The 110,999-nt window shown below is 53.5% G+C and overlaps 1 protein-coding gene across 2 annotated transcripts; it reads right to left on the bottom strand.

The window, feature by feature from the left end:
- Positions 1-30,699: 30,699 nt before the first annotated feature.
- On the bottom strand, positions 30,700-97,295 carry RUNX3 (RUNX family transcription factor 3). 2 transcript variants are annotated; one of them, XM_042244555.1, is made up of 7 exons: positions 97,130-97,295; positions 96,800-96,891; positions 62,517-62,794; positions 60,431-60,587; positions 50,394-50,498; positions 38,994-39,152; positions 30,700-33,855 (listed from the first exon to the last, which is right to left on the bottom strand). In XM_042244555.1, exons 1-7 carry the CDS (start codon positions 97,204-97,206, stop codon positions 33,308-33,310), a joined length of 1,416 nt encoding a protein of 471 aa, XP_042100489.1. In that variant the 5' UTR covers positions 97,207-97,295; the 3' UTR covers positions 30,700-33,307. The 2 variants fall into 2 exon arrangements, with proteins under 2 accessions (XP_042100489.1, XP_027821301.2); XM_027965500.2 differs by having other exon boundaries at positions 96,800-97,295.
- Positions 97,296-110,999: the final 13,704 nt, after the last annotated feature.

The raw sequence follows: 110,999 nt of genomic DNA, 5'->3' as shown, positions 1-110,999 counted from the left end.
ACCCCGCAGGCCCCAGGCCATCTTCTAGACAATGAGCAGTTTACCACCCGCCTGCCCAGAAGTTGGCTCGCAGGGATGTGGGTTCTGACAGGCACTCCCTCTTGGCAGAACCCGTTGTTAACTTGGATGAATTGACTACATGGCCTCTGCAGTCTGGGTAGGTGCTTGAGAAGGCTGGGGTGCGGCCTTGAATAATTTCAACTCTGCACTCACCGGCCTGGGACTTGCCAGGTTACCTGTTTTCCAGAACAAACATCAGAACCCAGAGCTGTTTCTCAATTGTCAGATAAAGTGATGTTTTGTATAAAGGGGTCCTAAAAGAAATCAGGCGGGACTTCAAGGAGATCCACAGCAGACCCAAAAGACACTTGGATCGTGACTCCTGGATTGTTTGTTTTGGAGGGAGAGGCAATTAGAAATTCTTGGCTGCTGCCTGAGCTAGGGAGGCTCGGGGTGAGGCGGAGGGCACAGGTTTGGGTGTGCAGGAACCGCGTTTGGTGTGGCCAGTGGGAAGCGTCAGACTGAGCTACAGATGGTGGGGAGGAGGGACCCCGAGATTCCCAGTGAGGAAACTGAGCCTCCAAGTGGTCAAGGGTGACCCCAGGGTCACACACTTTGGGGTAAATCTCCTAAATACAACTGAGCGGACACCAGACATCTTTCCAGGCCACTCCCTGTCCATCCTCCTGACAGACCACCCCCTCCCCCACCACCCATGTCAGTGGTAGATGCTCAGACTCCATCCTCAGGGGACCTGGAGGTCCCTGCTCTCATCCACGTCCAGTTTTCCTTTCTGACTGCTGTCTAGGTGACCTGCGGTGACTCAGGCCTCACCCCAGCTCCCTAACCCTACTGTGGACCCTCGCTGAGCTCCTTGGATGGGCCTGGTCTCTGCTGGGACAGTGCTCAGCGATCCCTCCCTGATCCCTTGTGCTCCGGCTTCCTCCGTCTTCTTCCATCTCCCTCACCTCCCCCCATCCCAAATACAGGGTCTCCCAAGGTCCCTGCTGATGATAATAACACGACATAAAAATAGTATCTCCCATTTACCAAGACTGTACCAGGCCCTGCAGCTAAGGGCTTGCAGGTCTCATCGGGCCTCAGGCCACACCACGTGGGGAAAACTGTCTCTTCCTGCAGCCCAGGGGGTGGGCCACTGGCAATTGTGGACACTACCACCCCCCCACTCCCCATGGAGGACCTTCTGATGGTTTTGAAGTTTTGGTCAAGATGTGTAGATGAGTGTGAGGGAGAGAAGTGGAGCCAGGCCCAGCTCCGCCGCGCTTTGGGAGAGGCAGGGGGACAGGAAGTGAGACCCGGCTGTCCTGCGCGGGTGACCCTGCCCTGGAGGGTTCTGACCGAGGGAGTCTGCTTGGGATGGTCCCAGAGTTCTGACCTCGGGGGTGTCTTTTCTCCCCATCCCCTTTCTTCTGGGACCAGTTCTGCGTGTGTATGTGTGTGTGTGTGTGTGTGTGTGTGTGTGTGTGTGTATGTGTGTGTGTGAGTGTGTGGCACACGTGCGTTTGTATCCACCGTGATCCGATTTCCTGCATCTCGCTACTCGCCATCCCCTAGACTTTCCGGAGTCGTCCTCGTTAGCGGCCGCGCGGTTCGTCGTGTGAGGGGATTTAATGCGGCTCGTAAAACACCGGCTTGACGATGTTTGCTTTCCCCCGCTTTTCCCTCTCGCCGCGGCAGCCCGGGTTTCTCCCCGGCGTTTGGCCAGATCTATAAAATAAATACATCCACTGCACGGGAGGAAGTGACCTTCGGGTCTGGGGGCCTTTTTAATGGGACCTGAGCTCTGCTGACAGCTCCTGGCTTCCCGGCTTTACCCGCTGGTGTAAAGACTCACGAAGTCCTCCAGTCACCCCCATTTCTTGCTCGGAGTTACCAGCTGAACCTCTGTTATAACTTCTGACAGCTTTGTGCTTTCTTTCTTTCCTTTTTTTCTTTTTTCAAGTAATAAAAAAATGTCTGTCTGTCTTTAAGACTGTAAAGAACCCAGACCCGAATGTCCTCGTCTCTTCTTGTCTGAATGGCCTGCACTGTCTTGGGAGCAGGTATGGATTTATCATCCCTCGTCTGGAGTCGGAATTGCTTGAGGCCCCTGTTGGAATCCTCTACACTCCTCCCATCCTCTGCGGGGAGCCCTTCGCAGGGGCCTTGTGTATCCAGCTCAGGAGGTGGGCGTGTGTCTGAGGACGTGTGTCATTTCCTCGAAGCGGGAAGCCTGGCTTGCTGCAGGCGCCTGGCCAAGGCTGAGTGAATGAATGAGCAAATGAATGAAGGAGGGAGTGAATGAGGGAGTGGACGGATGGGTGGGTGAAGATGCGCTGAGCAGTCCGTCCCCACATGGGTGGATCGTCCCAGGGAGCACCCCATTCAGCTTTCCTGTGGCTCCACCCCTTCCTCCTCTGTGACCTGGGGCAGCTGTCGCTTCTAGAAACTTCAGTTTTTCCATCTGCTGACTGGGGATATCACCTGCCTGTTTCCCATCAGGGGCCTGTGAAGGTCAAGGTAGAAGGCAGGAGGGAAACCCGTCCTGGAAGCACCAGGACGTCTGTGAGACAAAGTGCTGATGGGAAGATCAAGTCCAGGCCAAGCCATACAGGATGGTGATGCTCATTTTTTTAACTCACTGCCCCCCCTCCCCCGCTGTACCCCTTCCCCTGCCTTATCTCTCCAGATGCGGTGGAACGGTCTGGAATGGAAATTACTCACCAAGCCAACAACAGTTGCTAGGAGCTCATCAGCTTTATTTGCAATGTTTTGGTAACAGGAACGTACTGAGGTTGTACTTTTGTATTGAAAAGCTTTTAATTTATTTGCAGAAGAATAAATAACATTAATCATGGTCTCCATTGATTGGACTCCGGCTCTGTAGCAGACCGTGAGGGTTATTAAGATGTCCCTTTTCAGGGTGAGGAAAACAAAGCCCGGAGGAGTGGGTGACTGTCCCAGGGTCACACAGCCAGGAAAGGCCGAGGCTGATTCTGGCCTCCTGCACAGCTTACCCCTGGGGGACAGTTGGTCCCTAAGCAAATCTTGACCACAGCAGCCCCTGGGTGACCTGCTGGGCAGGGCAAGACTCGAATGGCTTCCTGGCACAAGGTGAGAAACAGCTCACAGAATGTGTCACCAGGGCCAGAATTCACAACATCCTGTCGGAGCGGGCAAGGGTTTTAGCATCAGAAAGAAAGGCCGCTGGTTCCGCCGCTCGCTGGCTGTGTGACCTCAGTCAGGTCCCTTCACCTCTCTGAGCCTTTGTTCACCTTCAGAAGGGATGAGAAACCACCTGCTGCTGGGCTTGTGTGGACTGAATGTGTGGCGGACCCGAGGGCACCATGTAAACTGCCAAGCGCTGCATCAATATCACCCCTGCTTTCGTGTCTGGCAGGCCCTTCTCACAACAGACTGAGTTCTGTTCCCCCGAGGCGACCTGCGATGCTGGGAACCGACAGGCAACCCGGAGGCCAGGGAGAGTTTGCCGCGGTGGTGACCTGGCGTGGGGTGGAGGGTGGGCGTGGGCGCTGAGTGGGCGGCCAGAGGAGGCCTCTGGGGAAGGTGAGCTCTGACCAAGGCCAAGACGTGGGAGGTCAGCGTGGGAAGCTCTTCAGGGGAGTGCCCAGGCAGGGGACAGCCCCGAGGAAGAGAAGAGCTGGTGTGGTCGAGGTGCTAGGAAGGCGAGGGCAGGGAGAGCAGAGAGAGGCTGGGGGCCGGGCCGAAGCTGGAAGGACTCGTGGGGACAGTAAATGGCTTTCCCAGGGTGCTCATGTGCCTCCTTGATGCCCCCCATACTCAGCCAGAGGCCCTTCGCAGGGGGCTTGTGTATCCATCTCAGGAGGTGGACGTGTGTCTGAGGACTTGTGTCATTTCCTGGAAGCAGAGAGAGGCTTTCCTGCTGACATCAGGGAAGAGCAGGAGCACTTTGGGCAGGGCTGCTGGGAGGTGGGAGGAGGAAACACCCGTCCAGAGGCCTTGGTCCCCGGGAGCGGCCAGGGTGGATTAAAGGGCGGCAGTGGGGCGCAAAGTAGGGGAGCTCAAGGGGCATGAAGAGCCTAATGTCCCCAGATTTGGGAAGATGTGGACAGACCCAAAGTAGGGGGCCAGCGGGGGACCCAGGAGGCCCCCAGAAAGGGCCTCAGAGAGGTGCCCAGGGAGGCTCTGGAATGTATTCTCCCAGGCACCCCCATTGAAGGCAGGGGTTTGGACTGGTCCTTGGAGTTGCCACACTCTCAAAAAACCCCAGACGTCTAATGCCCATCCGCAGCTCATGATCCTTAGCAGGATGGGTCTTTCTAGAAATGCCATTTTCTCCCCAGTGCAATTGGTCTGATGGGGGTGCCCATGGGACATCTCTAGGAGGGCGCCCTGCGGGGGTGGAGCCTGCCAGTGTCACTCTGGCACCCTGAGTTTCCTCCCTGCCTGCAACTTTGCTGGGAGGCTTGAGGCTCTTGTGCTTGCAGAGCCCTCTGCTTAGCACTTGGCCCAAAGTGAGGAACCTGCAAGGGGGCTGTTCCAGTCCTGGGTCCCCCAGTCACAGGGTCACAGACTCTCAGGGTGGAAGGGAGGTCCCAGAACCTACCCCTCCATCCACTGACTGGTCACTTCTATGGAGTCCTGCTGGGCATCACCCACCTCAGCCTGGTCTCCTCTGATGAGAGGATGCTCACCTCTCACCCCTCAAGTCAGCTCAGTCCAGTCTTAGGCAGGTCTGTTGGCAGGTCTCCCTTTTGCAGAGCCCAGCTTTATAGCCTTTGTCTCCAAACAGGGGTTCCAGTCTTTTCTCTTGGGATTGCAAAGAGTGCGTGTGGGCCTCATGCTAAGTTGCTCAGTCGTGTCTGACTCTGTGACCCTGTGGTCTGTAGCCCGCCAGGCTCCTCTGTCCTTGGGATTCTCCAGGCAGGAATACTGGAGTGTGTTGCCCTGCCCTCCTCCAGCGGATCTTCCTGACCCAGGGATCGAACCCTCATCTCCTGTGTCTCCTGCACTGGCAGGAGGATTTTTTTGACCACTGAGCCGCCTGGGAAGTCCCCGCATAGAGCACATCACGTGTCTAATCCACACACAGATTACGGTTACCTGGGTCTGCTCTCTGGTCCCCCTAGCCACCCTCCATCACGATGTTCTAGCTCTGATTCCCCACCTCGCACCTCTTCATTTGTCTGGGTTCCTTTTCCATGAAGGGCTAAGCACAAGACTAGGTGCAGATCGCAGAGAAGACACAGGGGCCTCCGGCCTCCTCCGTGTACGAGGTAGGCTTATCTGACATCGGGGCCTTTGCCAGCCCTCTCCCATCCTTTCCTTTCTCTGTCGTCCTAAAAGCACAGACACAGCTGTCTGAGTCACGGAGCGGGCTCCTAGACTGCCCCCTTCCTTAGCAGAGGCAGGTCAGGCTGAGCCAGCCACGTGCCCGGAGACCAGAGGAGAGTCCAGCCAACCGTGGGCATATTAAACTGAAAACGCGTTTTCTTCCTCTCGTCTTTAAGTGGCAAAAATAAAACAAGCTCGCTGTAAAAGTCTGAAGCAATTCCAAAGTGTACAGAGTACAAAGCAAAGGCCCCTTTCATAGCTCTCTCTCCCCAAATCTTAACCTCTGTCGACAGATTGGTGGGGCACCTTCAAACATTTTTCTTTCCTCATGGAAGTAAATCTCTTTTCCTCCCAAAGGGAGCACTACCCACAGAGACCGTTCATTTATCAGGAAGAGGTTTCCACACCGCACCTTGAGCACAACCTCATTCTTTTTATTAAAAAATCAAATATGAAAAACAACATTACTGTTCTTAGAATAATGCTGTGCGCATTTCAGCCATGTAAATAGCATAAAGGATTTATTGTGAAAAACGAGTTATCCTTCCACCCGGCCCGTGCCTCCACCACTGACCTTTGCTCTGAGCTCTCTGCACCCCAAACGCACAGGGCAGGGCAAGTCACATCGCGTTTGGTCAAACAGCCGCCTAGGGGTGGGCCAACTCTGCTTTGTGACTGAACTCCTGCTGATGTCACTTAGGTTATCTCTAGCTTTTCACTTCTGTTCTTGGATTTTGGGGGCTGCTCCGTGGCATGTGGGATCTTACTTCCTTGACTAGGGATTAAACCCATGCCCCTGCATTGGAAACGATAGTCTTAACTGCTGGACCAGCAGGGAAATCCCTAGCTTGTCACTTTTAAAAGCTTAGGGCTGCGTAGAAAACCTTCCCAAGGTGGGGTTGGCCAGGCCACTGCAGCACCAGCCCTGCCAGGATGCCAGCAGCCCTGAAGACCCCAATTCCCTCCTGGGAGGCGGCCGGGCATAGGACAACACAGGAGGAGAAAGGGCACCAGGCCAGGAGTCAGGAGGCCTGGGTTTAGAGGGAGCCACTTCCCCATTCTGACCCTCGTTCTTCCTCCTCGAATGAGGATGCTGGCCCAGAGGGCACTGGTAGCCTTTCCTGGCTTGCATCAGACCCCAGTGCATAAAGCAGCGCGGAGTCTCCTCCAGGGCCCTGCAGTTCTATTCCGCTATTCAGAAGGCCTCTCTGCTCTGGTGGCCGCGAAAGGCTACTGGGCTTGTCTGGTGGTCAGGAGGAGGCTCAGTCTCTGCTCTAGGACCTGTCTGGGTGGAGGCAGCCGGTCCGGTGCCACGTCAGAGGGAAGATGGCACTGGGATGGGAGGGGAGGACCCGGGTGAGAGTCAAAGGCTTACGAAGGACCTTCTGGGTCAACCTCTCTCCCTGATTCCTCAGGACAAGGCTTTTCATGTGGCTTCAGTAAGGACTTCCCTGGTGGCTCAGACGGTAAATCGTCTGCCTGCAATGTGGGAGACCCGGGTTCAATCCCAGGTTCAATCCTGGGTCGGGGAGATCCCCTGGAGAAGGAAATGGCAACCCACTCCAGTACTCTTGCCTGGAAAATCCCATGGACGGAGGAGCCTGGTGGGCTACAGTTCATGGGGTTGCAAAGAGTCGGACATGACTGAGCGCCTTCCCTTCACACTTTCAGTAAGGACTTGTGTCATTCCAGGGTTAGCTAAGTAACAGACGCACTCCAGGCATTTCAGATTGTTGTTGTTCAGTCACTAAGTCTTGTCCGACTCTTTGCAACCCCATGGACGGCAGCACACTAGGCTCCTCTGTCCTCCACTGTCTCCTGGAGTTTTCTCGAATTCATGTCCATTGAGTCGGTGATGCTATCTGACCATCTCATCCTCTGCTGCTCCCTTTTCCTCTTGCTCTCAAACTTGCCCAGCATCAGAGTCTTTTCCAATGAGTCTTTTCGCATCAGGTGGCCACAGTATTGGAGCTTCAGCTTCAGTATCCGTCCTTTCAATGAATATTCAGGGTTGATTGACTGGTTTGATCTCCTTGCAATCCAAGGGTATTTCAGATAGACGTACTTAAAAACAGGGTGCTGGTTTCCTAGGTTGTTTATAGGGGAGCTGAGAAGCCAAAGCGGGGAATGATGAGTCAACCCAGAGATCAGCCACCGTGGGAATCTGCCACCACCCAGGGGTGGAGGGACCAGGTGAGGCGCTGGGGTGTGCAGGGCCCAGAATCCCGGGCTACTTGGTGCCAGCTGGAACCTGGCTGGGTGGAGCGCAGAGGAAATGCAGCAGCCTCCAGGTGACTGCCCCCTCCCCCTGCCCCCCAGAGCAGACTTGAACGTGGGAGGAATAGTTCAGCTTCTCCCTTCATGCCCCCCTCCTCCATTTCCCCCAGCACCTCAACAGGGCAGAACGTAACTGAAAACTGGCTGGCAAGGGAGCCTGGGCAATAGAGCCCACAGGCATCAACCCCCTCTGCAACATAGACAGGAAAGTGTTTGAGACTGGAAGCCCACACCTGGCCTATGACTATTTGTGCTTAAATGCTGCAGGTGCCAGGGAGCTCACTCTCTAACCTTAGGGGCAGCAGCAGTAGTCCGTTTCACTGCTTGCTGAGTACAAACACTGGCTCGGGATAAAGGAGAAGTGTCTGTGACCCCATCCTGAAGACGAAGGTTCGTCTTTGCTGCAGGAACCCTTTGTATGAGACAGTGGCCTCATGCCTCCCGGCTTCGCTCATGCTGCCATAACTGCCAGGAATGCCCCTTCCACCCAGTTGACTCTCACCCATCTGATGATTTCAGCTCCCCCAGAAAACCTCCCAGCACCCCATACTGCGTGATGGCACCCTGTTGCCCATTCAAAGCACCTCATGCCTCCTTCCCTATTTAGCACTAAGTACATCATGTCACGCTCGAATCTCCCTGTTGGTCTGTCTGATTCATCAGGGAATAGAACCTGATGGACTTGACTTTGCCTCCCCAGTGCTACTTTGCATACATTACTTAATTCTCCCAACTACATGAAATTAGCTACTATTATTCTCATTTCTCAGCTGGGGAATCTGAGGTTCAGAGAGGACAGTGTCCACGCCCACTTGGCTCTGGGAAACAGAGCTGGGATCTGAACCCACTTCTCATCTGTGAAGGCCAGGTTCCGTAAGTGCCGGGCCAGCCCACACGGTCTTGCCCCGGTACAGCTGGGCAGTGGGGTGGAAACGCACAGGATACCTCCCTGGGAACGTTTTCAGTTCAGCTCTGGTGCCTCGTCCCTTACCCTCCATCCAAGCCCCGACGTCAGTCCCCTGCAGATGAGGAGGCCGTTCCCATGGCCACTTCTCCATTCTGAAATGACCAAGAGGCTGGGCTTGGGCGGCAGTTCTAACCACAGGCTGACAGATGCTTCCACGTGTGGAAGTGGGGTTTGAGCTTGACGTGCGTTTTCACGGTTCCCTTTTCACTCTCTCCCTCGGGTAATGTGTCTAGTCTGGTCTTGATGCTCTGGGGTGTTTCACGTCTATTGCACACACTCCTTAGACTGTTCTCACCACTTTTTCTCATTAGCAGAGCACTTTCTAGTTTGCATAGCACTTTTATATGCAACAGCTCAGTGGATCTTCCTGGCAAACCTGGGACCTGTCTGTTTGATAGATGGAGGCTCAGAGAAACTAAGAAATGCCAGTGACAGTTTGTTGCCCTTTATTGAGCTCTTTTACGCCTTTCTAAAATCAAGACTCTCAATCACGCTGCATACAGTTCTCCTTTAATCTTCCCAGCAGCTATATAAGGTAAATGATATTTGCGACCCCATTGACTGTAGCCCCCCAGGCTCCTCTGTTCATAGGATTTTCCAGGCAAAGATACTGGAATGGGTTGCCCTTTCCTCCTCCAGGGGATCTTTCTGGCCCAGGTATCGAATCTGGGTCACCTGCATTGCAGTTGGATTATTTACTGACTGAGCCACCAGGAAAGTCCCCAAAGGATATTGTCATCCCTATTTTATTTTATTTTGGCCACCCCCTTGGGGGGGGCATGTGGAACTTTCCCAACCAGGAATCGAACCCGTGCCCCCCTGCAGTGGAACCTTGGAGTCTTAACCACAGGACTACCAGGGACGCCCTCCTACCTATTTTAGAGGTAGGAAAACTGAAGCTCAGAGAGGATAACTGATTGCTCAAGGTCACACAGCAGCAAATCTAGACCTAGAACCCACCTTGTGATTGCTGGCCCAGTGTTCTAACCAGCTCTCGAGAACAGCCGTAAAACTGGAAAAAAACACATTACTATATTTCAACAAATCCACATCATTGAACATAGGTATACTAGTATTTTATATATCCTAGGAAATAGGAATGCTGTAAGTTAAACTAAGACACGGTACTTTATCACTTAGAATTTGTTTCCTACTTAGTGAAAGAACCCTTTCAGACTTAGATGCATATCGTATATAGGTATATTTATATACAACAGTCTTGTATATACATAAGAGGAAATTTGTATGAAAACAAATTTATGTGAAATGAAACTAAATTTATATAAAAATAAACTTCACATACAAAATCTGACTCCAACTCAGGGAACAGCCAAGGCTCATGCTTTTTCACACAACATCATCCACTGAGCCGGCCAGTACTGGTGATACAGACCTCACTCTCTGTCTTTTAGAAACATTTTATGGAACCAAAGTTCTCATATAATAATATAGACAAATCATAAGTATTTCTGATGGGCTTTTACCCACGTATGTGTACATGTATGATCAGTGATGGGCTGATTGTTAAGTATTAATAGCTAGGACTTTTGCAAACCAGTTTTTAAATTAAACTCTTAGTCGCCACGGTGGGGATATCTACACCATGAAAACTGGCAAGTGCTATAGTTCAGGGCTCCCCCTCCCCGCCATCCTCAGAGGTTGGTATACCAGCACCCCTTCATTGACTGTAACCACCATCAGGAGGTGGGGCAGAAGATGATATGTTTGGATGACATCACCGACTCAATGGACATGAGTTTGGGTAGACTCCGGGAGTTGGTGATGTACAGGGAGGCCTGGTGTGCTGCAGTCCATGGTATCACAAAAGAATCGGACACGACTGAGCGACTGAACTGAACTGAACTGAACCATCAGGGTCAGGAGCGAGTTTTCTAGCCGCCTAGAAGGCCCTTCTGTGCTCTCCTAGCCCATCTCCACCAAGGAACCTCTGAAGGAGCATTTTCTTTTTACAAGAATTCCACAGATAGACTGAGAGGTGAGGGTCCTTACACTGGCCCTGCCTTTTGCGGCTCTTTCCACATTTGATTCCCAGTGAGGAATGTGGCTGAACGCGTCTGTCTGCTTTACCCACGATGGGGTTGTTTCCTAAAGGTTAAAAGAATGCTTCTCTATTGTCTCTAAGGTTTTCTTCCAAGCCACAGAAACCCATCCCAGAGTGCTGGGCAGGCACTGATGACTCCATCCAGCCCAGAGGGCTCCTGGCCAGCAGAGACTGGGAGATGCACCCTGATTTCAGAGCTATTAAAATGTGAAGGCCATGCCTCTTAGGATGGCTGAGATACAGGGTATTATTACTTTTTTGAACTTCTTCCTTTGCAGAAGCAGTTTCCTTTGAGAAGTAGCTTGTCTTGATGGTTAAGCCCCGTGGAACGGAAGCATCTCGATTTCCTCGTGGCCAGCAGTCTCTGTGGTGGTCCCGTGCCTAAGCCGCTGGCATCTGCCCATTTCTTCAGGGTCAGCTGGGTGTTACTGCCTCTGGCTCTGACCTGGAAAGACAGGGAAACCGTGGCTCTGACACCAGACTTCTTCTGGATCATCTTTTTTGGGTGCAGACGAAGGTAGGGCTTGTGCCCTCTGGGAATGGTTCAAGGGGTTCTTTATGGGCTTCCACCACAGACACACCCCTGTGATGGCTATTTCAAAGGGTCAGCGTCCTCTTTCCAGCCTAGCAGTGACCTTCTGCAAATTTGCATGTATGTGTGTCAAGCTGCTTTAGTCATGTCCGACTCTTTGTGACCCTATGGACACATAGCCCACCAGGCTCCTCTGTCCATGGGATTCTCCAGGCCAGAATCCTGGAGTGGGCTGCCATGCCCTCCTCCAGGGGCTCTTCCTGACCCAGCAATAGAACCTGCATCTCTTATTTCTCCTGCAGTGGCTTCTTCACCACCAGAGCCACCGGGGAAGCCCCGTGTATTATGTTTCCTCAAAGTCCAGCATGCCACTGACGTGGAACAAGTGCCCAGAAAACATTTAAATGAAGGAGCCAATGACAGACCTGGGTGGAGAAATGCCATTCTGCAGCCTGTGTGATTCCTTGCCCTGGAGAAAAACCACTTCTCTGAAACTAACAGGATGGTATGCATCCTGGCTTCACGCTGGCTCAGAGGGGTTCATTGAAAGCATCGTAGGTGACCCCTTTGGAGACCTCAGGACCACGCCTTCCTTCTGTGTCTTGGTTCAGGCTGCCCTACCCCAACCCTGCCTGCCAGAGCCAAGTCCTGGGTCTCTGGCAGGAGGGGCTGAGAGTGACAGGGAGGATCAGGCTGAGACCTGCTCTAGAGCTGGAGGAGGGCATGGCAGGACACAGCATCAAGAGTGAAGCCGATCAGAGCAGTGGGTTTAGATCAAACTGCAGAAGAGCAAGGAGACTGCAGGAGTTTGCTGGAGATGGACTGAGTGCGTTGGAGCACTGGGAGTTTGGAAAGGACCTAGCATGTTCTTCAGGAGCTGGGAGAAATCAGAGGGAAGTGCGTGGACCAGAATGTCCAGGCTCAAGTCCCAGCCTGGCTCCCTCCCATCCTCATGCCTCCAGGCTGCTACTGCCTTTTCTAGACCTCAGTTTCGCCACTCAGATGATAACCCTGATTCTGCAAACCTCCCAGTTGTGGTTATGGGGAAAAATTAAAATGTGCGTATGTGATAGTGAGTCCTTGTTCAGGGGCCAGACTCAGAGCACTTTTCATGAATTAATTCAGCACTTCTCAAAGTGTGGTCCCCAGACCAGCAGCATTATCAGCATCACTTGGGAACTTGTTAGAAATGCAAATTCTTGGGCTCCTGCTGAATCTGAAGCCCTGGGAACGCGGCCAGCAGTTTGTATTTGAACAAACTCTCTCAGAGATTCTGCTGAAACCTAAAATTTGAGAATCATGGCGTTAGCTTCTTGGTCTGCTCATTCTGCTCTGAGGTGAGCGCTGGTATTGTGAAGAGTAAAAGCCTCAGTCATGCTGGATGGTGCCCAATTTTTCCAGACTCAAAATTAGTTTTTTGAAAAATGATATGATTCATATATTGTACCATTAACCCTTTTACAGAGTGTGCAAGTCAGTGATTTTTAGCATATTCCCATCATCATGTAGCCATTACCACTAATTTCAGACTATTTTCACTAACCCCCAAAGAAACGGTGTACCATTTAGCAGTCGCACTCCATTCCTCTTTCCTCTTTGGCCTTAGGAGCCATTAATCCATTCTGTTTTAAGGACAGACATTTCTGGACATTGTGGACCATAGACGATGTTACTGTCAATATCTCTTCTGGATATTTCCCGTAAATGGGATCATAGTAATACGTGCTCTTTTGTTTAACTTACATAATGGTTTCCAGCTTCTTCCATGTTGTACTTGATTTCTTTTAATGGCCAAATAATACTCCATTGTATGGATATACCACATTTTGTTTACACTTTCTACTGCTGATGGGCGGTTGGATTTTTCTCCATTTTTTGTTAACTCATTGTGCACTGAATGTCCAATATTATGCAACCATCACCTCTACCTGGTTGCAAACATTTCCTCACCCCTAAAAGAGACCCTTGCACCTACTTCTCATTCCTCCTTCCCCTAAGCTCTGGCAACCACTCATCTGTTTTCTGTCTCCATGGATTTAACTATTTTGGATATTTCATATAAGAGGAGTTATTCAATATGAGATCTTCTGTGTCTGACTTATTTGATTGAGCACAGTGTTTTCAAAGTTCATCTATGTAGTCAGCATGCCTCAGTCCTTCATTTTTTTTTAAATGGCAGAATAATAGTTTATTGTACAGATAGACCACATTTTGTTTACCCGTTCACCCACTGACATTTTCGTTGTTTCCACTTTTAGCTAAGGTGGATAGTGCTTTGACGAACATTCATGTACAAGCACTTGTTTGACAACCTATTTTCAGTTGTTTGGAGTATACGTCTATATGGGTCATATGGTAACCTTGTGCACAGCTTTTTGAAGAAATGCCTGTCTGTGTTTTCAAGGTGGTTGCACCATTTTACATTCTCACCAAGAATGTATGAGGGTTCTAATTTCTCCACATCCTTGTCAACACTTCCCATTTTCTCTCTGTTTTAAACATTATATCCATTCTAGTGGATGTAAAGTGGTATCTCATCATGGTTTCGATTTGCATTTCCCTAATGATTGCACCCATGAAATTAAAAGACACTTACTCCTTGGAAGGAAAGTTATGACCAACCTAGATAGCATATTCAAAAGCAGAAACATTACTTTGCCAACAAAGGTCCGTCTAGTCAAGGCTATGGTTTTTCCAGTGGTCATGTATGGATGTGAGAGTTGGACTGTGAAGAAAGCTGAGCGCCAAAGAATTGATGCTTTTGAACTGCGATGTTGGAGAAGACTCTGGTGAGTCCCTTAGACTGCAAGGAGATCCAACCAGTCCCTCCTAAAGGAGATCAGTCCTGGGTGTTCTTTGGAAGGAATGATGCTAAAGCTGAAACTCCAATACTTTGGTCACCTGATGCAAAGAGCTGACTCACTGGAAAAGACCCTGATGCTGGGAAAGATTGAAGCAGGAGGAGAAGGGGACGACAGAGGATGAGATGGCTGGATGGCATCACGGACTTGATGGACGTGAGTCTGAGTGAACTCCGGGAGTTGGTGATGGACAGGGAGGCCTGGCGTGCTGCGATTCATAGGGTCGCAAAGAGTCAGACACGACTGAGCGACTGAACAGAACTGAACTGAACTGAGTGATTAGTGATATTAAACATCTTTTCATGTGCTGGTTGGCCACCTGAATATCTTCTTTCCAGATTGTCTTTTAAGTCCTTTGTCCATTTTTGAATTGGTTTGTCTTTTCGTTGTTGAGTTTGAGGAGTTCTCTACATATTCTCAATACTAATCCTTTATTACATATGTGACTTGCAGATACTTTCTCTCAATCTGTGGTTTGCCTTTTTATTCTGTTGGTAGTGTCTTTTGATGCACAACATTTTTTCATTTTGATGAAGTTCAGTTTATCTGCTTTTTTCCTTTTGTTGCTGTGCTTTGGGGTCATATATCTGAGAAGCCATTGCTAATTTCAAAGTCATGAAGATTTAACCTCTATAAGCTTCAGTGCTTACATTTAGCTCTTTGACCCATTTTGAGTTGGTTTTTGTATACAATGTGAGGTAGGGGTCCAACTTCATTCTTTTGCCTTTGGGTAGCTAATTATCCCATTACCACTTGTTGAAGAGACTAAAAAGAGGCAATAATTTAAAGAAAAATGTGAAGTAAAATACTTATGAAGCTGATATGTGCCACATATGCAAAAAGTGGGGATGTGGTACTTGAGTAAGGCAAGTTTGGGTGAAGCTCTTCAGTCAGTTCAGTCGCTCAGTCGTGTCCGACTCTCTGTAGCCCCATGAATCGCAGCATGCCAGGCCTCCCTGTCCATCACCAACTCCCGGAGTTCACTCAGACTCACATCCGTTGAGTCAGTGATGCCATCCAGCCATCTCATCCTCTGCCGTCCCCTTCTCCTCCTGCCCCCAATCCCTCCCAGCATCAGAGTCTTTTCCAATGAGTCAACTCTTCACATGAGGTGGCCAAAGTACTGGAGTTTCAGCTTTAGCATCATTCCTTCCAAAAGAAATCCCAGGGCTGATCTCCTTCAGAATGGACTGGTTGGATCTCCTTGCAGTCCAAGGGACTCTCAAGAGTCTTCTCCAACACCACAGTTCAAAAGCATCAATTCTTTGGTGCTCAGCCTTCTTCACAGTCCAACTCTCACATCCATACATGACCACAGGAAAAACCATAGTCTTGACTAGACAAACCTTTGTTGGCAAAGTAATGTCTCTGCTTTTGAATATGCTATCTAGGTTGGTCATAACTTTTCTTCCAAGGAGTAAGCATCTTTTAATTTCATGGCTGCAGTCACCATCTGCAGTGATTTTGGAGCCCCCAAAAAAATAAAGTCTGACACTGTTTCCACTGTTCCCCATCTATTTCCCATGAAGTGATGGGACCAGATGCCATGATCTTCGTTTTCTGAATGTTGAGCTTTAGGCCAACTTTTTCACTCTCCTCTTTCACTTTCATCAAGAGGCTTTTTAGTTCCTCTTCACTTTCTGCCATAAGGGTGGAGTCATCTGCATATCTGAGGTTATTGATATTTCTCCCGGCAATCTTGATTCCAGCTTGTGTTTCTTCCAGTCCAGCGTTTCTCATGATGTACTCTGCATATAAGTTAAATAAGCAGGGTGACAATATAAAGCCTTGACGTACTCTTTTTCCTATTTGGGACCAGTCTGTTGTTCCATGTCCAGTTCAAACTGTTGCTTCCTGACCTGCATACAGATTTCTCAAGAGGGAGGCTAGGTGGTCTGGTATTCCCATCTAGTGGATTTTTTGCTCCTTGAAGATTTCTTCTGGCCCAGGGAGATGCTCTGATTAGTAAAAGATGCGAGGATTGAGGTGAAATGGCTGCTGCCTCCCACCCAGAGGGACAACTTGGCAAGATCCCAGCCAAGCTTCTTTTCTGCTGCTCTTCCTAGGCCTACATTCATGACTAGGGTCTCCAGGAGCAAAGAAGAATGACCCTCCTCACTTGCTCACTTGGTACCCATCTGCTCCTTCCTCTTTTCCTAATTGGGCCATGGTTCTGCTGCCAGGCCCAGCGCCTATCCCATCTGGCCAAGTGCAGTTCCAAAAACAATCTCGGGAGCACTTGGATGTGTTTCCAGCCCAGACTAATGGTGCTCCCATCCATGGCCCAGACCCAGGTTCCTGTTGGGTGGGGGAGCAGCTCCTCATCTTCTGGAAGGTGATGGAAGCATGTGGTTTTGCTTTTTCTCATTTGTTTTTGGAACATAAATATCTCTCCAAGGCTCTCTGGCCTGACAGGGACAGTGCGGGCCTGTTGGCTTCCTTGTCAAAGCCAAGTGAGTCTGTGAGCTGCGTCTCCTGCCCATCACCCAGGTCCTTCCAGGTGTGCTCATGTCCTAGGGCTGCCATAACAAAGGACCACGAACTGGGTAACTTACTACAGCAGGAATGTACTTTCCCTCAGGTCTGAAAGCTAGAAATTCAGAATCAAGGTGCTGGCAGAGTTGATTCCTTCTGGGAGCTCTGAGCAGGGAAGTCTGCTCCATCTTCTCCTCGAGCTGCTGGGGGCTGCTGGCAAGCCTTGGTGTCCCTCGACTTGTAGCTGCATCCCTTGCTTCCGCCTTCTTCACCTGACCGTCTCCCTGTGTCTCTGTCTCTGTGTCTTCTCCTCTTTTAAGGACATCAGTCACAGTAGATGCAAAGCCTATCCTACTCAGGGGACTTTCCTGCTGGTCCACTGGCTAAGACCCCATGGTCCCAATGCAGGGGCCCTGGGTTTGATCCCTGGTCAGGGAACTGGATCCCACATGCTGCAACTAAAGATCCGGCATGCGGCAATGAAGATCAAAGATCCCGTGTGCTACAACTAAGACCTGGTACAGCCAAAGAAACAAACAAATATTTTTAAAAAGAGGACATTGCATCTTAAAAGAAAAAAAAAAGCCCACTCTATTCATCTAATGCTAATCTTTTGACCTCATCTTAACTAATTACATCTGCTGTGATCCTATTTCCGAATTAAGTCACATTCTGAGGTTCCAGGAAGAACATGATTTTGGAAGGGACGCTATGAAACCCCATGCCCGAGGCGAAGAGCTGTGGCTCCTGGGAAACTCGCTGGAGCTGACATTCTGTTTCTGTGAGCCCCTCCTGGATGCCTTTGCTTCTAATAGCCTGCAACTGCGGCTCTCTTCAGAGGCATCCCCTTGAGCTACTAGAGCTGTTCTGTTCACAGACACACACACACACATCCAGAAGTGCCTGGGCATTTATGTCCTCTGGGCTGCCTTAGCATGATAACGACCGACTGGTCCTCATGCAGGAGTTTGAAAGCCCAGCTCATTTGTCTTCGGCTGGGGACAAACTCTGAGGTGGAGCTGACACTCTAGAGCGCCCCCACAGGTCAGGGTAGAGCTGACTAATTCACTCTCCATGTCCAGTTCCCCCAAATTTGTTTGTAACTTGTTCTGGGTGCAATGTCTTAAGAAATTTGCTTTCATAAGGGTCCTCTTCTCAAAGTCTGTTCTGGGCATCCCAACCTGAGACGGATACCCATACCTGGAGCCTGCTATGGCCAGGACTGATGTAGGAACCTAGCCCAGAGGAGCCACAGAGGGACCCATCTCACAGGTCCCAAGTCTCAGTGACTTGTGACTGGTGGTGCTTTGAAAATGGACTTGCCCTTTGGGGGCACTGAGGCCATCTCCCACATGTCCTGCTGAGACTGTCTTCCCAGCCATGCCATCTGAGGTCTCATCTGTCCTTTCAGGCTTCTGGCCATCCAGTTAGTGCCGATAGGTGGTCCTTCTTCCTCCACGTGAAGGGAAGACCACGTGGATAGCTCGTCACTGTGCACAGACAGGCAACGTGCCCTGATTCCTCGACTTCTCTGGCAGCTGACTGTAGAGGATACAGGAGAACGTGGGGGACGGGTGACCCGGGGCCTGGCGCACCTCTCCATGGAACTTGCCTGGATGCTTTGGGCCGCTCAGTCCCCATTCCAAATATGTCATTTTAATTCTGTAATGGATTGCTGCTGTGCCTCCCTAATATTATGAGCTGATGGATTTGATAATGCTCAGCTCACAAGGGTCACTCAGGAGAGAGCTACCCTTTAGTTGCTGAGTGTCTCATGGTCAGGCATGCAGTCCCAATTAGGAATCAGGAGAATGTCAGAAACTTTTTGTGTTTTTAAGAGTAGGTCTCTGCTGCAGAAAACCTGAGGAGTGTGCCCTAGCACTCTGTCACTAGGGTTTGCCAAAGACTCTGTCCAATATCCGTATCTAGCACTGTGGAATCTTCTTGGTCACGTGGCTTAAATAACAAGGCAGCTTGCATTGCAGCCTCAGCCTCTACAGAGTTATCTCTTTCTTTGTCTCAGAAATGATAGTTTTTTGTTTTTTGGTTTTTTTTTAAAATAACAAATGTTAGTGAGGATGTGAAGAAACTGGAACCCTTGTGCACTGTTTGTGGGCATGTAGAGGGTACAGCCACTGTGAAAAACAGTATAGTGTGTCAAAAATCATCTTGAGAAAGGAGAACAGAGTTAGAGGTATCACAGTCTCTGATTTCAGCCTCCTCTACAAAGCGACAATAATCAAATCAAGATGGTACCGAACAGACTAGACAGACGCAAACTAAACCAATACAGTTATGGCCAACGAATCTAGCAAAGGAGACAAGAATATACAGTGGAGAAAAGACAGTCTCTCCAATAAATGGTGCTGGACAAACTGGGTGGCTACATGGAAAAGGATGAAATTAGAACATTTTCTCACATCATATACAAAAATAAACTAAAAATGGGTTAAAGGCCTAAGTGTAAGACTAGAAACCATAAAACTCCTGGAAGAAAACATAGACAACACTCTTCAACATAAATTGCAGCAATTTTGGGGGGATCTTTCTCCTAAGGCAAAAGAAACAAAAGCAAAAATAAACAAATGGGACCTAATTAAACCTAAAAGCTTTTGCACAGCAAAGGAGACTGTCAACAAAACAAAAAGACAACCTATAGAATGGAAGAAGATATTTGCAAACGATAGACTGGTAAAGGCTTAATACCTAAACTATATAAACAGCTCGTACAACTTAACATAAAAAAAATCCAAACAACTCAACCGAAAAATGGGCGGAAGACCTGGACAGACATTTTTCCAAGGAAGACACACCGATGGCCAAGAGGAGCACGAACAATGTTCTATATCTAATCATCAGGGAAATGCGAATCAAAACTACCTTGAAAAATCACATCACAACTGTCAGAATGTCTACAGTACAAAGGGCCAGAAATGACGAATATTGGCAAGGATGCGGAGAAAAGGGGACATTTGGTTATTGCTGGTGGGAATGTAAGGAGGTGCAGCCACTATGGGAAACTATGGTGGTTCTCAAAAAACTAAAAATAGAACTACCATATGATCCAGCAATCACTCCTGGAAATATTTCTGCAGAAAATGAAAGCACTGATTTCAAAAGATCTGTCCCAGTGTTCACAAGTGCTAAGTCACTTCAGCTGCGTCTGACTCTGCTACCCTATGGACTGTAGCCCGCCAGGCTACCCCATCCCTGGGATTCTCCAGGCAAGAATCCTGGAGTGGGCTGCAGTGCTCTCCTCCAGGGGATCTTCCCAACACAGGGATCAAACCCCTGTCTCTTACGTCTCCTCTACTGGCAGGAGGTTTCTGTACCACTAATGCCACTGTTCATAGCAGCATTATTTACAAGAGCCAAGATACGGCAGCAATGTAAGTGTCCTTCAACAGATAAATGGATAAAGAAGTCGTGGTGTATATATACAATGGAATATTACTCAGGCATAAAAAAGAATGAAAGTTTGCTATTTGCAACCTAATGGATGGGCTTTGAAGGTATTATTTTTAGTGAAATAAATTAGCTCAAGGATATATTATACAACATAGGGAATATAGGCAATATTTTTATAACTTGAAGTATAATCTATAAAATTTTTCAAACACTATTTTGTACTCCTAAAACTATATAATATTGTAAATCAACTTTAAAAATATCTCCCTCCCCCCCAGTATGCTGGCTTCTCAAATAATTAAAAAGAATTACTGTATGAGCCAGAAATTCCATTTCTGGGTATATACTCAAATGAATAAAAAGAGGGGTTTTGAAGATATATTCTACACTCAGTATTATTCACAAATAGTTAAAACATGGAAGCAATCCTAGTATGCATCAATGGATGGATGGAAAAGCAAAATGTAGTATATCCATACAGTGGTACAATAGTCAGCCTTAAAAACGAAGGAAATCCTGTCATATACTGCAACACACATGAACCTTGAGGATGTTAACGCTAAGTGAAATCAGCCATCACAAAAAGTCAAATACAGTATGATCCCATGTGTATGAGGTACGTAGAGTAGTCAAAATCATAGGGACAGAAAGTAGAGTGATAGCTGCCAGGGTCTTGGGGGTTATCATTTAACAGATATAGAGTTTTCCATTTGCAAGATGAAAAGAGTTATGGGGATGGATGGTGGTGATGGTTATAGGATAATGTGAATGCATTTAATACCACTGAACCGTATACTTAAAATAGTAAAGATAGTAAACTTTTGTTATATGTATTTTAACACACACACACAAAGTTGATAACTTTCTCATCACCTAATAAGCAGATCCAAGTTATATTCCCAAGTGTGGAATAATACACTGTTTCGAAATTCAAAGAGGCCGAAGAAGGTGGCTTAAAATAGTAAGAATTTACTTTCTCAAAGTTCTACAGGTCAGAAGCCTGAAATCAAGGTGTTGTCAGGGCTGTGCATCTCTCTGAAGTCTCCAGGAACCATCCTTTCTTTGCTTCCTCTGGCCTCTGGCAGCTCCAGACACCCCTTGGCCTGTGACCTCTTCCTCTGGCCTCTGGCAGCTCCAGACATCCCTTGACCTGTGACCTCTTTACTCCAACCTCTTCCTCTGTGGTCACGTGGCTTCCTCCCGTGTGCATCACTTATGAGAATGTTTGTCATTGGATTTAGGACCTGCTCCTCCGATAACCCAAGATTATACTCTCATCTTGAGATCCTTAACTTAATTACATCTGTAATGACCCATTTTCCAAATAAACTGTTCACAGGTTTCAGGGATAAGGATATGGATGTATCTTTTGGTGGGAGGACTTTTTTAAGATTTTTTTTTATGAGGACCATTTTTAATGCCTTTATTGAATTTGTTACAATATTGCTTGCGTTTGGTTTTTTGGCCGAGAGGCATGTGGGATAGGCATGTGGGATCTTAGTTCCCCTAACAGGGATCGAACCCACAACCCCTGCATTGGAAGGTGAATCTTAACCACTAGACCACCAGGGAAGTCCCTGGTGGGGGACCTTTGTGCCTACTATGTGGTCAAAGGTGCAAAAATGTAGCAACTTCTCTTAGAGGTGAGGGTGTGGCCTGCCTCAGTTCCATGTTTCTCACTACATCAACATGTTAGACCCCTGAATCTTCATGGGGGTTTATCTCCCACCCTCTGGCCATGTTCTTGCCACTTCCTGCTTCCCCAGCAGCAGGGGCATGGGGTGCTGGCCCAGGGAGGAGGGGTGGGTTATGTCCTGACAGCATCCACGCCAGTATTCTTGATCCTCCTGACGTTTCCGACACTACTCTGGGCCGCCAGGTCGGCTCTAGCAGCTCGTATCTTCCCCCTTCTTTGGAGAACTGCAGTCTGTCCTATCGCAGGGAGCCTACCGGGAGGTCACTACCCCGTGAAGGGCCGGTCAGTCGCACTGGCCACCTGGAGGTCGAGTCAGTGGTGCAATTCACCTTCCAGAGACCCCTGCGAGACCAGAAGGAGGAAAATCGCCAGCCCAAATGCATCACGGTAATTAGCTTTCTTCTCCTGCTCTGTCTTATTTGTCATTCCACTTCTGAAACCCACCCTCCCTGCCAAACATCCCTGCCTCTGGATCTGTGTCTAGGGTGCCTGAGTTAAGACAGCCCCTGGGATTTCCCTGGTGGCACAGTGGATAGGAATCCACCTGCCAGTGCTGGGGACATGGATTTCGATCCGCGGTCTGGGAAGATCCCACCTGCCATGGAGCAAGTGCACCGAGCGCCACCCCTACTGGAGGCCGTGTGCCTGAGAGCCTGTGACCCACAAGCAACGCCACCGCGATGACAAGCCAGCGCACCGCAGCGGAGAGCAGCCACCACTCACGGCAACCAGAGAGAGCCTGTGCACAGCAACGAAGACCCAGCGCAGCCAGAAATAAATTAATTAACTAAAGGGAAGGGGAAAAAAAAGATAGCCCAGAGGAGCGTTGTTCTGATGATCAGATGGGGCCAGGAAGAGGGTTCTGTGGCTCCTGTCGGGAACAGGCAAACTGCTTTGCCCCCCTCTGCTGTGGGACCTCGTGAATAGGGTCTGGGACCTCGTGAACAGAGTCGGCCACATCAATGGCTGTCTGCCGGATTCCAGACATGCTGGACACCTTCCAGACGTTTCAGGGAAGGTGCCACCTGGCCTGGAGATTCGGCTGCACCTGGCTAAAGCTCCTGGCAGCCTGAATCCCCTCCTCAGACGGCCCTTCGCTGACCACCTTTTCAAATGTCCTCCTCCGGCGCTCCATCTCGCGCCATCATATTCTCCCATCTTATTCTTTGTAGCCTTTATTCCTTTCTGAAATCATGGCACATGTTTATTTGCTTGTTTATGGTCTTTCTCTCCCACTAGGGCCTGAGCTCCAAGGGGCTGAGGATTCTGGCTTATTCACAGCTGCATCCCAAGCCCCCATCATGGTAGCGGGTGCTGAACCAACATGTGTCAAATGAATCAAAGAGTGGCCTGTGTTCTTTCACGTGAAATCAATCGGAGGCAAGCCAGAGGGTTTTCTGCAGATATTTTAAAGTAGAGGCCACTACTGGGGGTCACTGGGGTGAGAGAAGGCAGGTCAAGGTGGGCTGTCTTCCAGGTGGTGAAAATCCCCTTGGCCTGGAGAGCCCCTCCCTGGCCCGGGCTTCTTGTTGGGTCTGGCGCAGACCTCAAGGAAACATAACATTTTTAATAAAACCTCAGAGTCAATAAAGCCAAATGGTCCCGGCTGCCCCTCCTGCCAGGCCTAGCTGTTGATCTTAGAAGTCAAGAGGTTGGGGAGTCGCCTAATTCCCGCGTAGTTTGGGGAGAAGTAAGCTAGAAGGGCCTGGCCCATTTTCTATGAAAAAAAAACACACACGCACACAAAAAACAAAACTCACTGGTCCTGGAAAGATTCCATCGCCCGCCAGAATCAAAGGTCCATTCAGAGCGACAGAACCGCTCACATTCGCCGCTAATGAAAACCAAATTTCTCGTCCCCTGAGCGTTTCCAGGGGCTGCAACTGGAAGGGGCTGCTGTGGGCTCCTGGCCACCCCTCCTGTTGCCCAGAGGGCCTCACCGTGTTAAAATAGTTTTATGATAATATGGGCCGCGTATTTTTCTAGTTTCAGGCGTCGGTGATTTAGAACTGAGTTGTTTTCATGGAAAGAGAAATAGCACTTGTTTGAGGAGGGGAAGACCGCCCCCTCAGCTGGTCATCCCACTGTGTGTCCCCCTGCAGAGTGAGGCAGCTTGCCGCCAGGGGCTCCGTGCCCCCCCTCCCCCGCCCAGGGAGACCTCATTCACAGGGCACCCTCACCCTTGAGGGTGCAGGATGAGCAGTGGGGTCACCGGAGGGTCTAGAGATGTCATTTCTGTCTTTTGATTTCATGCCTCTGTCTAATTTCAGGTTCACAGTTCAGAAAGACAGATGCATTATTCTCAGATGTGGAGAAAGGGCTATAAGTCTATGTCCTTTCCATCTCTGGTTTCCTTTTTTTTTTTAAGGCATATTCTCATAACTTTTTCCTTTCTTTCCCCCTTTAATGGGCAGCCTTTATGTCAAAGATGATTCATGGGGCACAAACTCAGGTGTGCAAGAACTAACAACATTTTCCTAAAGTCAACTCTTACTTTGAGCCACCTATACCTTTAGTGGATGGGACATTTAAGCCCAACTTTATCAGGTATCGAAAGAAGAAAGAAAGAAAGAAAAAGTCGCTCAGTCGTGTCCTACTCTTTGCAACCCCATGGACTGTAAACTACTGGTCTCCTCTGTCCATGGGGTTTTCCAGGCAACAGTACTGGAATGGGTTGCCGTTTCCTTCTCCAGGGGATCTTCCCAACCCAGGGATCGACCCCAGCTGTCCTGCACTGCAGGCAGATGCTTTACCATCTGAGCCACCAGGAAGCCCTTATTAGGTATTGCTCTACCCTTATTAGAAATAGGAGGGGATTCCTTTCTTGTTTCTCATTTTTTTCAGCTTTAAAATGGGGATATTGATAGTATAGACCTTAAGAAGCTGAGTTAAAATGGCAAAATATTTATAATAGTGCCTGACATGCAATGTTAGCTATCAAAGATATCATTTTTCCAGGAGTCATGTATGGATGTGAGAGTTGGACTAAAAAGAAAGGTGAGCACCAAAGAATGGATGTTTTTGAACTGTGGTGTTGAAGACTCTTGAGAGTCCCTTGGACTGCAAGGAGATCCAACCAGTCCATCCTAAAGGAAATCAGTCCTGAATATTCACTGGAAGGACTGATGCTAAAGATGAAACTCCAATACTTTGGCCACCTGATGTGAAAAACTGACTCATTTGAAAAAACCCTGATGCTGGGAAAGATTGAAGGAAGGAGGAGAAGGGGATGACAGAGGATGAGATGGTTGGATGGCATCACCGACACGACGGACATGAGTTTGAGTAAACTCCGGGAGTTGGTGATGGGCAGGGAGGCCTGGCATGCTGTAGTCCATGGGGTCACAAAGAGTCGGACATGACTGAGCAACTGAACTGATACTGATTATCATTTCCAATATAAAAGCAGAGAAGGCCCCAAATTCAACATGAGGTTACCAAGGAAGGCTACCTTGAAGAGGTAACACCTCAGCTAATGTCAGAAGAGTTGGTCCAAGCATGATTTTGAACTCCTCTGCTTGGATATTTATCAAGGTCTAAAAGTTTAATACCCTATGCCCCTAACAAATGTGCTCACTTTAGAAAACTTGAAAAAACACTGAAAAATATAAAGAAGAAAACAGGAAATAGCTATAACCACAGTCTTCCAGTGATTTCTCTGTAGATTCCTTTCATTTGTTTTTTTAATAACATTAATTGATATTCTGTATACTCACTGTGTACTTGGCTAGAAAAAACTTTGTTCCTGGAAAAATATTTATATATTTATAGAAAATAAAGATCTGCATGGAGGAAAAATTTCTGAAAATATGAACAATGGTTATCTTTGGAGAGATGGGATTATAAGTAACCTTTCTTGTGCTCTTTTGGATAACCTGTGTAATCTACATTTTCTCCCATGACTATGTATTATTTGGTGTAATTTTAAAATGTGGTCTTATATCTGTGAGTCTGCTTTGCATACACTTTCATTTGTATTATTTTTTAAGATTCCATGTATAAGTGATATCATACAGTATTTGTCTTTCTCTGTCTGATTTGTTTCACTAAGCATAATATTCTTTAAAGGACTTTCCAGGTGGTGCAGTGGTAAAGAATCCATCTGCCAATGCAGAATGCAAGAGACGCAGTTTCGATCCCTGGGTCAGGAAGATCCCCTGGAAAAGGAGATGGCAACCCACTCCAGTATTCTTGCCTGGGAAATCCCAGGGACAGAGGAGTCTGGTGGGCTAAAGTCCATGAGGCTGCCAAGAGTCGGACATCACTAAACACGCATACACACAATATTCTCTAACAAACTAGTGGTTAGCAAAGGGGAGAGGGAATGGGAAGGGACAAACTAGGGGTATGGAATCGACAGATATAAACTACTAAGCAGAAAATAGGCAAGCAGCAAGGATATACTATATAGCACGGGGAATCACAGCTATCCACTTCAGTTCAGTTCAGTGCAGTCGCTCAGTCGTGTCCAACTCTCTGTGACCCCAGGGACTGCAGCATGCCAGGCCTCCCTGGCCATCACCAACTCCCGGAGTTTATTCAAACTCATGTCCATTGAGTCAGTGATGCCATCCAACCATCTCATCCTCTGCCGTCCCCTTCTCCTCCCACCTTCAGTCTTTCCCAGCATCAGGGTCTTTTCAAGTGAGTCAGTTCTTCACATCAGGTGGCCAAAGTATTGGAGTTTCAGCTTCAGCATCAGTCCTTCCAATACAGCTCTTATCCTGTAATAATGTTTAATGGAGTATCATCTGCAAAATACTGAAAAATAGAGTACACCATGCTACATACCTGAAACAAACATTCTAAATCAACTATACTTCAATTTTAAAATTTTGATTTTAAAATTCAATACACAGAATCTGGGAACCTCAGACATTAGATCTTAAAATCATTACATTTTTGGGGTGCCAGGACCAGATTTTGAGCCCTGGACTCTTTAGTCTGAGAGGCTGTACATGACCTCAGGGATGGTGAGGGGTTGTCGTGAGCCAGGACATAAGGCTTCACTAAGACCTGTTCGGGGTAGGAGCCCAAGGATCATGGAGAGGGTAGGGCTGCTGTTATTACACACTTGGCAACAAAAACTATTATCAAAACTTTGTCCCAGTGGCTCCATCAAATCCCATGAACCCAGGAAACCAAGAGACACTTGAGTCTGAGGTTTGGGGCACTGGATCCTTCCTGAATAAACCCTGAATATTCACTGGAAGGACTGATGCTGAAGCTGAAGCTCTAATACTTTGGCCACCTGATGGGAAAAGCCGACTCAATGGAAAAAACCCTGATGGCACAGGGAGAAGGGGGCGGCAGAGGATGAGATGGTTAAATAGCATCACCGACTCGATGGACATGAATCTGAGCAAGCTTTGAGACAGTGGAGGACAGAGGCCTGCATGCTGCAATCAGTGGGGTAGCAGAGTCGGTTGGACATGACTTAGCGACTGAACCACAATCCTTCCTGTGACTTTTGTGCTGAAGATGCCTTAAACCTGAGCTCCTCCTCCCGCCATTTCGCACAGGCACCACCCTTCTTCGTCTGGACTATTGCAGTAGCCTGTGAGCCGGTCTCTGCACCTCGTGCAGTGCACAGCCCGGCTGCCATAGTGTCCCCTAACTCACACCCATCTGAACATGCCCCCACTCCCCAGAGCCTGCAGAACCAAAATCCAGGCCCCTCAGCTCGACCTCCAGCCCCTGCGACCTCCTGGGCCACTCGCCTCCCATATGGACCCCTCACCATTCCTCCATGTTCCCTGCTGTCCACTCCAGCTTGGACGCACCTCTGTCCTCCAGGCTCTGCACGTGTGGTTCCCTCCATCCAGAGGCTCTCCTGCTGCTTAGAGAACGTCTGTTCATCTTTCCAACCCGTCTCGCCCATGCCCTGGATCTCCTGGCTTAGCCCTCCTGTCTTCCTGTCTGCCTGCCCCGTGAACTCCCCCCAGGGGCACATCAATGGGCATTTTTTTCTTGCCAGTCCAGCCCGTGGGGGTGGCATGGGGCTTGGGTCTCTGGTGAACGAGTGAATGAACTCTGGCCAAGGCCTTGAAGATACCAGCTCAGAAGAGCAGAGTTGGGTGTGTGGCCCAAATGGGTGCCACCCATTAGGACACCCAGGAGGCCACCCCGGTTTCAGCAGCTGGCCTGGGCACCAAGGGAGGGTGGCTCCAGGAAGCGGGCTCTAGGGCTTGCTCCCCTCCCCTCCGCTTGAGGGCTGCCTCTGGGCGGGGCTCCGGGCCGGGTCCCTCTGCGGGTGAATATAAATATATAAAACAAACAGCAGGCCATGAGCTGCAAAACTAAAAATAGGAAGCCTGGAATCCAGCTCCCGGGCTCCTCTAGCTGCTGGGCCACACAGGTGTGGATGCGGATGCTGAGGGACACGGCCCCTCACCTCAGCTCCCCTGGTCCTCGTGGGGAAGAATGGGGGCACCCTGAGGTTCCTCAAGGAACAGTTCATTCTTTCACTCTGGCGCCTCCCACCTCCACTCCCCGCCGCCCCGTCTGTTTGACAGCTCATTTCATTTACGACCCCAAAATGAACCGACCCACTGAGGCGCATTCCCGGCTCACGCAGCCAGTCTGGGTGTCTGGGGCGGCTCAGCACTGCCCCCTGGGCCACGCTGCGGGGGCGGGGGCTGGCTGGCTGTGTCTGTGGGGTGCAGCCTGGGGCAGCAGGGAAGAGAGGCAGTCTGCGGCCCTTCACCATAACACCGGGGCTGGCCCCACACAGGCAGCCCCTCACTGCAAGTCTCCTCTGACCCTCACAGTACCCCCGACCCCGGGCCTGGATACCCCTGCCAAGGCGTCCATCTCTCCCAACGAAAGTCCGAGTCTTCTCCAAGGCCAGAAGCCCAGAAGGCTAGAATTCTGTCTGGGGCCACTTCATCCCTCAGCAGGGGGTGCCAAGCACAGCCCGGTGCCCAGCAGACCACCCCTGGACATGCCAAGGCCTGGACCACTGCTCTCAGCCTCTGGCCAGGCCGGACACAGGCCTGTAGGGCTGCGCAGGGGCCGGAGAGCCTGCAGGTGCTGTTCAAACTGGTCCAAGTCCTCGAGGACTTGGAATTCCAGGGTTCAGGGGCTCACAGACTCTGGAACAGAAAGGCCTTACCCTGGCCGGGAGGTGCAGGAGGTGGGGGGCCTGGGCCAGGGCTCCAGCAGTAGGCTGCAGTGGCCGGGCCAGGGACGTCAACCTTCCCGGCAAGCCAAGTAAACCTCTGTCCCAAAGTGGGGCCTCCAGGGGTCATGGGACCTGGGTTCTGCTACACACCTGGGACATAGGAGGTGCGTGTATAACGTGAGTGAAAAGGGAGGCTCAGAGAGGGACAGGGACCCCCCCCCCCCACGGCTACAGAGCTCAAGAAGGGAAGAAAACCCTTCTTCCATATCGAGGCATTTCCCAGGCCCTTCTGGGATGACCCTCCTGAGGTGAGGAAGTTCTTCTTAATACCTAACCTGAATTCTGGCTGTTAAGTGAGGCCACGTCCCTTCTCCTCCTTCTCTGAAGGGGAAGGTCCACACTCCCTGTCTGCTGCCACCTGCAGGCTGATGGAGTCACTGCAGCGCTTGCCTCAGCCCCAGGATTGTGTGACCTCAGGCAAGTCCTCGACTTCTCTGGACCTCCGTTTCCCTCTGGGAAGCTGAGTGTACTGGTCTGTGCCTTCTAGGGTGAAGGTGCTGGAGCTCTGAGTCAGGGGCTGTGGAGGCCACACCTCCTTTTCTCTCAGCTGCGACACCCAAGCGTGGCTGGCAGGAACGAGCTTGGACGGGGGCTCACTCAGAAGCTCCGTCATCCCCTCCAAGCCTGCTAAGTCACTTCCGAGTTGCATCCAGCTCTTTGTGACCCTGTAGCCCGGCCGGGCTCCTCTGTCCATGGGGATTCTCCAGGCAAGAGTACTGGAGTGGGTTGCCATTTCCTTCTCCAGGGCATCTTCCCAACCCAGGGATGGAACCCACGTCTCTTACATCTCCTGCCTCGGCAGGCAGGGTACTTTACCACGACCGCCACCTGGGAAGCCCTCCAAAGTGCCCCCACATAAACACGTACACGGAAGCAGAGTGTTGGCTTATTATAGACGCTGCTTCAGGACCAGTCCTGCTCATCCGGGCAGAGGGCACTCAGAGCACACCCACAGAGCCAGCCTGGCACTCTGGCTGGAATCCTGCTCAGAGAAGACTCCGCTGGCCCTGGGGCAGAGGGGGTGCTGCAGGGCAGAGGGGCGGGGATCACGGTTTGGCTGGAGAAAGGGGAACTTCCTGCTGGGTGTTGGGTTTCAGGCAGACCAACCTAACCGAACAAGGCAAAGTCTAGGGATTAGCTTTTGAAGTCTTTGCACTCAAAAATAAGGTCTGTTTTATGAAATTTCCCCTCCACAAGTCCCAGCTGGACAGGCACGGCGGGCCAGGCCTCCTCACTGGTGGGGTGGGGAGGGAGTCAGCCCACCCGGGTCCCCACACCATCACACCCACGGGCCCCACCATCGACCACAGACAGCTCTGTGGAGAGGCGGAGCCAGATGACACCCCCTCTTTGCACCTCAGTCCCCTCATCCGCATGGTGGGGGAGCTGCTGGTGCTGCTTGCCTTGCACTTCTGATTGCTGCCAGGTTGTCAAGTGTTGCAGCAAACAGTTCCCAGTGAGGGGCTCTCACCAAGGCCACTTCACAGCCCACCCGCCTCGGCCCCTTCCTAACTCAGGGCCTGGGGGATGAGCTGGAGGATGGGCTCTGTTCGTTATGTGGACTCATGAGAAGTCATGGGTCGCATGCGAAGGGAGGAAGGATGTTGGCACCTGCAGACATCAGTTTCCCTGGTGTTCCAGCCACACCAGGAAGACACCTCACCAGCTGCCCTTGCCCAGGGTGGCCATTCCTGATGGAGCTGGATGCAGGGAGGCCAGGGAGCTGTGAGGAGGGGGGGTGTCTCCAAAACAGCAAGGTCAGTCCTGATCCTGCCCCCTGGCCTGCCCTCTTCCACCTTGGCCTTGGTGTGGGGGTCCATCCTCTCCCACCGCCCCCTTCTACCCCCAACCCCATACACACAGCCCTGGAGGTCTGGCATCTCAGAGTCCTATTATTATAACAAATCAGTCAAAATTCCATGTTACAGTTAAATAGTATAGAAGATGGTTTACTGTACAAGCAACTTGTGCATTAAAAACAAACACACCAAGCAAATTATAGTGCAAAGCAAGTTTCCATCCCTCCCCCACCCTCTTCCCAGCCCTGGGACGGTTTTATGGAAGGTATGCGTATAGCAGGTTTGAACACCTCAGCATGACAATATGTCACAACCAATCTGCACCCATCACCAATAGGCTTACAGTAACATGGTACCCAAACCCCTTGTTTCCTTGTGCTTTCTGAGTCAGTGTTTGCCTTATATGACTTTAAAGCAGCCTTATAAAATAAGGACCAATTTTTACCAGCCCAAGCTGTCTGCACCCACCATGGGCATTAAAAAACAAGACTCAGCAAGGCTGCCATGACTTTTAGTCAGAGACTGGGCAGGGGGCGAGGGGGTCAATTTATTTTCCGGTCCCTGCCCCCACCAGGGCTTGGATATCAGGAAGCGTGAAGTCATCTGTGCGGGGGCGGGCTACAAAGTGCTGGGCCCTGGGGACCCAAGGGTGCCTCCCCCTGGGGGCCCATCTACAACCACAGGGAACAGGAGAGAAGACACCAGGCAGTGAATTTGTAGCTGCTTCCTGAGGAGGAGTGGGGAGCCCGCCATCCCCCAGTACCTGTGCCCCGCCTGAGAGTCAGTGGAATCCCCCAGCAGCTGTTCTGAAGGGAGGAGACGTGATTTTTTCCAGAAGACAAACTGCAGCAAGAGGGGGGTTGAGTAAGACCACCAGAAGGACTTCCTAACCTGCCTGAGTGTGTATCCCGTGTGCTTCTCCGGCAGTTGCTGCAGGCTGGGGTGACAGGCCGGCCACGGCCTGTTACAGAGACAACCGCCAAGGGGCGCTGTGTGCAGGAGACTCCACCTCCACAGAAGATGGGGATAAAAAGTGACTAAACCCGTATGCTGCCCAATGCTTCTAAGAGTTTTCTTGTCCTTTTCCACTTCTGCCTTTCTAGAATTTAAAAAAAAAAACCCTCAGACATGGGTTTCTTATGCCTTTCTAGAACCAGAACACTCGGACGTGCCTGAACCCGGGGCCAGGACTGTCTTCCCATCTGCAAACTGTAGCACTTCCCGTGAGCAGAGCCGGGGCTGAGGCTGCCAAGGCCTTCACAGCCCTTGTGATCTGCCGTCACTCAGACACCGCGCCCCAGCTCACACCCGAATGCCTGAGCGCCACAGACGTGAGATTCCAGGCTTTCACCAGCGCCTCCTTTGTTCCGCAGCAGGGTTACCCTTTGGTGGCAGCTGGTGGGATGCTGCTGAAGGAATGTGACATCTTGAGGTTTTAGGGGGGGCGGCTAACAATTCCACACCCTCGAGGGGTGGGGGGAGTATCAATCACTATCATGGGGCCTCTTCCTGTAAGGGACTGGGTGTCTGAAAACGTTTGAGAAACTTCTTTTTCTAAAATCATCTTTGACAACTGTTTTTTTTGTTGTTGTTCAAAACTGCTTTGGGAGCAGACTGGTTAAAGATGGAGGGTTGTATGTCAGAGGTTGGGAGGTTTGGCTGGGCCTTCTCAGGAGGTTGGGGGTCAGGGGTGTGTGCAGCTTGGCTGGACCCAGGTAGGACACAGAGGCTGACATCTGACCCCATGATGACCCCTCACCCCAAGGCTTTCTGCTGGGACCTGTCCTGTTCTGGTGCTCTCTCCAAAAATGGCAACATGGAGACCAGCCTAGGGGAAAAGGGACCCTTCCCAGTCCCCACCCAGAGGAGAGAGGGCGAACGGCTTGGATTGGTAAAGTGCACGGAGAACCCATCTGTAGGTGCCTACCCTGGTTTCAGGGACCTGCTGTCATAGGCCAGTCTGCTGGGGGGCCCTGGGACCGGGCTGGGGCTTCTTAGCTGTACCAGTTGTCGGGGAGCAGAGCTCAGGGAGGGGTGGGGCGGGCCTGGGGTGTTCTCTTTCCATCTCTGCTAGTGATCCCCCGGGACCTCTGGAGGGGTTCCTTCCTCATCCATACCATGAGGGAGCCCCCCCCCCCCTTCTGGGCTGCGGGAACCTTCCAGTTGTGACTCAACTTGTGTAAATGTGGAGGGAAGGGCTGGGCCCACGGGGTGAGGGGTCTCTGAGGAAAATGGCTGGGGGAGGTCTTTCTAGGGCTCTGCGGATAAGAGGGCAAACCATGTGGGCAAATACCACATCTCTTTGGGAAAGAGATGGTCTCTGTCCAGGGGGCCTGGGCCCCTGACAGCAGTGGGCATAGCTGGGGACAGCCAGGTCACCCTGGGCAGGGGGGGCAGGGGGCGGGGGGCAGGAGGGGACTTCTCCCACAGGGACGTGGGATGAGATGAACAGGACCTGGGCTGGGGGGCGGGGTCCTGGGGGAGGTCCTCACCCCTCTGTACAAAGACGTGGCTCTGGGATGAGACGCTCTTAGAGCCGGCCACCAGCTCCGGGGCCGCCCCTCAGGCCGGTGGACCTATCTGGGGCCCACGACTGCCCTGGAGCGTTAAGTCCAGTTGGTGCCCTGAGCCTTGGAGGTGGGCCCGCCGCGCTTGTCTGGAAGGTTCTTGGGGGTACCGCCCCCTATCGCCGTGCGCCGCCGGCAAGAGCCGTCCACTCCGACACAGGCGGTCAGTAGGGCCGCCACACGGCCTCGTCCATGCGGCCGGGCGTGCTCAGCGCGGTGGGCGAGTTGCTGTGGCTGCCGTCGGCCTCCACGCCGTCGCTCTGGCCGCCCAGGCTGGGGTTCATGAGGCTGCCGGTGGCGACCGCGGCGGCGCTGCTGGTGCAGGAGGCCAGCATGCGCGTCGGGGAGCGGTCGCCGCCGCTGCCGCCGCCTCCGCTGCCGGCCGCCATGGAGAACTGGTAGGAGCCCGAGGACGCGCCGTAGTAGAGGTGATAGGGGGACGGGCTGGCCGGGAAGGGCCCGCTCTGGTTCTGCGGGGCCCCCGGGTAGGGCGGCGGCAGGTAGGTGTGGTGGAAGCGGCCGGTGGCCGGCATGCTGGCCACGCTGAGGCTGCTGATGCTGGTGCCCGAGGGCGTGGCGCTGTACGGGAAGGCGGCTGACATGGCCCCCGGGTAATGCATCCGGGGGTCGGGGAAGCGGCTCTCCGTGAGGGGCGGCAGGAAGGAGCGGTCGAACTGGCGGGGGTCGGAGAAGGGGCTCAGTTCCGAGGTGCCTGGTGGAAGCGGGGGAACAGCAAAGAGGACCGGTCAGTCGCAGCCCGACACTCTCCCGCCCTCTTTCCGTACGGGGGCCCTTCTTCAAGGATGACCTCGGGCGATGGCCCTGGTTGGTCCAAGGGTTAAGAATCCGCCTGCCAGGTCAGGGGACGCGGGTTCGATCCCTGGTCTGGGAAGATATCGCATAAGCAAGGCAACTCAGCCATCGGGCTACGGCTACCGAGCCGTGCTCTGCCGACAAGAGAAGCCACCGCTGTAAGAAGCCTGCGCCCCACAAGGAAGAGCAGCCCTCGTTCGCCACAACTGGAGAAATCCCACCGGCAGCAACAAAGACCCAGTGCAGCCAAAAATTAAAAAAAAAAACCCTCATTTTTAAAGAAAGAAAAAATAATCAAAGAAGGACCTCAGGCTCTGGTTCATATGCCCATGTGGGGGACCCCTGGTTCGAGATCTGGCTCTGCTCTGACCCTTATGGGCTGCTTGGGGGCTGGAGCCTGTGGACTCTGAATCTGGCCCCCACCTGAGGACAGGTGAGAGCAGGTGTCTGGGTGTGGGTGGCCGGGGGTTGGGGGGTGCCTGCCGGGGCAGAGAGAGGAGGGAGAGGGCTTGTCTCTCTCCTCCCCGAGTCCTTGTCACAGCCTGGCCGTGCAGAGGCCTATCGAAGGGGTGAAGCTGGGCCCCCAGCTGGGCTGCTGGTGTCGGGGACACTGAGGATAGGGCCAGCATCGGCCACCCAGCAGCCTGGCCCGACAGCTCCTGCCTCCCTCTCTCCCTCTGGGTTAAGTAAGAGCTGGGAAGACCGTGGGTGTAAAAAGGGTCTCTGGTGGTCCTGCAAGATAAGAAGTTAGCCCTGCTTTTTGCAGATAAAGGGAACAGGCGGAGAGAGAAAGATGGCTTCTCCCATGTTGCACGGAAGGGACTGGAACTTGTCAGGGGCTCTCGGCTTTCTGCTCCCGCTGGGATGTACCCGTGTGCGTGCGCCTGCCTCACCTCTCTGCCCAGCGGGGCTCAGCGAAGCTACGGGAGCTGTCTGGACTACATTTGAGGGGGCTGTGTCCACAGCGGCTCTGTCCTTCCCTGCCATCCGGCCTCACCCTGGGCCTGTCATCTCCAGGGCTGCCTGCAGGCTGGAGCTGCCTGGTGGCCAGATGAGGGTCAGATGCCACCCTCACCTGCCTCCACAACAAAGTGAGATGGCACATAGAGGGGTCTGGTGGCCTGGACTCTGCCCTCATCGCAGAGAGACCCAGTGTCCAGCCCAGGCCTTGCCCTGACTCCCCCAGGGGTTTGGCTCCAAGACGAGGGTATCCTAGCCTCTGCCTCACCTTTTGTAATCAGACTCCCAAACCCTCAACTTCCCAAGAGGCTTCAGGAACGAGTCCAAATCCCTTAGTAGGAAACCTGAGACTAAGAGAGGGTGAGGCTCTCGCCAGAGGGTCACACAGCAGCTTGGACCTGGCACGGAACCTGGGGTTCTTCGTCCTGAGGACTCACACGTGCCTGAGGGGGAGCTGTCCCATCTCTGAGGCAGCACACTGGAAGTTAACTGTATCGTCTCCAAGCTTAGATACAGATCTTAGTTCTGTCACTGACTAGCTGTGTGTCCCTGGGCAAGTCACTTGACCTCTCTGTGCATCGGGCTGTCCCACGTGAAAAATGGAGACGGTAACAGGCCCTAGGGATTTAATGCATGCAAAGTGCTGACACTGAGCTGGGGCCTGATGAGGGCCTGTGCTGCCGCTGTGGCTGTGACACCTCCCGTTCTTGGCACCCAGGAAAACCAGCCCATTTGGGGCCCAGCAAAGATGAACCCCTGACCATGGTCCTCCTTGTACCCTGGCCACAGGGGTGACTCTGGGCAGCAGTTGGGGGCGGGCAGGTGAGCTCCCAGCAGCAGTTCCACTTGGAAGTCAGTCTGTCCCCAAGCCCTTTGTCCACCAAAAACTAGGGGCCAGAGAGGACTCAGGAGGTGCCCAGCCCTTCCCCTGGCCAGCTCTAGGCGGGCACTGCTTGCAGGGCCTGAGGTGCGGCTGGGATAAGAGCTGCAGGTGCTCTCAGGCTTTGCTTTCCCAGATCTGCCTGAGGCGCTGTGTGGCCTCAGACACCTGCAACCTCTCTGGGCTTTGGGGTCTTCCCGGCTCAGCTGGGGGTTACCTCCTCAGCCGCAGGCTCTGGTCCTGGATGTGGACCAGAATGCGACGTTGTACCCCAGGCTCCACATTGGGAAGATGTGGGGGGTGAGGGTCCAGGAGACTGGGGTCTTCTGGCACAACTGGTACCCTCCCTAACAGATCCCTTGACTGGTTAGTGCTGCCCCGAAGCCTAGGGGGTCAGGGGAGCCTGGCTCCTGTCCTCACCTCCCAACCCCGGGGAAGAACCCTTGCGGGCATCGCCTGGCATCCCCCGAAGAGTGGAGCATGAGGCTAACACCTTGCTCTGAGCTCAGGGAAGTGAGTGCTGCCCCTATGACAGGGAAGGCTTTTTTCAAAACAAAGGGAGCCCAAACAGGGGCCACAGGATGCGATGACAGGACCACAGTCTGGGAAACACAGGGGCTGTGCCGGGTGGGCGCAGGTGTGTGTGGCCCTTGGGCGGTCCCATGGGCCGCAGGCAGGCCTACCTGGATCTGCCGCCATCCCCTTCCGTCTCCCTCCTAGGGCAGGGTGGCGGGGGGAGCATCTGCCCCCAGCACCCCTCAGCTCCTGCCCCCTCCACCCCTCACCCCCTCCAGCCCAGTAGCCCCAGGAAACCCGAGCTGGCCAGGCCGCTGTCGAGCAGCCAATCCCAACACTGGAAGGAAATGTTTATTTTCTTCTCCAAATTGCCCCAGCTGCTGCATGGTGGCTGAATGAGGCCTTTGAGCTGTGAGAAGCCCCCATTGTGGGCGGCCACAGCCAGGGGGCTGGGGGCTGGGGAATGGGAGGGTTGGGGCCTCAGCGCTGCTTGCCAGTGACCAAAGCTGGGGGGTCAAAGCTGTTAACAGGAACCAAGAGGAGTGGTGGGGGGTGCCCTGAAAAGGACCCCCAGGATGGGAGTCTGAAGGCAGAGATCTGTCCCACCAGGAGGGGAGGGTCAGAAAGAGGGATTCCCCAAGCCTGGCTCTGCCAACAACTCCTCTGTGACAGATACCTCCTTCTTCCCACTTTAGAGATAAGAAAACTGAGGCTCAGAGAGGGGAAGCGACTTGCCTGAGATCACACAGCCAGCAGAGCCTACCTGACTGCAAAGGTCAAGCTCCTTGCCTGGTCTTGGATGTCAGAAGCCCTACCTCTCACTCCAAAGGGGTGGGGTGGGGTCAGCTGGTGTCCCATACAGGCCCCAGGGAGGCAGGGCCTCTGCCTGCTGCTGGGCCAGGCGAGGCCCTCTGGGGCTAGACAGGGGTGAGTAGGTCTGTCTCAGACTCCGTCAGGTGCTGCTTCCCAAGCCATGTCCACACAGCTGGAAAGGGGAGGGGGGCTACCCTTCCATGGGAGCTGCTGGCTGGGACACCACTCTGTGCCCACCTGCTGGGGTCCAGGAGCCCCTGGCTGGGTGCCAGCCCCACCATGGCAGACTCAAAATGTCCATAGCACCTGCCCTTGGGCACCTCCTGTACTTCTGAGGGCCTAGGGGGTCCCTACTGGGTCTCTGTTAAGGGAGGCCCTGCCCTCAACCCTGGCCATGTGTGCCAGGCATGATGCCACACTGAAACATCTGAGACCACTTCACCCACACTGAGGCCAGCCGATGGGCGACGGAAACACAGACAGCTTCTGGGTAGGGCTGGGCACAAGCCCAGAAGACCTCTCCCTGCATCCCGAGCCCAGACCCCTCCACCCTGCAATCCCCCAGGCTCAAGAGTTGAGTGTCTCAAAAGTGGACAGCCCCTGGCCCAGAGCTGCAGGATAGGGCGTGGGGGGGTGGGGGGGTGATGGGCGCCTCTCCCTACCTTCAGGGCTCAGCAGGGCCAAGGCCCAGCTCCCTAGGCCAGAAGGGAGGAAGTTTCTCTTCACGCCAGGGGGCTTCATCAAATGCTTCAGTGTGGCATCATGCCTGGCACACACGGCCAGGGTTGAGGGCAGGGCCTCCTTTAACAGAGAGACACAGTAGGGACCCCCTAGGCCCTCAGAAGTATGGACATTTTGAATCTGGCCAGTGATGGTCTGTGTGACCCAAAGGTGGCCCTTCACCTCTGAAGCCTCAGTTCACACATCTGCCAAATGGGATCTAACCAGGCCCGGAGGGCTGAGAAAGGACACAAACCCGCAGCGCCTGATGGCAGCCGGCCCTCCCGGCCTCGTCTGGCACTGGGGATGAACGCGTTCTGTCCCCGCCTAGCTTGAGGGTCAGCCATGCACTCAGCCCCCTGCACCCATCCTACTGGCCAGGAGAACCCGGACAGCTGCGCACCAGGCCCCGTGCACCTGGACGGTCCGCCTGAGGCCGGGGCTCCCATGGCCTGCCGGGTCCATCCGGCCATGGGGAGGGACTCCATCCCCCGCCTCCGCCCAGAGACCCCCCTCCTCCTCCTCCCTGTCTGGGAAGGCTCTGGGTTGGCGGGGACCTTTCTTAGGTGAAAGTTCTGTGTCCCTTCAGGGCTACAATCTGACTTTACAAGTTTTTCTGAGCGCAGTGAGATCATCTGAACGTCACCAGGGCCCATGCAGAGGCATCCACCAACCACTGTGCTTTCAAATGAGAAAGGCAAGGTTTGGGGGCCCACCATGTCCTCGGGAGACAGATGTCTGTCTCAGGCTCTTGGGGCAGGTCCTGTCCAACTCCAATAGGCACACTGGGGGACCAATGGCTATTTCCCGCAGGGGACAGGGAGCTCCTGGCGGGGCAGGGAAGGGACTGTGTCTGCCTGTTCACACTGATCCTTGAGGCCGGGCACTGTGATGGCACAGGGAGGGTGGCAGTATCTATTTGCTGAGTGAAGGAAGGAAGGGCTGAGCCCAGGACCGAGCTGAGCAGGCCCTCAGAGCAGGATGAGTGTCAGAGCAAGTGGGCACCCGCACTCCGGTCGTTAAGACCAGGGCGGTGCAGTCAAGGACCTTCCGACGAGCTTCCGTTCTGGGGCATAGGGACCAAGCCCAGGCCCCTAATGCCCCCGGCCCCTGCCCACCCCAGCCACCATCCCCGCTGGGTGACATACCTTGGATGGGGGTCTGGGCCTGGCTGCCGAAGTGGCTGGTGGTGCTGAGTGAGCTCCGGGGGCTGGGCGTGCTGGGCGTCACCCGCATGCGCAGACGCTCCAGCTCCCCGAAGCGGTCGGGGAACGCCTTGGTCTGGTCCTCCAGCTTCTGCCGATGCCCTGCAGAGCATGGAGCCCGTGAGCAGCTCATCCCCGAGTCTCGGGGTGGGGGTGGGGTGGGGATGGGGGTGGGGTGGGGGTGGGGTGGGCAGAAACGCCTCGCTCCGTTGGACCTGCGGTCTAACCTTAGGCCTCTGCAGGGAGGTCCCATAGGCCGTTACCCACCTCTTTTCTGAACAGAGAACAGTCAGTACGGGCCGCCCTGCGGCTGCCATGATGTTACCCTAACCTTCCAATGCCACAGGTGAGGCAACACAGCCAGTAAGTTGTGGAGTCAAGATCTGAACTTGGGAGTTCAACTCAAAGCCCGAGATCTACACCTCTATGTTACACTTGTAAAAAAATATTTACTTTCACTTACTTATTTGGCTGTGTCGGGTCTTAGCTGGGGCATGTGGAACCTAGTTCCCTGACTAGGGATCGAACTCTGGACCCTGCACTTCCAGTGGGGAGTCTTAGCCACTGGACCACCTGGGAAGTCCCTATGTTACACTTTTTGGCAGAAGGGAAATCTGAGGCAACAGGCATACATAGGGACTCAGGCAGGCTCTGTGGCAGGCAGGGAGAGAGCCCAGGGATGGTACCACTCTCTGCTCCCAGCATTCCCTGCCCCCGCCCCCAGCATTTCCATCTGCAAGAGGAATGAGACAAGGCCCAGGATGGGAATGCCGGCTCCTCCAGTCCAGAGCTACCTGGGAACCCCCAGCACATGCCTTCTCCCCTCTGGGCCTCAGACAGGAGGATAGTCACCAGGATGCCAGCAAGTGCTGCGGGGCACTGTGTGAGGGGCCGGACTCCTATCTTTGCCCAGAAGCTGGGGACAGGGGGATCAGTGCACCTGCTTGGGGCACTGAGCTTGGAGAAACTACCAGCGTCTTGCAGGATTCTTCTGCCATTACCATATAAGAAGGACCCCAGCCTCGTCTGCAAGACCCTGGAGGAGCTGGCAGGGTCAAGATGGCCGTGGCCCTGCTTTTAAGCAGCCAGTCAAGGCCACCCTCAACCCTTCTTGAATGACATCAGGCTTACAGGGATCACCCCCTCACACATACACACACGCACAACTTTTTCAATTACTCATTTTACATTTCACAAGCAACACGTGAATATCTACAAAAAGAAAAGCATTACAGGTGGCTCCTCTGACCCACCCTAAATCCTGCCCAGAAATCCCCAAGTGATCAATTTGGAGGTCTTTCTTTCCAGGCCTTCTTTAGGGTTTCATGTGCATGGAAAACACACAGCAAGTTTTTCATGGAACTTTCTTGAATGGTCTCAGCCTGGTTGTATCATTCTGTAACTTGCTCTTCCACAGCCCACCCGGGTGGGGGCCCCTCAATTTCCTTATCTGATAAATGGAGAGAGTACCCCTGCCTCAGAGAAACCACAGAGTTTCCGCAAAACCTTGGGAGCCCACCCTGGGGTGTAGTGAGGAGCCATGAGTCGGGGCAGAGTGGCTTCACTGAGCCCATGTGTGTCCCGCACTCCTGCTGAGGCAGGCAGGCTGGCCTGGTCCTCTTTCTATAGAAAGACAACAGGACTGCGGCTCAGAGAGGTAAAGAGGCTTGCCTGAGGTCACACAGCGAGGAAGTGGGGAGGATTTTCTAGACCTGGGATTCTTGGAAAAGAAGTGTGGGGAATGGGCTGGGGGAGAGGAGAAGGCTTGCCTGAGTCCTGGGGTCTGCCATGAGGAATTTTCTAGCTTGACAGAGAAAGAAGACGACAGTCTCAGAATATGGCCCCCCTGGGGGGCCTGGGAAAGTGTGATGGGACTCTTCACTGCTGTTGAGAACGAGGGGACAGAGCTAGAGGCTGCAGAATGGGCCTGATTCCTGATTTTCAAATGAGGATACAATGGATTCTGGTACCCACAGTCCCCCAGGCTGGCTCCACACCCCTGCCACCAGCTCACATAGGCATCTGAGAGCCCCGAGGAATGGAACCGGTTGTCCTGGGGGCCACACTGGGCTCAGCAAGCCACCAAGAACCAAGAAACCCAATTTCTCCTCCAAGGAGGGCCCAGGCCCGGGCCGATGGGATACATGGCAGCCAAAATGAGCCCACTTGACACCAGCCAGGCCCCACTACTGCCTCCCAGGACTCCTGGACAGGAAAAACGTGGGCTGGGGTGAGTTTGGCTGGAGCTGAGGCTGCAAACTCAGATGCTTAAGGGGACCAGACAAGTCTCATAAATGAGGCAGATGGAATGGGTGGGGACTGGGGCAGACTGGAGAGGGTGGGCCTTGTAGAAGGGGCAGTTGCCATCCAGCCCAGCTGACTGATGCCCCAATGGAGGTGGGCCCAGTGTTGCGTTTCCAATTTACCAGAAGCCATAAACCTGCTTTTCTGTGAAATCTCCCGTATTATATATGTCGGCGATTAACCCAAATACTGAAACGTGAAAGTCACTCCGTCATGTCCGACTCTTTGCGACCCCATGGACTATATACAGTCCATGGAATTCTCCAGGCCAGGATACTGGAGTGCATAGCTATTCCCTTCTCTAGGAGATCCAGGGTCTCCTGCATTGAGGCGGATCCTTTACCAGCTGAGCCGCCAGGGAAGCCTGGCATACTGAAACCAACAACAACAACAAAATAACCCACTTGGCACAATGTGTCCTGCTCAGGGGTTGCCAGTTTGCAGCCTCCAAGTTTGAGGTTTCATTTTCTGGTTGGCTGTCTAACGTGAGCCATCGAGGACTGACTAATGGATAGCCCTGGGGAAAGGGTCTCCAGGGCAGTGCCACGGGGCTCAGCCTCGGTCCTGGAAGGCCTTGGAGGGCGTGCTCTCGCCCTGGCTGCTGCGGCCACTGGGGACGGCAGGGTGACGTGGATGAGCTGGATCATGAACGCACTGAGAACAATCTCAACAGGCAGGAAGCCGGCTGGAGAGATGTGGAGACCGCAGACTGACCTGACAGCAGCTCGGTGCAAAGGATCTGGGTGTCTTAGTCAACCACAAGCTTGAAGTGAGCCAATGGGCCTACACAAAAGCTGCTGCAAACCCTCAGGCCTTGCTGTTATTGTCGCTGGCGGATAGAGTCCCGTTTCTGAGTCACACTGAGTACAGAGTGTTTACAGAGACGCCTGCGGGCCGACGGAAGGAGGGCGGGGTTCACAGCTCGCCTGGGTTCAAGGACCGCCCGCAGCCTGGTAGCCGGTAGCTGCGCTCGAGTCACACCCCTTTCCCCCACCCCAAGCCACAGTGGGTGGGCCACACGGTGCCCCTGCGGGTCTCTGGATGCTTTCCACCCACCCAGGTCACTGTCCCCTGTGTGGTCACCTCTAACCCAGCTCACGCCAAGGAAGGCAGGATTATCGTCTCCATGTGGAGACCGGGACACTGAGGCCAGGACGGTGAGTCCTGTCTGGGACACAAAGCCAGGCCAGCAGAGCCAGTGTCGGCACCCAGACCCCTGATCCCAAGTCCAGTGTTCCTTCTCCGGATACTTCCCTTTCGTCCCCATTGTACAGATGGGGCCACTGAGGCTTCAAGATGAACCCTATGCTAAGCGACTGGTCTGGGATATAAAGCAGGTAATGTGGTCCCGGCGCATACGCTCCAACCACACGCTACCCTACTTTCGCGAAGGGCAGACTTCCTGGAGGGGAGTTTTCACAGCACGTGGGGGAACCGCTTCCGTGTTGCTGTGGAACCCCTGAGTCAAGGCCTGGGAGGGCCGAAAGGGAGCCCAGGCGGCTCCATGGGGCCAGGGCGCCAGAGAGTCTCAGAGCCAAGGGGCCCCAGCCTTCACACTGGGAGCAGAACGGAACTCCCTGTGCCCAAGGAAAGAAGATGAGCCTTCAGAATAGACCTCTTTCATTCCGCCGCCCACAGTGAGAGCTGGGGGTGGGGAGCCCTGGCCCAGTTCACCGGGTCACCAGGGGCCCAGCCCTTTCACGCTAGGACTCAGTTTCCCCTCTGTACATACTGCTCCCCGAGGCCCCTCCAGCTTCAAAAGTCCCTGACTTTAGACTCCAAGAACTAGCCACTGGCGAGGAAGCGGCCCCAGAAGGAAGGGAGGCAGGGGCTGCTGGCTCGGGGCCCCTCCGCCTGCTCCTTCCACAGCTGTTCACAGGGTTTCTCTAATATTCTCTGCCTCGCACACTCCAGGGCAGCGGCTCAGGTACAGCCCGTCAGGAGTCTTCCTGTCCTTTGGGGCTCAGTCCAAGAGCCCCCTACCCCCTCTAGGAAGCCCCCTTCTCCCAGCACGGAGCCCCACAGCTCCTCTGCAAGGCTAAGAGCAGTAGCTAGCAGTAATGCAAAGGAAAACTGCGCTGACGCTTACTGAGCCCTTTCTCCTCTGCAGGGTCTCAGCAGTTGCCACACTCTGCCTTGTTTCACCTGCATCATCCCCATGGCGGCGGGGGCGGGTAGAGAGGTGTGCACCACTGTCCTTAGTACACAGGTAAAGAAACTGAGGCTCAGTGACATGCTCGAGGTCACACAGAAGCACCTGGCCACCTTGCCTTCCTGGAGCCCACCCTACAGGGCCTGGGTTTGCAAAGTCGGGGTGGGGGAGATCCAAACGGTTGGCTGTTAGGGCCCAGCCTAGGCCCAGGGCCTGGAGGACAGGCCCGGGAAAAGGCAGATGAGAGGGTCTCAGTGGACCCCAGCAGGAGCCCCACCCCACTCTGAAGCCCGGTCCAAACTTCTAAACTCAAACCCTGCTCTAAACCCCCAAGTCCCTCTCCTCCCTCTGGACCTCGGTTTCCACACCCGTCGAGTGGTTATCATACTGTCTAAGCCCTGGGCTAAGGCTGAGCCAAAGGACAGGCCCCCAAGTGTTTCTGAATAGAGCGAGGATGGGACGCTGGGGGAGGGCACCCCCCTTGCCGTCTGGACCTGGTGGCCCGACCCCCTGCAAGCAGCTGGGCTCAACTCACTGAGGGCCCCTCCGATGTCATCTTGATCAAGGCTCTGACCTCGTGTGTGAGCCTCCAGGCCCCAGCGACCCAGGGCCTGTCCCGGGCAGCTCTCACCCAGTGGTGACTGGGGCAGGTCACTCTCTCTTCTGGGGCTCCGGTGTGTCATCTGTGAAACGGAGCTCACACTCTTAACTCCTGAGGGTGCAGACAGGCTGGGGAGAATGAAACACCCAGCCTGGCCTTGGCCCTCAAGATTCACAGCTCCTCTTCAATGATCTAGTCAGTAGTCGGGGGGAAGTGTTAGGGGCAGGTGTGTGGATGTAGCCTCACAGGTGTGCGAGAAGGATCAGAGTTGGGGGACGAATACTGGATCCCAGCCGGGCGGGTGACTCACCCGGGGGTCACAGCGGCAGAAGCCTGAGGACCAGGGCTGGGTTCCAGCGGGAGCGGAGGGGCCTCCCTTCTCTCTACTCCCAGGCATCGTTCGTCCCTGGGCCAGCACTGGGTCCTCAGGGACTGCCAGGAATCTGGTGCTTCCAGGGGGAAACCCGGGGGCCGTCAGGGCCATCCCCTGGCTTCACCCGGGCCCAACACAAGCTCCCCGAGACGAGTGTGGCAACCACGTGAGCAGACGGTTTCGATGGGCCACACACTGTGCTGGGCAGGCCACACGTCTCATCTCCAGGGGCCATGATGATCCTCTGGGAGGCTGCTACCATCACACCCATTTTCCACATGGGAAAGTGGAGGCAAGTGGCGAAGGGCACACCCGGAAGGGTGAGCAGGGTGCATGTAGCTCAGCTGCTAAGGTCTTGGCTTCCCGAGACCTCTGAGAGAGAGTACAGCTGGGCTCCTTGGCAGCAAGGCCGGACTGGCAGGAGGCCAGCTCCGTGTCCTGCCCTGGAGGGGGCGAGAAGGGCAGCAGGCCAACTGGAGCCGGGAGCCAGGAGCAGCAGTGCTGGGTGGGGCCGCGGGAGAGGCGCGGTCTGCGGGCGACAATGTGGGCCCCAGCCATGGGGCCCTTCTGCCATCTGAAGCCTCTTGGCCACCTCCTTGGCTACCCGGCCCGGGCCTGGTGCGGCCACAGCTCAGACACAGCGGCCACTGTCTGCCCGGCCTCACGGGTGGGGCACCCGGGCCCAAGGCCCGCTCTGTGGCCTGTCAGGAGATTTACACCCGGCTCTTAACAGCCGCACGGCATCTCAGGCGGGTGCTGGGCCCGGGGTGGTCCGCTGTGAATCGGCCCCCTGTGAGCAGATGAAAGCCGGTCGGCGGCTGGGCAGAGAAGCGGGCGGGCAGGCGAGGGGCCAGCGGGTCCCTCCTGGGGCCACAACTGGGGCTTCCAGCGGCCTGGGCCTGATTAGGGGGGAGCCCCGGAGGTCTGAGGTTAACCCCTTCCCGCCTGCTGGGTGCACTCCCTGGGGGTGGGTGGGTGGCTGGGAACTGGGAGCCAGGACCCTGATCAGGGGGGAGCACAGGAGTCTGAGGTTAACCCCTTCCTGCCTGCCGGGTGCACTCCTTGGGGGTGGGCATCCTGGGCACCCTTCCAGTGCCCACACCTGGAATGGAGGATGGAACTGTGGCGACCTGAGGTTGGTGGCCGGCTCAGGGTCACTTGGCCTGCCCATGCTGTCTCCAGCTCCCAGCCACCCCCATGGCTGTCTGCTCACCTCCTTCAGGCCTCTGCTCCAACATCACCTCTTCAGGAGGTGACACGTCCCTGTGGGTCCCAGCCCTGCTCGCTCCACCCCTCCCCAAGCTTTGGTTTTCTCCGCCGGACTTCTCACTACCAGAAATCTAACTCGCTAAATTGTTTGTTTTACCTCGTTTATCCATTCAACAACTACCTACTGAACACCGGCAACGCACTCACGTCTGTGTTCCAGGGTCTACACCAATGTCTGGCAAAGCAAAAGACCACCCACGCCCCTGGGGTAGCGGGGGACAAACAGTAATCAGGGAAGATGAAAAATAGCTGAAATAAGTGAGTGAGCTATATAGCATCTTAGAAGGTGACAAGTAAAACAAAAGCCAGGAAGTTTAGGGGAACGGGGATGTCTGTGCGTCCAGGGGGTCAGGACAGGCAAGCCCAGGTAGAGGGAACAGCTGGACAAAGGCCAAGAGGCCAGAGCATGAAGCTGCCTACTTCAACGACGAGTCAGCAGGGCAGAGCCGCCAGAGTAGGGTAAGCAAAGAGGAAGGTGGAGGAGAGGAGGGTGGAGGGGGCCCAGTCACACATCAGATCCGGGCTTCACAGCCGTGGCAATAGCAGCATGACTTACCCTCTCCCCACCCCCGAGTGTGTGAGACCCAGGAGGGCCAGAACCTGGTCTGTTGGGTTCAGTGCAGCCTCCTCAGTTTCTAGAACAATGGCTGGGCCCCAGGAAAGTAGTATTTGTTGAAATCATCCCATGTATATTTTGGGGAAGAGAAGACCCGACCACCGCCCCCAGCCCCAGGCAAGATGGGCTGGTGCCTCAGTGAGGAACCTGTGCCCCACCCTCCCAAGTGTGTGTTAGCTGCTCAGTCGCGTCCAGTGCTTTGCAACCCCACGGACTGTAGCCCGGACTGTAGCCTGCCAAGCTCCTCTGTCCTTGGGATTTCCCAGGCAAGATTACTGAAGTGGGTAGCCGTTTCCTTCTCCAGCGGTCTTCCTGATCCAGGGATTGAACCTGGGTCTCCTGCATTGCAGGCGGATTCTTTACAGCCTGAGCCACCAAGGAAGCGCTCCCAAGTACAACAACCCTGAGCCTGGGAGTCGGGGTGAGTGGCTCCCGAACTGTGGTCCAGCCCAGGCCCGCTCGAGCACGACCCCGCCCGAGCACGACCCCGCCCGCCACCATGTTTCAGGATCCTGCTCCACCTGCTTCGTGACCAGCCCCTGGTGACTCTGAGGGACACCAGCCCTGAGAACCTCGGAAACCAAGGCCACACAGGCAGGAAGCCACTAAGCCAGCCTTCAAACCCAGCCGGCCACCTGGCTGCAGGCTGGGCACGCTCTGCAGGGCAGCAGAGGGGAACGACCCAGCCACAGAACCCACAGCCGGGCCTCGGGGAGCTGTAAGGCGCCCGCTCCCTGGCTCCCAGGACCAGCCTCGACTCCCATTCCTCCCCACAGAAGGCTCAGCCCTCACATGGGGTTTGGGGGTGGTGGTGTGGTCCCAAAGCAGGAGAAAAGCCCAGAAGGAAAACCCAGCGAACATCCATCAGGAGAGTCTTGAGGGCCAGTCAGCAACAGACTCATGGAACACTCACAGCTCCCCATAGCACCGGCTAGTGCCGTCCCTGCCTTACAGATGAGCACACTGGGCTTAGAAGCCCCTTCCACGCAGCCCTGGCTTCCCTGAGCCCCAGGCTGGAGCCCCGAGGGTGTACCGAAGCGGCTCTGTCTGCCAGCCTGTCTCCTCCTGGGGTAGTCGAGAATCAGTTAAGAGACTCTGGGGGACTTCTCTGGCAGTCCAGTGGTTAAGATACTTCCACTGCAGGGGGGCACAGGTTTGATTCCTAGTCTGCGAACTGAGATCAGACGTGACGCACAGTGTAGCGCCCCCAACAAAAAGAGAGAGACTCTGCCAAGGGCCCGGCACCCCAGGAATGCTCGCTGACCAAACGCAGCTGAGCCGGCCTCTGACCACTTACAGGTGGGGAAATGGAAGCCGAGAAAGGAGGCAGCGGCGTCCAAAGGTGGAAGAGTGCAGGCCAGGTTGGGGCTGGAACCAGGGGTGCTGGGGAGACCTGCCCTGAGGGCCACCTCCCACATCCGCCCTTTTCTATAAATGAGCTTCTGCTAAGATCAGAGGGTGGCAGAGGGTAAGACGGTTGGATGGCATCACCAACTCAATGGACATGAGTCTGAGCAAATTCCTGGAGACAGTGAAGGACAGGGAAGCCTGGCGTGTGCTGCCATCCATGGGGTTGCAAAGAGTTGGATATGACTTACCGTCTGAACAACAACCAAGATTTTGTTTCAAGAAACTGCTTTAAAACCACTGATCTGGCCCACACTGACTTGCTTCTGACTCCAGGGTCTTTCAGAACCCAGCTTCATTCCCTTCCTCTTGCTGTCTCCAACCATACCATCCCTGCCCCCACCAGCTCACCCCAGGAAAGGGCTGTCTCAGGCGTGGGAGACCTAGGGAGAGATGAGCACACAAGGGACTTGGGGGCTCTCAAGGGCAGAGAGCTGAGCCCCCTCCCTCATCCAGCGGCCTTAGTTGGGGAGGGTGGGCAGCTCGGGGCTGGGCAGGGCTGAACACAGAGGGTCCAGGCATTGGATCCTTCTGGAATCTGAGGGATCCAGGCATTGGCTGGGTCCTGGGAGCCTTCCAACCAAGCTCCAAGTCCCCTGCCCGCCTGCCTCTATGCATGGAAGCTCGCTGCTTTATGGAGTGGCTCCTCAGTGCTCAGTATCATGCTGAGGCCAACTGTGGCTCCCATTCATCCTGATTCAGCCCCTGGAGACTTACAGTAAAATAGCACCTCCTTCATCAGAAACTCAGCACCTCTATTACTATGACCTGGGTTTCTCAGCAGCCACCTTGCTGCTGACCAAGAAAGGTTCAACCATCGACCAATGGTGGTGGTGGTGGTGGGAGTATGGGGGAAGCCAGACAACAAGGATTAACAGAGCACCAGGGATCCAGAGACCCACAAGGACCCTCCCTCTGCTACAGCCAGATACTATCCACATGCCATCACTGGCCAGCAGGCTGGGAGGTATCATCCCATTTCCTGGAGAAGGCGACCAAGGTGCAGAGAGGTCAAGGACTGCCCCAAGGTCCCCCGGCCAGGCAAGCCGGGTCAGATCTGCTCTCTGTACCATGCACCTGTGGCTCACAAGGGCTTCCCAGCCATCACCGCCTTGAGACTCTTGGGGTCACTGACCTGGTTCACAGATGACAAAACCGAGACCAAAAAGGGAGACAAGACTTCTCTTGAGACACAAAGCCCAACGTCACAGTCATGGGCCCATCTACATCTAATCCCTGCAGGAAGGAACCAGCAGGAATTTGGCCAGGGCAGGTGCCAGCTGGGAGGTGAATCACCTGGGCCTGATGACCATGATCAGGAGCCTGGGTGGAGGGGGTTAGAGGAGGTGGCCTTGAGAAGCCTGCAGGGAAACACTTCCAGGGCTGGAAAACCCAGCTCTGAGCCCTTTCCCCGTGGCCAGGTGCTGGTGTGGGCTGGACAGATCAGGGGGCCAGGCCTGATTCCCCCAAAGGGAGAGTGGCCCAGGGCCAGGCCTGGGTGGTCCTCACTGATGTTGCCCTTACACAGCCATAGCCCCTTCCCAGCCTCCTTCCTCAGGCCCACCCAGGCCTGGAATTGGAACTGAAAGCTATTTCTGGGAAGACAGGGCACCTCCCTACATCTAAGACAGTGTGAGGCCCTGGCCAGGTTCTCAACATCCCCAGGGCTGGATTCCTCCTCCTGGGAACCCAGTGGCCCTCTGGTTCAGAATCCCATGAGACAGGAAATGTGAGAGGGTTTTCTCAACTGTAAAGGGCCACAGCGACAGAGAGAAGGACATGGCAACTCTCAATACATCGATCATGCCACAAGTCGGGGCCAGTCCACATAAGAGCTCTGCTCTGAGCTCAGGAAGCAACAATCCAGAGACGACCGGCTACGTCTTTGTTTCATTCATTCCCTCATTCATTCAGCAAACACCGGTCTCTGGCCCACAGTGGCAGCTGCCCCTCCGGTTTCCCTAATCTGAATCTGAAACTCTGGGTCATCCAGCAGGCAGAAGCAACGAAACAGAAACCCTCTTTGATGCTAAAATGCATGGATGCCCTGCTCCCTGCAGAGAATACGTGCTCAATAAACATTTGCGGAATCAGATGTGCATTCCTGATCTCAAGAGGTGGGTCCTGGGGTCAGAGTGTCTGGGCTCCGTGAGACTTGAATCACACACTGAGGTTCAAAGGAAGGGTTTCCAAGGAGGGGATGTGGCCTCGCACCCCGAGTAGCACCTGCTTCCCAAGCTCCCTCACTCCCACGCTGGCAGAGGAAGCTGAGGTGGAGTCAAGGCAACCGGGCCCCACCTCCACCCCAAACACACACCGCCCTCTCTGCAGTCTTTTCCGTCCTTTCCTCTCCACAGTCCCGCGTCGCCCCCTCATGGGCAGTCAACCCTGGGGGTGGCAGGCTGGGGGTCACGCTGATTCCATCACCTCCCCTTTGCAGCGGGGCTTCCTACAGCCCCAGGCTAAGCATTAGCACATAGTGCAGGGAGGCCAGGTGCAGAGCTGAGCAGCAGGACTGCAGTTCCCCACGGCTCCAGGGATTCATTGCCATCCGCCTGACCCTGGTGACCCCGCTGGGCCCTCCTCCCCAGCCCAGTCGGCTCAGTGGCTTTGGCACTTACGTCTAGGCTCCCGGGGTCCATCCACGGTCACTTTGATGGCACGATGGTAGGTGGCCACTTGCGTGGGGTTGGTGAACACGGTGATGGTCAGCGTGAAACTTTTACCTGGGAGGCGGAAATAAAGGCAGGAGGTTGGCACCAGGAAGCTATTCACAACAGCCTGAAGCCCTCCTCTTTCAGGAGGGCCGGGCCTCTCTCCTGTGACCCCGGGGCAGAAGAGAGGACTCTGGGTGAACTTCAAGCTGCTGGGCTTGGCATTCAAGGCCCCCTGGAGGCCTGTTACCCATTTGATCACATTCCCCTTACCCTGCGTTCTGGCCACCCTGGTTTATTTATTCCGTTTTTCGGGCTTTTTGCTATTCCCCCGAGACTCTCAGGATTTTGGGGTGGGGAGCTAGGATAGGTACATGTTTTTTCCTGAAAATAATTCGTAACCTTTAGAGAAAATTTTGAGAATGCAGAAAATATAAAAAAAGAAGAAGAAATCACCCACAGTTCCACTAGCTAGAGAGAAACACTATTAACACTTGAATGTTCTCTCCTGCAACCCTTTTCGGGCGAGTGTATGTTTTTACACAGTTGTAAAAATGACACTAAATATTTCCGTACCCTTTTTTTCCTGTTCACTTAACATCACATCATGAGCACTTACATCATTAAAAATTCTTCATAAACTTCATTTTTAATGGCTTCAAAATATTTCCACTCATGGAAGCCTCATCTTTTATTTATCCGTCTCCTTATCTTGGGTATTTATGCTGCTGCTCATTTCTTATTGGCGTGTGCAGCTGGGGCTTGAAAAAGGACTGATTTGGGAGCTACAGACATTTCATTTGTAGACACAATTGTTATTTCCAGAACTCTGTTCTATTTTTAGATAGACATTTGGCCCCAAATTCTCCATTCAAAATTCCTGAGGAGGGCAAAAAAAACTTTAAAAATCATGATTTTTGTGTTACCGTTTAAAATAAAAGGAAAATGACCTTCTGTTTATAAAAATCTTTGTCTACACCTCTGCTTATTTCCTTAGACTTCGCTTTCACTTTTCACTTTCATGCACTGGAGAAGGACATGGCAACCCACTCCAGTGTTCTTGCCTGGAGAATCCCAGGGACGGGGGAGCCTGGTAGGCTGCCGTCTATGGGGTCGCACAGAGTTGGACACGACTGAAGGGGCTTAGCAGCAGCAGCAACAGCAGACTCTAGGCAGCGGTGAGTGATTTCATCTCATCAGAGGGCTGAGATGGATTCAGGGGCACTGATCTCTCCAGTGAGATGACTCTCCAGAGAGAAGCATGGTGATCGTTGTGGGGCCGAGTCTACTGTGATGTGGTCAGCATCTTCAGGACCAAGTCTATCAAGGTGGAAGATCTCTGAAACGCTCTTAACTTCAACACCTTTGTTCTATTATCAGTGAGACCGAAATGTTTTGTTTATCATCTGTCCTCATCCAACACAAATGACTGCTTCAGTCTTCCCGAGTTTTAAGGTTTTAAACACACACACACACACACCCCACTCTCTAGCAAGCTCCTTAACACTGTCCTTGTCCTGTTTGTGGCAATCGGTCTCCCACTTCACTGGCCCTTACATTTCGCTTTCTGACTCCGGGCTGATTTGCATTTTCAGTTCTGCCTCTTGATTTGTGGCTGCTCCTGTCTTTTCATGTTTGGGGAGGTTTCCCCGTGGAACAAGCAGATAAAGGGTGCCTTCGATCAGTAGCATCCTCTCTACCTCCTACGTTGCTCTTTGATTCTTCTAGGGATTTACCGGTTGGCCTGGTAGAAGGTAAAGGTTTTTCCTCAAAGGGCAACCTGATTTTCCCAGCACCTTTTCTGAGGTTGGAGTCTCCCTTCCTGCCCTGCTCTCCATTATCATCAAAGTCTCCACGATATATGAGGTTGGGGGGTGGGGGGGGTGGTGCGTAAGGATCACTGATCCCCAAGTCACACTGGCCTCCTTCTGCTCTGCCTCTGAGCGCCCCTACCTCCAGTCCCCAGTTATGGGCCTGGGGACTCCCCGAGGGCAGGGGCTGATGGCTCTGTGCACCTGCGTTCCCCCAGGGCTGTCCTCGTACTCTCAACACCCACCCAGGACAGGCAGACCCAATTCCATATGCCCACTTCACAGGTGGAAGACAAACGTTTGAGGGGTGTGTGTTGGGGGGAGGGACCAATAGCCAGCTTGGCATGGCTGGTACTTGATGACCCAGTGATGGGAGTGAAAATTCCAGCCCCAGAAACAGGACAACCCAGCGCAAAAGAAAGCAGCAGAAAAAGGGACAAAACTGTGACATCTGCAGAGACATGGATGGACCTAGAGACTGTCACACGGACCGAAGCAAGTCAGAAAGAGAAAAACAAATAGCATATATTAGCACATACATGTGAAATCTAGAAAAATGACCCACGTGAACCTATTTGCAAAGCAGACACAGAGACACAGACAAAGAGAACAAATGTATGGACACCACAGGGGAGAGTGGGTGGGATAAAGTGGGAGATTACGCCTGGCATATACACACTCCTATGTACAAAATAGAGAGCAGAATAAGGAGAACCTACTGTACAGACAGGGAACTCTACTCAGTGCTCTGCAGTGACCTAGATGGAAAGGAAATTTAAAAAAAACAGAGCAGATGTATGTACACATACAGCTGCCTCACTCTGCTCTACGGCAGAGACTAGCACAGCACTGTAAAGCAGTGATGCGCGTCAGTCGCTCAGTCACGTCTGACTCTTTGTGACGCCATGGACTGCAGCCCACCAGGCTCCCCGTCCACGGGATCTGTCAGGCAAGAGTACTGGGGTGGGTGGCCATTCTCTTCTCCAGGGGATCTTCCCCACCCAGGGATCGAACCCGGGTCTCCTGCATTGCAGGCAGGTTCTTTACTGTCTGAGTCACCAGTTCAATTGAGTCGCTCAGTCTTGTCCGGCTCTTGGCGAATCCACGAATCACAACCAGGGAAGCCCCTAAAAGCAAAGATACTCAGATAAAAAAAAAAAAAAGAAAGAAAACCAGTCAGGCTGCTCAGGCCACACCAACAGGGGCTTCTGAGCCTGGGGGGGGGGGAGAGAGAGAGAGAGAGAGAGAGAGAGAGAGAGAGAGAGAGAGAGAGTGTGTGTGTGTGTGTGTGTGTGTGTGTGTGTGTGCTTCTGAGCCTGGGGGAGAGTGTGTGTGTGTGTGTGTGTGTGTGTGTGTGTGTGCAGACCAACAGGGGCTTCTGAGCCTGGGGGAGTGTATGTGTGTGCTTCTGAGCCTGGAGGAGAGTGTGTGCGTGTGTGTGTGTGTGTGTGTGTGCAGAGGAAGGGTAGCCGTTTAAATTGACAGGGGCTTCTGAGCCTGGGAGAGTGTGTGTGTGTGTGTGTGTGCCATTTAAATTGACAGGGGCTTCTGAGCCTGGGGGAGTGTGTGTGTGTGTGTGTGTGTGTGCTTCTGAGCCTGGAGGAGTGTGTGTGTGTGTGTGTGTGTATGTTTGTGGGTGCAGAGGAAGGGTAGCCATTTAAATTGACAGGGGCTTCTGAGCCTGGGAGAGTGCGTGTGCGTGTGTGTGTGTGTGTGTGCCATTTAAATTGACAGGGGCTTCTGAGCCTGGGAGAGTGTGTGTGTGTGTGTGCCATTTAAATTGAGGGGCTTCTGAGCCTGTGTGTGTGTGTGTGTGTGTGTGTGCTTCTGAGCCTGGGGGAGTGTGTGTGTGTGTGCAGACCAACAGGGGCTTCTGAGCCTGGGGGAGTGTGTTTGTGTGTGTGTGTGTATGTGTGTGCGCGCAGAGGAAGGGTAGCAGTTTAAAGTGAGGTATGACTCGAACTGGGGCAGAGAGGGGCCTCTCTGGAGGAACTTTCCAGAACTGGCGGCTGGAGGCAGGGATGGAAATGCACCTGCGTCTGACTTGGCGTCTGGGCCAGAGAAACCAGCCTGGCCCCTCACAGACCACAGGGGCACTTTCCATGGCTTCTGGAAACAGGGCGTGCATAAAGTCTCTTGGCCTCAGGCTCTCCGCCCACCCCCTCCCAGGGACCCTTCTGCGCCATTACTGCTTCCTCTCATTCTGAGGTGTTCCCTGCTAGACCCTCTCCCCAACCAGTCAGGCACTGTCCCAAGGTCCCTGGGCTTCTGACCCTTCCATCACCTCCCTGGTACCAGGGTGGTTTAGGTGGCCAGTCCAGAGCCGATGGGCTCCGGGGTCCCTGCACTCGCCAGATCACTGTAGCCCTCTGTTTCTAACCTCCTTCCTTCAGGTCGTCACTGAAAAGTCACCTTCCCAGGGAGGCCCTCCCGGGTCACTTCATCTAAAGGAGGCATTTTTACCCTGGCATGCCTCTTAGAATCGACCAGGCCTGATAAGTGGGAGAGAAAAAAAAGAAAAGGACAACATCTGTATCTTCCTTAGCCTCCACCTGAAATGTAGCATCTCTCTGAAGGAGGAACGCAGGCAACAAACCGCAGAGGCATGACAGCAGTCTCCGTGACCTTGTCGCCCACAGATGTCACAGATGTTAACATATCACGTTACAGACAGTGCAGATTTCTTTAAATATCTTTTGTGCTCGTCACAACTTCAAAGTCACAGTCATCATCAAACCCATTGCTAGATCTTGCTATTTAACATGCTAACTAGACAGCATATTTATTACATTAAAAAAAATGTTTTGCTAACTATGTTTTAATATAATTGGCTTTCATCACTATCCTTTGCATTTTATTTCATTTTTTTATGGTCCACCTTCTAAAAAATTTATTTTTAATTAGAGGATAATTGCTTTGCAATATTGTATAAATGTCTGCCGTACATCAACATGAATCAGCCGTAGGTTACATATGTGCCCTCCCTCTTGAACTTCCCTCCCACCTCCCACTCCATCCCACCCCTCTAGGTTGAAAAACACTATTCTGAGACTGTTAAAGGGGTTCCTGGAGCGATGAAAGGTTAAGAAGCTCACTCTGAAGCATCACAGACCTTCCCACTCCCACTTGTTAGGCTTGAATTTCCTCGTAAGGCTTATTACTGCTAATAATCCATCTACTTGTTTATTCTGTCTCCCTCTACTAGATGAGACAGTTGAAAGGCATCATCAACTCAATGGACATGAGTGTGAGCAAACTCTGGGAGATAGTGAAGGATACGGAGGCCTGGTGTGCTGCAGTCCATGGGGTCGCAAAGAGCCAGACACGGCTGAGCGACTGAACGACAACTAGATGATACGCTCTGTGGGGGCCAGAGTATCTGTCTTCTTCATCGCTCTGTCCCCAGCCCCTAGGACAGCATCGGGCACATAGCACGTGCCCAGTGAATGTTTGTGAAATGAGAGGGCAGAGGTTACTGCTCCCATTTTACAGATGAGAAAACTGAGGCTCACGGCAGGGCAAAGAGTTGGCCAGGTCACCTGATAATCAAGCAGAATCCGGAAAGGTTAGCACTTACTGGAGCCTGCCCCACCACAATGACCCTAAGCATCTACTCCTTGGGTGTGAGAAACTCCACCCCACTAGGCAGCAAGCCACAGGCCAGCCCTGAGGTCACCAGCCCACCTCAACAGCTTCCTCCCAGTTTCCAGGCCTGACACCACCCTTCCCAGGTACCCACAGAGAGGAGGGAGGGAGGAAGAAGGAGGGGAGGAGCTGGGACCTGGGAGCAGGAGTGGGAGGGGTCAGGTGTCAGGTGCCACAGAAGGCTGCGCCCCCCGCCCCAGAACCAAAGGTCCAAAGGTCGGGGAAGCCAGAGGTGGGGGAAGCCGGCTCCCAGAGCGCCCCTGCCTCTCTCTGTGCCTGGCAGCAAACCCATCCAGCCGTCTCTTAAGGGCAGGAAGCCGAGAGGACCTTGTGCAGGAATCCCAGGCTCACTTGCACATCAAGGTGCAACTCCTGGACTGTGGGCAGGTGGACCTGGAAGTGGGGGGGCGGAGTCCTAGCCTGGAAATTGCTGCACCGTGGGGCTGAGAACAGCCCCCAGACTTCGCCAGAGGACCCGGGTTTCGGTTGCTGAATGCAGCAGCACGTTGTGAGGTCTGGCAGTGTGGTCCTGGGCCAGTCTCTGTCCCTCTAGGCCTGGGTTCCTGTGGAACAAGTCCCCGCCCCTGGGGCTTCATGGACAGGGGAGGACTCATCTCTGGGGGCCTCTGGATTTGTTCAGGATCAACCAAGAAGCCATCTACTCCTCTCTCACCAGTGGTCCCCCTAAGCCTGCGTCCATAATCACATTCCAAATTTCTCACCACACACTGAGGTTTCTTTTTAACCGGTTCATGACAGTTCAGTTCTTTTCATCTTCACCTAGTGGCCCCCTCCTCAGTTCAATTCAGTTCAGTCAGTCAGTCGTGTCTGACTCTTTGCGACCCCAGGGACTGCAGCACTCCAGGCCTCCCTGTCCATCACCAACTCCCGAAGTTTACTCAAACTCAGGTCCATTGAGTCAGTGATGCCATCCAACCACCTCATCCCCTGTTGTCCCCTTCTCCTTCTACCTTCAATTTTTTCTAGCATCAGGGTCTTTTCCAATAAGTCAACTCTTCACATGAGGTGGCCAAAGTATTGGAGTTTCAGCTTCAGCATCAGTTCTTCCAATGAATATTCAGGACTCATCTCCTTTAGGATGGACTGATTGGACCTCCTTGCAGTCCCAGGGACTCTCAAGAGTCTTCTCCAACACCACAGTTCAAAAGCATCAATTCTTCAGTGCTCAGCTTTCTTTATAGTCCAACTCTCACATCCATACATGACTATTGGAAAAACCACAGCTTTGACTAGGGGCCATTTTGGGAGTTTATGGTGCGTGGTCCTCAAGAGGTGGGATGTGGTGGGTAGGGGAGATAAAAATGTTGGGCACTGCACAAGGCAATGGATTATTTGCTCTTTCAGTGTGAAAACCAGCTTATAGAGAGTCTCTGAGCCATGAGCCTAACTCAGTTTGACATAAAACAGAAGTTTTTGCACTCTTTTAACAACTATTGAATTTTCCAGGAGAGAAGATAGTTCTTAATTGTTTCAAAAAAATTTTGCTCAGAGTTTTGCCAAAAATTTCTCACAGCTTCAGCAAATCGTGTCCCTGGCGATGGTGCCACATTCAGACTGAGTCGCATGCACCTGGCCTGTAGGGCTGGGGTCACAGGGCTTCCTCTGGAGGTGCAAACATCCATCCACCCCACAGTGTCTGTCAGCTCCAACATTTACATATTCAAATAGATACATCGTGATAAGTTACTTTTCCTTTTTCTCTCCATTCGAGTTATGGAATTCTATCGATTTTGAGCATGCACGTAGGTGGACAGGTTATGATGATATCATGCACGTTTCAACCGTAGGATGGTAGAGGACATGTTGCAAAAATCGTCTGTAAGAAGGGGTGCTGCGTCCGGCAGGGCGGGGACGTCAGCCCTAATCACTGCAGAATGACTTGGTTTCCTTCCCTTTCTTCTCTTGGTTTACACTTTCAGGTTTATCATGAGAGCTCTGTGGTAGTTCTGTGTATATGTCTTGCACGGAAATCTCTTTCTTAGAATTAAGGCAGGATCAAGGGATAAAAAGCAAGGAGTTGAACAGAAGTTTCCATTTGGCTTCTTAAGTTCTGGCAGAAGTCAGAGAGCCAGGGAAAGGCTTGGAGTCCCAAACCCCAGGCTGTCCTGATTCCTCACTGGCCCAAACTGTCTGTGTCAACCACCGATGTGTTCCTGGGAGGGAATTTCCCAATGGGCAGGCTGGGTGCAGCAGAGGTGTGGCTGCATGCCACAGGACCCCTGTGTCCTCCTTCCTCACTGCCAGCCGCCTCCACTTCTCCCACTCAACAATTCACACCTTCTGGTTTTCCCCCACCCCCGCCCAAACCACACCATAATCAGAGAATCAGTGACTGTCACCACTCAAAGGGACTTCAAAGGTCTCCTCCAGTCCCAGGCACTTGAAGTAACACAATCTCTAACTGTATCCCGTTCTCAGTAGGTGCCAACCGATACACTGGTTCCAGTTTCCTTAATGCTCAAAGAAATCCCACAAGGGAGGTACGAGTATTGCCCCATTTTACAGATGAGGAAACAACAGAGACACACAGAGGTTAGTAAGCCATTTGCCCAGTGTCATCCAGCGAGTCACCGGCAGAGCTGGGACTGGATCCGGGTTGGCTGGTCACAGAGCCCAGGCTGTCTGATGAGCCTCCAAGGTCTGAAAGGCTCATCGAGTTCCATGGGCATCAGAACATCCACTCAGGCCTCTTCTGCCTCCTATGACCACTGAGACTGGAGAGAGAATGGAGTTTGTAAACTCCACCTCCTGCACCTCCCAGAGCCAGGATCCCAGCCTCCCTCCCCAGTGCCTGCTCCCAGAGCGCACGGCTGAATGATGCTTTGGAAACCTAGCTCCCTCTCTATGGGCCTTGCGGGGTGGGTGCAGGTCTGTAGGTATAAATACTACCAAGAAATCACTTTCAGTGGCAGGGACGGCCAGGTGAGGTCTCAGGAACACACAGAATAACCAACTTGTCACTTTCCAGGAGAGGAAGTAGGGAGAACCACCCTGATGCTTCGCTGGGCTCCCAGCATTGACCACCCCTTCTGCGGCAGCTCCAGGAGGCCTCCACCGCCACTGGCGGACCCGGCCACCACCTGAGATCCAACCGCATCCAACCGCATCCTAGCGAGCCCCCCGCCGACCAGTGGCGCGACTCTCCACTTGGGGCTGGGGCTGGGATTAAGTTGCAAAAGGCTTGAGAGATTGGGAATGACAAAGGGGGCTTGGAGACTAATTAGGAGCAGCAATGAAAGCTTAATTCATAAAAGCAAACATTTTCCATCCATCAACCTGCAACCAGTTAAGGGCAACGTTTGAAAGAAATCTGTGCGTGGGGAAGGGAGCCAACAGGAACAGGAAATGTTTGAAAGAATGTAAACTATTTCAGTTTCATAAAAAAGTAACAAGTAAACAGTTATTACATGCAAATAATGCCCTGGTTTTAATTAATGCTGAAAAGTCAAAATATGTTTGACATTTGTATGTATACATGGAATGGCTGGAGAGGAAAAAATGGTGCCCAGATGCCCGTTTCCGAGCTGGGCTGGCGGCTCAGAGGGAACTAAAACCTTAAGAAGGTCTTGTTTATTGGTGTTGAAAAGTACAATTCTGCCTCAGCCTCTGTGGAGACTGGAAGCAGAGGGAACCTAGCTAGCTTTCTTAACAAGCTGGAGGGGTCGGCTGGTTGCCTGGAAAGGACACTCCCGGCTTTTAGCTTTTCGGCAGCCTGGTCTTAAAGGGCCAGCAAGCCCTTAAGTCTCCATTTCGCCTAGCCGGGGTTCTAGGATTTCTCAATCCAGAAGTGATGATGGGGTTTCAGGTCCCAGCCGCCTCCCACTTGATAGCCCCTGGTGGCAGCCACAGTGGTGTCTGGTCCTGCCTTCCCTCACAATGCCCCAGGAAGGTCAGATAGGCAGGCTGGCACACCAGCCTTGTTTCTAGAGTGGGAGATGGCAGCCTTCAAGCTCTGCTTTCCAGCACCCAGCATCCTGCCCTGCATTCGTTTTTTTTTTTTCTTTTCTAAACCACCTTAAGGTTCAAAGGGGCTGGCGAAACTGTGGCTTCGGGAGACCACAGTTGGGGAAAGGCAGCCTCAAAGTGTGGGGGAGACTCCACCCCAGTGGAGAGAGTGGTTGGGGTGTTCGGGGCCCCAAAGACCAAGGATTTGTCTAAACCAGCTTCTAAGTAAGGCCCCGCACGGTAAAGACCCACGAGGCCCCATTTTGAGCTTGTTGGTCCACGACCTCCCAGCATCTTTTGTGAGGCTGAGGTGCTTAATCGGGAAAGAGGGGAGATGCGGAAGGTTTCACAAGTTAGTAAACCCCAGAAATGGGAAGAAAATTGTGTCTTTTCTGGCCAAGGACCCTAACTTTCTCCATGTCCTCAAAAGCGTCTGAAACACCTTAAGAGGTTCCAAACTGCTGTTTTGGACGGAGCTGGGCCTGGAGACCTGCTTCAAGGGCTTCTGCAAGGACCCCAAAACCTCGTTCTCAGCTTACTTCCCTGCGCCTCTGCCATCGCCAAAGTCGCCCTTCCGCTCACCTCGCCCACTGCGGCCCACGAAGCGGAGGTCGTTGAACCTGGCCACCTGGTTCTTCATGACGGCCGACGCGTTGCGCAGCTCAGCAGAGTAGTTCTCATCGTTGCCCGCCATCACCGTCACCACCGTTCCATCTGGCACGTCCCCCAGCGCCACCACCTGAGGGCATGGGGGCAGCGGGACAGCTTAGGCAGGTAGGGGAGGCCAGCGAAAGAAGGGGAGGGGCAGGGTCAGCAGCTCTCCTACGCGGACCAGGCGCAATGCGGATTTTTCAAATGCGGGGGTGGAGAAGAGGCTTAAAAACAATAGACGCTTGCGCCCCCACCACCAATACCACAAAAATCAGAAGGCAAAAATCTCTACTTTCCACACCCAAATCCTACATCAACTGGTTAAGTCACGTCCTGAAGAATTGATCCTTTCAATGCAATGAAACCTAAGTGAAAGCGGGGAATGAACACAGCCACTATGTCCTGGGGTGCAGTTCCTCTCTTTCCTTCGGCTTGAGCAAAAGAGGAATCAACACGCTCCTAGCAACCGAGTCTCTGAGTGAAAATATTATCAACAACAATAACGGGACTGCTCCCCCACATTCAATTAATGCAAGAGCCCTTTGGGGTATGAAATGGGGCCCTGAAATGCGGCCCAGGCCCAGTTTATCTGCCTCTGCAGAGCCTGAATTCGTTATGCAGGGAAAATGCAAAACGCAAAACAAACTGCTGTTTTGAGAGGGGCTGCCCAGAACCCCCCTTTAAAATGAGAGAGGGGCTTCTGATAGCAGGAGGATGCACCTGCTGGGGAATTACAAAATGAAGGTGGCGATGCCCCCCTAATTCAGTTTTCCCCACCCCCAGCCCCAAGGAGCGTGGAGAGGCAGATGCCTTTTGCAAAGGAAATCAGACTGCAAAGGCAGTCACAGCCATTTAAACGTGGCCACCGCGTGCAGGGACTAGGGATCCAGATGGTAAAAATTTCAAGGAGAAAATGTTTGGGGTCTGATTAAAAAGGCCAGATTTCCTGTCAACATCCTGTCTTCTTTTAATTTCAAAGATTCCTTTTAAGCTCCAAGTGACAGTAAAACCTCCGTTCTGAGGATTAAAGTCACACGGGCCTCCCCCTCCCCCTCCTCCCCGGCAGATTTTCCCCACTGGTATTTTAAGATGTCACCCGGGAGACCTCAAAGAGCCACTCATCCCTTTTTCCAATTTGGAGTCGTCTTAATGGGACCGACGACGGCCTCGGCTTCCAGGAGCCGCTGTTTGCAGCCACCTCGGGCACCCGCCACCCCCAGCCGATGGCCCTTCCTGCGTTGCCCTTTCTCACGGCAGCTGTGAGAGGTTTAGGGGAAAACCAAGGCGTTTTCGTTTCATCTCGCTGCCCCCTTAAAAAAAATGAAAATGAAACAGTCGCCTACTCCCCAGCGAAGAGAAAAAAGCTCCTCGGGATGGCTACCAGGGACTGCCAGGGGTGGGAGCGCACCCCCCGCCCCAATCGCGGTCTGACATTCGGGATCCCGGCCAGCAATCGTTTAGGGTTCAGGGCCCCCCATCCCAGCCTGGAGCCTCCTGGTGTGAAATTTCAGAAGCCAGGGGTTGACGGTGTGAGCAGGAAGTGTTTTCTGAGAGCCGTGCAGGAGGAGGGGTGCGGGCAGGGGAGGGTAGGCCCTCTCCCACCCTCCGCACCCCGCCTCCGGGGTCCTCGCCCGGATCCCAGGGCTCCTCTCTGCCCCGCTCGCTGCCCGCAGGGCTGTATCCGAGGGATCCGGCTGGGGAAGAGCGAAACCCCATCTGCTCGTTTCCGCATCAACGGTCTCTCTGCAGGGCCCCTCTTCTCCACCCCAAGACCGAAGGTGGCAAAGCCCTTAAAAAGTTACCCGTGCCGGGTGCATTCTAGAGTGTACGCCCAAGTCCCCGGGTGGAGCGCGCAAAAGCTCCGGGGGGCCCGGCGGCTGGGCTCTCACCGCGGGGGTCCCTCGGGCGCCTCCCTTCCCCTCCCTTTTCCGGGGCTTTGGCTCCTGCAGCGGAGACGCCCGGAGCCGCCTGGCCGGTGTCCTCCCGTCCGGGGGTGGGGGGCCTCCCCCGCACTCACCTTGAAGGCGACGGGCAGCGTCTTGTTGCAACGCCAGTGCGAGGGCAGTACGGAGCAGAGGAAGTTGGGGCTGTCTGTGCGCACGAGCTCGCCCGCGTGGTCCGCCAGCACGTCCACCATCGAGCGCACCTCGGGTCGGGCGCGCCCGCCGGGGCCCACGGCCGCCTGCGCGGTCAGCGCGCCGCTGTTCTCGCCCATCTTGCCGCCGCCGCCGCCGCCGCCGCCGCCGCAGGGGAAGGCCGTGGAGGGAGGTGTGAAGCGGCGGCTGGTGCTCGGGTCTACAGGAATACGCATAACAGCGGCCGTCAGGGCGCCGGGCGGGCGGCGGCGGCGGCTCGGCTCCCCCGGGGGCGGCCGGCGCGGGCGCCTCTCCGCCGCCGCTGCTGCTGCTGCCGCTGCGAGAAGCGGGAAAGCAGAAGCGGCCGGGCTGGGGCCTCAAGGCGCCGGGGCGTGGGGTGGGGTGGGGTGGGGTGGGGTGGGGTGGCGGGGGGCGGCGTCCGGAGACGCCCGCCGCGAGGCCTCACCGCCCCCCCGACGGCCGCGCCGCTGGCCGGGCCCGCTAGTCCCGCATCTTGGGCGTGTAGCGCGGCGGGCGTGTAGCGCGGCCCGCGTGCGGCGGCTCCTCGCGGCGGTCCCGGCGGCCTCGCTCAGGCTGCGGCGGAGCCCGCCGCCCGCAGCCCGCTCGCGGCCGCCCCACCAACTGGGCGGCCGCAGCCCCAGAACAAAATCCTCGAGAACCGAGTGGCCGCGCCGCCGCCGCCTCGGCTCGCGCGGGGTTAGTACCCCCGGGGGCCCGCGAGGGCGGGGCCGGCCCGAGCGACGCGTCGCGCAGCCAATGGGAGCCCCCATCGCGGGCACCTCGGCTGCGCTCGCCTGGGAGGAACGGGGGCCGCCGAAGGCCGCCCAACGGGGAGGGGCGGAAGGCTCCGCCCGGGGAGGGCGCCTGGGGTCCGGGCTGGGTCCCCCGACTCCCTGCGCGACAGCCCTGGGCTCCTCCAGAGTTCTGGGGAGCTGGAGCCGAGGCTGAGAATTTGTTTAAAACGTCTAGTCCTTCCAGCCGCCACCCCCCCTACCCCCACCTCCAGCTTCTTCGGGTGCCCTTCCTGGCCGCCGGCAGCCAGGCCTCCCCAGCTCCAGCTGCTTTCGGCCTGTGAAGCTTGCACCCCCCACCCCCCAGATGGGGACTGTACGGGGCGGGGGGCCCTCAAGGCCGGTAACACCAAGCGGGTAGCGGCCCCAGAGTGCCTTTTCCCTGCCCCTACCTGTCCCGCAAATTATTTTGACCCCAAGACGAGATGACCGCACACGAGATGACGCTCACCAGCCAGAGGCCTCTGCAGCACCGAGCCCTGCGCAACTTTCCTCCCGGCCCGGGGCCAGAGAGAAGGGTGTCCCCTCCGTGCCCGCATCGGCGTGGGGGCAAGCAACACCATTCCTCTCCGCTCTCCCCTCCAAAAATGACTTTCAGGATCGCGCAGGCCTCGCTGCGTCGTCGGCCTATGGCTCTTTGAAAAACACGACGGTGCCTGAAAAACGCGAGCGTTTCCACTCCCCCATCGCTCCCCCAACCCCCGAGCCCCAACCCCCCGCGGGCATGTAAACGCCGTCCTGCTTCGTAGGAGAGGACCAGAGTTCGTGATGAGAAAGAAACCGTGCAGAGAACGCGCGGGAAAGGCTGCAAAGGATAAGGGCCCCGGCTTCCAAAGCAGGGAATTTTCATCCACCCGGTGGATGCAAACTGGCCCACGCGGGTCCACGCCCACGTCTTCCCGGGCAGTGCGCTCTGGCCCTGCGGCAGGAACGCAGACATCTCTTTCTGCTTGCCGGCCCGGCTCATTCTCCCCTTCTCCCCTCTCCCGACCGCGTGGCCCATCCGCTCCCGGAGGCAAAACAGGCAAACGATCCGCTCTCCAGCCTCTTAACGCCTGGATAGCGGGCCTAGGGACAAGCTACACAGAGGAGGAGGACTGGAAAGATCAAGTCCCATTGCTCTCGATTATCGCCCCAGATGGACCCCCTGGAGTCTGGGAAACGAACGCGTACAGAATCTGCCCGCCGTTTTGGAGATCGGGTTGGATATTCGTTGTTCCCGGCCTTGGACAGGTGCAAAACGACGGATTCCAAACCTCGGGAGCGGAGAAGCATAGGATTCGATGGCGGCAGCAAGATATCGCCTTGGATCTGACCCATCGCGGGCTGCTTAGTCTTTGCCAAACGAAATCAAGCCCTGTATGGGGTCTAGGATGGACCGGCCCTGACCCAACCTCGACCACCTGGAGAGGTGGTCCCCAGCCCTGTCAGCCTCACACCAGGCCCCTCAGACCATTTAGAGAGCGGGGACAATGAAGGTCCCTCGCTGGACCTTTTTACAGAGCCTGCACGTCGGAGATGCAGATCGCCAGGAGGGGCCTGCACACTCTGGGGAGTGCTGGCACTGGCTGCAGACCTGGAGGAAAGTGAGGTACAGGGGCCTTGGGACGTCGGACCTCTGGGAGCTTCCCGCTGCAAAGGCCCGCCTTGTCTTGTCCAGGTAGGGCCTGGGGCCAGGAAGGGCGGGTGACTCTGTGCTGCCCCAGAGCGGTTTTGGGGGTCAGGACCTGCTGCATCTGGGGTTTGTAAATTCGATTTGTTGGGTGGTTTTGGTTTGCAGCAGTGCCCTTCCTGGTCTCTCCGCCTGATTTCTCCCTCTCGTCCGTCCTATGGCCGGTTTACAAATGGGTTTCCTGAGGATAGGACTCCTGTGGGTCCTGGCACCTGGCCACAAGTGCCCGCACGGCTCCAGCCCAAGAGAAAGGCGCTTGCTGCCGGTGGGCGCCAGAACCAGGGAACCTGGGTTTGTAGACACTTGGGTCCCCAGCCTGAGGTCGCCGGGGCTGCGGGGCAAGGAGCAGTCCCGGGACCCACCGCTAGTTGACGCTTGCACTCTGCCAGCCGCTGAGGTTCTGGGCACAGATGTGCACCAGGCGCCACCGGCCAGCTCCTACAAGCCACCCTCCCGCCCAATTCCTCACCATCTGTGCGGCCACATATCGGACAAACCAGTGGCTTTGTGGTAGATCGAAGGCTGCCCTCCCCGCCCCCCATGGACGTGGACGCTCTGTGCCTTATCTCAGACCCCGGAGGGTCCAGCACCCTCTGACCCCCTGCAGAACGTTCTCTTTGGTAGATGTGTGCAGTCTTGTCCTGTTCTGGGGAACCCGGGGGGAGGAGCACACACAGAGAAATAGACCAGCTCGGTCCCAATTTCAACCTAAGACCAACCCGTTTTTGTCCCCACCCCAGACGGACAGACCTAGCATCACACCTCTCTCTCCTCTCCCCACCCCGTCTCTCCCCATTTTCAAAAGACAGTTTCGATTGGAAATCTACTTTCCCCCTTGGGGCCCACAGATATCTCTCCCTTCCCCATCTTGTGTGGACAGGGATCCCTTCTTCTTCTCTGGGACCCATCGACAGCCACTCTCGAATAGCCCCCATCTAAGGGCATGCCAGGTTGTCTGCAACAGGGAGAGAAAGCCAGGAGGTCTGGACCTACCTTGGCCCAGAGCTGGGTAAAGAGAAACACAGCCTGGGACCTTGCAGAAACTGGGTTCTGGGAGACACTCCTTCCGCCAGGGGGAGGGAGTCAGAATGATCCCATGGTGGGCGCCGCGCTCCTGTTGCTAGAGGGTGCTTAGGAGGGCGCTTCAGCTGCATTCCTGGTAGTGAGGTGCCTGCACGTGTCTCCCCTCCCATCAGAGAGCTTCTAAGAGCGAGTCTGATTTCCAGGGAGTCACGGTGCCTGAGGAGGGGTGAGGATCCCCCGTCTGTGGCAGGTAGTGGACATAGATGCTCTGGAAAACCTTCTTCTAAGAGGTCCATTGGCTGTGGAAGGAGCTTGGGTCTGCGGTTTCCCTGCCTGAGTTTTTCCATCACCTACCGTGATCTGGGGTAAATTGCTTAAAACTCTCCGAGCCTCATCTGTTTCTTCTGTGAAGTGGGAGTAATAACAGTGGTCTCTTAGAATCGTGCATAAGGTGTTTGGCACACGTCTGGCACGTAGGTGGTGCTCCGTCCATGCGAGCTGGTACTGTTATGCTCAAAAATAAGTCCTGATCACCCGTTGTCCAGGGACTTTGGCAAGTCCCTTCCTCTCTCTGGGCCTCACATTTTCCGTTTGTGAAATATCCAGTCCTCACATTTAAAGCTTGCCCGAGTCAGAGCCTGGTCCATGGCGGTCCTGTCCCGGATGGTTCTCCTGGAGGTGGTGGTGGGGTCCCTTGGGGAGCTAAGGACTGTCTGTGACCTGCCTCCAGGCAGAGGCAGCTTGCAGGAGGGTTTTCAGCCACCACCAGAGGACTACCCTGCCTTGATCTTGAGGACTCACCTTCCCCTGGGCTCTCAGACGCTCCTTCGGGAAACCCACTGGTCCCGCTCCCTACCTCCCCCCAGGCAGACACTTTCCTAACTTGAAACTTCCCTTAGCCCCCTCTCCCTCCCCGGGAGGTGGTTGTTCCCTTTATTCCCTGGAGCCTCTCGCAGGAGCCCTAGTCCAGTGAATAACACAGAGGACAATCAGCTAGAAGCTAATGATTTCTCCCAGCCTGGCTTCCACACCCCAACTCCAGAGGGACCCATGAGGAAACCTGTTTCATGCCTTGTGCCCTGGAACTCCAGGAGGAACATTCCTGTCCCTCGCTTTGCCTCAGTCTCCTCTACTGTGAACGGAGGCTGTTCTGATGGTTCCACACCTGAAGGGGAGGGGTATTGTGCTTCACCACATCAGATATACCATCAGTTGTTCTATGTGCAAGAATAAGAAAGCAAATGCTGTTAATTAAACTAGGGCTTGTCTGCATCCTTATTTCAGATATACGCATTTACACATATGTAAGTTTTATTACTAATATATATGCTATATGGTGGTGGAGGTAGCTCAGTCATATCCGACTCTTGCGACCCCATGAACTGTAGCCTGCCAGGTTCCTCTGTCCATGGGGTTTCTCAGGCAGGAACACTGGAGTGGGTTGCCATTTCCTGTTCCAGGGGATCTTCCCAATCCAAGGATCGAACCCACAGCTCTTGCATTGCAGGCGGATTCTTTACCACTGAGCCACCAGGGAAGGCCCCGTATATGATACATATGTATTATATATTAAAATGTGTGTGTGTTTAGTCTCTCAGTCATGTCCAAATCTTTGCGACCCCATGGACTGGAGCCGCCAGGCTCCTGTGTCCGTGGGGATTCTCCCGGCGAGAATACTGGAGTGGGTTGCCATGCCCTCCTCCAGGGGATCTTCCCAACCTAGGGACCGAAACCAGGTCTCCCGCATCGCAGGTGGATTCTTTACTGTCTGAGCCACCAGGGAATATTAATATTTATATGATAAAATATACATATATAATTAGTGAGAAAGGGCCGTGAAAGACAATAGCGTGGCTGAAGGGTTGTCGCCCTCAGGGTAGGGAGCCTTCACCCTAGAGAATCCAGCTCTGAGGCCACCCGCCCTGGGCAGCCTTTCAGGAAGGCTCCTGCTGCTAGGACTGGAGGAGGAAGACAGGCGTCCTCTCAAACTGTAGACTGTTTTCTTTCGGAAAGGGCCGGACTCCAGAGAGGAGGGGGAGGGAGCTGGGGAGAAGATGGCAGGTAGGACACAGCTAGAGGCTTTGCCGTTGGCTGGTTGGACTTTTGCGCAGGGCCTGCGCCTCTCTGAGCCTTGGTCCCCTGGATGGTAAAGCTGGATGGTAAAGCGGGAAACCAGTAACAGCCATGTTAGCAGAGGTGTTCCCACGTACCGGCACTGTGTTTGGGCTTGATGTGGTCCTTCAACCCTCAATTGTGTGTGGTAGGTGTCAACGCAAGTTTAAATGAAAAGGAACATTGCCCAAGGTTTTCTGGGCTAAAGAGGACCAGAACCAGATTAAAAGCTCAATCTGACTCAAAATTTGGGGAGGAGGCACCCCAAATGGTGGTGTACATTCCTTGCCTCCCCCCTCCGACCTTGCACTGGTTAAATGAGGAAATGGGAAGAGCCCCACATAGGGGTGGATACTGAAAGACCTCAATACCGTTAACTGCAAATGGGCGGGGGGCCTAGAGGCAATGACAGCTGTTAAATAGCTGTGGACTGGGAAATGAGCAGACCCTTTGGACTCAGGGAAGGGGCTGCAGGAGTTGTCCACTGAGGCCCACCCACTGCCCGCTCTCCTTTCACCTCGGAACCAATCCACCTGCGAGGAGGCTGACTCAGCTATAGTCCCCAATTCACAGATAGGAACGATGGAGGTCCAGAATGGGGAGAGACTTAACCCGTGTCACCGAAGAAGAAGAAGAGAGACTCGGCAAGGCCGGGGGCAGCACGGCGTGGCCCCCAAAGTGGGGTGGCCTGACTTCCGCCCACCCTGCTGGAACCTCGCAGGTGGAACCCTGGGCCAGGACCACACTGCACCCCGCCCCACCCCCACCTCCCAGGTGGTTTTGACCCCTTGCTCCAGGAGAAATGCCATGCTTCCCTGCAGGGATGCCCAGATTCCAAAAGGGAGAGGGTGGAAGGAGGGCAGGGTGTTGGTCTCAGCACGAGCCTGGCCAGAGGAGAGGAGGTGGCCCCATCAGTGGCCAGGGAAGTGTGTTCTGGCTCCGGCTCCCACCCCTGGATCTGGTCTTCCTGCCGCCCTCCTTGTTGCTCTCTTTGGTCACCTGTTGCTGTTGTTTAATCGCTCAGTTGTGTCCGACTCTTTGCAACCCCCATGGACTGTAGCCTGCCGGGTTCCACTGTCCGTGGGATTTTCCAGGCAGGAATACTGGAGTGGGTTGCCATGCCCTCCTCCAGGGGATCTTCCCGACCTGGGGATCAAACCCCTTTTTCTTGCACTGGCAGGCAGATTTTTTAGGGCTGAACTTCCCGCCAGGGAAGCCCATGGTCATCTATAAAGCAGAAATAATTCTGGCAGAGCTCTTTGGTCTATGATGAATAATTACCCTAATTGATTAGTCTCCTGCCGTGTGCTGGGGGTGCTACCTCAGTTATCACTAACCCTCATGATGCTTCTGCAGGGTTGAGATTTTGTCTTCTCCATTTTACAGATGGGGCAGTTGAGGTTCAGACAGTAAATAACTTATTTCCTCTGGGTCTCAGAACCTGAGAGGTTCAAACAAGAAGGTCTTGAGGGCCCTTCTTTGTTGTTGTTTTTGTGAGATCTTAGTTCCCTGACCGGGGATCGAACCCGAGGCCACTGCCAAGTCCTAACCACTAGACTGCAGGGAAGTCCTTCAAAGACCCTTCTTCTAACACGACTTCTTGGTGCAGAGCTAGGCTCTGTCTCCCCTCCGCTGGCTGGTCACAGGGCCTTCCTCCATCCACGCAATGGGTGGGTGCCAAACGACCCTCTATTGCACCCATCAAATCAGAGGACTCTTCTGTTGGGGGCAGAGGAGAGCCCGGTATCTTGCAGCCCAAGTGGGCTGCCGGGAAGAGCATGGCCTTCCCCTAGTCCCAGCATAGGACTTCAGCTCTGGCAGTCATGGAGGGAAAGGGCTCTCTGAGTGGCTGTTTCCTCTTGCAGACTAGGAGAAAGATAGGAGAGTTTCCAGGTTCAACATGTCTCCAAACCTTAAGCAGGTGGCAAGAATGGGATTCCAAGAAATCGGCATGCCAAACCAATTTGGGGGATAGGATTGCAACCACACGATTACATTTCTGAGCATTATTCATCATTACTGATGGCAGGTAAGTTCATCCATGCCTCCCAGTACTTTTATGGGAGAGGTACAGTTATCACCCCCTTTTACAGGTGAGAAAACCAAAGACAGAGAGGCTAAGTAAGTTGCCCAAGAACACACAGCTGGGAAACTGTGGCGCTCAGATTCCAACCAGGCAGACTGGCTGCAGAGCCCACGTTCCTGACTACCACACTCTGTTCTCATGGACCAGAATCAGATGCTTGAAGTTACAGTCATGGAATAGAATTAGAATCCTGGCAGGAAAATTGTGGGCAGGATTCAGGATTTTATAATGTCAGACTCCACAGGGTTCTGAGATAGCATATCCAAATCTCCCGTTTATCAAGGGGTGGAACCAAGGCCTTGGGAGGGGAAGGGTCTCGCTCAAGGTCACAGCCTAGGCCAAGGGCAGAGCCTTGGACCCCCTCTCACTGCTGCCCAGTGACTCTGGTCCAGGGTAGTTTCCCCTCCACGGCAGGGCCCTCCTCGCCGCCCCCCGCCTCCCTGCCCACCCAGTGGCTCCCGGGCCCAGCCAGTCCCATTAGGGATTTTCCACCTCCCCAAAAAGGTTCTAATGACTGTCAGTCCTTGTGAAGCCTTAATTAATCTCAGAGGCCGATGGCTCTGAGGAGACCAGGGGCTTTGGCCTTACGCAGATGAAGATTACGGCTCCATTTCATGTGGTGGTGGAGGAACGCCTCAGACATTCCTGCCAGCAATAAAAGCCACATGGCTTTCCAGCGTTGCCCTTGGAAAAGGAAAAAAAAAAAGAAAAAGCACAGCTCTTTGCGGAAAGAAATCAGCTATGCGCTGTATGCATGGCATGAGATAAAAACGGGGTAGGACGAGGTGGAGAACAGTTGGTCTTTCATGCCGCCTCCGACAGCCACCGAGCGTGGCCGGGCCCAGTGGTCGTGATCCCAGCTGCAGCCCCGGGGAGAGGGGGTGGCCCTCCACTTGCTGGTGGAAGCCGGGGTGTCAGGGCCTCAGCCCCTCAACCTGAACCGAGTCTGAGCCATGCCAGATGTCCCCACAGACGGGGCCAGCTTCCCGGGCCCATGAGCCGTGCAGTCGCCCAGACCTTACCCTTGGCTTCTGCTCTGCCATCCCTGCCTTGACATTTCTTCATTACTTTTTGAACAAGGGGCCTGTATTTTCATTTTGCAACGATATGACCGGTCCTGCGCAACAGGTCCTCCCATTAGCCAATTGCCACAGGTCCCCTGGCCCCTTGCATGGGTCCAGGCCCAGGGAGAGTGTTTTCTGAGCACCTACATTGTCTGAGATGAACTTCAGAACAACTTTCTGATTTCGGCACATGTGGAAAACTGAGGCTCAGAGAGGTTTCCATGCAGCTAGGAATCCTAGACAGGGAATCAGGTCCCTCTGACACCAAAGCCAGTGTCTGAACCGCTCCCCATTCTGCGGTCCTTCATGTTCACCATGCCCAGTGGGGACGGTGTTGCATATGGGCAGGTTTTTTTATTCTCCCAAAACGAAGGGATAACTGAGGCCAGACCAGTGAAGGGACTCATGGTCATACCCAGTCAGTGGGGAGTGGAGCACTCTCTCCCAGGCTGGGTAGCAGTGGGCCTGCGCCTAGACCCATAGGACTTGGTGGGGGCGGGTGTCCCAGTTTTATAGCTGTTTGTTCCACTTTTAAATTTATTAGGTCTTCTGTGTGGGTCATTGCCTTAAGTCTGGCCTGGGATGTAGTGGGAGCCCTAGCCCCAGCTTTCCCTTCTAAACATCTGGAAGTCCTTCTTTGTCCACTCTTTCATGTTTCAGGTTTCCTCTGCTGCCCTCATCGATTGGGGAAGCAGTTGTGCCTTGCACCTTGATAAATTCAAACCAGTCCTCCATGAATCAGAAAGTTGGGGCTGAATGGAGCCTAACTGTGGTCATGACTTATGACCTGGCTCTAGCCCCTTATTCCTTGCTGGTGTTCCCAGGCAAGTTCCTTCCCTCTCTGGGCCTCCAACAAACCCCACCAGGGAGAGAAATGCATTGGCACACGCTTAATCCCCAGGAGGACTGTCCATCTTCAATGTTCTAGAATTCCATATTAATCTGGAACTGGGAGCACTGAAGCCCAGGCAAGGTCAGGGACTTGTTCAAGGTTACACAGGCAGCTGGACCCAACTTTGAGGCACTGGGAGGAGCTGAGATCTGGCTATGGAAGTTTCTATTTGTTCTTAGTCTAGGGGCATTGACTCTCTGGGTGGTTTGTGAGCCCAGAGCTTTCAGACACATCCCCAGTATCTGCTAACCTCCTTCCCAGAACGAGATTTTCCTCGGGAGGTAGAGAGTTCCCCATTGTGGGAGGTATTCAAGTTGAGGTCAGGATATTGTAGTGGGAATACAAGTGTTGGATGGCACTGGAAGCTGGACCATGTGCCAGTGTCCAGCCTAGATTGGCTCATAGTAAGCACTTATTGAACAAACGAGAGAATGAAACCAAGTTTCATGTGTGACCTGACAGTTAGTGACACAGTGCCTACCAACTCTGAGTTCTCGCCTTGGCATTTTTACCTGCTAATGTGTGACCTTAGCCTCAGTCTCCTCATCTGTAAAATGGGGAGAATTGACCATCTTCTCAGGTGGCACAGTGGTAAAGAAATCGCCTGCTAGTGCAGGAGATGCAAAAGATACAGGCTTGATCCCTGGGTTGGGAAGATCCCTAGAGGAGGAAATGGCAACCTGCTCCAATATTATTGCCTGAAACATTCCATGGGCAGATGAGCCTGGCTGGCTACAGTCCAGCAGGGGTTGCAAAGAGTCAGACATGACTGAGCACACAGGCTGACCATCTTCCATGGTTTCCCCACAAGTAAACTTTAGTAGCTCAACGGCTCACATCCTTTACTTCTGCCTTTCAGTTTATTCCAAAGTATCTCCACATAAATGGAAAATGACATCGAAAGCAAAAAGCATATAAACAAGATGATGGTTAACGCAAAGACCAGGAGAGTGGGTCCTCCATCTGACCTTGGCAGCAGGGAAGGAGAAGGAGGGATGTGACTGGGGAGGGGGTGTTGGTGGGAGCCCTAAGGTCCACTTGGTGGGGTTTCTAAAAAGATGAGCGGTAGGTTTAAGGGTCTCTATTTTATTATTATAACTTAAATAATATTTATATATACCCCCTGTTACTATATTATGCAGTAAAGAACAGCAAAAGATAAAAAATATTTAAAAAGCTCTCCCTCCCTGAAACTTCTGAAAAAAGAATAGACAAAAATGCTTAAATTTGCATAGAGTTGCAGAATTGCCCATGGTGCATCAAAATTGGGACATGTTTATTCTTGGCAAAATCACTGTTTCAACCAGATTGTCCTGTCCACCAGCTCACTCAGCTGAATCATCTGGTGGCCTTAAGCCATCCTCATCATGACAACCCCACCATGCTGAGAATTTCAGTGTTTCTAGCCCCTGCTAAGCACGGTCCCTACCAAGCTCATTAGACCTTACCAGTAGCCCTCCAGGTACCTGTCATTGGGCATTCTTTACAGGTGAGGGACTGAAGTGCATTGAATAAGTCTCCTGGAGCCGGTTAGGAAGGGGTGGAGCTGGGATTTGAACCAAGGTCTACTGATGCTGAAATCGTGCATTGCTGTATGCAGCAGCCTCATCCCAGGGGCCAGGCCCCTCTTTTACAATAACTAACGCTATTCACACTTTACATGTATCATGTCATTTATCCTCATGACCGCCTCATGTGTTGCATGCACAGGGGCTAAGTTGCTCCAGTGTGTCAGACTCTTTGCGACCCCATGGACTGTAGCCCACTCGGCTCCTCTGTCCGCGGGATTCTCCAGGCAAGAATACTGCAGTGGTTGCCATGCTCTCCTCCAGGGGATCTTCCCGGCCCAGGGATTGAACCTGGGGCTCTATGTCTTCTGCGTTGGCAGGCAGATTCTTTACCATTAGCGCCACCTAGGAAGCCCACCTTGTGTGTTCAGCTCAGTTCAGTTCAGTCGCTCAGTCATGTCCGACTCTTTGCGACCCCATGAATTGCAGCACGCCAGGCCTCCCTGTCCATCACCAACTTCCAGAGTTCACTCAGACTCACGTCCATCGACTCGGGGATGCCATCCAGCCATCTCATTCTCTGTCGTCCCCTTCTCCTCCTGCCCCCAATCCCTCCCAGCATCAGAGTCTTTCAATGAGTCAACTCTTCACATGAGGTGGCCAAAGTACTGGAGTTTCAGCTTTAGCATCATTCCTTCCAAAGAACACCGAGGACTGATCTCCTTCAGAATGGACTGGTTGGATCTCCTTGCAGTGGGTAACCTTATTATTACTTCCATTATACCACTAGGAAAACTGAGGCACAGAAAGGTTAATAACTGGCTCCAGTTCACACCCTGGGTGAAGGTCAGAGCTGAGCTTTTTGAACCTTGGCAACCTGAGCTGCCCTGCCTGTCCGGCTCTGTGTGACCCTATGGACTGCAGCCCGCCAGGCTCCTCTGTCCATGGGATTCTCCAGGCAAGAATACTGGAGTGGGTAGCCATTCCCCCCTCCAGGGGATCTTCCTGACCCAGGGATCGAACCCATGTCTCCTGCGTCTCCAGCACTGCAGGCAGGTTGTTTACCACTGAGCCACCTGGGAAGCCCAGAGTGACACCAGTAACGTGTGGCGAGCAGTGTTCTGCCCCTCCTCGCCTAGCAGGCCTGTGGCCCTTGGGGCGGGGCTGAGGATAAAGGCAGCGCCAGAGACTAGAGCAAGCTCATGAACTCCCACCTGGCATGTCTGCACCACAGGCTCAGACACTGGGCACTCTTTGTCGTTTGCTGTTGGCGTGAATCTGTCACTGGCAAGAAGGTGATGTTCATCACTTGTGACTTTCGGGGCGCCCCTGAGTGAGCTTCTGAAAGGGGATCCTAGAATGTACTCAGAACCTGGGTGGGGCTGGGTCCTCCTCCTGCTCCATCTCTAAACTTCAGACAAACCAGGTGGGCAGGGGAGCTTGATGGTCTGAAAGTCCTTAGCTCACAGAACCTGGTCTATCCCAGGAGCATAGGGGAGAATGTTCCCAGTCATACAGGGGAGCCCTGCATTTGGTGAGGGAAAGAGAAGGAAAGGAAAGGGAGAAATAAGCAAATGGATGGAGGAGGCGCTAGATTCACTCAGTCAACAAACGTTTTTTGAGCGCCTACTATTTGCCAGGAGTTATTTTAGGTGCTGAGGATCCAGCAATGGACCTGATGGCTTTGATTCCAGCAGGGAAGACGGAAGATAAACAAGGAGTGAATACATATACAGGCCAGCAAAATTAGTGTGTACGTGCTAAGTCGATTTGGTCTTGTCCACCTCTGTGCGACCTTATGGACTGTAGCCTGCCGGGCTCCTCTGTCTATGGGATTTCTCCAGGCAAGAATACTGGGGTGGGTTGCCATGCCCTCCTCCAGGGAATCTTCCCGACCTAGGGATTGAACCCACGTCTCTTATGTCTCCTGCTTTGGCAGGTGGATTCTTTACCACCAGCGCCCCCTGAGAAGCCTAGTGGGTGGGTCACTAATTCCCTAGACGGGGCAGGGTGGCTGTCAGCGAAAGTCTCTTGGAGGAGGTGACATCTGAGCCAAGACCTGAGGTTGAAGGACTCAGGATGGAGGAAGGAAGTGGGGAACCTATGTGAGGGCCCACGGCGCGGCAGGAAGCTGCTGCTCCCATCTGCCTTCTCCTGCCTTTTCTGCACCGGGAGTGTCCATGACTCCGAATCTTGTGTCTCCCTTTTTGCTTCTCCCACAGTAGCCTTGAGAAGCACATGGGGACTGAATCTAAGTAGCCCAACCTGCCGCTGAAGAAACTGAGCTGGAGCTGGGAGGGGCTCGTACAGGACTCCTTCAAGCCCATACCCAGCCTGGTGCTTCTCAGGCCAGACCCCACCATCCAGCAGGTTCTAAAACCTCCAAGTCCAGGCAGGCCGCAGCCGGAGTGGAGTTGGGCCTTGGGCACAGCTCCTCAGGGGTCACGGGGCTGGAAACGTGGGCAGCTGGGCAGGGCCCGGGAGGGGTGGTGCTGGGCCCCCCAACCCCGGGCGGGGGTCCTGAGCGGAAGGCGCCCGGCCCTGATTGGAACAAGGTGCCGGGCCTGGGAGCCCAGCCGGGCTCCATTGATCTTGCCCGGTGTTCCAGCCACTGGGCGGGGCCATCGCCGGGCAGGCTGCCGGTTTTCCCAGGTGTGGGGACACCCTGGGGGAATGGTCTCTCATGTGGTTGTGGGGTAGGCCTGCCACCCAGCACGTGGAGGAGGCCAGGGCATTAGGGGCACGCTGGCAGTGTGTGTGTAGGGGGGTGGTCCGGAGACTTGGAATTCCACAGCTGGCCAGTGTCAGGCTCCTGGAGGCAGGGTCTCGGACTCTAGGCTCCAAGACTCCAAGAATGTCAGAATCTTTGTCATCAGGACGCACAGCTTTTAAGTGCTCACTCTGTGCCAGGCACGGTGCTGAGTACTTGGTACAGTTTAACTCCTGGCATCATCCCTCTGCCCAGGGGGCTGGGTTCTGTGATCACCCCCACTTTCAGGCAGGGAGACTGAGGTTCAGCAGGGTTCAGTAACCTGCCTAAGGTCACACTGTTATGAGGCTTTTGTCCTGGAATATAAGATCCCTAGAATCAGAGGGTCTTAAGAGTGTGGGAATCACAGCAGGTCAACATAAGCATCTATGTTGGCACAAGTGGTAGGTGGCGCAAGTGGTCAAGAATCTGCCTGCCAGTGCAGGAGACACAGGAGATGAGGGTTTGATCCCTGGGTTGAGAAGATCCCCTGCAGGAGGAAACAGCAACCCATTCCAGTATCCTTGCCTGGGACATCCCATGGGCAGAGGAGCCTGGCGGGGTACAGTCGATGAGGTTGTGGAGAGTCAGATGCAACTGAGCATACCTAGTGTTGGGAAGACCTTGAAGATCCTTAAGTCTAATTCATTGGAACCCCTTTTCCTTCTCAGCTTGCCGTACCTCGGAGGGCAGTTTGGCCTTTGGTATGAGTGGGTGTTAGCAGATCAGGATGGTCTTGGGGGTGGGGGTTGAGGGCAGATGAGGGCGGGGAGGGGAGAGGGACATCACTGATTCTGCCCTTCCAGTCAGCCCTGTGGGGTTCTTCACGACCACACCCACCTTGCATCTGTCTGTCCTCATCTCTTTCCACTCTCCCCTTCCCTCATCCCACTCCAGCCACACTGGCCTTTTCGCTGGTCCTCAACACACAGTTATATCCCCACCACAGTGCCCTTGCACGTGCTGTCCTCTCTGCCTGGAAAGTCTTTACATTCAGTCCACATGGCTCAGCTCCCCACCTCAGTCAGGTCCCTGACACCCCAGTGAAAGGCCTTCTTGGAGCCCCAGCAGCAGGCAGATTAATGGCCCCCAAAGATGCCCATATGCCAGCCCCTAAAACTGAATACATTACTTCATGTGGCAAAAGGAGCTCTGTAGATATGGTGAAGGTTTAGGACTTTGACACAAGGAGATTATCTGATGGGCCCAATCCATCACAAGAGTCCCTACAAGTGGCAGAGGGAGACAGAAGAGGGCAGTCAGTGAGAGCTGTGATCTGGAAAGCTGGGGAACCAGAGAGATGGTGGCATGAGAAAGACCTGGCCCAGCATTGCTGGCTGTGAAGACAGGAAAGGGCCACTCGTCAAGGAAAGCAGATGGCTTTTAGCAGCTGGGCAAGATGAGGAAGTGGATTCTCCCATAGCCCAGAAAGAAGCACAACCTTGCCAACACCTTACTCTTAGTGAAACCCATGCAGGCTTTCTGACCCCCCAGATTTGTATGATAATAAATGTCTGTTGCTTTAAACTACTGCATTGGCGGTGATTTGTTACAGCAAATCTTTTTCCATTTGGTTTCACATCCCCAGTTAGACTTGCCAGATTTAGCAAATAAAAATACAGAATACTCAGTTAAATTGAATTTCAGATAAACAAGAAACACTTTTTCAGTATAAACTTGTCCCAGCAAGTGCAATCACTCATTGTTTATCTGAAATTCAGCTGACTTGGGTATCCTGTATTTTGTCTGGTAACTCTACTCCCAGTGATTAAAAAAAGGCTTAGGGTCATACTAGGATCTCAATAAGTTTCTGTTGAATGACTGAAATAAATAAATGAATGAACGAACATTAAATTTTAGCTTAAAAATCTTTTTGGCTCCCAGAATGCATGCAGGGTATATAACAACCAATCATAAAAGCAAACAGTTTCATGACCATTCCTGTATACCAAATACCATTCTGAGTGCTTTATGATTGCTAACTTAGTTCTTGCAGTAACTCAATGAGGTCATTAGCCCATTTTACAGATGAGGAAACTGAGGCCCCCGAGGTTCAGTAACTTTCTCAGTCACACAGCCTGCAGAGCCAAGCAACTCAAGGCCCTTAAATTCCCTCACAGAACATTCTCACTTTATCTCCTGATACACTTTCCCACACATAGCAGATGCTTTCTCTCTAATAGCCCATGGTGCTTTGTGAGGGGTGGCTTCCCGCTTTTCTCTGACTGCAGAACCCTTGCTCATACATCAAAGCCTGGTCCTAATTCCCCTTCATTGTGAGACTGTCTCTGATGCTCCCAGGAGGACTTGTCCCCTCCTCTGAATGCATTATAAGGACTTGCTTTTGTGTCCTTTACTCTCCCAGACTGTGACCACCCTGAGGCCAGAACTGAGTACTTTCAGCTCTTTGGCCCAGGAACTTAGAACCGAGCCTTCCTCTAGGGGGCTTTCCAGAAGGATTTAAGGACCAATGAATGACTGAATGAATGAACAGGGCAATGAGTGAACATCTGTCTCACTCTGGGCCTCAGTTTTAGAGTCTATGAAAGGGGAAGAACAACCTCTAACCCCTACACCCCCATCTCTGGAAACAAAACACATTTTTTTCTAATTAGAAGGATAATGCATACTCATTAAAGAAAAATTGGAAAATAATGAAATTATGCACAAGAAAATTAAAACCATCCATAATCCTGCCACCCAGAACAATTGTTAATATTTTGGTCTTCAGCCTGTTGGTATCCTTACTGTATGTATAGATTCAATTTCTTCTCTCCCTCCCTCTTTCTTTTCTTTTCTAATGGTGGGAACTTATAATATTCCATGTTTTGAACCCGGTTTTGAAACTCACCAACCTACAGTGTGCATTTCCCCGTGTTATTAATCCTCTCCTCAACTGTGGGTGATGTGACTGTGCTGACTGGGCATGGTGGGGGTTGAGTGTGGACAGACTCCCACCTCTGGCTGGACCACCAAGGTGCTCCCTCGTGGTCTGCCCTTTGGGGTGTTTCCAGATTTCAGTTATGAAGAAGACACTGCCTGGAATACCCCTGTGTGGACGCCTCGGGGGTGTTCCTGGGTCCTCCCTTGGAGAACATTCTAGGACTGGGAAGCCCACGTGGACACTGTTGTGCCCGTAACACCACCTGCCCGCTGCTCCCCAGCGCCACCCCACCCCTGGCCCTGGCAGGAAGCCCTGGGGATCGTTTGACCTCCTCAGAAGAATGGCCCCATCTACATCCAAGGCCTCTCTGGTTCCATCCAGGCTGAAGATACTCATGTACTCAGCCACTTGTCCACGTTATGGTCTGAGGCTCGTGACTTCCATCTCAGACACTGGGTCCTAAATGCAGCAGCCTGAGACATCTCTGAGGGTGCTCACGGCCCCAGGCCTGCGTATACATCACGCGTGTTAATAAGTCAATGACTGAATTCACCACGGAGCAGGCCCTGTGCACCCCTACAACTCTCCTTAGTGATTGGGATGACTGTCTCCCATCTTACAGATGGGATCCCCGAGGGCCCAAGAACTAAGTGGCTTGTAGAAGTCACAGAGCAAGGAAACAGGGCATCTGGGGTTCAGCTCCGGTTGGCCTGACTTGGTGTAAAGCTGACTTCTGCCCCGCCCCCCAGAGGCTGCACCCCTGTAGACCACTGGTCCTGCCCTAAAGGGCTGTGAACCTTGTAACCTGGGGCTGCAAAGACCCAGTGCCGCTGCCCCTTCTAGCTGCTGCCTGATGGGGCACTGTCCCAGCGTAACTGGGAAGCCAGGAGGGAACTTTGGTCTGCAAGCTGGGTGGGCCAGATCCTGCCCTCTGTCCCGGTGCAGGTGTATGCCCTCACCCTCTCCATCTGTGAAATGGGAGAGCAGGGACTCAGAGGACAGCCTCCTGGGCATGTGGCTTGTCTGAGCCCAGCAGTGGTGATAACTCAGTGCTGAGTCAAAGGGAGAGAACTTTGTCAGACAGGCCACGTCATCATAGGCTGCCAAGCCTGGTCCTCGGGGGGCTGGAGTAGGCAAGTCTCTGCCCTAGGCCAGGCTGGGGGTACCTAACCGCCCCAGATGGACCCTCCCCCTCCAGCCCCGGCAGATGGGAAGCTATTTTTTAACCAACCCCACAGGAAGAAGAGGCCAGAAATGAGCTCGGCGGGGGGTTAACCCAGGTCCCTGGGGACCCCTCCTATTTGCATCCTCTTCTCCCGCAGCAGGCAGGGAGCTAAGGGGACTTCACCTGGAGCACCCTGGAGCCTTCCAAAGCTCCCAGCAGATCAGGCTGCTGGATCTGGAAGGTGCCCGCGTGATCCCCATGTGATGGGAGGGGAACCGAAGCCCAGAGGGGTTGGGCCGGGCCTGCCTTCCTCACTGCCTCTCTGCTCCCGCCTCCTCTGCCTCTGTCTTTCTGGGGTGACCCAGGGCGGGACCTTCCTGCATGGCCTCAGTTTCCCCACTTGTAAGGTCCCTGCCGGGCATCTCTGAAGCACCTCCCAGCTGGAGAGCCTCCTTCTGAGCTGGGGCCGCCACTCTGTCCCATCTGTCCTGGGTTTCCCAAAGGCCTCATCCCTTTTGGAGCATCAGCCACATGGACACGGCCCAGTGGCAGGTGTCTGGGGACCACCCTCCACCCCCCCGGCCCAGGAAGAGGATGAACTTCCTGGCCCGAGAAGCGGGGACCAGCCTGGGTAGGGGCAAAGCTGCTTCCCCTGCGGTCTCCCTCAGACCACACCACCAGATGTCCCCGGGTCCCCACAGGCAGGGGTTCCTGAAAAGTCGGGTGTCTGTCACAGTGGGTGCAGCCTCTGATGTGTGTTTGCCTCTGGGAGTGGGGGTGTGGGGAGCATGGGGGTTGCTGGGCACACAGCCTGGGGGCCTGACGTAGATGGGGGGGTGCCAGACTTTGGCTGCTGAACTGGGGCAGCTTGTGACGGTGGCCCGACCACACCCACAGCTCCTACCCAGAGCCCTGGACTGGGGCTGGGCTAACCCGATGGTGGGAGGCATGTGGGTGGGGGGGGGGCGGCGCCTGAAGGGCAGGAGTACAGGTGGGGAGGGGCACAAGCGAGGGAGGGGTACATGTGGGGAAGGTGTGCCCGTGGGGGATGGATCATGGGAAACAGTGGCATCAGTGGGGGAGGGGTGCATGTGGGTGAAGGCACAGCCCCCAAATGCCATCAGGGCCCCAAGGAGCTGGGACCCCAGTGAATGCTTGCAGGCAGCTGACTCTGACTTACCTCCTTCTTATTGTCTGTTTCAAACAATACCGTTAATAAATAACATTAATTGTGTTAGTCGCTCGTGCTCAATCTCTCAGCTCTGTCTTTGCGACGCCAGGGACTGTAGCCCGCCAGGCTCCTCTGTCCATGGGATTCTCCAGGCAAGAATACTGGAGTGGGTTGCCAGGCTCTCCTCCAGGGGGTCATCCTGATCCAAGGATCGAACATGTGTCTCCTGCATCTCCTGCACTGGCAGGCAGAGTCTTTCCCACTGAGCAACTAGGGAAGTCGCTCAGTCGTGTCCAACTCTTTGCAACCCCATGGACTGTGTAGCCCACCAGGCTCCTCTGTCCACGGAATTCTCTAGGCAAGAATGCTGGAGTGGGTTGCCATTCCCTTCTCTAGAGGATCTTCCAGACTCAGGGATTAAACCCAAGTCTTCTGCATTGCAGCCAGATTCTTTACTGTCTGAGCAACGTTAATTGAGTGCCTTATATAACACACCCCGTCCCTGTGATACAAGTAATATGAGTTAAATGAAAACGTTGGAGAAACACAGAAAAACCACCCAAAAAATGTTAAAGCTGGAAATCTTAGCATCAGAGTAAATACCGTGCATCTTTGAGGAGGAAGGAGTTGGCAGAGCTTTTTGATATAATCATCTTAGTTCTCACACCCTGAGCATTTCACTAGGGCTGCGGGCAGAGCTAAGCACTTGAAGTATTGTCTTGGTTAATTCTCTGAACTGTTATTTTCCCCCTTGTCCACATGAGGAAACTGTATGAAAGGGAGGTTACATATATCCCATGGGGAGCAAGTAGCAGGGCTAAGATTCAGAGCCAGGGCTGGCTAATCTGAAAGTGCAGATCATCCCAGGGTTGGAATCCAGGGCTTGGCTCCTCTGGGAAAACTGTGTTGTCTTATTTGTTCCTCCAGAGGTATTTACTGAGCCCTCCTGGGAATCAAACCTAGCTCACCACTGGGGACCTGGCTGTGAACAAGGCAGGCCCTAAACGGAGCCCCAAATGGGCACACACCACAGCTTGGTCCCCAACCCAGTGTCGCTGACTGAGCTGTAGTGCCGCCTCCTCCCGTCAGTGGGGCCTCTGTGATCTTATCGAGGAGGGCCACCATGTGTCCAAAGGCGAGGCCAGGTGCCTGCCTCACTCGTCCCACTGTCTGCTCAGGCAGGGAGACCCTCAGGAGCCCATCCAATGCCCCAGGCCCACCACTCTGGGCCAAGCGCCCCCAACCTGGGGCAGGGGGCAGAGAAGCCCAGCTTCCATCCTGCCTCGGCTGAATGAGCATGGGGCCACCCTGGAGTCTGAGCTGGCATGTACCCCGCAGCAGCCCCTTTTAGCCAAGGATAGGGTTATTAGGAATGTCAAGAGGCAACTGTGGAGCATGAAACACAAGTGTGGGGACCTTCTGAACTTGGAGCGCTGCGCCATCCCATGGGTTACAGCCCATGAAGCTGGCCCTGCCTGAGGGAGGGCCCCAGCTCAGTCATTCAACTTCTACCCCAGCAACAAAGCCCCTGACATGCAGGGGTGCTGGGGGGAGTGTGGGGTGTGTATCCAGCATGTGCACTCAGGAGCTGCCTTTTGTGCCCTGGGCTGTGCCCGTGGGGGACCCCGTGGCAGTGGGGAGCAGAGCCTGGCATCCAACTCCAGCTCCACCCCTTACACACGATGTGAATGTAGACAAGTGTCTTCACTTCTCTGGGCCTTACTTTCCTCCTCGGCAAAATGGGGACAAAAATACCAACCGCTTGGGGTTCCAGAGTGACATCAAGTGCTGAGTCCACAATTTCAGAGGTGACTTGGGACAGAGGAATATTCCCCTGGACAAGCAAGAGGTCCATGAACTGGGGTAGAAGCATGTCTGTGTGCGGCTCACCCCACATGGGGGACCCAAATAGAAAATTCCAGAGGACTGCTGCAAGATGCCTAGGCAGGAGGCTTGGGGCACAGTGCTGGATCACACAGAACCTGTACCAGGTGGGAGGGACTCCAGGGAGAGGAGCCCGGGGGGGATAGGCCCCCACCGAAGGGCTCAGAGTGCTCTTAGGAGAGGGGCAGCAGGGTCTCTCCCTGCCAGATGGGATAGGAGCCCTTTGTGGATCTGGGTCAGCCATCGGACTTTGGCTTGGCTCTTGGAGTGCTCTCTGAGCTCACCTTTGGCTCAACTTCCCCCACCTCCGGGCTCCCACCACTCCGTGTCTCAGTTTCCCCAACTATGCACTGATGAAGGAGAAGACCGCCATCCATCAAGTGCCTTCTCCGTAGACCACGGGCTATGTTTTACAGACCTCCCCATGTGGGTCCTCCAATGACCGCTGGCCTGTTTCTCAGATGAGGAAACTGCAACCCAGAGAGAAAGCAGCAGAGCCGATTCTGATTGGCTAGGCTCTCGCAAGTGCCACCAGCCTTTCCCAGGAAGGAGGCCGGCGGAAGCCGAGGGCTGGTCCTTTATCCGGGGAAAACCTCAGTTGTTAGTAACTCAGAGCCCACGTGCTATGGTGAGGTGCACAGGCTCCAGGTGCAGGTTTGAGCCTCAGCTGGATGGTCCTGGGCAGGCGGTTTAATGTCTCTGGGCTTCAGTAGTCTCACGCATAAAACGGGCTTAATACTAGTATCCATTTTGTAAGGTTGTGAGGATTAAGAGGGGCTTCCCTGGTGGCTCAGATGGTAAAGCGTCTGCTCGCAATGCGGGAGACCCGGGTTCGCTCCCTGGGTTGGGAAGATCCCCTGGAGAAGGAAATGGCAACCCACTCCAGTACTCTTGCCTGGAAAATTCCATGGACGGAGGAGCCTGATGGGCTACAGTCCATGGGGTCGCAGAGTCGGACTTGACTGAGTGACTTCACTTTTCACTTTCAAGGATTAAGAGAGCAAAGCACTTAGTGCCTGGCATATAGTAAGGGTCATGTAAGTGTTTGATACTAATATGACTCTTTAAGAATTGTCATAATTTATATTTTCTAGACAATTATGCTTGCAGAAAGGAAAGGCTACCTACTCCAGTATTCTGGCCTGGAGAATGCTAGACAATTTTGCATTTATTGATTCCAATTTTGTACTTTCCATTTTGTATTTAGGATCCAGCAAATTTCCCTTTCAAGTTTCACGTAATTTCCTAGGTCCTTGAGAAGGTAACTCTCTGCTCCCACAGCACCCGCAGCTATGATGGATTTAACAGCTGTCCCGAGAGCAACTTTTCCCTAAGTGGGCTCTCAGCGCACCAGCTCCTTTGAGAAGCCAGTGTTTGTTAGCATATCAAAGTCTGAAAAACAAAACAAAGTCTGAAAAGTCCTCCACAAAACCCCCGGAGGAGCACTGGTTGGTACAGTTATTCTCTATCTTATTTGGTCACAGAGTCCCCTTCATTTCTTTTTCTTTGTAGATTGATTTTTATTGGACTATAGTTGCTTTACAGTGTTATGCTAGTTTCTGCTATAGAGCAAAGTGAATCATATATATATATATGTATATATATATATAATATCTCCACTCTTTTTTAGATTCCTTTGCTTCCCATTTAGGTCACCACAGAGCACTGAGTAGAGTTCCTTGTGCAGTAGGTTCTCATTAGTCAACAGTGTTCTTGCCTGGAGAATCCCAGGGGCGGGGGAGCCTGGGGGGCTGCTGTCTATGGGGTCGCACAGAGTCAGACACGACTGAAGTGACTCAGCAGCAGCAGCAGCAGCAGTGTATACATGCCAAACTTAACCTTCCAATTCACCCCCGCCCCCCCCCCTTGGTAACCTTAAGTTTGTTTTCTACATCTGTGACTTTATTTCTGCTTTGCAAATAACTTACTGTACCATTTTTCTAGATTCCACATATGATACGATATTTATCTTTCTCTGTCTGACTTACTCTATTATGTCTGACAATCTCTGCGCCCATCCATGTTGCTGCAAGTGGCATTATTTTGTTCCTTTTTATGAGCCCCCTTCATTTCTGCTCGGCACCTGATGACATCTGCCGAACACACGTCGGGAGATGTCCCCCTCATTTCCTGGTTTCTAGGAAATGGCAGAGATGTGAGCAGTGCCCCCCACAGAGATGAGTGAGCGGTTCCACCTCTACGGAAATCATCTCCAGTAACTCGCTTCCACTGCTCAGCTGGTCCCCTGGGTTCTCATCATCACTGTCTGATTCAGTCCCCACAGCATCCTGGCAAGGTCAGTAACATCAATATCCCCATCTTACAGATGAGGAAATTGAGGTTCACGGAGGTTAAATGGCCACACAGCCAGTAAGTGGCAGATACAGGAGGCAAACCCACAGCTTCTGATTCTAAACCCCACATTCTTTCTCTTGCACATTGATAGGAAAAATAAAAATAGATCTCATTCTTCCAGGATCGATCTTCCCTGGTGATATGCTTTTAAAAATCTAAAGCCTCCCTGCCATAGCACTGAATACATTACAAACTTAAATCTTCAGCAGCTTTCTTCTGCTTACAGAAAGCAGTTCGTGATGGTTGAGTATAAAATTTTTCAAACATTTTGAGTCGGAAAATGAAAAACTTCATAACCTCACCTCAAGAGATAATGTGGGTTGACAGTTGGGCACATATGTTCTTCTAGATCTAGATGGTCCAACATGTGCTATTTAAATAAAAATAGTTAAGGTAAAATAATATTAAAAATTCAGTCCTTTATTCAGACTCATTGTGGACCTGGGCCAGCCCATTTCAAGCATTCAGTATTCACACACAGTGAGTGGCTACAGCGTCAGCCTGTAGAGACAGAACGTTTTCATCTTCGCAGAAAGTTCTATAGAATAGCGTCACTCTAGACTCTTGGAAGACATATCCCAACATATATCATACTGATTATCAATATATTTGGTGAAGTTCTTGAATATGTCATAGTCTCTGTATAGCCTCACCCTTAAAGGGAACAACGCTCTAGAGGCAAAAAACAGACACAGGGGAAACGAGTCTAGACTGAAATACACTGAATGATATCGGTTTTCTCTGGGTGTTGAGATTACAGAGTTTATTTTTACATTTCCTAAGTCCTTCAGGTGATCTACAACCTAAAATGCAGGAGGGGTGGGCATTTGGTGAATTCATGTTTTCCCTAAAGTTCTTCCTGGTTCTAAAAGCTTCAAGGGATGTGCTTACATAAGACTTAGTTTATTATTATTTTTAAAATTGTGGACACATGAAGAATGGAAGCCTGTACAAGTCAAAGGAATGAAGCACAAGAAGGAAAAGCAGACAGAGGTTCATTTTCAGCCCAGGGTCCCTCCTGCTCAGGGCAGGTCCCTCCTGTTCTAGGGAGGTCGGCTTCATGGACATGCAGGCCAAGCAGTCACACAGTGTCCCTTGTTTAGAAGAGCCCCCACTGGGACTTCCTGCTGGGTGGTCCAGTGGTTAAGAATCTGCCTTCCAGTGCAGGGGACTCGGGTTCGATCCCTGGTCGGGGAACTAAGACCCCACATGCCTCGGGGCAACTAAGCTAGTTGTGCCCGCAACCACCGAGCTTGCACACCACATCTGAGACCCAGTGCAGCCAAAAATAAATAAATAAATATTTTTTAAAAAGAAGAAGAGCCCCACTCTTGGTTTCATGCTCGGTATCTTGCCATCCTTAAATTCTTAATGGTTTTCGAACAAGGGGCCCTGCATTCTCCTTTTGCACTGTGCCCTGCAAGTTGTTCCATGGGCACCGGTCCCGGGATTCTCCCCGGAATGGGTCTCGTTTTGGCTGCTCTGAACCATCGACTTGTCCTCGTCAGACCACAGACGAGCCCATCCATGGTGCACTCTACGTGCCTGAGAACAAGTTTGCTTTAGTTACTAAGATGTGTGTCTAGAGAGTGATAAAAATAGGACTTGCAAGCGGGTGCAGGAGGGCCCCTGTGGTCTCTACTCACACACAGGAGCTCAAGGCGCACGTCTACACTGGCCTATTTCAGAGACAGCAGCCCGGTGCATCACGGGATGCTGTGCCCCACATCACCGCTTCGCTCGGATCCTGCCTGGACCCCACTGCCTTGAAGGCCATGCCCAGCTCTAGGCTTGGCTTACCTTCCTGCTTGCATCTTCTCCCTCCACATTGCTGCAGGACTCCCCAGGCCCTCTCGTCTCTTAGCAAGTGTCTCTGCAAGGTCCTGCTGCCATACCTTTGCTGATGCCATTTATTCTGCCTGGAACATCAATGATCCTCCCTCCAAGATCTGGCTATCCCGGATCCTATCCTTTCTGGGAAGCCTGGAAGTATGTGAGAAGGGCCTGAAGGTACTCTAGTAGCACAGAAGAGAATATGGATCACCTTGCCTGGAGGAATGAGGGAGGCCTCCATGGAGGTGGTAAGCTGAGACCTTAAAGAAGAGATGTCTGCCAGGTAGAAAGGAGACTTTTGTTGGGTTGGCTTTGATATCAGACAGATTCTGATGTGAATTTGGGCTTTGGTGGTTACTAGCTGCATGACATTGGGTTAGTTACTTCCCTTTGCTGGGCCTTAGTTTCTTCATCTGTAAAACTTCGATCACACCTACTACATGGATTAGAGATTAACTGATTAACTAAGATGGGAGCTCCCACAGTGCCTGGCATAGCAAGTCATTAACAAACATGGTTCCCGTCTCCTTTCCTTAGGGTCTTCTATGAAATGTTAGTTTTAGCCCGTCACTTGTTGATCTGCCTCTGTTTGTTCATCTCTGCAATGAAGGTAGTGGTGCCCAGCGCACGGAGCTGTGATGAGGATTCAGTGGGGTCATGGGAAGATTTACAGAAATCCCAGGAGGCTGAGATTCTATATCGATAGGAAGGGCATCAGCCAAAGAGGTGCTGGCCTTTCTCATTGGGGCATTTTCCTGAGAAAAACTCTTTCCATACATCACCAGGCTCCAGGAGTGCAGGCAACATTGTCTGTTTGGTCCGCACCTGAATCCTCAGTGCCCAGCGCAGTGTTTGGAGTGCAGATGGTACTCAGCAAATGTCCACTGAACAGCACCACCTGGCCCACACTGCACCCAGGTCCTGGGCACTGGGCATGGGAGAATCCAGGGAAACCAGCCCTCCTCAGGGAACCTGTCTTCAGACTGGGGCCACGGTACAGGCCACTGGCATTTCCTGAGCACCTGTTATGTGTACGGCTCTGCCTGGCCCAGGACAGACGCTCGCTCCACTGCCAGGTGGGAGAGAGACCGGGAGGAAGGTGACAGGCAAGGGGCGTGGGGAGAGGAACAGAGACCAGGGCCGGCCAGTGGGGTCTTGGCTGGGCGGGAGCAGACCAACCCCACGCTGCAACCCTGACTGACAGGGGACCCAGTTCACCTGCTCCTAGCAGGGCGGGGCTGCCCCTTCCTCTTCTTTGTTTTGAAAAACTAAAGTTATCCCCTCTAAATTTATAAGCAATACGTGTTCAGCATTTGAAACTTTGGAAAACCAGGCGTCCCTGGTGGCTCAGTGGTAATGAATCCTCCTGCCAATGCAGGAGACCTGGGTTCGATCCCTGATCCAGGAAAATCTCACATGCCCCAGAGCAACCAAGCCTGTGCGCCAAGACCATTGATCCTGTGTCCTAGGGCCCGGGAACCGCAACTACTGAGCCCACATGCTGCAGCTCCTGAAGCCCGCTTGCCCCAGAAGCCGTGCTCTGCAACGAGAGAAGCCACCGCAATGAGAAGCCTGCACATCACAACTAGGGAATAGCTCCTGCTTGCCTCCACTAGAGAAAGCCTACTCACAGCGACGAAGATCCAGCATGGCCAAAAATAGATAAATAAAAATTTAAAAAATTTTGGAAAACCTACAATCATCAAGAGAATTAGAAATAAACGCTCCTCACCACCATTGCATCATGTAGCACAAACTACAGCATTTTCGTGTCTTCCTTCCAGTCTTTTTTCTAAGGCGGACTTGTTCCCACGGCTGATGTCCTCCGCCCTCTGGGAGGGGACATGGCTGCTTATAGGGGAGAACCAGGCTCAGTGCCGTGAACCCTTGCTACCTAGGACATGAGGCTCCTTGCTCCAGCCATCTTGCTGGCCAGAGCTGTGGGTGGGAGGCTCCCTCCATGGGAGGCAAGGAGGATGGAAGGAAAGTCCTCGGGGGGGAGGGCACTTCTTGGGGCCATAGTGGTGTGTTTGTCTTTAGCCACAGGGCACCTGGGCGAGTTGAGTCTGAGGCAGGGGCATGACCAAAATGCACCTCCCTTCTCCTCCCCATCCCCTTTCCTTTCACCCCGTTCATTTGCACGCCCCAAGTTTTCCTTCCCTTATGTCTTCCGCTTGCTCTACACCCAGCCGTTGTTCTCCTCTTTACAAAGGTGAGCAGATCCCTGAAATTACCCTGCCTTCTAGAAAAGCCCAGTGGGCAACCCTTCACCCCAGAGGGGCCAAACGCCATGGTGGAATTTCAGTCAGATGTTCTAGGGGGGACTAACTTCGGTCACCTCAGCAAATCATAAGTTATGGGCATCCGCCCTCTCCGCCCACACGTAAGTCTGAACCTTTTGCCAAAAACACTTTTCCCAGACGCAAATGAAAACCCCAAAGAGGAACCTAAACCTTCACACGGCTGTGCCGATTGGACATGAGAGCTCAGACTCCCACCAGCAAGCATTGTTTCAAAGAACGAGCCAGACGGTGAAGAGGAAGTAAGCGGAGAAGCTGGAACCCTCCCGAGGGTCCGTGTTGGTCCATCCAGTCATTGGTCCTTTCACCACCCCCACTCCCTCCTCTAAGCCCAACCTGCTCCTGGGGGCACCCCCCTTGCCAGGAGGAGGGTAGGGGGTAGTGCGGGCAGGAGCAGGGCACTCCTGAGGCCTGGAGAGGAGAAGAGGGGAACCCAGGAAGGCTCCCCAGAAGAGGAGGTCTTTAGACTGGGCCTTGAGAAGAGAGGTGGGTTTCTCACCTTCCCCATCCAGTTCAGAGTCAGACTCTTGCCCAGGAGGAACAGGAACACTAAATAGTCATAATTTCCATAATTGGGGAGGTCTTGCCTCTGCGCCAAGACCTCTATTAAGCATGTAATATACATGAGCTCATTAACCCACCCAGCATGCCTTAAGGTGGCTACTGTTTGTTCTTCCCATTGTACAGATGAGAAAACTGAGTTCAGAGAGGCCACACTTTGCCTGTGGCCACATAGCAAGGAAGTGGCGGGACCTAGCGGCTGCCGGGGCTTGTGACTAACTGCATTTCATATTGGCTCTTCTCTATCCCCGTCTCTTGGAGCCATTGACAAGGGGCCTGACGGTCCTTCTTACAGGCTCCCTGCGCTTTCTTCTCCAGCATTAACACCAGGGGGTCAGTGTTAGAGACAGAGCTGGAGGGTGAGACGTGGGAATGTCCGCCAGGTGGCAAGTTAGCAAACGGGGCGGGGCACAGGGCCAAGAGTTTTGAGGAGGTGGCCGTGCTGAGCGAGCGCTCACTATAGACCAAGTGCCATGCAGGCCTTCAGGGCAGGGTGGCCTTCTCTCTTGCAACTGCTCTAGCCCTATCTTACGGAGGAGGAAACCCACTCAAGGAGCTGAAGTCACGTGTTGGGTCACCCAGCTAACCTAACAGCTTCAACCTGGCCTGACTCCTGAGCTATGTGTAAGGTTGGTCCCCAAGTGGCTGGGGAAAGTCGGTGTTCCTGCTGTGTCCCGGCCTCACGCAAGACCACACGCCTCTCAGGACCTCAGTTTCCCCATCTATAAACCAAGGTGGGAGGTGCTCTGCCTGCCAGCTCCAACTTTTCTCCTGAATTCACTCACTGTTCTTGCTTCTCGCCATGTCTCCAGGTAGGACAGTCTTGCTCCCAACCTGGCTGTGTTCCTCCAGGACGTGCCGTTTCAAGGAGGGTGGGATGGAAGACTTGGGCTCCAAATCCACTGAGGGGGTAAAACCCTTCCTTCCCACCTCCCCCTGTCCCCCTAACTTCCAGCAGGTAAGGCAGGCTACTGGGCACCAAGGCAGGAGTGACTGACTGAGGCCCAGGCCAGCTTGGATCTGAAGCTCCCAGGAGGCCAGGGGTCCCTGATGGCCACAGGGTCCTAAGGAATACTGCTGGCTAGAGGGGATGTGTGTGAGGGTCCTTAGCTGCCAGTGGGGCATCCCCCTGCTTGGTGGGTTTGAGGAAGGGTCTGTAGATGAGGCATCCCCAGGAGAAGGCCGGAGGACCAGCATCCTCCTGCCCCACTGAACCCTGAGCCCGGACTCCAGTCTTCCTGTCAATGAAGGCATCCGGACTGGCTCCCAGGTGAGGATGGGGCAGGGTGGGTTGGGGGTGCCACTGCCTTCCTGCTCTCAGAGCCTTCTGGAAGGTCAGGCCCTGTTGCTTGGGGCATCCGACTCCTGGCCCCCATCTCCCCCGAGAGCTCCCCCCCACCCGCCACCCCCTGGATAGCCGAGGAGGCCTCAGCTTTGATGCGGCCACCTCCAGGCCAGGGTGTCAATGGGCTCTCTATGTGACCAGCAGGGCTGCTGGGGGCCGCCGGCCGCCGTCGTGGGCACGGGTGAGGCCTGGACACACAGTCCCACTGTGTGGGGCCGCCTCATGCCCGCCCAGACCCTGTGGCCAGTGGGGGGACTCCCAGGAATGCCCTTCCTGCCTGGGGGGTACTTTGGACAGGCAGGGTGGTCTGGGGAGACGGGCGTGTGCAGGGCGGCCTCAGGAGCCGCCGTCAAAGGGGCTCCGCAGAGGTGGCGCCAGGCAAGCGCCGGAGTGGGTGTGGGTGGCTGGCGGTCAGTCCCTTCATCTCCCGGGGCTGTGGGGGAGGGGAAGCCTCCAAGGGCACGCTGCTCGGGGTGACCAAACATCATGGGGTGCCCGGGACTTGGGAGAGTCCCCTGTTGTTTGCCCACTGCCTAGAGCTGAGCAAAGGACACAGTGAGTGACCTCTCTGGTCCGAGCAGCTGCCCCGCTGTCTGGTGACCTCTGAGTCAGACTCTACCCAGGGCCGTTCTGTTCAGCCCCTGCCCCTGCACAAGCCTGCCTCCCACCTGAGAGGCCGTTTCCCATGCCTTCCAGCTGTCTTCAGGGGCAGAGCTGTCGGTCGGTCAACTGCCCGCCACTGCTCCGAGAACCCCAGCCAGACAGGCCCATCCTGGTCCCCTTCCAGCAGCTCACCCCGCATGGCACCCCCCAGCCATCCCTGAAGGCTCCTGGCATCATCGCATCCTTTCCTGCTTCCCCACCTTACCCCCTGCCTGGGACATCCTTTCCCCGTTCTCCTCAGCCTGCAAGGCCCAGCTCCAGGAGAACTGTCCGGCCAGTCGCCCTCTCTGATCCCCCAGCCCTCTTGTTCTTAGTCCCTTATAACATTTATCCCACCCCGGTACAATTTTCGGTTCACCCATCTTTTTCTACACTAGACTGTGACTTCTTCAAGGGTGGAGAGCCTGACCTAGTCACCCTTGCAGCTGAGCTCCTGCACAAGGGCAGGCTCAAGATAATTTGAAAAATGAAGACGTTTAGCAAGCGCTTACTCTGTGCCAGGTACCCTACTTGTTTAATTCTCTCCAGAGCCCATGAGGTTGGTGTAATCATCGCTCCCATTTTACAGATGGGGAAACAGGTACAGAGAGGTGAAGCAACTTGCCTTGGGCTATGATGCTCTGAAGGGCAGAGGCAGGACTTGAGCCTGGAGTGTCTGATTCCAGAACCCAGCTTGAATCTCATTATCTCCTCCTTGATGACCTTATGTGGAATTACTGAGTCAGGGAAAACCTTTACTTCCCTGCGATTCCTGCACATGGCAGTTTAGACCCATTTCCTCCAGTTCCCTCCCTGGAGGGGTACCCTCCCTGAGTGTCCTGAGGAGGGTGCATTTTGGGGGTATTATGAGGGGGGCCTGCTGCAAGAAGACACCCCAGAGGGTGCAGAGATGGGCCTCGTGGGCAGATCCAGAATGAAGGTGCTGGCCCTCCAAGGGCTGTGGACAGGCCCTCAGGCATTCCCAAGCCATAGCCCTGTTTGTCCGGTGGGGACCCCAAGGCCCAGAGACTGGGCAGGACTTGCCCATAGTCATGCAGTGTGTTCTTAGGCCTCAGCTTCCCCATCTGTCAAAGAGAGGATTCATACCCCTTCTCCTGCCTGGGAGAATCCTCGGGAGAGGATCCTTGGGAGAATCTCCCAAGAGATGGGAGAAGGCGGAGAATTGCACCCCAGGAGCCCCCTCCACCCACTCAGTGCCTGGAATTCTGCCATCAGTCTGCCAGCTCTGTGGGGTAAGCCTCTCCCTCTTCTCGTCCCCTCCTCACCCTCTAACTCAGATGGGGATCAAATGCCTCTCCACGCTCTCCCCATCCTCCCAGGTGGCTCAGTGGTAAAGAATCTGCCTGCCACTGCAGGGGACACAGGAGGCCCAGGCTCGATCCCTAGGTCGGGAAGATCTCCTGGAGGAGGGAATGGCAACCCACGCCAGTATTCTTGCCTGGAGGATCCCATGGACCCAGCAGCCTGGCCGGCGCACGTGCACACACGCCAGGCTCTCCCCAGACCTCGTCATCACAGAGGACTGAGAGGAGTTCTGGAATCCGGGATCCAGCTTGGAAAACCTTTCAAGAGGCGGTGATGTCCTGAGACCCGCTTGCTCTACCATTTCCAGCTAAGGAACTAGGACCGTAGGCCTGAATTCAGGGCCTCCATGGACTCAGGCAGGAAACACATGACGTCTTTCTTTTCACTGACCTCTAGCTAAAGTTTAGCATCTTTTTTCCACAGTGACTTTGTCACCTGTGGAAATCGCAGACATCCTTCGGTCTCCTTAGGGCTGTCACAGTTCTCCTGAAGTACGGTGTATGCCCATCGCCGTTGCATCATGCCCTTACCGTCGCCACTGAGAGGCCCGTGGTCACGGTGTCACACACTGGCTTTTTTGATAGTTTGAAGACAGCGTTTCTATAGATTTTAGGTTTTTTTTTTTTAATAGTTCTTTGTATTTTGTTTTATGCATTTAAAAATACGATTCTGAGGAGTCCATAGGCTCTCTGAGAGTCTGCAAAGGTCCCCGGCTCCCAGCAGGTTAAGCTTGGATTAGCATGGAGCGAGCGCTGCAGGACCCCAGGGTTGGATCTCTCTGGGGCCAGAATTGGGAAACCTCTTGGAGACAAAATTTGGGAGGCAGATCCGTCTAAGTGAGTGGGAAGTCGGGGGGATAGAACTGGGCAAGACAGAGGGGGCAAGACGGTATGGACAGGACATGGAACTTCAGGGAAAGCTTCAGATGGCAAACAGAGCACCCCACCCCATCCCCAGCCTTGCTTACCAGATCACCCTGCAGGGATCAGCGCGCTCTGCGCGGCAGCCTCCCAGCTCTGTGCACGCAGCCAGCCCAAAGCCACCAGCTGTCCCCTCCCTCTCCCTCCGGGTCACCTCTACCATCTCTCAGGAGCCCACCCTAGGTGGGTGGCCCTTTAGTCCCGGCTCCTAAATTTCCTTTGTTTTGAACTCAATGTTTCTCCATCTTGCTCATGGAGGGAGAAGTACAGATTACAAAGACCCAGCAAATGGTTTTTATAAACTCCTATTTTCTTGCCACAGCACTGCCTTTAATTAGCTCGCAGGACTACAAAGGGAGCAGCGTTATAATAGGAGCCGCTGGAAGGAAGGAGCCCACGGCGCTCGGCTCCTAGACCCAGGGCTGTTGCTGGTCACCGGCCACAAGCAGGTTTGACGGGAGTGCCCCCACCACGGGGACGGCAGCCCTCCACAACCCGCGTCTCCCCGACTCAGTCCCCCGACTGCAGCCACACAGCCTGCCTCAGCCCCTCTCCAGGGAGGAGGGAGCGGGTCCAGCCCTCAGGCAAGCCCATGCAGAAGCCTTTGAACAATAAGCACTCAAATATGCCTGCACAGAGCTGGCTGCCCAAGGACTGGCTTGGAGTCAGTCCACAGCGGGACAGGCAGATGGGCAGATGGACAGTCAGACCGGCTACTGCACCTCAGCTAACCACCTCAGCAGAGCAAAGGCAGGGCCTAGCCCCCAAGCCCTGGAGTTCTGGCTTCCATTCCATCCCTCTATTCCGGAGGAGAAGTCGTCCCCGTCTACAACCCTGAGGCCCTGTCCTCACACACAGGCCATTCCCAGCCTCAGGCAATCAGAATGTCACAGCCAGAGGGGCCTTCATTTGAGGCACAGAGACTTTAAGTAACTTGTCTAAGGCTGCTCAGCAGGGTAGCCACTGATCTTGGCCTCAGGGTCTCTTGACCCCCGATCTCAGGTGCCACAGCCCCATCTGGGCTCCCACTAGTGAGGAGGAAGGCAACAAGGTGTTGTGTGAGGCCCGGGCACGTCACCTCGAAGGGCCAGACAGAAGCAGGAACAGTCTCCCCCTGAGTTCTAGCCTCAATCAGAGGTTCCCAGTGGGGAATCTGGGAACTAAATCCTTTTTGAGGGACATAACTTAGACCTCTGGGTCCCTCTAGGCTATATATAGAAACAACTGATTTCTCCCCGTGACCAAATCCACAAACCTTCCCGAGGTCTGCTCCCCAAACTCTGATCCAGGCTCAGGGCCAGCCAGAGCTGCATGCATTCCAGCAAAAGCCTGGACCCCTTTCTCCCTCTGCTTCCTTAGTCCCAGGGGTTCCTCAGAAAATGCAGAGTTAGGGGAAGGTCCTTGGGAAGGTCTCTGAGTCCACCAATGTAAGACTCTTGCCTCCTGCCTGCTCCGCGGCTCTGGGCAGAAGCCGGCCGGGGCCCTGGGGAATGGGAGAATCTGAGTATCTACCTGAGTCCAGGTAGAGGGTCTGAGCACCCCAGGAGGGCCAGGGGCTAGGGTTGCAGGGCCCAGAGCTCCACGGGGGAGGCAGGAAGCCTCGTGGGGTCACAGAGACACCCCCATGTCTTCTCCATCTCACGACCCTCAGAGCTCTGGTGTTTGAGGTCTTGAGGTCTTGTGGTATCCATGACCCCCACCACGAACGGTTCCCACCAGCTGAGGATAAAAGTTCACAAACATGTCCCACTCCAGGAGACCACGGAGGCCACCAAGCCCAGTTCCCACCTCCGGCTTTCAGAAGCCAGCGGATTTAGGTAACCAACCCTGGGCCCTTGAAGGCAGCCAGGGGCAGGCGGTGGAGGGTCGTGGTCCGGGGCCTGGCCCCAGCTCCCCACCCGAAAGGGCGCTCATTACTCACCGCGGATGAAGGTCTGCGAGTAGGTCGGGAAGGAATCGAAGATGCTGTTCGATGCCATGCCCCGCTCGGAGGAAGGCGAGGTTTCAGCCCTTCTGGGGGTTGGGTTGGGATAACTTGGTTGGCTGTTGTTTTATTTTTTCTTAGCTACTTTTGAAAATAAAGTGGGGGGGGGGAGTTGCTTTTTGTTTTTTTGTGTGTGTGTCGTTTTGTCTCTTTTGCCCCCCCACCCCCACCTACTGCTATGAAAAAGAAAAAAGGAAAGAACGCGAGAGTGTGTGTGTGAGCGAGAGAGGAAAAAAATCCCCAAGGAAAGTAAGTTTCTGTTTGTACCCAAGAATTTGGATTCCCGGTCCCACAGGAATGTCTCGCCACAAATTTTCAACAGAAGCGTATGCAGAGTGTATCATTAGATGGCGGGAAGGGGCCTTCGGCAGCCAGGGCAGGAGTCGCGGGGCGGTGAGAGCCGAGGCAGCCCAGCACCGAGCACCGCGGGAATGAATGAATGAGGCTCGCCCCCGTCAGAGCTCAGCTCAGTGGGTGCGAGGGCGGCCAGGGGTGGGAGGACCGGGAGCCAACCAGCTCCGGCGCAGGGCCCCCCGAAGGCGGCCGAGGGCCTGGCCTTGTGGTTCTGTGGTTGAGGGACCAGGCCTTCACGGTGTCAACCCAACCTCAGCTCACAGGATGCAAGAAGCCAGCTCGCGGCCTTGGCCCATTGGCTGGGCAGCAGTCACCTGGGCCGTGATGTCACAGCCTCTTAGAAGATCTTGTGGCTGCCTCTCTCCCTTTTTAGAAAAAAAAAAAAAAAGAGAGAGAGAGAGGAAAAAAAAAAGGATGGCTTTTATTTGTGGGGCTGGCCTCAGCACGCGGCCCAAAAGCAGAACTGGAAGAGGCTGGGGCAGGAGTGGCTGGGTGGTGGTTTGGATCCTGTGGGAGACTCCTTTTTAATGAAGGCCAGTGTGGGCCCAGGTAGCAGGGAGCCCCAGGAGCCCGGATCCCTCCAGGCGCCCCCCACCTGGGCTGTGGGTGGCTGTCACCCGGCCATCGTCAACCAATTCAGTCCCAGAGAGGTATCCACGCGGGTGGCTGGGTGACACTTTGGGGAGATTTTATGGGAGTTGGGATCAGGCACCAAGGGAAATACATGAAGGGGCGTCACCAGTGCTCACCCTGGAGCCCTTGGGCTTCCAGAAAGGGCTTCCTAGGGGGCACGGCCTTGCCAAGGGGCCTTGTGCAGAGCTTGGGGTCTGAGGCCTGCACCCAGTCATTCAAGGCCCTTTGCTCACTTTGCCCACCTGTGCATCTATACTATGGGGTTCTCTGTTCCTGCCTCAGGTGCCTGGACTTGCCTGTCTCTAGGCCTTTCCTCTTGCTCTCCGGTCCCCACTGCCTCCAGCCCTCCCGCCCCCACCCTTCAGGCTCCCAGTGGGAGCTCGTCAGCCCCCTGCATCCTTCAACTCCCAGAGGGACTCAGAAGTAGGAAAGACATGGAAGATGATTCAACTCCACATTTCCGTGTTTTCCTGGAAGCCAGGTCAGGCTTTGGGGGGAGGGTGGAAGCTGCAGCATTTCCCTGGAAAGCTCTATCTCCCATTTCATGGGCAAGACCACTGAGGCCCGAGACATTGAAGTCAGCTCGTGCAAGGCCACACAGTATTCTGAGTGGGATTGGAATGTCAGCCTCTGGCTCACCAGGCTGGGCCTCAGCCACAACACCCCAGGGCTCTGCAGTGTCCTCTAAGCCAAATCCCGAGGCTCCCAAGAGCCCTCTGCAGCCTGGGCCCCACCACCCAGCCTCTCCTAGGGAGCCCAAGCTTGGGCGCAGGCCCCGTCATCTCTGTAGGCTAACACAGCAGAGAAGGGGCATCCGGGGGAGGAGGAGCTTGTCCCAGGTCCCGGGGAGACTTGCCTCTGCTCAGTGCCTCACTGGGTCACCTGGGAGTGGGATGACCTTGGAAATTCGCTGTCTGAGTCTCACCTGCGTCCTCCTGAAAACTCAGTCTTCTGTTCCCTAGTGGCAAGTTGCTGGGGGTGGGGGTGGGGGTTCTAACTTCTCCAGGGAGGAAACAGGTTTAAGTGAAAGGTGCAGGGTTATGAGGTCAGATTCAACTTCTAGTCCAGCTCTGCTGAACCCCAGCTGCAACGCCGTGGGGCAAGTCACTGCCCTCCTCTGGGCCTCAGTTTCCTTTCCTGTAGAATGGGGATAACACATTTCTCGGAGGACAGGCAATGAGGTGAGGACGCCATGAAGGCTGGTTTCCTTGCCCGAGTCTGGGTGACGTAATTCGGGCTCTGTTATGAGTAAGTGCAGGAAAAGAGACATCATGGTCACATAGGGGTATAGACTGCCCCTGCTGGAAACTCATCGGCTGGCCCGGCCTGGGCAGGGCTGGGCGGTGGGGAAGGGGGTGGGTCAGCGGCACAGCCCGCCAAGGGGTCTTGGCCTCCTGGCTAAATTTGGAGTGTTTTGGAGTCTGCCATGTTGTGAAACTGATCAGAGATGAAAACAACTGGAAAGACCCCCCTTTAACAGAATGGAAACTGAGGCCCCCAGAGGGGCAGAGACACACTCTGAACTCACCAGTGAGTCAGTGGAACCCGGGCCCCTTGCTTCCCTGCCCAGGAGCTGTTTCCACTCTGCCGACGCCGCCTCGAGTTTCTAATGTACCACCCTACGCACTTGGCTGTTTTTTCCACACGTAAGAGTGGGCTCCCCCATAACACCTATAATTTGGTCACTCTGAGGGACTCCCCCTCCCTGGGAAGCTGAGTTCAGGCCCAGGGAGGAGGGGGGCCCATAGAGGGTATATCTGTGAGGCAGGTGGTTTGCTGCCTTCCTGGGACCATGCAGCAAAGGCCTGCTGGGTGACAAGCTTGGTTTCTCCCTCAAGAGGCTTATAATCTCCACGTGCCCTTTCAGAAGCGTGCACCAGACTTTGCACGAACCTCTGAAGGGTGCCCAGGGAAGCACCTTCCTGAAGCCTGCCTTTGGTCCTTATGAGCTGTGAGATCATGGGTGAAGGCTTTTTCCTTTGAGCTTGCTTCCTCGCCTGTGAGATGGGACCCACTTACAACTGCAAAGAGGATTAAATGAAAAACATACTTTGAGTATGCCCGGCACGTGGTAGCTGCCCAGTTCCCAGGACTCCCGTTGCTGCCACTTCTGACCATGCACCCTCTTGGTATGCAGTGAGCAGTCGAGTGTCCTCTTGTTCCCCACTAGAAAAAAAATATCTGATACCATAGATGCCTCTGAACCATTTAATCTAAAATTTTGGTTGAAGAAGGAAATCACTGAAAAAAAATAATGATGCTCCTTTTTTATGTGTAAGTTTGTCAGTGTGTACCAAATGGCCTCCCTCTTGTTCTTCTGTCTTTAATCAACCCAGAAGGAGTCTCCTACGATGTCCAGGTTTGTCCTCTTTAATGTGGAACACAAATGTAAAGATGCTTATGGAGCGGTTAGCACCCGGTAGCAGTTCTGACCCTTTTGCCCAGTCTTTCACAATGTTTCACCCACACTTAATTCAGTTTATTTTTTAGCAACTTGCCTTCACCGAATCTTTCCAAGGTCTTCAACCTTGGAAAGTTTTCATAGAAACAGACACCCCCGCTCTGCCTCACACCACCCGTAACATCACATCACCGCTAGTGAGGGTCCAATGACGAGAGCAGAAGCCACGTAGAGTGATGGAAACCGAGGGAAGGGCCTTAGTTCAGGGATTACTGGAAACCCAGGTGATGGAAGAGCTGAGAAGACAGAGGTGGGGAGGAGCCCCAATAGCAAGAAGCCACCGCCACCCGAGGGACACAGGAGGAGTGGCATCGCCAGTGCCCCCGTGGAAGCAGGAGCGTGGTGGGCCAGTCTCGCATTTACGGGAGCCACGGAGGAGACTCAGCCACCACGGAGAGGCCCCTGAGACAGAGTAAAGAAACTTCTCCCTTCCTCCCATCCTTCCATCTCCTCCCGGTGCCTCCCGATAGCTGAATGAGCTGGAGCAGGCTGACTCAGTGGAATCAGACCTCTGCATTATAGAGCCAAACAGGAGAGGGAGTAGATAGATCTGAAGGCAAAGTGGCCCCAAACTGGCATGGTGGCCCCTGGAGTTCTGTAACCATGGAAACCCAACGGGAGCGAATGGGTATGGGAACAAAGCCAAGAGATATTTGGCAAGTTGACAGCTTGGTGGGCTGGTGGGGCCAGAAGGTGTGGGTCCCAGTGAGGGACCTGCCACCCAGTCACATATCCACTGGTATATTACCCCAGAATTACCCATGAGCTCCATGGGCCATTTACATTGGGGTCAGTTAAGAAAACACCTACTGTGAATGGTGATGAAATTCGTTTTCTTAACCTGTGTGCAGAGCTGATGTTTTCACTAGGGCTTTGGGTGACTGTGACTGGGGAATTAGAAGCATTGGCTTCCAGGCCTGTCTGTGAACTTTACAAAGATGGCACATTTCTGAGCCCACTGGACCCTCCCAACCACCTGTGGGATAGGTGTGTCTCTCACTTTTCTGATGAGTGAAAGACTAATCCCAGGGATTAACCCCATGTTTTAGTTTCTAGGGGTCAGCAGAGCCAGCTTGGAGCAAATAGCTGGCAGATTTGAGGTGGGCACTGGTCTCCAAGGTCAAACTCCGACTTTCCAGCAGTCAGTCACATTGCTGGGCCCAAGGAAGGTGCTGGAATGATATCTGATATCTACTGCAGGCTTCCCCAGTGGCTCAGCAGGTAAAGACACCACCTGCAATGCAGGAGATATGGGTTTAATCCCCGGGTCAGGAAAATCCCCTGGAAAAGGAAATGGCAACCCTCGCCAGCATTCTTGCCTGGAGAATCCCATGGACAGAGGAAACTGGCAGGCTATAGTCTATAGGGTCAAAGAGTCAGACACGACTGAGGCGACGAAGCACGCAAATACACAGGCTGCCCAGGGGGCTCCACCTTCAGAGCTGAGTGCAGAGATGTCCAGATAAGATGTACCCCCCCCACCAACTCCATCTTCCCTCTCCCCACCAGCCAGGTCACCACCCCCTGATCTATCACGAGATGAGGGTAGCAGATGAGGTCTGCAGGCATGCCTCCTACCCAGGGGCCAGGATACCCAGATCAAGGATCATTAGCTAAGAACCTACCAGGTGGGATGCACATGATGGGAGCTTTATGCACAGAATCTCCAGTAGTGGGCTCTCAGGACAGCCCACCATGCAAAGTGGTCTTCCAGCCATTTCTTGGGGGCAGTCAGAGAGGCCAGGAGACCCGCCCAAGGGCACCCAGTTTGCAGGTGGAAGAAGCAGGATCAAACCCAACCTGCCCACCATCCGCTTTCTGGGCTTCTCCCCGCCCCACCCCCAGCTTCTCTCTTTCCTGTTGTTTGTTTCAGAAAACTGCTCAGGGTGCCCCCTTCAGAACTCCCCCCTCCCTCTCCTCCACCTTCCGGTCTCAGCCCCCTTCTGCAGGCAGGCCTCCCTTTGCCGGACCCCTCGCTGCCATCCAGTGGGGCTGCCAGAGGCTTGGGGGTACTGAGGACTATCCTGTAACCATCTTTACTCCCAGCATCTGCTTCACCAGGGGCCTCCATAGCTCCACACAGTGGCTTTTCCTTCCGCCTGGAAGTCCACCACTAGCACACCTTTGGGCTTGGATATATTTCAGCCACAAGCTCTCTGTCAAAAGAGGCAGAGAGAAGTGGGTGGAGGAGTCTCGGAGCCGCCTGAAGAGGGAAGAGCCCAGGCTGGGTTGATCAGCTGCCCCCTGGAAGGGCTTGCTGCCTCCCTCTCTGGACTGAGTTTCCTCACTGCTTAAAATCATGACCCCAGGGGCCCCTGTCCCACTGCCCCCAGCACGCGAACACCCCAGGCAGACACAGCCGAGATGGTTCTCTCCCTTTTACAGCTGGGGAAACTGAGGCTGGCAGAGGTGAAGGGCCTCACCTGCAGTCTCAGGCGTGGTAAGAGGGAGTCAACAGCCGGTCTGCTGCCGCCACATCCAGCCACCCCCAGGGCCCCCCTTGACTTCCCTTGTCTCCCTCAAGGCCCGCCCCCCCGACCAGGGAGGCTGAGGTGCTGGGGTCTTGGGAGTCAGGTACTTCCTGACTGTGTGATGCTGGTGTCAGCTGGTCCTTTCCCAATCTCAGCGCCCTCATCTGCTAGATGGGGAAAATCAAGTCTTTCTCTCCTGCCAGGGTGGGCAGGTGAGGAGGGACCACCCCGGGGAGGAATACACGCAGGCAGTTGGCTGGGGTAAGCTGTTTTCTGGCTGACGGTCTAAGAGAGCCTCAGCGGCAATGTTTAAGGCTGTTGTGTGTGGGGTCGGGGGCAGGGCAGAACTGGGCAGTAGGAGGGGGCATGTGGCTGACTCACCACTTCCCCAGGGTCCTTGGTGGCCCCCTGGCAGACTCTTGCCTCCAGCCCCAGTCCCACCAAGGCCCTGCTTCCAGCAGCTGGGTTCCGAAGGCCGACTCCAGTCAAGGGCCACCTGAACCCAGGTTTCCAGGCTGTGTTCCTATGATAGCTGGAAAGCCTTGCCCATAACATGCTTCCTCTCTCAGAGTCCCAGGCCCCTCAGAGGAAGCAAGAAAACCCCAAGCTCTAGCCCCTTTTGGCTCATAAAACGATCTTTTTCTCTGGGTTTTTTCAGTGGAATAATCTATTTTTAGCATCAAAGAGCTCTGCCAGGGGCTTCGACCTGCGGAGGGACTGGCTTCGTGTGACCACAAACCCTGCCGGAGGTGGGCACCCCTCAGAGGGGTGGTGGTGGGGCAGGAGGGCAGCGAGGAAGGGTGTGCCCCCCACGCTCGCCCCCAGGGTCACACACTGCAGACTCTGGCTCAGGGCTCCCTCTTCTCCTGTTCAGGGAAGGCTCGTTTGGGGCCAGACCACCTCCCCACACCCAGTGCTTTCTCCCCACAAACCTGAAAATAATAATAATAACAGTAATCTTAAACTAGCACTCCCCATAGGCCAAGCACTCTCCCAAGAGCCTCAGGTAAATGAACTCACAGACAAGGAGACAGTCTCAGAGAGCTTAAGCAACTTCCCCAAGTTTGACTCAGGACGGATGGTGCCAGGATTTGATAGTCTGTTTAATCAGCCATTGGTCTCACGTTACCACTGAGGAAACCGAAGCTCAGGGAAACGAATGAATGCACTCAAAATTACCTGGACAGCAGACAGCGAGGCCAGGATCTACCCAAGGCAGCCAACTCAGGGCTTCTGGCTCAGACCCTCACCCCAGCCCCTGAGCTTCCGGGGTGCAGCCCCTATGGCCTCAGTTCACTCTCCCAACAAGTGGTGTTTGGGTGTGCTGGGGGCTGTGGGGGCTGGAGGTACTAGAATCTCCCATCTTCCTGAGGAAACTGAGGCTCCAACAAGAAAAAGGGACCCACCGGAGTTTGCAGAGTTAGGCCGTGGTGGTGAGCCTCATCTGCTGGAATTCCTGAAGGCTTTGCTAAGCTTTGCTGCCAGCTTCCCATCCCCCACTCCAGATACACCCCCCCCCAAATCCCTGCTGCTTTCTCTGAGGGGTTTGGGCCCCCAGAGGAGTCTGGATAGGGCCACAATTTTTAAAAAAATGATTTGGTCTTAATGACCGCCCCCCCCCCTCCCGCATCTCCCTCCCTTTCTCTCTCTCTCCTTCAATCATAATGACCCGGTTTGCAGGGGCGTGCCGGCCAGCAAATTTGCTGACCCAGGCAAAAGGAAGGGGGGGTGTCATTATGCGGTTGGGAAATGGTGAGGCATTTCATATGCCACCGATCTAGTATCCCAGGAATTTCTGCTGCCCTCAAGGAAATTAAAGAATTAGCTACCATCCAGGGCTGCGGCTTCCTCCTCACTGTGCGCGTGCATTTTCTTGACTTTAAATAGGATGCTCTGAGCATCTGCATGCAAGCGGCAGCATTGTAGGAGGAAGAGGGGCTGCCTAGGGTAAGGAGAAAGTCCTGGCCGGTGAGGCTACAGGCTCAGAGAGGGGCAGGAACTCGCCCTAGGTCACACTGCTGCTGCTGCTGCTGCTGCTGCTGCCAAGTCGCTTCAGTCGTGCCCGACTCTTCTCGACCCCATGGACTGCAGCCTACCAGGCTCCTCCGTCCATGGGATTTTCCAGGCAAGAGTACTGGAGTGGGGTGCCATCGCCTTCTCCGCTAGGTGACACAGCTAAGACCAAAAAGTGACACCACCTGACTTGCAGCCAGATTTTCTTTCCACTATGCGCTGTTCCGCGAGCAATTTGCTGTGTGAAATCAAACAAGTCCTTTCCCCCTCTCAGGGTCATTCTTCCTTGTATGTAAAAGGTAGGAGTGAGATCACCGTCTTAGTCTGAGTGTGTGTGTGCTAAGTCACTTCAGTCGTGTCTGACTCTTTGCAAGCCTGTGGACTGTGTAGCTCACCAGGCTCCTCTGTGCATGGGATTCTCCAGGCAAGAATACTGGAGTGGGTTGCCCTGCCCTCCTCCTCCAGGGGATCTTCCCGACCCAGAGATCAAACCCATGTCTCTTCTGTCTCCTGTATTGACAGGCGGGTTCTTCACCACTAGTGCCGCCTGGGAAACCCTGTCTTAGTTTTGGGGTTCCTCCAAAGACAGACCTTGAACCTAGGGAATAAGTGTAAGCAGTTTATTTGGGGGCTGGCACCAGCAAGCAGGAGTGAGGAATCGGGGAAGAGGCACAGGGAAGGGCAGGCAACCCATACAGGGTGCAGGAGCAGCAGCTTGCTGCTCTGATCCCTGGAGCTCCTCCCCTCCGGGAACCCTCTGAGGAAGTGGGTGGAACCCACGCAGAACTGCTTCGCCAGAGGCCAGGGAGCTGGAGTATGTATCTTCCTACTCCCGTCTCTCCTTCGTTGAGGGTTATCCCGGGAATAATGACCCTCCAACAGTTCTTGTCACTCCTCTGGACAAAGGTCACTCAAGACCAGAAAATGCCCAATCTGTGCTTTAGGGGAACTCTTTGGGGGAGGGTGTGTGATTTCTAAGGCATCTCTTGGCTCTGAGAAATAAGGATTTCATATTTCAAAGGCATCTTCCTCAGTATCCTCTCAACCCTTCTGAGCTGTCATGACATCAGGGGAGTGACGTATTGGCACAGTAGTTGTTCAGGCACTCAGTCGTGTCTGACTCTTTGTGATCCCATGGACTGCAGCACGCCTGGCCTCCCTGTCCATCACCAACTCCGGAGTTTGCTTAAACTCCTATCCATTGAAGTAGGTGATGCCATCCAACCATCTCATCCTCTGTCATCCCCGTCTCCTCCTGCCTTCAATCTTTTCCAGCATCAGGGTCTTTTCCAATGAGTCGGCTCTTCACCTCATTGGCCAAAATATTGCAGCTTCAGCTTCTTCATCAGTCCTGCCAATGAATATTCAAGGTTGATTTCCATTAGGATGGACTGGTTTGATCTCCTTGCAGTCCAAGGGACTGACAAGAGTCTTCTCCAACACCACAGTTCAAAAGCATCAGTTCTTTGACATTCAGCCTTCTTTGTGGTCCAACTCTCATGTCCATACATGACTATTGGAAAAACCATAGCTTTGACTAGATGGACCTCTGTGGGCAGAGTAATGTCTCTGCTTTTTAATACCCTGTCTAGGTTAGTCATAGCTTTTCTTCCAAGGAGCAAGCGTCTTTTAATTGAGAGGTAATTTAATTGACACAGTAGATGTGGCACAAAACCATTGCCTGCCTATCCCAGAGCTTGACTTCCCCTATCCATGCTGCAGCATTTTGGACATCAAAAAAAAAAAAAATGTTATTTATTTGACTGTGCCAGGTCTTAGTCGTGGCATGTGGGATCTAGTTCCCTGACAAGGGATCAAACCTGTGTGCCCTACATTGGGAGTGTGGAGTCTTAACCACTGGACCACCAGAGCAATCCCCTTGGGTCCTGATTTTTAAAAAGTGTTGAAAGTCCTGAGGGTCAGTGCCTCAGGGTGCCCTTGAGGAGGGTGGTCCCAGGGCATAGGCTGAATGGAAGAGCCTGTTCTCCATCACTTTGACTGAAGAAGTCTGCTTTGTTTATTAATTTTTATCTAAACTTTTTTCCCCTTGAAGTTACTTAAACAGTCAAGTACTTCTATAAGGCACTCTTCACCAATCCTCACAGAAAAACACATTCGACTGTTAGTACTTACTCTATTTCTCTAACGGGCTTCTCTAGTGGCTCAGATAGTTAAGAGTCTGTCGGCAATGTGGGAGACCTGGGTTCAGTCCCTGGTTTAGGAGGATTCCCTGGAGAGTGGAATGGCTACCCACTCCAGTATTGTTGCCTGGAGAATTCCATGGACAGAGGAGCCTGGTGGGCTACAGTCCATGGGGTTGCAAGGAATCGAACATGACTGAGTGACTAACAATTTCACTTTTTTTTTGCGTTTCTCTAAATAACATGTTCACCAAGCTCATTGTGATTCTTCAGTTTTAGATATTACCTATGGACTTTCCCCGTGGAAGAGGATTTAGCTCCTTTTACCTGAACTTCTTACCATGCACCATTTCTATCCTTCTAGGATAGTAGTTATTTTGGTTAGATGATGAGCTGCCTGCTAATATTTCCTTTTTTCAGCTGGGTACATGCTCATATAATATGCTCTGATCACATTTCCTTGATTGCATAGCCTTTTGTTTTCCCTGGAGTTGTAATTTGTTTAGCTTTTCATTTGCATAATTTTCTGTGTGCTTACCACAAATGTGTTCCTAAACTCTCCATAACTGTCCACATCTCCTATTATGAAATTCAATAGTATCTATTCACGTATGGAGTCCTCTCTTCTGGAATCCTCTAACCTGCTCTAGTCTGGACTGGCTGCTCTCCAGGTCTGCTGCTCAGTTACCAATCAGAGAGCTTTCTACACTGTTTCCCTAGAGTTCTCTGCCCCCTCTTCCACCGGAGGCTCTGTTTTCTGGATCCACCCTCTCTCTCTTGGTTCACTTCCTTGTTTTGATGGAGCACATCTACTAGTAGCTTCCTAAGAAAGGGTGCATAAGAGGTAGATTTATTTATGAGCGTTTGATTATGTCATTAGTCATACATCATGGGTAGTTTGGCTGGGCATAGAAGTCATAGTTAAAATAATTTCCTCTCTTCAAAGGTATCTCTCCATTGTCTTCTTGCTTCTTATGTTGCTACTGATGAGTCTAAAGACATTTTGATTCTTAATCTCTGAAAATCGAGTATTTTTTTTTCTCTCTGAAAGTTTTGATGATAGTTTTGATGACATTTGTCCCAAATGTCCCAAGATTCCACAATTACATGCCTTTTGTATGGTCCTATTTTCCCCCATTGTTCTGGACATTTCATTGATCCTATGACTTAGACTTTTATCGTGATCAGTCCTGGGCGGTTTTCATGAATTATTTCTTTGATGTTTTTACTTTTTCACTGTTCTCTCTTTCTGTTGAGGCTTCCAAAGTTCTGAATCATTTAAGATTTTCATAAATTCTAAAATTCTGTCCTTTCCTATTTTCTGTTTTCTTGTGTTGTCTTTCAGGGGAGGATATCTTCATCTTTCTCTTTCCATGTCTCTATTCTAATTTTTGTTATAGTAATTTGAATGTGTACTTTTCAATTTTCTAGCTATTGCATTTCCTGTCTATTCTTATTGCACAGATGCAGTACCTTCTCTCATCACTCTGACGATATTAATGATAGACTTAAAACCATATTTCATCTTCCTGCCTAGTGTGTTTCTTTTGAGTTGCTTTATTTTTCCATTTTATTTTGTCTTATCTTTCTTGGTAGAGGCTTTCTTCATATGGCTGATGACCCTTAGCTGTCTGCCCTATTTATAATGAAAGAAGCTCTGTGTAATTGTGTGAGCCTGACTCTGGACTTCATAGAAGGGTCAGACTAGATCATTCTCTTGGCCAGTATCTTTAGCTCTTTCACCTTGGTCTGCTCGGATTCCTAGGGGTAGACTCTCCTAATGTGCTTAGAAGGTACTGGACTGACTGCCAGTGTTTGGGGGCAAGAAGGTTGTGAATGCATATATGTAACATTCTCTTGATCCTTCATTTTTTATGCCATAGCCCCTGCCTTTTATGTGGTTGGTCCCTGACTGTCTAGAGACCCTCTGTTTTCTTTCTCTCCAAAAAATAAACCTCAAGTATCCTCCTGAGATAGGAGAGAGAGTCTAGGGGGCTACCTGCTTCCTGTAGATTTTCCTTATCTGTCTATTTATTATCTGCTTATTCAGCAGCATCAGGTGTTAACCGCAGGACTTGGGGTCTTCATTGCAGTGCATGGACTTCAGTTGTGGCACACGGGCCCCAGAGTGCTTGGACTTCATAGTTGGCAGTACATGGGCTTAGTTGCCCTGTGGCTGTGGGATCTTATTTTCCCAGCCAGGGATCGAACCCATGCGGCCAGGTATTGAGCCCACGTCCCCTGCATTGCAAGGGGGATTCTTAGCCACTGGGCTCTGGGGGAAGCCCTCCTGCATTTCAAACATCCCTCTTGTTCTCAGTTCCTTTCCCACCCCATTTCTGGATGTTTCTCCTGTGCCCAATCCCTGAGTCTTTGGCCGTTTCGCTGTGTAAGAAATGGAGCTGCTTTCTGCTTTCCCACGGCATGTCTGTGGGGATTTAGGCCACTCAGGTCTGCCAAGTCAGTGTCTTGCCGAACAGATGCTTTCCAGGTTCCTACGCTTTGCTACTATTATCTTTTCTCTTGTTCTCTGATTTTGTAGTCAGACAACCTAAAATAACCCCTCAAACCAAAAAAAACACACCAGCACCAATTACTTAGCCAACAACAGCACTCTACACCTGGGAAGTAGAGGTGAACACAGGCCTTCAAACCTCTCCTCTGTTTTCTAGATTGTGGGGAAGATTTTGATTGAAATAAGGATTCCAGGTCTATCTCGTTTGTGTTTGGGAGCACCCAACTTTAGAAAACGTGAGTGCTTCATGTTGAGGTTTGACAGAAAACAACAAGATTGTAAAGCAATTGTCCTTCAGTTAAACGTAAATAAATTTTAAAAATAACAGTGAGTTCTTCCCAAAATTCATTTGTAAATTATATTAGTAATTCTAGGATTTTTCCATAAAACTTGACAAACCGTTTCTAAAGCCCATGCGGAAGAATAAGTGGCCAGGAAAAGATAAGACAGGTCCGTAAGAGGGAAGCAAGAAGGCTTATCCTGCTTGATATCAGGACCTAGGACACGTTAAAGTCATCAAGTCAGAGAGGTACTAGCAGGAGACGATTAGGCCAATGGAATAGAATGAAGAGCCCAGAAACAGATGGCCCTGCAAGGGTCCATCAGTCAGGATCCTGCAGGAAACAGGTGGTACCCCCCAAAGGCTTGGCTGAGGAGTGTTTAAGGCAGCAGGACTTTGTGGAGGTGGGGCAGGATGAGGGAGCCAGCAAGGTATGCTGATGCTTCCAGATTCCAGCAGCAAGGGGAAGCAATGGGAAACCAATGGGATGAGGGGACGAGGCAGGGAGATGGCTAAGGAAGCCAATAGCTCTGGGAAGGGAGGTGCCTCACAGAAGGAATACAGGCACTGCCCAAACCAAGGCAGGCCAGGTGAGCAAGGAGCCCCTCCAGCAGCGCCTCCCTCTGGCTGAACCCAGCAGGGGGGTCAGAGAGCACAAAGGCCAAGCAAGTAGGTCACAGATGTCCGCCTCGAGGCACACAGAGCAGGGGTAGGGAAAGGTAATGAGCAGACCCGAGTTAGGGGAATGGAGAAAAACGAATACTAGCTAACCATCTCCCCGGTAGTCCACTCAAAGGTTCCACAGACGATGCAGATGCCACAGCTCCCAAAGTGGCTTCTTCAGAACCTACTTGTCCTTCTTCTGTGAGTGGCACAGTCATGAACCCTGTCCCCAAGCTAGGTCCTGGATCACTCTTCTGCCTGACTGTTGAATTTCAGTTCAGTTGCTCAGTTATGTCTGACTCTTTGTGACCCCATGGACTGCAGCATGCCAGGCCTCCCTGTCCATTACCAACTCTCAGAGCTTGCTCAAACTCATGTCCATCGAGTCGGTGATGTCATCCAACCGCCTCATCCTCTGTCGTCCCCTTCTCCTCCTGCCCTCAATCTTTCCCAGCATTAGGGTCTTTTCAAATGAATCAGCTCTTCACATCAGATGGCCAAAGTATTGGAGTTTCAGCTTCAGCATCAGTCCTTCCTATGAATATTGAGGACTGATTTCCCTTAGGATGGACTGGTTGGATCTCCTTGCAGTCTAAAGGACTCTCA

The sequence above is a fragment of the Ovis aries genome, chromosome 2 (assembly GCF_016772045.2).
Source record: "Ovis aries strain OAR_USU_Benz2616 breed Rambouillet chromosome 2, ARS-UI_Ramb_v3.0, whole genome shotgun sequence".
In the NCBI taxonomy this organism is placed as follows: Eukaryota; Metazoa; Chordata; class Mammalia; order Artiodactyla; family Bovidae; genus Ovis; species Ovis aries.
The sequence above is the reverse complement of the archived record's forward strand: the minus strand, read 5'-3'. Positions and strand labels throughout refer to the sequence as shown.

Excerpts from the sequence above, each read along its gene's own strand:
- RUNX3 (XM_042244555.1), bottom strand. The coding sequence starts at position 97,206 with ATGATACACTCTGCATACGCTTCTGTTGAAAATTTGTGGCGAGACATT. Across the intron at positions 96,892-97,129 it reads CCGGGAATCCAAATTCTTGG|AAGGGCTGAAACCTCGCCTT; the intron begins GTACAAACAGAA and ends CCCAACCCCCAG. Across the intron at positions 33,856-38,993 it reads GGCCCAGACCCCCATCCAAG|GCACCTCGGAACTGAGCCCC; the intron begins GTATGTCACCCA and ends CGCTTCCACCAG.